At 41.9% G+C, this 113,132-nt stretch overlaps 1 protein-coding gene and 1 long non-coding RNA gene across 6 annotated transcripts; one reads left to right on the top strand and one right to left on the bottom strand.

Moving 5' to 3' along the window:
• Positions 1–7,801: 7,801 nt before the first annotated feature.
• Positions 7,802–94,901, bottom strand: APLP2 (amyloid beta precursor like protein 2). Of its 4 annotated transcripts, XM_058687319.1 has the most exons (18): positions 94,703–94,901; positions 45,388–45,561; positions 44,395–44,518; positions 32,468–32,580; positions 30,836–31,032; positions 30,230–30,438; positions 28,695–28,862; positions 25,558–25,688; positions 24,115–24,189; positions 22,742–22,900; positions 21,538–21,666; positions 18,820–18,919; positions 17,145–17,297; positions 15,539–15,574; positions 12,399–12,484; positions 11,150–11,224; positions 10,619–10,774; positions 7,802–9,318 (listed from the first exon to the last, which is right to left on the bottom strand). In XM_058687319.1, exons 1-18 carry the CDS (start codon positions 94,805–94,807, stop codon positions 9,217–9,219), a joined length of 2,292 nt encoding a protein of 763 aa, XP_058543302.1. In that variant the 5' UTR covers positions 94,808–94,901; the 3' UTR covers positions 7,802–9,216. The 4 variants fall into 4 exon arrangements, with proteins under 4 accessions (XP_058543302.1, XP_058543304.1, XP_058543303.1 ...); XM_058687321.1 differs by lacking the exon at positions 28,695–28,862; XM_058687320.1 differs by lacking the exon at positions 15,539–15,574 and having other exon boundaries at positions 94,703–94,900.
• LOC131487061 (uncharacterized) lies at positions 70,190–88,280 on the top strand. 2 transcript variants are annotated; one of them, XR_009249590.1, is made up of 4 exons: positions 70,190–70,365; positions 76,188–76,281; positions 87,602–87,711; positions 88,085–88,280. It is a non-coding gene; the product is annotated as an uncharacterized LOC131487061 (long non-coding RNA). The 2 variants fall into 2 exon arrangements; XR_009249591.1 differs by lacking the exon at positions 87,602–87,711 and having other exon boundaries at positions 70,191–70,365.
• Positions 94,902–113,132: the final 18,231 nt, after the last annotated feature.

The following is a 113,132-nucleotide window of genomic DNA, read 5'->3' as shown; positions in this document are numbered from 1 at the left end:
CTTAACGTTTATTTTTTAGAGAGAGAGAGAGAGAGAGAGAGAGAGCATGAGCAGGGGAGGGGCAGAGAGAGAGACAGAGACACAGAATCTGAAGCAGGCTCCAGGCTCTGAGCAGTCAGCCCAGAGCTCAACGCCAGGCTCAAACTCTTGAACCACGAGATCATGACCTGAGCTGACTGAGCCACCAGGCATCCCCAAAAGGCATTTTATTTACCCCAAGCTACTACTTATTTGATACTCTGTCTAGACAGCAGCACTGGGCACTTCCTTTTGTGAGACTTCCCCTCCCCTAACCCTATCACCCACACATCCAAGTTCACCCCTTTTTCCATCTGATATGTGTATGCCTCAGCCTACTCCCAGTCCCACAGTGCTACATGGGGCCTACGTGGGCTTTCTAAATAATCAGAGTACCCTGGAGCGCCTGGTTGCCTCAGTCAGTTAAGCATCTGACTTCAGATCAAGCCATGATCTCGTGGTTTGTGAGCCTGAGTCCCACATGGGGCTCTGCACTATTAGTGGGATTTTCTGTCTCCCTCTCTGCCCCTCTTCCTCTCTCAATCTCTCTCTCTCTCTTTCCAAATAAGTAAATAAACTTAAAAAAAAAAAGTCAAAGTACCCTAACTCATTTGCTTACATTCTAAGTTCAGTGCTCATGTGCCTAGTTAAAAGAACTTAAGTTTTAATCAAATAACGTAATATACGTCTGTGTGGTTTTACAAGATTGTTGCAAAATATTATCTTCACTGAAATTAAGTAGATAATACCAGTACTTCAAGCACAGAACAAGAAAATGTCCACAATGACATTTATTTACTTATTTATTTATTTGAGTATAGAGTTGGAATTCAAACTCAGGTTTGCTTCAAAGCTTTGTATTTTTTTTAAAAATTTTTAATGTTTATTCATTTTTTGAGAAAGAGACATAGCACAAGCAGGAGAGGGGCAGAGAGAGAGGGAGACACAGAACCCAAAGCAGGCTCCAGGCTCTGAGCTGTCAGCACAGAGCCTGATGAGGAACTCAAACCCACGAACCACAAGATCATGACCTGAGCCAAAGTTGGCTGCTCAACCAGCTGAGCCACCCAGGAAACCCCCCCCCCCTTTTTTTAAATGTTTATTTTTGAGAGAGAGAGAGAGAGAGAGAGAGAGAGTGTGTGTGTGTAAGCAGGGGAGGGGCAGGGAGAGAGGGAGACAGAGGATCCAAAGCAGGCTCTGCGCTGACAGCCCCAATGAGGGGCTCAAACTCCTGATCCGTGAGATCATGACTTGAGCCAAAGTGGATGTTTAACCACTGAGCCATCTAGGCGCCCCCATAATGACATTTCTACTCCTAATACAAGCCTTCAATGGCCACAATATCAGGTTACAATAATTATCATCTGATCAAGAAGTTGGTTAAAAAATTCTAAATCATTGGGGTGCCTGGGTGGCTCAGTTGATTAAGTGTCCAACTCTTGATCTCAGGGTCAGGAGTTTTGAGCCCTGCATTGGGCCCCACATTGGGCATACAGCCTATTTAAAAACAAACAAACAAACAAACAAAAAAGAAAAACACTTATAAATCATCAAGACCAAAGTACTGTTCCTTTAGCAAGCCCTGTGTACTGGAAAAGATATGTTTTCAACAGTTTAAAATAATAATACCTGGGGCACCTGGCTGGCTCAGTCAAAAGAGCATGTGACTCTTGATCTTGGGGTCATGAGTTTGAGCCCCTACCTAGTAGGTAGCCAAATTAGGAAGAGCCAGCCAAGTTGGCTTCAAATTCCCACTTGTAACATTATAGCTGCCTCTTACATTTTATCTTATTTTATGGAAAAGAACGTATTGTGAAAAATTTCAGAAAACGTAATGCCATCGGATTGGCTGCTTTGGTAGAATAAGGAAATATTTCCAGATAAAGTTCTGGTGCTAGCCCACGTGGAAAACTTAAATGTACAATATGTTATGAAATGTCTTCAGTGTGGTTATTTTGATAAAAATCAGGAACACTTAAAATATGGTAGAATCTTTGCAATATTTTAAAATAAGATTGGAAGTGACCAAGAAAACATTTTGTTTCATGCAGATTCATATTGCGACAAAGTATTTAAAAAGTTGTTGAACTTAAAAGATGTTGCACTGTTTGTTAAGTTTTTTCTAAGCTAAAAACACCTGTTATAATTTGCTTTTTCTTTTTTTTAAGTAAGCCCTTGGCCCAACATGGAGCTTGAACCCACGACCCCGAGACCAAGCCCTTACAAGCTCTTCCGACTGAGCCAGTCAGGAGCCCCTGATTTGCTTTTTCTTCCTCCTTTCCTCCCTCCCTCCCTCCCTCTCTCTTTCAATTTTTTAAATGTTTATTTATTTTTGAGACAGAGAGACAAAGTGCAAGCACAGGATAGGCAGAGAGTGGGAGACACAAGATCTTAAGCAGGCTCCAGGCTCCAAGCTCTCAGCACAGAGCCTGATGTGGGGCTTGAACCCACAAACTATGAGATCATGACCTGAGCCAAAGCTGGACGCCCAACTGAGACACCCAGGCACCCCCTGATTTGCTTTCTCCGAAGAAGCTTATGCAATGGAGAAATTGGAAAACAAATGTGTGGAATGGTGTCCATTACTAGGTTATTTTGCTGTTGAAAGTGATGTCTCCCCTAAAAGCCCTGTTTGTGTACTTAAACTCAGAAACAGAATTGACTGATAGGATTGTGCTAGAACAGGCAGAGCCAATAACCCACTTCTCTCATCCAGCCTGTTTGTGCAAGGTGTCCCTCCCAGCTCTTTTTTTAATTTTTATTTTTTTTACATTTATTTATTTTTGAGAGACAGAGAGAGACAGAGCATGAACGGGGGAGGGTCAGAGAGAGAGGGCGGCACAGAATCGGAAGCAGGCTCCAGGCTCTGAGCTGTCAGCACAGAGCCTGACGCGGGGCTCGAACCCACAGACCGAGAGATCATGACCTGAGCCGAAGTCGGACGCTTAACGGACTGAGCCACCCAGGCGCCCCCCTCCCAGTCTTTTGTTTGTTTAACAACTTTGAGGTGTAACTGATACACAGTCAACTACACATACTAACAGTGTACAAGTTTAAATATACCCATCAAACCATCACTATGATCAAAACCTCGGCTTTGCTAGCCATTAAGTAATGAAACAAATAGATCTTGGGCCAGACTTTTAATTGCTCTAAGCCTTCAAACACAATTTAAAAATAATAAAATATGGAAGAGCATAGCATAACACTCCACTCCTTCAGTGTGGAGGAGGGAGGAGGACTTGGTGAGAGTATCTTCCCAGGACAGACACTGCCAGACCCCACCTCAGCCAGGTGAGCAATGCCAGCAACAGGGATTAAGTCACAGTGACTTGATATGGTGTGATGAGCATGACACTGTATTCTTTCTCCCGAGTAACACAAAACCCCAGGGTCTTAGGAGACAAACATCAGACACATCCCAATAGAGGGGCATCCTACAAAATACCTGACCAGCAGTCCCCAGAACTGCCAAAATCATCAAAAACAAGGGAAGTCAGAGAAACAGTCATGGTCGGGAGGAGCTTACAAAGACACAACCAAGCGGTGCCTGGGTGGCTCAGTCGGTTGAACATCCACCTTCAGCTCAGGTCATGGTCTCGCAGTTCGTGGGTTCGAGCCCCGCGTCAGGCTCTGTGCTAACAAACAGCTCAGAGCCTGGAGCCTGCTTCAGATTCTGTGTCTCCCTCTCTCCCCCTCCCCTGCTCATGCTCTGCCTCTGTCTCTCAAAAATACATAAATTAAAAAAAAAAAAAAAGACACAACTAAATACAAGGTGATATCCTGAGACAGAAAACGACGTCCAATAAAAACTAAGGAAACCTGAATCAGCTCTGGAATTGGTTGCGACAGAATGAAAGCAATCACTTTGCTTGCACTAAAGCTAGTATTATTTTACTGGACCCAAAAAGGCTCTATTAGATAACATTCAAAAAAGTAATTTCATCTTTTTTATACTTTCCAAGTCTCTCTTTATTATATACATATATATGTGTGTGTGTGTGTGTGTGTGTGTGTGTGTGTATATATGTATATATATATATATATATATATATATATATATATATATATATAACTTTCAAATAATTATACATATAGGGCACATATTAAAGATGTTTCCTTTTTTTTTAATGTTTATTTATTTTTGAGACACAGAGCATGAGAGGGGGAGGGGCAGAGAGAGAGGGAGATACAGAATCCAAAGCAGGCTCCAGGCTCTGAGCTGTCAGCACAGAGCCTAACGTGGGGCTCAAACCCACAGACCGCAAGATCATGATGCCCAACCGACAGAACCACCCAGGCACCCCTAAAAATGTTTTATTGATGGAGGTTGCTACTCTAGTCAGAGCCACTGACTTCAGTATCTGAAGTTTGATCAGAGCTAGTTAGGCTAACTTGGCCATGGAACTATTGAAGACTCCCAAGTAATGCCCCATCCATTTCAAGAATACAGAAATAAGTATCTGTGAATTCTGTCTCTTGTCCCATCCTCTGGACACCTAGGCTTCTCTACAGCAGTTTCATACTAACAGCCTGCAGTTAAGGAGTGTTAAGACAGAAGTACCCCCAGACGGAAGTACCCCATTTCACAGTAGGTAACAAAGGCAAGATAGTCTTATTTTAGAAGAACCACTTTACCGTTTGTCCCAGAAAAAAAAAGAACCTGTTGCACATACCACAGACTTTGGCTCTGCACTGATTGGCATGTGACCTTGTGGGCATGTTTCAACTGTGAAATGAGAGAAGCCATGAGGGCCCTTCTACTTCCTTCTCTTCATTTTCTGCATGCCCATCACTTCTAGTAAGGTAAGACTGTACGTTCCTTTAGAGCAAACCCTTGGGATTCCTGCAAATCTGAGGGACTCGTGTCTCCTAGGGTAAGAGTATCAGTGTGACAGCACGTGAAACCAGAGGAGATTGCCAGGACACCTGGGCTGGCTCAGACCTCAGCTGCTGGGCTCTGATTTGTAACTGAGAGCAGACAGGGAGGTAGGAGGGCCTTGCACCAAAGTCAGCTCGGAACTGCTGGCCCCTGCTGCTGATGACAAGGTGGGCAGGGCCACATTCCCCAGGAGGCAAAGCTGAGTCACCAAGGCAGAAACCAGGAGATGAGTAAGTTTCTCTCAGTCCCCAAAGAGGGGACGGTGCCACCAGGGAGCAGAGTGGAGCTGGTCTAGGGTGAGGCCTGCTGGGAAGTCCTTGCTGGACACACACTCATCGCTGTGGGCGTTTCCTTTCAAAATGAAAAAACATACTCTTTATAGGTATCATATCTGCGTATCTAGATCAATCCAGGGTGAGGGAGGCCTGTGAGCCTAGTTGCCAGCACATTCGAGTCTAATCCCAGCTGCTTCCGTACTGACCATGTATGGGTAATGGATGTGTAAGTGAAAACACTGCAATTTCACCAGCCCCAAACTCCTCTGGGGCCCATCAACTGGAATGTTGGTAATGGATAAAAGTCCTAATAGCCAACCAGTTGGATAGGTCCTAGTTGACAGGCACCAGCTGTGGGATGACCCCCAGGACCTACTGTCCTCCAGGACAGAGGTACAGCGAACAAGGCAATTACTGGAACAGCTCTGAGCCTGGATCTCTGCTCCATCCGTGACCAATCGAAAGGCCTCCGCTTTCTCTAAGATAAGAACACCCATGCTGTAAAGGTTAAGACAATTAAATGAGACACTGCATGTAAAGCAGCTAGCAGATGGCAAGCACTAAAATAAATGAAGCTGGGCTGTTAGATTTGGAACCAGATAAGGAATGCTCAAACTACACTTCCCAGCCGATATTGCAGAAGGTCAAGTGACAACGCTTTTGAGACCACTCTGGCAGAAACTGCCTTTAAAAATTAAGTTTTTTTGTTTTTTTTCCCCCCATGGCTTTCCTGATAGCCATGTAAGTGGCCAACGCAGGAGGAAGAGGCAGATGGGGAAGTGCTGATGGTTATGAAGAACCAGCCTGTTCAACTGGTTTGTTCCATGGTGCTTCCTGGCCACAGGTTCGTAACATGCACATTCATTATATTCTAGAACCGTAAGCAAGATACATGCATTGTATGTGTACACATGTACATTTACAGACGCATATGCAATGTGACCTTAACTGCACCACGTATGTAAACTGGCATTACACTCAGCTGGGGTAAGAATGCTAAGATTAGCCCCTGAATTTACTCTTCTACATGGAGCTGGACATCAAAAAACACTTAAATCACCAGTGAAAACCACCCCCAGGGACAAAGAGCCGTAAGCAGACGGCAGGTAAACAAACCTCCTTCAATGAGAAAATAGCACCTCCTAGTGGTACATCGTTAAACAGAAATCAGGGCTGGAAATACTCTGAAAGTCCAGACACAGGCCCCACTCATTGTTTCCAGTTCCAAAAAGAAAAGACTTGTATTAATATCAATAGCTCAAATTAAATTTTGCTGGACAAAACTCTCAACTAACTTTCCCTCTTGTTACTTTTTTTACTACTACAAAGAGAGTGTGTATACACGCAACTGGGGGGGAGAGAAGCAAAGGGACAGAGAGAGAATCTCAAGCAGGCTTCACACACAGTGCAGAGCACAACACAGGGCTCGATCCCACGACACCAGGATCATGATCTGAACCAAAATCAAGAGTCAGACGCTCAACTGACTGAGCCACACAGGTGCCCCACCCTTTCTTTTAACTGACCATTGATCAAATAAATGATTGCTACACATTTATAGGAAATGAATAGCTCAAAAGGAAAGATGTAATTTAAAGAAAACTTAAAATTCTGATATATAAAAACTCAGATTTGTCATCATGAAAAGGGATGTCAAAAGAAATAGTAAAGCAGCTCCTACGAAATTTTAAACTTACAAATTCACAAGAAAAGGCTACAAGATAAAACAATCACCCAGATTATAGACTAAAACTACATAAATAGAATTTTTTTTTTTTAAAGAGGAAACAATCGGGGCACCTGGGTGGCTCAGCTGGTTGAACATCAGACTCTTGATTTTGGCTTAGGTCACAATCCCAGGGTCTTGGGATAAAGCCCTGCATTGGCCACCATGCTGTGTGGAGCCTGCTTACGACTCTCTCCCTCTGCCCCTCCCCCATCCTGTTCTCTTAAAAAATATAAATAAACAAACAGAAAGTAATCAAGAAGTCCAAGGTTTAACCAAATTAGCATTTTAGAAAACATAAAATATGGTGGAGGAAATCAAAGATAACTGCCTTCAGATTGAAGGCATTTTCCCTTAGTTTTTTTAAAAGATTTTATTTTTTTTAAGTAATCTCTACACCCAATGTAGGGCTCAAAGTTAAAACCCCAAGATCAAGAGCCACATGCTCCACTGACTGAGCCAGCAGGGCTCCCTTAGTTTTTATTTTTTTCAATATATGAAATTTATTGTCAAATTGGTTTCCATACAACACTCAGTGCTCATCCCAAAAGGTGCCTTCCTCAATACCCATCACCCACCCTCCCCTCCCTCCCACCCCCCAACAACCCTCAATTTGTTCTCAGTTTTTAAGAGTCTCTTATGCTTTGGCTCTCTCCCACTCTAACCTTTTTTTTTTTTTTCCTTCCCCTCCCCCATGGGTTTCTGCTAAGTTCCCTTAGTTTTTAAATGAAAAGTGGAATTAAAGCCTAAGAGCCTAACTCGCTGGAGCGAACGAACCCCTGCCCCTGCGGTGTGGCTCGGCAGTCCCCTAGGGAAGGACGACACCCAGAGTCTGGAGGGCAGAAGTGTTAAAACCGTCACCACGGATTAACAGCGGGCCAATGACACAAGGAGTCTTGGTGGAAGTTAAAGTATTTATTGATGTGTTTAAACTGTACATTCTCCACAGATCAGATTAAGGAGTTTGTGGGTGAACTTTATCTGTGCATAGTGGGAAGACACATGGATAAGGTGAAGGGGAGGAAGAAGAAGACAGACAAAAAAAAAAAAAAAAGTCACAGGAAAAGAGAAAAAAATACACCACAGGTTACCAGAACCTTCAGAATTAAAAAAAAAAAAAAGAGGGGGAGAGGGGAGGAGAAAAAAAAAGGAAAGAAACAAAAACAGAAGAAAAAGAAAAAGCTGTGAGCATCATCCACTATACAAGCATCACAAAGACTCAGGTGAAGGAAACAATCTCCAAAATTTTCCACGGTGTCTACAGAGCGTTTTGCATAAAACATGGAACATCCTCCTTGCACGTCAAAGCAAGCCCCCCACCTTCCCTCCCAGGCGCATGGCCACCTACCACTGTGGTCTTTGAACAGCAGAGAGGCTGGTGCCAGGCGAGGGTGGGCAGAGAAGTCAAGGTACAGTGGAGAGGGTTGAGGGCCAGTGCCTTCCGGGGGAAAATGTCCAAAGGGGAAAAGACAGCACGTATGGACGTTACTTGGAAGGGAAGTGAGCAGTAAAAAGCTACGGTCAGTAACGGCAGACAGTGGAAGAACGTCATATACAAACTACAGGCTAATTTCTGTGGAAGAACTGGATTCAGAAGGAAAGCAGTAGTGGATGCCCTAACCTGTATACGTGAGGCTCTCACTAAAAGATGCCGGGGCTCAAATGCTTTTAACCTCCTTGTGACACCAAGGTACCCAGCACTGGGAACACCTGACTTCCAAAGAACTGGTCCTTTAAAATAATTTTGCAAGAGTATCATGAAGTGTTTGAACGGTCAATCACGGTTCCCCTTAACATTTAGTTTCTGGGCAACTTTCTGAAAGCTAGCTCATTTAACAAGGGAATATTGCCTTAGGTTTCTTGGGGTTTTTTTTTCCTAATAAAAACCAGGACAGTGAATGAGCCTAAAGGAGTGACGCATACAATACAGCTGGAACGGCCTGCATATACAGTCTATCACCAAAAACCAACATTTCCCATTTACAGAGCGCGTATGTAAGACAATACAATGGAAGTGGGATTTCTGATTAATTTAAAAAAAGAAAACTACATCAGTCAAATATCTGCAATAGATCATTTTTTCATTTAAGGTTTATATATCATATATTGTTATATTAACATTTTTCACCCATTTAAAAGAATGGAGATTGTGATTCTACAGTAGTACTTTAGAGTCCTAACAATCCAGAAGGTCTGCACATCAGATGAATCCTCTGGAAGCACTGCTGGTCCAGTAGTTGATCCAAAATGCTGGACCCCTTCTAGCCCACCTGCAGCACCTCCCCCAGCAGGCGCTGCCACTTGCTTTCTCCCACTTAAATCTGCATCTGCTCCAGGTATTTGTAGGTCGGGTTTTCATAACCATGGTTCTGCATCTTGTTCAGGTGACGCTCTTCTGGGGTGAGCATTGGGTCAACCTGGAGGAACAGAGACGGAATATCACTGCACTGTACCACAACAGAATTGCACAGGACGTCAGAAGACCTAAGGTGTTTGCTGTGTACTCCCCTGGGAAGCGAGGTCAACCGGGTGTCCCATTTCCACTGGGGACACCACACAAGAGCTGGTGGGGAGGACACAGGAGGAGGAGAAAGAAAAGAAGAGGGTCAGAGAGGCTTCTGAAAGTGCAAGTCCTGAAAGCTTGGTCCGAGTTAGAGAACAGAGTGAATTGAATTTACTAGCACCACGGTGACGACCATGTCTCGGTACTGCTACTTACTGTTCAGGACAGCACAGGGGAGCGTTCCCTAGAAAATAAGGACTGGGACCCCAAGATCCCTGGGGTCTTTTCCAGCTCTGAAATTCCACAATGAAGTCGGTGTCCAGCAGGAGGTGGACATACATCTGAACCAATTTTCCAGAGGGTATCATAGTCTTTTTTTTTTTTTTTAATTTTTTTTTTAATGTTTATTTATTTTTGAGAGAGAGGGAGAGAGTGAGTGAGTGAGCAGGGGAGGGGCAGAGAGAGAGGGAGACACAGAATCGGAAACAGGCTCCAGGCTCTGAGCTGTCAGCACAGAGCCCGACGCGGGGCTCGAACTCACAAACCGTGAGATCATGACCTGAGCCGAAGTTGGACACTCAGCCGCCTGAGCCACCCAGGTGCCCCGTACCATATTCTTTACTGTATTTGTTTTCTGGAACCAAGACACCCCGGCCATTCCCATCCCCCACCACAAAATGAGTGGTAAACAGTTCTAATTATGAACCAGCAGAAGACGGAACAGAAAACAGCCTGCTCTGGCTCTAAATTTCCTGTTGCTTTTCTCCGCCGTTAAAAAAAATATTACTTCTATTTCATATTTTTAAGATTCATGATTGCCAGGGTTGCCTGATTGGTCGTATACCTGGTTTGCTCCTTAAAAAAACCAGTAACAAGAACAAAAATAAAAAAGAGTATCAACAGTCCTCATTCTCAAATATCTAACATACCTGAAAGAAGAAAACACTCAGGAAGTTTTCACCCTCTGCAGCATAAAATGCTCTTATGGTTTCCTCACATTCACCGTCGGAGCTGGCAACAGCCCTTTGTGATAGGACCAACATAATTCAGTTGGGACTGACTTCCAAAACATGATCTAATAATCCAGTGAGTAATTTAATTGAAGTGCAGCACCCACGAAGTTAAGATGTCTGAATTCCATAAGCCTCCCTGACTGCACAGAGCAAACTATCACCACCTCAAGGCCAAGTCACAAGAGAGCCCCTGCTACTCACCTCCACAATCCCATGGCTGATGGTGCCATACTGTCTCTTCCTCAGCATCACCAGGCTGATGACTATGACCGTGGCGATGGCCACTGCAATGACCAACAGCCCGATGAGGGCGCTGCTGCTCAGACTGAAGTCCTCCCGCAGTGGCCCCACGGATTCCTACGATAACAAAGTAGATGTGCGACAAGGTCTCAGCGACTCTTCGCACAATGTGAAAGATGGCGAGCGGGAGACCAGCAGCTCAAGGAGGACCAGGCCCCTGTAGAGTCGTGACTCCGACACTGAGGGAACTCTGAGATGCTGCTTTCCAAGGGACTATCCCTATGAGGAGAACTCCCACTTTTTCCAATCTCCATCGAGATCCTAATTTTAGCTTTCTTACCCAAAAGTATGGAAATTGGGGATGGGGGTCTTTGAGAGTTTGAGACACCGAGCGTCTCTCCGTTTTCCACTTGAAATGAGAAGACAAGAGAGAAGCACCCGAGACTCATGGGAAACCTGGCATTTAGGTTCCGGAGCTGAACACGTACGTACCGGCTCTGTCTCCAGGCCGCCAACCCTCTCGGCATTGAAAATCATTTCCTTAACATCCAGGGTCTCGTCGATGACCTGAAATGGTACAAAAATGTCAGCAACTGGGTGGAAGGGGACATTAAGCATAAATGGAGCTTCTTTTCTACTCCACTTATTATTTGGTGGAGGGAGGTGGATACTGAGGATACCCACTAACCAAGCAGTTCTGTCACGTCCTTCTAAATCCACTCACCAAACCCCTAAAGAAGCAAGTGTGGACACAAGTTACTGTATTGCAGCTAGTTCCCTAAGTGCTTCCACTTGCCTTTTCCTTTAGGTAACCACTATGGAGTGACATTACAGGATAAATTACCAACAATTCACGTTTAAATATCAAACTCAGGGGGCACCTGGGTGGCTCATTCAGTTAGGCGGCTGACTTCGGCTCAGGTCATGATCTCGCGATTTGCGGGGTCAAGCCTCCTGTCGGGCTCTCTGCTGACAGCTCAGAGCCTGGAGCCTGCTTCAGGTTCTCTGTCTCCCTCCCTGTCTGCCCCTCCCCTGCCCACAATCTATCTCTCTCTCAAAAATAAACAAATGTTAAAAACAATTAAAAATAAATATTGGGGCGCCTGGGTGTCTCAGTCAGATAAGTGTCCGATTTTGATTCAGGTCATGATCTCACAGTTCGTGAGTTCGAGCCCCGCGTCGCGCTCTGTGCTGACAGCTCAGAAGCTACAGCCTGCTTCAGTTTCTGTGTCTCCCTCTCTCTGCCCCTCCCTGCTCACGTGCATGCTTGTGCTCTCTCTCTCAAAATTAAAAAAACAAAATGAAACAAAAAAAAAAAAAACTCGGTTGACAATAATCCAGAAATATCAGTGATAGAAAATGATAGAATAACTAATAGTGTGTATACACCAAAGGCAATATAAGAACCAAACCCGACTCTATTCCATTTACAAGTTATTAAATCTCTATACTCACTTGAAAATGGCCTCTCATATTTTATTCGTATCTTTAGTTACAAATATATTTCCCCCACTGTATCGCAAGAGGAGAGCTACGGCTGAAAAGTAATTCTTTATTCCTTCTCATACCCAGATGCTAAAGAATACAGCAGATTTGTGGGACCAGTTGGAGCCCACCCATCTTGTACCATATGGAAGGTGAACACAGGGAGGTTCGTTTGGAAAGCCTCTAAAACAATGCCACTCATTCTAATTAGTCTCAAAATTAAAACAGGGCAGGGCGGAGGGGACAAATGGCTCACCATATTTTCGTCCACTTTATTCTTACTGTTAATCACTTTCTCCTCAGCACCGATCAGTCCTCCTTCCTGCTCTCCCACTCCAGATCCTGTGTGGAGAGAGATCACAGCTGAGCGTTTCCCAGGATGGGCTGATCTCATGCCAACCTCACAGAAGCAAGGGCCCTCACTGATCACCTCCCCCGCTGCGACATGATAGGCTACTTTGTTCCCATTTTTGAGGATGCACTGTGCTCTATAAGGATGAATGGTACAGGCATTTTCAGAGGACCGATGAGTTTAATGGAGGAGGAGAGAGTGCTTACTTAATATCCAACCTGGAAAAACGGAATGACAGCCTTCAGAAGAGAATGTTTATTGTAAGATAAACAGAAGTGGAGTTCAGAGGCATTCTAGCACAGAAAAACATGTAATACCCGTATGTGATACTACCGAGTGCCTATAAGCCCACAACCTGCTCCTTCAACACTCTGCGCTCGCTCCCTTTGGATGGAAGAACCATCACACCAGCAATGAATGTGCACATTTGTCTCAAGCATCTTATTTTATCCCACAGGCAATTCTTTCTGCCTGAAATACCCTCCCTGACCTCCAACCCTTCCTAGTTGTCCTTCAAGCTGCAGCTCCTCTTGGGAGACATTTCCAGCTTACAGCACTCGAAATCACTGTTTATCCTCATTTTCTTCTGTGTCTCCCTCTAGCCTGCAACCCTCTGAGGGCCTGGATCACAGATGTCACATCTTCAGTGGTCATTCAAGAATGAGCAGGAAGGAAGCATTCCACAGACAGGGAGAATTCAAACACGAGGGTGGAAGGTTCCTTTCTGTAAAGGGAGCAAGACTAGCCACACTCCTCTTGTCAAGGTCAGGCATCACCTGAGCCGACATCACTTGTGTGTGGCACGCCAAATGACAGCATCCAAAGATGCGGCTCGACTGAACCCAGCACGAACCCAGGCAGAGGAAAAGTGAGGAGTGATCCTCCTTATTTTAGCTTCAGAAAGCATGTGATTTCTACCTACTCTATGAGTTTTTCATTAATGAGATACACAGTTCAATATAAACGTCCGCAATTTGAACCTCTTATAAACAGATCAACTGGATGGCACACTCCTCATTCTAAGGTGATCACCTGCATGTGAGTAGGACTCAAACATGAGTAAATGCCAAGCACTGCTGTCCCCGGTCTGACACTAGGCCCGGCCACAGCAAGGCCTTCCGGCTCACAACCAGGCTCGTTGTTGACACAGAACCACCAGTAACAGCTGCTGCAGGTGTGGAATGTGCGGGCTAGCTAATGCGTTCACCCATCAGAAGGCAGCCCAAAATAACACTGGTTTTTCCTAAAGTTTTCACCTTAAAGAGCAATTTCCCAACTTGATTCTAGGGTAAGTTAAATCAGGCCTGGCTTTTATCGTCTCAAAATGCCACTGAAACAGCAATAGTGCACTTCGACTGAGAAGGAAGAATCTAGAAAGGTGCTGTCTCAGCAAGGCTGTGGATGAACAAGCCTAGTGAATTCTAACCGTTCCATCACTTTCTCTCTCCTCCTCTGGATTTTAAAGGTCAGAGGGCAGAATCCTACATGAGAAATAACACGGCACTGAACCAACTAATTTAAAGTCCTATGACCAGTCTAGACTGTTCCGATATTCCTTTGGTGGTGAAACTCACGTGTTCTCTTAAACACTGACCCAAACCACCTTGGTTTTATAAAAGGCATAATCAAGTGATGTTAAGAAAACAAAAGTTAATGTTTAAATTATTCCAACTAACAACAACTGAAGTATGTGGGCGAAAGCCAGGTAAGCTTCCAGGAAATTCATCTTTATCTGTAAATACCTAGGATGCATGGTTCAGAGTCACCTCCAAGAAGAGGCATATCCAGGTAGAATAAAACCAAGCATTTAACACAGAAGTGATCTTTACAGGATTGAAATTGCACTCTTCTGAGAAAAAGCCGTGGCACAAACCACAACATCAAATTCTTAGAGAACACCGTGTGGTGCATCCACAGCTGGTCAAAGTCAGCAGGCTCATAAAACACACACTGAGAACATGAAGCATATGCACTTATTCACAATGACCCTGGGACTGTGGACCACCCAACAAGCTGGGGAAATGCAGCGGCCTTTTATGTGACAGAAACTGCATAGGCTCTGAAGACAAAGCAGCTGGGTTTGAGTTCGGATTCCTCCATTTCTTACAGTCAGGACTCTGAGCGAATCATGCAGTCTGAGGCTTCTCCAACCGCCTAATCTGTCAGAGAGAGCTAAAGCCCCGGCCAGTAGGTGTGCTCAGTGCATGAAGTGAGGCCACGTACGCGAGGCACTCGGCGTGGCGCTTACACAGTCCCAGCCTGTTCTGAAGCTTGGACACTCACTACCACACAGCAAGAGTCCACTTGTCACAACCCGTTCCATCCATCAGCTTCTAAGTGTTTTGAGTAATGCTAAAGTCAAGACGGAGACTAGTGGCGACAGACAGGTGGGTACAGACACAGGGCTGGGTACAGCTGAAAGGAAAGGGCAAGATGTAGTGGAGCAGTGGGGGGATAGGCAGGGGGGAAGAGGTAAAAGGAACCGACTCTCCACCTGCCCCTAAATTAAGCATATTTTCAAATATACTAGCAATTCCACCCAACCTGTTTAAGTTGAATATACATTTAAAAATCTATCCGGATGAGGGGCGCCTGGGTGGTTCAGTCAGTTAAGTGTCTGACTCGTGGTTTCAGCTCAGGTCACGATCCCTTGGTTTGTGAGATGGGCGCAAAGCCTGCTTCATTCAGATTCTCGCTCTCTGCCCCTCCCCCACTCATGCTCTCTTGCTCTCTCAAAATAAACGAACTTAAAAAAAAAAAAAATCTACCCAGAAGAAATGTCTCATAAAAATATGTTTTGATTACTCTGTATTCTCTGGATATCCAGAAGGAAAGTTTAGGATGGGCACTTTGTAACCAGTACCACTGACACCAGATTCTAAGTGCTGGACCCAAGGCCACTCTGGCTCCCCTCACAGCCACATCTGGAGAAATGAGGTGGAAAAATCTCAGGTGATGGTATGAAACAGAAAATGAGCCTCCCGACACATGGGGGAAGTGCAAAGGAATGGAGGTCTTAAAGGGAACATCTTTGACAGACCAACCTTTTTTCATTGGATGGTACAACTCCGGCTGAGTGTCTAGCAGAAAGGAAAACAATAAAAAAAAAAAAAAAAAAAAAATAGCACAAAAAAGGAGATTAAGAAAGAAAATGGCTTCTTTCAAAATTGCTATCTTAGAATTTCTCTATAACGTAAATAAAAAGTATTCTTCCTTAAAAACACACCTGACACATCCCATAAACAAACCAGCAGTTAAGAGCTACAACATATGACTGGAAGGTAGGAGAGAAAGAAGTAGGTCTGTCTTGGGGGGAAATTTGGGGAGATTCCCAAATTATTTAGCTTAGCCCACAAAGTTATTTTTCTTAGAAAATAACAAAAATACAGTCAGTATCGATTGTGGTTTTCTAACAAGGAGACAAGGTCCTAGTGCGGATCTGTCCGAGATGCTCTCACCCCCAAATGGGATACGTAAGCACGGCCACCCTACAAGCCCATGCAGGTATGGGATTTGTAAGTGCAGGTTTTAGGAACAAAGTGAGATCTCTTTACTTCTCTGGCTCCTTTCTCACATTCCGTTTTACTATCGCAGGGTCAACCGTACGAGTTGGTACCTTTGGGGTAACTTGTTCAGAAGGCATTCTGTTTAAGTCTGAAGGCCGAGTTGGATGTACCCCATCCTCCCCATTCAGTACCTTCTTCAGGCCTCTGTCCCAGCACTGCTACATCTGGTCTGAGGTAGGCGACAGTACCCAGGACTGCAGGACCACATCAGCTTGGGTTCAAATCCTTACTCTCCACCCACAGGCTACGTGAGCCTGGACAGACACTTAACCTCTTTAAATCTTGGAATCCCCAAATGAGGACACTCACAGTACCTACCTAAGAGGGCTATTTTGAGGATTAAATGAGAGCATCCGTGCACAGCGCTTAGCTAAAGCTGGCATATGATAAGGGCTCTATAGCTGTGGCCACTATTTTTATCACCACCACCATCAGCAGCAATAGCAGCAGACAAATAAATAGAAACTGATTCCACAGCCTAGTCTCAGGGCACCGAGCTGAGCAGCTTGTTTATTTCTGGTGCAGACCCACAGCTTTTAAAGATCCTTTTAAACATCAAGACCCAGCAAAGGAATAGAAGAAAGTGTGCCAGACAGAGTCAGAGGGACATGGCTTCTTATCACCCCCAACACTAGAGGTATCACCTTGAAAAGTCACCTCTGTCGTCTCTCCACTGCCTGCTCCCCAGCTTGTTATGAAAAGCTAATGACCTAATATAACGTGAAAGTGCTCTTTAAGCAGCAGAGTGACTTCCACATGCAAGGTGTCATACACTCTGAAGGCAACTGACAGGCAGAAAAAAAAAAAAGAGGATTTCAGCAAACCATCTCTCTAAAGTGGGAGAAATGTTACTAACCTCATGGTGATACTGAAGCCAAGGATCTGAAGGCACCCAGCATGGTGCCTGCACACAGTACGTGCTAAATGAATCCAGTCTCCATCTCCCTGCCCAACTGTCACCAGGAAAATAGCCCCCCTAACAAAACCCAGGTTCAAAATTCTACCTTCAACTTTCCAACTGCAGGCCACCGGCCCATCCCCGCCCCCAGCGCCGCTGAGAAGCTGCGCTGTCAATCATACACACCTTCGTTCTCAGGTAAGGACGGGAAGGGATGGAAGGGGTGGAATGGTGGGATCTCATCACTCTCCTCGGAGCTCACCCGGACGTCCACGGGGGTTTCTGAGATAGAGGCCGTGAACTGGTCCATGTCTGCACGCTGTTCTTGAAGCAGCTCATCTGACAAAGAGAGGCATGGCAGGGAACCGGCATTCAGAGGGACCACCAGTGTGAACAAGGCTAACTCATGGCATTACAGAACTTGGGATCTACTGAGGGGAGCATCTCGCCAGCTCGCAGTGGACAACTCCCTCCTGCCTGCACCCCCGACCCTGTAGCACCACGGAACCCCAGCGCCCCAGAACTCCTCTTCTTTACCAACTCACTCTGGTTCAGTGGTTTCATCCAACGGCACAGTTTTAAATGCCATCCATAAGCCACGATCTGAAAATCTGTACCTCATATCTACTGCCCGACCTCCAGCTCACTGAACAGCCCCCTTTACACCCCCACTTAATGTCCAACTTCTATTTTATCATGTATAAAGAGAACGCTTTTCCTCAGTCAAGTGCGGCATCACCATCCACTCAGCTGCTGACAATGGAAGGCTGGGCATTACCCTCAATGTCTTCCTGTCCCTCACCTCTGGCATCCAACCCAGCAGCACACTGTTCGCCCTTCGTCTGCAACGTGCCCGAAAGCCCCCACATCTGTTTATTTCCTCCATTACCATCTTAGTGCCCACGATCAGCATTTGTCGCCTGGATTTTTACAATTGCTTCCTGGCAGGTTTCTAATTTTAATAGCACATAGCAGCCAAGTAATTTTTTCTTTAGTTCATGTTCTTTTTTAAAGCATAATTCAGATCTGGTCACTCCCTAGTTTAAAGCTAACAGCTTTCCATTTATCCTAGAATAAAACCCAGACTCCTTGATTTTGCTAAAATCTCTGAACAAATTGGTCTCTGCCAACTTCTTTGGCCCCATTTCTCCCTCACTATGTTCTAGTCACACTGATCTACTCAAATGTGTCCACACTTGACTTAATCTTCAGGTCTCTGTAGTAGTCATTTCCTCTGCTAACAATGTTTTTCCCCTTGTGGTCTTTGCGTGGATGGCTCCTTCTTGTCATGTGGGTCCCAGGTGACTGCGCCCAAGACAAACCCCTTGACCACCCAGCCACTCTCCACCATTCCACCCTATTTGATGCCCCCACATGGCACTCCTTTTCTTGTTTTCCTGTCTGTCTCATACTGTAACATGACCTCCAGGATATACGGTCTACACCATTTTCCCCTCTGTGACACACAGTAGACACAATAAATATTTGCCAAACAAAAAAAAAAAAAAAGAAGACCAGAAGAGAGAGAGGAAGTGAGAATGTGTGTAAAATAGGTGCCTTGAAATGCATCAGCAATTAAGGGGGAAAGGGCAACAGGAAACTCCCTGGTCCCTTGCAATTTCACACCCTCAATTTTTCTTCCGGTAACAGAGTAAAGGTTAAGAAACGCAAGGCTCTGTGGCTCACCGCCAGTACATCTGTCCCCAGGTTACTCCTTGACCTTGCTTGCCACGTAAGCCCCAGTGAATTCCAGACCTAAACCCTGGAGTGCTAATGCCTAGCTTCCTGGCCCTTGTACTGCTGCCACCCTTGAGTCTTGGCCAAAGTCCCTCACAGACCTCAGTACAAACGCAGCACCCACCGATTTCCTCTTGGATTTCTTGGGCTACATAAGGTACTTTGTAGAGCAGTGAGAGGCTTTGGTTCCTTCTTTCTTCAATCACATGGAGATGTGTCATCACCTGGAAGTATAGTATGGTGGAGAGACCTTGTTACCAACAGAGCCACGCCAGGACAAAGCCTGCAGACAGGACACACGCACACACTTCCGCAAAGATCAGCGGAAAAAGTATATTCTCTGCAGAGTCCAGCAAAGCAGCCAGGCAGAGGAAATCCATTAATCCCCATCCTTATTTACTGACCACTGAAATCTAACAGTCCCCCCTTATCTGTGGGTGGTACATTCCAAGACCTCCAATGGACGCCTGAAACTGCAGACCGTACTGAGTCCCCTGTATACTGGGTTTTTTTTCCCTGTATGACAAAGCTCAACTTATAAATTAGGCATAGGTAAGAGATTAACAATGACATAATAAAGTGGAACAATTATAATAAAGGTTATTTAATGGGGTCTCTGTTTCTCAAAATACCTTCTTATACTGTATTCACCCTTCTTCTTGTGATAATGTGAGATGATAAAATGCCCACGTGAAGCAAGATGAGTGACGTAGCACTGTGACATAAAGGTAGGCTACTACTGACCTCCTGATGATACATCAGGAGGATCATTCACTTCCGGGCCACGGCGGACCGCAGAGAGCAAAGCCTCCGATCACGGGGGACTGCTGTATAGGAGTATGTGCAGACTGTGTGTGTAATACCCCTTGGCAATCTGAGAATTTATCCAGAGAGTGTTCTGAGTTAAAAACAAAATTTAAAACCTTTCACTAGGCAGTTATTCATTTGATTTTTATATGAGGCACTTAACTAACTGTACTAATTGAGCTTAAAAGAAACCTAATTTTTTGTTTTTTTAACGTTTATTCATTTTAGGGGTGCCTGGGTGGCTCAGCTGGTTGAGCGTCTGACTTCAGCTCAGGCCACGATCTCGCGGCTTGTGAGTTCAAGCCCCGCATCAGTCTGTGCTGACGGCTCAGAGCCTGGAGCCTGCTTCGGATTCTGTGTCCCCCACTCTCTCTCTAAAATGAATAAACGTTAAAATTTCTTTATAAAAAAATTTTTTTTAATGTTTATTTATTATTAAGAGACAGATGCTCAACCAACTGAGCCACCCAGGTGCCCCAAAAGAACCCTAATTTGTACAATGCGAGATACTCGGTAAGGTTTTGCTGAGTGAAAGAGGGAAAGAGTCCATTTTTACCACCAGTCAGATTAAATGGGGTAAAAAAAGGAATGAAATCACTGGCTAAAAGCAGACTGGCACGGAGAGGGGGCCATTCACGGATTTTGCTTAGTGAAGTAATTGCTTGAAATGATTACCATGGTGAATAACAGAACTAGTTCATTCATATTTAACTAGATTAGTTATTCCTTCAAAACTTTACATTGAGGTATAAATAAACCTGACTTTAAGGAGTGATGAAGACTTATCTACCATCCCTGTTCCACGGTTCACTACCTTTTCTGAATGCAACAATTGCGGATTGTTCATACTTTTTAAGAAGGAAAAAAAAGCCATCAAAACTGGTCATTTACTTGTGAAGGTTCTGGGGTGGAAATGAAAGGTGAGGTGGGCTAACATCCACCCCAAGGCCACAGTGAGGCATGTCAGGACGGGTATGCCTGTCTGGTTACACTGGCACTTACCATGCTCGTCCTGAAGAGGGTGCTCTAAGCCAATGGATTAATTATGTGGGCTTGAAGCCATATAACATGGCCAAACGAAAAAAAATTAAATGGAAAGATGCTTTTATTGTAGATTGAGGTCTCTCTGACCTTTAAAAGCAGGGATGAAAGTAATTTAATTTTATATTTGCCATTCTTTCAATCAAGTAAATTGACGGGAAAGCACCAGAGTAATAAGTGCCTGAGAGAAAAAATGCAAATGGAAACTGAAAATGCACCACCCACAGTCTTGGCGTGTGTGGACATTGTCATATTTCAGATGAATTAAGGAGCCATTTGACTGAGGACGGTTCCTATGCCCACAGGAGAACAAGAACCACAGGGCAGGGTACTGGACATCAGTGTCCTCACGGTGAGCTGTTGAGCTCACATGAGGGGTAAGAACACCACCACACTCACATCCCAGACCAAATGCGCACATTACAATAGGCTGAACATATTTACCACTTCCCAGAGTGTAGATAACACAACAGGGAACATGCAGAAGTTCATGTAATTCAGCAGCCAAGCTTCACTGGAACTAAGGGCTTAGAGCACAGAGCGAATATCACACAGGACAGCTGGGGTTTCCCCCCGAGGTCTGCAAGGGAGGGAGTTCCACTTCCTGGGCCATCTGGTGTGGCACTATGATCTTGCTGGCACACAACTCATTCCCTAGTTGTTAATTTAATACACTGATCAAGGTCTCTCCTTTCCTTCTAGTGTCACTATATAAAAATGGCTGTTTTTCTGTAAAATACTACATGATAGTCTAGTTTTTCCACTAAACTTTCAGAAACTCTTTACGGAGAAAGGACTTAATAGAACAAAGTATGGAAAAGAGATCTTAGAAACTGTATTTTTGCAAAAACCACCTCTTGTAATCTAATAATGTCTTTGGAAGCCATTTATCACTTTCCAAGCACAGCTATCAGTGTTGCCCAACCAACGGTCGAAGCGGCTTCTCCCCGCTAGAGACACTCTCCTGCGGCAATTTCGACTGTGTCTAGTGTACCTGGGATTTCATCTGGGCTGCCTTCTCTGGGTCAACAGCCAACACATGCTGGTAGTGACGGATGGTATGCAGACGGTCTTTGTTCTCAGCACGGACGTAACGCCGCAAGGCCTGGAGGACGCGATGAGGCTGCAAGAGAGAACAGCAGTTTGAATATCCAGGCACTACAGAACTGAAAACAGGCAGGAAAGCAAGGCTTAAAAAACTCACCTGAGAATGTAAAAGCCAGCCGGGCACCAAGAAGGAAAGCTGTGCTTTTTAAAGCTTTTAAGCTTCTCAAGTAAGAAGAAACTACCTTTCTACATAATGTACCAAAAACTAAGTTCCAAAGTTATGTTGGCTCCTTAAGGAACAGTATTTTCCAGAATCTCCAGCCCTCTCAGTCTGTCCTCTTTCCTAAGCTCAGTGTCCGACACCTTAAATTGCAAGGTAGGCAGTCCCTGTGTCACCCAGAAAAGGCTCTGCTTGCTCACCTAAGAAGGATACCAATACCATTCTTCCCAGTATTTCCATCCCCCAAAAGCAAGGTAGGTTAGAGCGAAGGGATAAAGAAGCACGAGACCACCAGCACCAGGGGCTTTGATAGAAGTCCCTTTACCCTTTTCTTCATAATCTTATTACAACAGCGTGTTCAAAAGGCAAGTTTTTATTCTTTGAAAGTAAAGCTACTATAAGGGGCACCTGGGTGGTTCAGTCGGTTAAGCGTCCGACTTTGGCTCAGGTCATGATCTCGTGGTTCGGGTTTGAGCCCCACGTCGGGCTCTGTGCTGACAGCTCGGAGCCTGGAGCCTGCTTCGGATTCTGTGTCTCCCTCTCTCTCTGCCCCTCCCCCACTCACAATCTGTCTTTCTCTCTCTCTCTCTCTCAAAACTAAGCATTAAAAAAAGCTACTATAAAAATTCAATAATTGAGTAACTACCAACCCATATCCTCAGATTATGCTTTTCCAGGGTAAGACACTTCCATATCACTGGTGGCATATGCAAGCATAAAGTGTAATGCTAAGGTGATGTAAGAACATACTAGAACATGACACCTTTTTTCCCTTCTTCTCTCCTTACCTCTCTTCCCTTGCCAGAACTTGTCATAAAAATGTAATTTTTTTGCTGACCCGTGTCAGGTCATCATACATGTTCTACACATACACTACTTTAGAGGAGGTGACTTCGAGGATACCGTTCTCTGGGCTCTGCACACCACTCACCCGTGGTGGGTCAGACTGCAAGGCAGCCAGGTAATTCTCCAGAGCCATGCGGCGGCGGTCATTCAGCATAGCTTCCACCCGAGCCAGGTGGGTTTCCACCAGCTGCTGCTTCTCGCTGGCTGCTTCCTTCTCTAGGGCTTTAACCATAGCTTGGAAGTGCTAAACCAAGAAGGCAGGAACAACGTGAAATTCATGGTACCTGGAGGAAGTCTAAGCAAACAGCGATACCCCAGGACTATGCCTCCTCGCCTAGAGCCTGTGTAAGCCGGTAACAGGTCCAGAAGAGTTAAGCAAGGGTAAGACAGACGTAAATATACTCTGACTGTTGTCAGGAAAATTACTTCCTAATCTAATGAGAGCATGTTAAATCTGAGGGGCAGTGGACTTCTTAGCACTTTTGCTCCTGAAATCACTAGTGTGGCAAGCCCCTATGTGGGCTTTCTCAATGTGCCCTGTACAAGAAGGAATGCTGCCCTTTCCACATTGTGGCAAAGGCACCCCAGATCCGAATCCTGAGACACAGACCAAGAGGAACTATATTTTGAAATATATCCCAGTAATGTGGTAGGTTATGCTGAGTCATTCACACTGATGTCCTGAAGGGCAAGTTGTCTGTGGAAAACGTGGCCAGGCTGAAAGGTAAAGTTTAAGGCTGTGGAACTAAATTTTAAATTTCCCTGCACAGGATGCATTGGCTGCATAGAAATTAACTCTTAGATTTTCTAGATGATTGCTAAGAAAGAAAAGGTGTTCCAACAGAGTGTTAACCTCCTGAGAAGATTTCAGTTCATCATAAACACAAACTGATTTAAATGCAATCAGCTTTATGAAACCCAAACCAGTCTTATAAATTGCAATCCCTGTTCCTAACAACACTCTGTTCTATTGGGGGGGTGGGGGGTGGGGTGGGTGCTGCTGCTGATTCTAATGTTACATTCTTGCAAAGCCCGAGATGAACTGGCATCACTGTTTTATTGTCTTTGACTTTTCAAGAAGTCTATAAATAAATAAATAAATAAATAAATAGATAGATAAATAAATAAATAAAATTCAATGCTGCTGAAAAACAAGTCACAGCCTAAGAATGAAGATAAATTGAGGATTTTTGCCAGGAGAGCAGAATTAACAAACACAGCCAGCTAAGGTTTGCTTCCTGGCATGAATTAGGTACACTGGTTGGTCTGCTTTCCTTCTACCATTGGTGATGAATTCTAGAGAATGCTAATTGGGGGGTGGGGGTGGGGAGGGGGAAGGCAGTTAAAACTTGCTGTAAGATAAGCTCTCAACTAAGTGAAAGGTGTCAAACGGTAATTTCCTGGGAATGTGGCTCTGACTGGACTTCAGAGGTTATGTCCCTGGAAAACACATCTTACCTGAATGAGAGTCTGCCTCTCTGCTTTCGGGAGGTTCTTGGCCTGAAGCTCAGCCTCTTCCCATTCTTTCTTTACCTAGAAAAAGGTCAAAGCCAGTATCACCAGAGAGTCATCTCTAAAACAATTCCCCCATTTTCTAACAATACCGCCAGGCCCTGAAATCTAATGTAGGCAACTGTGCAAAAGGAAATCGCCTCATGTGACCCCTCACAAGCTCACGGCAGTTTTAGCTCCTTCACAGAATTACTGTCTCAGAAGGTCCTGGACTCCAACCATCAGCAAACGGAGCCTCAATTCCATAACCTCCCCATTCTATAACCCCGGACAAGTTATTTAAAAGTCTCTGTGCCTTGGGGCGCCTGGGTGGCTCAGTCAGCTGGGCTTCCGACTATGGCCCAGGTCATGATCTTGCTGGTCCCAAGTTCTAGCCCCACGTCAGACTTTGTGCTGCCAGCTCAGAGCCTGGACCCTGTTCCAGATTCTGTGTCTCCCTTTCTCTCTCTGCTCCTCTCACACTCTGTCTCTCTCTCTCTCAAAAATAAATAAACATTAAAAAAATTTTTTTTTTAAAGTCTCTGTGCCTTAGTCTCCTCACACACATAAAAAAAGGGGGTGGGGGGTGCATTTAATACCTACTTCTCAGAACTGTTTGGATAAAATAGAGTCAACAAACATTTCCAAAAGTACAAGCCTGGCACATGGTAATGTATGAGATTTTAGGTGGTATTCAGACTTAAGAAATTCTTTTCAATTTTCTTTCAGTCTTTCTCAGTAACTAGGAGAAAGCTGCACTGTGGTGCTCATGTTGCTCTAACACTTGTAACTTTTTTAAGAAAGCATCCCGAGGGGCGCCTGGCTGGCTCAGTCAGTGGAGCGTGTGACTCTTGATCTCGAGGTTGTAAATTCAAGCCCCACACCGGGTGTAGAGGTTACTTAAAAATAAAATCTTGAAAAAAAAAGAAAGAAAAAAGAAAGCATCTCAAGACTCAGAGCCTTCAGCAGACAACAGTATCTAAGCTAGAATATACTAATACAGGTTTGCTTTCATCTAATATATTTTTACATTTACCTAGTTCTAAATGGCAAATGATACTAGCTTTCTGTTTACAACAATGATATAAATTTTCCCTCCATAGAAGAAAAAATTTTTTAAAGACAGTTAATAGCAAAGAAAAATAACAAGAACATAATGGTTACAGGAAGTACTCCGCAGCCTGAACCCAATAAAGCACTCAGAGGCTAATTATATTATCATGGAGATGGAGGTGGGGCAGAGGGGAGGGGCTAGTCACACCCAGAAGGGAGACCTGCTTATACTCTCACACTTCACCTGTCCTAACACAGAGTGACAATCTAGGACGGCGGTGACCCTTTTCTTCCACTATGAAAACCCTACTACCCAGTGCCGAACACCTGTAACAGAAGGGGAGTGCCAAGGTTTACCCTGTCCATTCGGTTGCGGTGCCGTATTTCCAGCTGCTCCTTAGCCTTCTGGAAGCGGGCATGTTCGTTATCGTCTGCAGAGGTCTCGAAATACACATCAACATCATTGGTTGGCAGAGGAGTTGGGGGAACTGGAACAAAACAAGAGGGGGGTCCCTTTGGGGGCCAGGCCCAACATTGAAAGTGCACTGTGCCCTAGGAAAGAAATCAAACCCAGGACCTGCGGAACAGACTAGTTTATCTCGCACCACGCTCACGGTACAAGGTGCTCCTGTCTGCCAAGACTCCACTTGGTTAGAGCGCACTGCTCCCCTTTCCTTCCGTGACATTCAGCCACCAGGCCAGTCTGTGCCCCCTTGGTGTCCTTGGCATCTACTTAAGGCTTCAGGGGGAGAAAAGGAAATCACTTCTACATCTTCCCTCAGTTCCTGAAATCTTAGAACCTAAAAACGAATTACTTATTGCTGTCACTGATCGCTTCTGGCCAGAGACAAGGGCAGACATCAGGCCTGCAAAGGCAACTTCCACAAAAGCTCCATTTTGAAAGAAACTTTAGTGCTGCATGCTCTTTGCATATAGACTGGGCAGGCAAAGTCCAAACTGCTCTAGCTATAATTTTTTTAGTTTTCAATATGACTGAACAAGTCTTAGCCTTTCATATCAAGGATGAGGGACAACATTAAGTTGCTGTATTTGACAAGGATTCACCACAGAGTGTGAAGACACGCTGGGCTTGCTGGCCTTCCCAGGCCTTCACCCACTAGAGGGGAAACCCATTAGGAAACCCTTTCCTCACTACTCCTCAAGCGGAAGGTCTTACTGACCCCAGGCAAGTGGATATCTGCACAGGGAGCTTAACCCCACAAAGGAAAGGTTTGAGAGGACAAGTTTACCTGCTAAACCCCTAAAGAAATCCCAATGAAAAACTCTTATTAGCCCAGTTCACTCCCAATTTCCCAAGCCAGGGAGGATGGATAGAAAACTTGTACAATTTTCTGTATCATAATATTAGAGCTCAGTAGACAGCAAATACCAAACCCAACAAATTTCAGTTCAGAGACAAAGAAGTTCACCTAATTTCCAGAACTGCATAACTGTAATATGACACTAAAACAACTAAGACAACTGTAGACCTGACAAATGTCACTACAAATCAGCCAGCCACTCCAAAGTTCTTCTGTCAAGGCATTTTTACTTAGCTCTAAACCTAAAAGCTATAACTAAAATCTTGTCAAGAATATTTGGCTCCTACATAAGCTAAAGAGGATCACCACAGCCAATTTTCAGATTAACTAAATTAGAATATACAGCTTCACAAACCACATTCCCCGATACTCAAAAGTTCAGCTGAGAGAATTTCAAAGCACTGAAGTCCATCAGTGCCAATGAGCACATTGCCATCAGCAATGCACATCTGCGGCTTAAAGGCTTGTGTGTTCGAGACAGTCTTTGGTTCGTATCACTGGGCTAGGTAAAGATTATACAAAACCCAAGCTGCCTCCACCCCCGGGAAGAAAAAGGTAAAGGCATTGCAGCCCAAGAGGTCTGGCTCTGAAGATGCGAGGGCACCCACTCTTCTGTCCCTATGAAAACTGGCTCACAAAACCAGCACATCCGCCCACCTCAGACCCCTTCAGAGGGGAGCACAAACTTGGCCGGTGGCACAGTGATACTTCTGGGCTCTCAGAACACTCAAGCCGGGAACCCCACAAGTACATGAACACAATTTCTCTGTGGCAAGTCCTCCCAACTACACGCATCAGGAAACTACAATTTTGCAGACTGGAAAACCACTAACGCTCTGGAGAAGTGCCACCCCACAGCACCTTACGGCACTATCTATCTGACCCTTTACGGGAACAACTACCTCCCATATTCAGGGAGATCTTTAATGACCCCTGATTCCTCAGGCTTCACCCCCAAATAATGTCTTGTTGCCCCTTATTTTAAGTAATTTTATAAAATAGGAAATACCACAATAATTTCTGTCTCCACATCTTTCCTGAATAAAAGTTTCTGCCATCAAAGTTCCCTCAGGACTCATTCTGTTTCCACATTTCCAATGATTTCTAATAAAAACAGTCTCTCCACAGAGCAGCAGCTGGAGTGGAGGTGCTAAAGCACACCATATAATATTAAGATTTAAAAATCTTTTGGGTGGGGGAGGAAAAAGGAACAGGTTGGTATTTGAATGAAAATCCACCAGAAGCGACAGCCAAAAATCATAAGAGCAAATACCAGGAACGACCAGCAATTCATTATTCTAACGAGTTCTAGAATCAGAACCAAGAAATGAGTGTCCAGCCTGAGGATCTTCCAAACCCATGGGCTAGCACTGCAAGATAAGAGAAAGAGGGCCTTAGAAAGGAAGGGGGTAACCACGGAGAAAAGCAAAGCTTCTCCTCCCCATGTCTAAGTAAACCCAACTCAGCTGAACCACTGAATTTCCTCCGTGACCAAAGGACACACGAACTAAAATTCTTTCACTTTCTAAAGCTCTGCATGATCCAACATTGCCAAACTATCGGAAAAACAGTTACCACCACTCAGCTGCAGAACTCTCCCCACAGAACGCAGACAGCAAGAGATTTCAGGACTCCGGACTCCCAGGAGTATTCCTGGTGTCCCTAGTGTGAAGAGCAGTGTCCCCCTCAGCCAACATGCACCATGGGGGTGGGCGACAGGGTAGCTCAAGGACGAGAATGGGAGGAAAGAACGGAAACAAGAATGTGCAGAACTCATGGCTGATCTGCTCACCCCTGTGCCTTTCAACTAGATACAGCCAAGGGTAAGGCTGCTGTCCCAAGCAACACAGAAGCCCTCCAGGGGCCCACAGACACAAGGAAGGAAAAGAAAGAACAGGCCCCTGGGCTCTCTGCTGTGCCAGGGAGGGGACACGCCGCCACCACCACCACCAGACCCACGGTGAGCACGGACGTACAAAACTGGGCTCACGACTGCCAACAGGAAAGCAGAGCCTAGGTCTAGAAAGCACAGAGATGAGAGGAAAACGACTGACAGCCAACACCTGAGTCGGCAAGGGAGCACGACACAGACGTGGTCACAGGGACGGCCGGGAGAGACAGAACGCCGGACAGGACAGAGCCGCTGCACGAAGCCAGCGTGCCAGGACTTACTCATCGCTTTACACACAGCCATACAATAATCCTCAGACTCAAAATTGTTCCTGTTGCCTCCGCAGCCGCCATATATAAAGCGTACGCACTTTCCCTTGGAGAGGTCGAAGTACCAACGAGGCATCACGGCCCGGCAAGGCCCCGTCATCGCCTCCTGGGAGCAGACAGCTGTGTGAAAACGGTCAGAGCGTCAGCGGGACAGAGGCAGCAGCTTTGATCACACTGCTACGGGTGGGAGGAGGACAGGCCAGGCCACATGCTCAACGACCTGCTGAATGTCAGTGGAGGCCAAGACTGGGCGGACCCCAAGCGCCCTGGCGGACCATCTCACCGACTCAAGCCCGGGCTTCCTGAGGACGTAGTCGTTTTTCTGTCCTGATTGTAGTAAAGACACTTAGGAACTGAAAACAGTGTTTTTAACACTGTCTTGAGTCTAGACTGACGGAGAGGAATTCTGTGTCTCACAGCTCTGTGAGCCTCCCACTTCTGAGATATTTGCCTGATTTGTTGATTGTCATATCAAGGATCAAAGGAGACCAATGGGGGTGAAGAGGCTGTTTTACTGGCGATAACTATAGGAAATGCTACTTAAGTGCATACATGTACATTTTCACTTTCTTCAAGATGACTCAGAAACTTCTAGACTGTCGGGGTGCCTGGGTGGCTCAGTTGTTTAAGCATCCAACTTCAGCTTAGGTCATGATCTCGCGGTCCGTGAGTTCGAGCCCCGCGTCGGGCTCTGTGTTGACAGCTCAGAGCCTGGAGCCTGCTTTGGATTGTGTGTCTCCCTCTCTCTCTGTCCCTCCCCCACTCATGCTTTGTCTCTCTCTCTCTCTCAAAAATAAATAAATGTTAAAAAAAAAAAAAAACAAAAAAAAAAAAAACATCTAGACTGTTAAGTGTTTCCCCTACAGGGAGTCCCAAATAATTCTTCAGATCTTAAATGGCATCAGATAGACACTCTCCAGGAGGCTGCATGTAAATGGCTCTAGATGGTCTTTTTTTTTTTTTCAATGACAGGATGAAAAAACTGCTAGGCCTGATCCCTCACCAGTAGGTCATTAAAGGCCACCCTCCCAGTCACAGGCATCTTTCTGGTGGACCAACAGGGCAGCATACGGATGGGAACACACACTCAAGAAAAGAACCAAGGAAGTTAATTTCATTGTAGAAGGTCAGGGCTTTAGAAGTACTGAGGAGGGGGTTCCCCTTGGGGAGAGAATGTTGCAGGCTCCATGTGGAAGAATCCTGCCCAAGTGTAAACCATGTATCTTCTCCCTTATCCTCTGGGTCCCTGTTCTCTAGTTCAGTCCTTATAATGCCAACAACAGTTTCTGATTCAATCCTGGGTCCCTCCCTGACCGTGTCAGCAGCCTGGCCACCAAGCGCTAAGATGGCACCACCAGCGGGCTGGAGAGCAGATTTCATGCCAGCGTCCAGGAGTGCCGCCTCTCCCTGTGTGACTTACCTGTGATGAATGCAGTCCAAAATTGTAAGCAAATAATTACCAGATGAATTTTAATACATCAGGTTACCTTTAACGTCGTGAGTAATCTCCTTTTCTGAAACCGTCCCGTCGCTGCTGGGTTCGGTAGGGTTCTCTTCGTTGTAGTCATCGCCTTTAAAGGTGTCGTAGTAGTAATCACGGTCTTCCACCACCTCCTCCCCTTCTTCCTCATCCCCGTCATCCTCATCCACAGCTGCTTCTGTGAAGTCCTCCAAATCTGCTTCGGTAGGAAATTCACTAAAGGTCACAACAGAAAAGGAAGGTTAAGACCAATTCCTGTGTGCAAAGCACAACAATGATTCTCTTCCCTATGCTGAAACACAAAAACAGAGACAGGAAATAAGCTCAACTCACGTTTAGCTGTGCCACTACAACCCTCAGCCCAGCTACAGCTGGGGAGGAGGAGGGGAGGAGTAAGTGGGCAGGCACTGCACTAGCCTGTAGAAAATACCATGGCCACAGAATAGGAAGCGGAGAGCCACCGGCAGTCCTTCAATCAGCTAGGGCGACAATGAAAGGCCAGCTGGCTCAATGCCAACACGAACAAGGGAATGCCCACTTTATCCAGAAGGGAGGGACCGGCAGCCCACCGCCACCAGCAAAACAATCGCACAGGTGTAGAAGAAGAATTTACCTTTTGTAAATATCATAGTCTTCCTCTTCATCCTCTTCCTCTTCTTCCTCCTCATCCTCCTCCTCTTCTTTTGACACAGTCGATTCAATAGTCTTTGTCTGAGGGCAGCACACATATTCAGTGCCATGAAACTGGTCTACCCCACACGGCAGCAGCATGCCATAGCGATATAAGGTCATCCCCTCAGTCAGACAGGCCTAAAAGAAACCCACAGATCCAACATCAGAACATTAATAAATTTGGTCAAATAGTCCCCCATCACTAGCTTCATCCAAAAGAAACCTCTATCGGCGCCTGGGTGGCTCAGTTGGTTGAGTGTCCAGCTTCAGCTCAGGTCATGATCTTGCTGTCCGTGGGCTCAAGCCTCACGTCAGGCTCTGTGCTGACAGCTCGGAGCCAGGAGCCTGCTTCGGATTCTGTGTCTCCCTCTGTCTCTGACCCTCCCCTGTTCATGTTCTGTCTCTGTCTCAAAAATAAAAATATTATAAAAAATAATAATAAAAAAACAAAAGAAACCCCTATCAAATCACTATGTAAAGCATTCTCTCACAGACACACAAATTATCTGTCAACAAGTTGTGATGCTATTATTTTAAGAAGATTTACAAATTTTGTTTAACTTGCAATGGAGAATCATCATCTGGGCCAGAAACAACAAAAGCCCACAGTTAGAAAAAAACTGAGGAAAAGGGAGCTCTTCTAGTACTTATCAATGCCGGCTAAAGGCGGTCAGTGATAATTTACATTCCTCACTGTGAGGGCACTGTGTCAGAATCTGACCAAAGAAACTGACTAGAGATCCAACTTAACCACAGAAGACAAGCATAAGAAAGGGTACTTTTCCTCACTGGAAAAATGAAATGGCATCCAATCCTATGAGGATACATGTCAAGACATAGATTTCCTAGAATTGGCTATTTTTACCCTAAGGCCCTAAGGCTTGGGATGGCCTCCTTGGAAATCCCACGGACAGCATCCTTGCTTAACAATCTTTTCAACATCCTTAACTTTAGGAGCTGGATTGTCAACACTGTATTTCTCAATAAAAATATCCTCCCAAATATTTTTATTTAAAAAAAATTTTTTTTAATTTTAATGCTTATTTATTTTTGAGAGAGACAGAGTATGAGTGGGGGAGGTGCAGAGACAGAGGGAGACACAGAATCCAAAGCAGGCTCCAGGCTCTGAGCTGTCAGCAGGGGCTTGAACTCATGAACCACGAGATCATGACCTGAGCCGCAGTCAGACGCTTAACCGACTGAGCCACCCAGCCACCCCTAAAAAAATTTTTTTTAAGTTTGAGAGAGAGAGACAGCATGTGTGAGTGGGGGAGGGGCAGAGAGAGGGGGGAGAGAGAATCCCAAGTTGGCTCCACACTGTCCACACAGAGCCTGAAGCGGGGCTTGAACTCATGAACCATGAGATCATGATCTGAGCCAAAACCAAAAGTCAAAGGCTTAACCATCTGAGCCACCCAGGTGCCCCCAAATATTTTTAACTTAGAAGATACAAGTAATTGCAAACTTTGAAGAGGGAAAATAAAAGCAATTTAAAATCATGAGGAGGTTTGGAAAAAAATGTTACTTTCTTTCTCTCTTAACAAGGAAAACAACACATGATCCATTCTTTTACCTCTTTAACTACAGTGTGCCAATGCTGGTGATTCTCGCACACCTCCATCCGCTCTTTGTGGAAAAACTGGCACTTTTCTGGAACGAGTAGAACATCACTTACGAATTCACCCACTGGAAAAGAGAAAGCATTGTTATAAGCAAATCTGATCATGATTTGAGGTAGAAAGGACCCTCGCTGCAGATCAGGGCAGCTACACAGTCAGGTGTGCACAGGAGCAGTCTCTAATTTATGTAAGTTGATGTACCTCTCTCATCTTCAAAGGTCAGCTGGATGTTACAGCTCCAGGTAAAGCAGCTACAAGAGCTCAACATCCTGTTCAGGTCATGATGCCTGGGACTTTCCTCACTCTTCCTGGACTCCAATCCCTTATAGTCCAATTGCAGGGCTATCAGAATACAGGAGGGGTGGAACAGGAATGGGAATTCCCCCCCACCCCCCAATTCCATGATCTCAAATGCACACAGATACTCCCCACGACCTTTGAGTTCACATTAATTAATATTCCTAGCCTCCTACATCCCTATTTCTGCCCACATTATTTCTAACAACAATATCCCCAAGAAACTAAGACCAGGTGTTCCTTTGAAGTACAGATAAATCTTACTTTGGTCCTTTTGTGTACCTAAAAACATGTAGCTCTAAGACAAAGCACCACTGATTCAGGGAAGACTCATCGATAGAAGGGAATGGGTGCCTTTGCAATCCAAAACTCTGGCAGACGCTACTTTAAGCGGGTGACCAGCTTAACATCACCAACAGTGACAAGCTGATATATGTGATGTCCTAAGAAGAAAATCTCACTGGGGCACCTGGGTGGCTCAGTCGGTGGAGTGTCCAACTCTTGACTTTGGCTCAGGTTGTTGTCTCACGGTTCTTGTGTTTGAGCCCCACATCAGGTCTGCACTGACAGTGCATACCCTGCTTGGGATTCTCGGTCTCCCCCCCTTCTCTGCCCTTCCCTTGCTCACGTTCTCTCTCTCTCTCTCTCTCTTTCAAAAATAAATAAACATTAAAAAAAAAAGAAAATATCACTACACAGTCTTTCTGCCAAAAATATGTTATTTGAATCTAATCATGATAAAACAGTAAGACAAATTCAAATTCAGGGATATATTTAAACAAATGGCCTAAACTAAAAAAATACCATTGTTGTGAAAGATTTAAAAAAAAAAGTTGATTGGGGAACTGTTGCAGACCAAATGCAATAGGTCAATCCTTTTTAAAGGAAAGCTATAAAGGACACTATTTGGATAGTTAGAGAGAAATTGCCCAAAGTGTGATTACTGTATCGTAGTTATGTTAGAGAATATCCTTGCTCTTAGGAGAAACAAGCTGAATATTTAGAAGTAAATTTTCACAATGTCCCAACTTACTTTCAAAGGGTGTAATAACAACAATAAAAGATACGTAAGATGCACACACACACACACACACACACACACACAGAGAAGACAAAATCAGAGAACCCAGGTAAAGAGTACAGAAGTATTCACGGTTACATTTTTTTCTATAGGTCTAAAACTTTTCAAAAATAAAAAGCTGTGAGGAAAATATACATAGTTGTTTAAAAAACAGATGATCTTTTAGAAATACACACTGAAATATTTACAGGAAAAAAAATATTATCTGTGATGTGTTTCCAAATAATCAAGAGTAGGTGGGTGGGATTGTCCACAGACAACGTAAAAGGGGCTCATGAACTAATGATTGCTGCATAGCTGGCCAATGGGTACATAAGGGTTAACAGTATTATTTTTCTCTTTTGGGCATGTTTGTACATTCCATAATAAAAAGTTAAAAATTCATGTATCTCTGGGGCGCCTGGCTGGCTTAGTCAGTAGAGCATGTGATGACTCTTGATTTCAAGGTCGTGAGTTCAAGCCCCACGTGGGGCATAGAGCTAAAATTAAAAAAAAAAAATTCATATATCACGGGAGCATCACCCAGAGATTCTGATTCAGTAAGTCTAAGGTAGGATTCAGTAATTTTCATTGAACAAGCATTCCAGGAGATTCTGATGCATCACCAATATGCTCCATACAGGGTCTAAGTGGAGGAAAACAAAGAGAGGGAGAGAGGTGTGTGCTTAGTTCAGGAAGAGATGTAGTAAGTGGAGGCAAGGGAAAGGAAGCAGGCAGGCTAACCTCTGAGATTCTCTTTTCTTTTTTTAAAGAAGGAAGCATAGAATATGAAAGTAATCTGGCCTGAGAAAGGTCGTAGGGCTTTGACCTTAATGCAAAGTCTGTGTAGACCCCCCCCCCCCCCCCAAGCTCATCATCATGGCCTGGTTCTCCAGGACCCCTCAGCCTCGGGCCTCAGTCTATGGGCACTGTACAAGTCAATCCTTCCGTGACCCATGTGACAAGTGGAAGGAGTCCTTAATCTACTTTAAGGGGGAAGATGTGCTGTGACATTACGCTGGGGCAGTAAAAACAGCCTCCCCACTTCAGAACTTTACACAGGGTAGTGACGTTTCACACCACTATTAGTACAGGGAATTTGGAAGCCAATTTCCTCATGCAGGAACACAAAGTAAGTTAGACATAGTGTTGCCTTGAGGCCCTAAAGGCTCTAGGGAGCTAGAACATGTACACTTTTTCCATCAACTAGACACAATGCTTAAAAAATCCAAAATCCTCATGATAAAAGAGGATGTGCCTCTACTAGAAGAAACAATCTTGATATTCAACCAAGTAGAAATTACTTAAACCCTGACACCCAACCACCAACTCATATTGTATTAATGTGATTATGCTGTATTGACTAGGCAATTTTATACTTAGTTTATGACAAAAAGCAACAAAAGAGTGTATTAATGAACAGTGTGTATAGGGTTAAATGCCAGGGTTCTATTTCAGCACCATCATTATCAGCAGAATGGTTTTAGGCATAAAGAAGGTTAACTTACTTATTAACCTTTCTGTGCCTCGATTTCCTTATCCTGTGTGATGATAAATGACATAATATAATACAACACCTGAAAAGCTTAGAGCTGATTCTGGTACACAGTAAGCACTAAGCAGTATGCAAGTGTGCTATTTCTAATTACTGATGGTAATGTTGGTGAGTCTTGAGCTGAGTAACTAGTTTTATATAAAGCAAACTATATATACAACCACAGTTATCATACAGAAATCTACAATTTGTTAAAACATCAATTTTATGTTTACAATTGCAACATCAGAAAAACATTTAAAACAGCAATTTTAGAGGCACCTAGGTGGCTCAGTCAATTAAGGGCCCAACTCTTGATTTGGCTCAGGGCATGATCTCACAGTTCATGGGTTCAAGCCCCATGTCCAGCTCTGTGCTGAGAGCGTGCAGTCTGCCTGGGACTCTCTCTCGCTCTCTCTTCTCTCTTTCCCCCTGCCCCTTATCCTCAGCTCGTGCTCTTTCTCTCTCAAAATAAGTATTTTTTTTTAAACCCAGCAATTTTATTACTATATATCTAGTCTACAGAGGTAATAAACAAACCGGGTTTTTAAAAAATACAGTGGGGGGCACCCGGGTGGCTCAGTAGGTTGAGCATCAATCTTTGTCATGACCTCATGGTTCGTAGGCCTGAGTCCCACATCAGGCTCACTGCTGTCAGCCTGTCAGCACAAAGCCCACTTTGGATCCTCTGTCCCTCTCTCTCTGCCCCTCCCCCGCTGGCACTCCCCTAAAAATAAATAAATATTTTAAAAATCAATAAAAAACAGTGGAAAAAATACTAACAGAAATAAACATACAGTGGAATATTATATATTGAGTTAAAATGAATGAAATCTACTTGGATCACACATTAGATACACCCCAAAATGATGTCAAGTAAAAGCAAGTTGTAAAAGTGATGTCAGGTACAGAATGATACCATTTATGTAAGCTTAAAAACACAAAAACAAATGGTTTATAGAAACATCTGTATACAGCAAAAGTATAAAAACATGCGTGAGACAGAGGGAAGCCGGGGATGGGTGGGTGGGTGAAACAGGGGATGGGGATTAACAGCACACTTATCATGATGAGCACTGAGTCAGGTACAGAAGTGCTGAGTCACTACACTGTACACCTGAAACCAACATAACATTGCACGTTACCTACACTGGAATTAAAATTTAAAAATTAATGAGAAAGAAAAGTAGCTACTGAAACTTGGGTTCTTTCCCCCAAAAACAAAAGCATGCGTGAGAATAATACATGCCAACAAGTGGGTAGTGGCTACCTTGAGAACAAGGGAGGGAGTGAGGGAGGGCAAGAGGAAGGAAAAGGGAAGAAAGGATGGGGCTTTGAAACATTTACTCCCTCTATGACAAAATAAGGTGTGGATGAAGCAGACCTGGCAAGCTGTTGAAGAACTTAAATCAGGATGATGAGTACTGAGTCATCATCATATTTTACCTTTTCAGTATCCTTCAAACGCTGTATTTCAGAAAGAAGTTTAAAATCAAAACTTTTAAAATGTCAGTAATTCAATAATTAACTCCATGCTACACAGTAAAATTAAATGCTACCAACCCTTAGCTATCCCATGACTGACTCGATCTGTCTGACCTCTGAAAACCAGAAGAGAATTAACACCACTGAAATTGGACCAGGAACTAAAACGTAAAAATAAAACAAAACAAAAGAATACTCTTTAACAACTGCAATTCCAACAACACACTCTAAGGAAATAATTAAGCAAGTAAAACAAAGATATTCATTGCTGTGTTGTTAATATCAAACACTGAAACCAACTTAGATGCCCATCAATCAGGAATTAAATGATGGTAGTTACATACAACGGAATACCATCAGGTCACAGGAAATATGGTTTACGTTTATATTTAACATGGAAAAACTTCCATAGTGGTTAAATAATTTTAAAAAGAAAGAAAGAAAGAAACATACTCCATATCCCTAACATTCCTCCTTCACCCTGGTTAACTCCTTAAGGGTAAGTCTATACAAATATAGGCAAAGAACCATACAGATATGTTGATATATCTCCATAAGAACAGCACATAATAGATGTTTAAATCTAAATATTAAAAAAAAAATTCAAAAAACAAGGCAGCATATGTAGTATGATCTCTTTTAGGAAGAAAAAAATGCATTTAAAAATACACATATTTCTGTATGTGTCCAAAGAAAAAAGTCTTGTCTATATACCCCAAAATGTTAATCATGGTGTAGAAACTGGAAATTATTTTTGCTTCCCCCACGTTCTTTTATTGGAAAATAAACTTATTAAGCATGTAAACTAAAGAGGAACACATTTCAATCCCAACATTTGTTTTCTGGCATTTTCACTATTACTTTTTTTTTGCCTTTACTACATTTATCAGAAGCTTCTAAGAAAAAAAAAAACTGACTTAGGCAGGTCAATATTACTGTTTTATAGACAAACACTGAAAATGGTTTGGTCTCAGTTTAGAATTTTACCGAAGTTTGTTAACAATCTTCAATTTAGTCAGTTAGGTTGTAATAGATAATGGCCACAATTTCGCAAGTCACGGGACACAGAAGGTTATAGAGTTTTCGCTATTTAAAAAGCTGAGGAATGAATATGGCAATTTAACAAAACCTAAATCTACAGGATTTCACTTAAGCTGCATTTATGATCTATCTTCAACCCCCATCCATTCCCTAGGATTGTTTCTTTTCCATATCACGTCCATCCATCAAGGCCATGATAGCCATCAGGTTTTAGAGCTCTTCCAGAGTTACTGAAATTCCTTTCAAAAATAACAAAGGTTGTTATTCCCTACTTGGGGAAGCCCTCAGCAGCACCAACATTCACACACAGTTTTTAAAAACCTACTGCAAAAGTACTCTACAGCTGCGAACAGCTGGAAGACCGTTTCAGTTATGGGGCTCATGGAAGTGGTAACCAGGTGGGAGAAGATAGCCTTCTGTCATGAGAGGGAGCCCAGAGAATCAACCTGACCACCCACTGCAATTTCCCGTGAGGTATAGCAGCCATCCCTAGATGTCCCTGAGGTCAATAGGGCTCTGATATTAAAGACCCAAGATAATTCTCGCAAGCGAAAACACACAAGGGTCCATGCTGGGAACAGGGCAAACGTGAATTCAAAGGTAGAAGCTGCCTTGCAAGCAGACACCTGCAATGGGCAAGTGAGAGACCATGGTGCACCATTGCTGAAGATGGCCCCCAAAGCCTCTGAGAATGAGAACTGTCTTTGGCAGTGCTCACATCACAGTAACGCTCTGTCCAGATCTCCATCCAAAAATAACCCAAAACAAAAACAGTCACGGGCTTACAAAGCCCTCTTCTTTTGGTGTAGAAGCCAGCCTACAGATAAATGTCAGAGATGACTAACACCTTCCCCCAAAATACCAGCAGTTTCACTTCTTCACACATCACCAACTCTGTCCTACTTGGAACATCCTATCTACGTACCTACCTACCTACCCACCCACCTAAAATGTTAGAGATAAACAGGAGTCGATTAGTAGTAACCTATGATATAAGGTCATTTTGAAGAGAGAGAAGACTGAACTGACACAGCAGGTTCAAAGTCACACTGATGGGTGGTTAAGCATCAGAAGAGGGCAGAGCTGAGTGACATGAACACAGACGCGGGTGGGCAGTGCGACACCAGGTGATGCAACCACTACTTAGCAACCTGAATTCATTCTCAAGCTGCTTTCCAAGCATGGTAATCAGGACACATCCCTCTTCCCTCAACCGAGCAAAAACAATGACAGACAAAACTGGTGCCTGAGGACACAGGTAAGGACACTAGAATATCCAAGCCAATTAACACAGGCAACCCAACCACTATAGACAAATCCTGTTCCCAGTTTCCATTTCCACACCTTCTGGTCTATCTACCTGCGATTTAGGTTTACTAGGCAGTACTATGTTGTTTTTCTTTTCTTAAGTAAGCTCTGTGCCCAATGTGGGGCTTGAGCCCACAACTCTGAGGTCAACAGTTGCATGCTCCACTGATGGAGCCGACCAGGTGCCCCATTAGGCAATATTATCTTAAAGGGGGGTCCTAGGGCTGAGGCTAACCATACTACTACATCACTTTACTCCAACATGTGGTATTCATCTTAACACGTACAAAGGCAGCTACTGTAGTTACTTCTGGTGAATAAAATGCACAGAACTCTTACTTTTAACTGTATCCATTTTTAGTACAGTTTGTACGTTAAAAGAATTGTGTGTGGTTGTATAACTCACTGAATATACTATAAATCATTAAACTGTATACTTTTAAATGGGTGAATTACACAGAGTATGAATTATATCTCAACAAACTCGTTCAAAAAAAAAAAAAAAAAAAGTACGGGCACTTGGGTGGCTCAGTCAGTTAAGCACCCAGCTCTTGGTTTCAACTCAGCTTATGCTCTCCCAGTTTGTGTGATAAGCCCCAAGTTGGGCTTCATGCTGACAGTGCACAGCCTGCTTGGGATTCTCTGTCTCTCTCCCTCTCAAATAAATAAACTTTAAAGGCTTAAAAAGTTAAACTTAAATTACAAAAGCAGAGGTTGGGGCACCTGAGTGACACAGTTGCTTGAGCGTCTGACTCTTGATTTTGGCTCAGGTCATGATCTTAGGGTCAAGGGATCAGGCCCCGTGTTGGGCTCTGCACTCAGCATGAAGCCTGCTTGAGATTTTCTCTCTTCCTCTTCCCATTTGCTCCTCTCTCCCACTCTCTCTTTCTCCCTCTCTAAAATAAAAAAATTTAGGGGCGCCTGGGTGGCTCAGTCGGTTGAGCGTCTGACTTCGTTCAGCTCAGGTCATGATCTCGCGGTGAGTTCGAGCCCCACGTCGGGCCCTGTGTTGACAGCTCAGAGCCTGGAGCCTGCTTCAGATTCTGTGTCTCCCTCTCTCTCTCTCTGCCCCTCCCCCACTCATACTCTGCCCCTCTCTCTGTCAAAAATAAATAAATGTTACAAAAATTTAAATAAATTTAAAAAGTGGAGACTGATCATTTACAGAAAATACTGAGTAAGTAAATATAGTGAGGATAATGGAACTGAAGACATCAGTATGAGCTAATGTTTTTAATATACACATGTAGCTACAGAAATATATGTTTATGTGTGCATGTATTCCTATATACATGCATGTATTTTTTTAAGTTTTATTTATTTGAGAGAGACACAGACAGTGCAAGTGGGAGAAGGACAGGGCGGGCGTGGGGGAGGGAGAAAGAGAATACCAAGAAGACTTTGAGCTCAAACTGTGACCTGAGCCAAAACCAAGAGTCGGATGCTTAACTGACTGAACCACCTAGGCACCCCAACGTGTGTTTCTTGGCTCTGTCCGAGTGGGCCTAGAAGCAACAACATCCCAGACCAGTAAGTACACATAATGCCCAGACTTGGTTTCTAAACACCATTCTCCACTGAAAGAAACCAGGGCTTCCTGGAGAAATGGCAGATTCCAGGGGTAGAGTCAGGAAGACACAGGATCAGCCTAGAGCATCTTTTTGTCAAATCTGGACAAGTGCTTAAGGAAATAAGTGAATGCCAACACCATCTTAGCCAGGGGATAAATGTTATCATGGGTAATGGAACTGACATCGTGCAACTCCTAATGTTATGCTGCAAGAAGAATACATGTACGGTAGTCCCCTCAAAAATGTGTAAATCAAAAGGTCATAAGACAAACCCGAATTGCAAGGCATTTCCACAAAGTAATTTGTACTCTTTAAAAAAGTCAAGGTCATGAAAGACGAGAAGAGACTAAATACAATGTGTGATCTTGAATCAAATCCCGGTATTATTGGAACAAAAGGTGAAACCTGAACAGGGTCTACAGATTAGATTTGGATCAATAATAGTTTCCCAATTTTGATGATGTGTTCATATAGAAGAATGTCCTTGTTTCTAAAAAATCTATATTGAAGTACTAAGGGATAAAAAGACACCAACTTATGGGGCGCCTGGGTGGCTCAGTCGGTTAAGTGTCCGACTTCAGCTCAGGTCACGATCTCACACTCCGTGGGTTCGAGCCCCATGTCGGGCTCTGGGCCGATGGCTCAGAGCCTGGAGCCTGCTTCCGATTCTGTGTCTCCCTCTCTCTCTGCCCCGCCCCCCCCCCCCCCCCCCCGCCCCGTTCATGCTCTGTCTCTCTCTGTCTCAAAAATAAATAAACGTTAAAAAAAAAAAAGAAAGAAAAAGACACCAACTTAAATGATTCAAAACACAAAAACTCAGTAATGGGGGGGGTAAGGGTTGGGGGTACTGTGAGAGTGAATAAGGTTAATTTTACCATATTAGTCAAATGGTACAGGTGGAAAATCTGAAATCTGAGGAAATAGTGTACAGGAACTCTTTGTACTATTTTTCTAACCATTTTGTAAACTTAAAACTATTTTAAAACTACCTTTTTTTTGTTTATTTTTTTGAGAGAAGGGGGGTGAGGGAGGGAGCATGGTCTCTGTGCGGACAGCAGACAGCCCGATGTGGGGCTTGAGCTGTGAGATCATGGCCTGAGCTGAAGTTAGACACTTAACCACTTGAGTGACCCAGGTGCCCCTAAATTATTTTTAATTTTAAAAGGCAAAAGCAACTCTAAAAGACTATCACCAAAATGCTTTCTAAGGAGTCTATGGAAGGGCACGTGGGTGGCTCAGTCGGTTAAGCATCTGATTCTTGATTTTGGCTCAGGTCATGATTTCACGGTTTTGTGGGTTTGAGCCCCACATTGGGCTCTGTGCTGGCAGCAGGAAGCCTGCTTGGGATTCTCTGTGTCCCTTGCTCTCTACCCCTCCCCCACTCATGCTCTCTTCCTCTCCCTTTCTTTCTCAAAAACAAACTTTTTTTTTTTTTAAAGTGTATCCTATGTTCTAGACATTGTCACGGTACTGGAGGACAGAGAAGACTAAATAAAGCAGGGTCGGTGGTTTCACTGTGCTTACAGCGAAGTTGGAGAAAGATACAGAAACAGATCGTCACTGGACAGGGTGATGGATGCAATGGCAACATTGGGAGAATTTCAGAAATCTGCAAGTCTGGAGAGAAAACATAACTATGAGGAAAAGATTTCTTTAAGGGAAGCAGCCCCTGAAATAAGTGTTGAAGGAAGAACTCCCCTAGCAGGGGAAGTAGAGGAAAGGCATTCCAACAATGAGACCCGGACGGTGGGTGGCCAGGAGCTGCAAGATGTCAATGTTGTTGGGTGGCTCACAGAGCAGACAATAGGGAAGGCCAAAGCAAGAGCCACATTATGGAGTTTTTACGCTAAGCAGGGCAGCTTAATGAAACCTTAGTTTTTACGTGAGGAAGAGCTACTACAGGCTTTGATGTGCGGGAAAGACAACTCAATCTTCATTTTAGGTCAGAGGGCAGCAGACCAGACAACAGAACTGAGAAGCACACGAGGCTGTTGTCCCAGTCCAGGCGGCAAAGGATGAACGGCTGAACTAGCGCAGCAGGAATCAGAAGGAAGAAAAGGATTATAAGCTAGATGTGTCCCGACCTTCAAGTAGCAGCACCCCGAGTGTCTCAGTAATATTTTCACAGCACTTCAAGGCCAAAAGAATACCCAAAGCTAGGTAGCTGGGTCCAACAACATAGTAAATCCTCGTGTCCTAACCCCTTAGCGCATGCCGGACGCTGCACGACTCTTCCAATGTTACAATCGACTGGACACCATCACCCTCGTCTCTTCTTCCCAGGTTATTCTGCTGTGATGCTGGCTCTTTAACACAGGAACCCCTGAGACAACGCTCTATAAAGATAGGAGGTCACTGAAAGGAATGGACTGACAGGATGTTGATACTGTAAATACCTCCAGTTCATGGGATGTCTGAAAGAGGTCTCCTTTGAAAAACCAAAACTATCCCACAATGCTCCACACTGTGTGAGTCTGCTGCAACGCCCTGGGGTGCCTCAGTGCACAGTTTGGGAACCACAGACTGAAGTCATATTGAAGGGGTAAGAATGAGGCTTGGAAAACTGACTGGATGTAGGGAGATAAAGGTCTCCCAGGTCTCAACTCAGAGTTCTGGGTAAGGACTGGAGCCAGCAAGTCATAAAGACACGTAGCAAGGGGAAGACCAGGCTGCAAAGTCTTCCGGGGTAATGGTGCAAAAGGAGGAAACCAATGCAAGTACTGCCTACCTACTGACTACAAATATTCAAAACTACACTCTTGCTTCATTTAGTTCCAGGGTTTGACAGGCAGCGAATGAAACCTCATACCCAGAGATCTCGGGGCCAAATGGATTGGAAGAACATCTCTCAGCTACACCACGCACAAGGCTTCCAGGCCTCACCCCATTGCATGACGCTGCACTGTAAAGTAAATGGTGTCCAGCACCCGCAATGCCCCCCTTTCTCCCTACTGGATACTTGACAACAGTAATTGCTGCATAAACACGGTCACTAAGGTGCCAACTCCTCCTTTGGTTGATTTGGATACATGTGAGAATGTATCAACACCAACACAAGGTCAGAAACACCTGTAGCAGTCACGGGCCCTTCAGAAAGGCAGGGGTGCATAGACAGCTAGGGGTCGCGTCTCTCGGAGACTACCACAAGTCCGGCCTGCCTAGCAATACAGGATCTTAGGACCTTGCAAAATATGTACAGGATGAAGTGAGAGGAACAGAAGACTCCATCCCTTGGGCTGTTCAGTACCACTCACTGCTATGATTACACAGCAGGAGATTCAAGCACTCACTGCAAGGCAAAGCTGGGAGGCCCTGAGGGCAGCACTCTCAGTGCCATGCAAAAGGCTCATCCTTAAAAGACTGAGGGTGCCCATGGTGAGGGAGGTAATAACCATCAAAGACAAGTCAACCATCAACACTAGAAGGCAATAAATATTCAAAAAAGAAGTCCCCCAATACATTCCTGTAGCCCTCAGCTTCTTAACAGATGTAGCTATTTCACTGTGAGGCAAGAGAAAATCAAATTTAAAAATGAGCAACCTCTACTTCCCAAGAAGCAACCACGATCACCTAAAGGACACTCACCAAGACACTTGAAAGGTATCACGATGTGACTCTTGCACTGCTTTTTGTCCCTTCGGCACCAATTGTCAACACTGACCGGCTCATTTGCTTCCATCACATTTGTGATCTGTAGCTCTGGATACATCTGCAAGGGAAAAGAAAACACACACAATAAATTGACTTTATCCATAATAAATGGACATTCATTTGCAAGTAAGGGTGTCTGCTACTCAGCGTCATCATTATCCTGTATAAATCTAAGCCTCCACTCCTGCTGCCCCTGGTTCTAACTGAAGAACTCAGCAAGTCAAAAGATACTGTAACTATTAGTTTTCTTTTGACAGGTAGATTTCTGATCACTTCTAATGCATTCTCTTTAAAAAAAAAAAAAAAGTCATCTTTATTTAAGGAAATACAAAAGCAGCAAGCTTTCAAGCCCAAAATAAATCGATGAGGTATCAAGCCCATTTGTAGGACGCATGTAAAGAGCTGAGAAGAAAAACATTTAAAGGGCAAGTCCATGGAAAGGTCTGTTGATGAGATTATAGAGTAATACTTCAATGCTGGCCCTCTGTGCTAGTCCTGGCAAGAAGTTAAAGCATCTCATAGCCCCTTCTAGGTCAAGTTCTGACTCAAGTCAGACCTGAGATTATCATTTACAATACTGGTGGCTTTCTATGAGCAAGTGGAGAGCACAAGATACACACATTTGACTTCATGTCCTCCCACACTGCAAGTGAGAAGCAAGAGAGCCGGGCTTTACTTGTGCGGGACCTGCCCAGCTCCTGCACTGTTCCCTCCTCAAGGAACCAAGAGCTCACAGCACACACAGGCAGAGCCTCTGACAAGCCTCAGTCGTGTCGTATATATTCAGAAAGAAAACGCCTGGCATTCCGTCATTGGCAATGTGATCTTAGGTCAAAAAGCAGAATGACAGAGTATCTATTTCTAAGGTAAGCAGTTTCAAGCATGACCCAGAAAAGAGCAGTTTTCACATTCTGGCACCACTCTTACCTCCTGACAGTACTGAAGAACTTCTTCTTTTGTTCCAAAGCAGCTCTTGGTGCCTGTTGGGTCAGGTTCCCATTTCCCAGTCTGAATGTTCACATGCATATTTAACTTCCCACAAAACATTGCAATTTGAGGCTCGGCGACAGCAAATCCTGTTCCGGCGTTGGCTGCAAGAGCCTGCCAAAAGGGAAAACATCCAGGTTTACTCCAAAACAGCTGACACAAAGGTAGAGTCATCCCATGGTTTGTGACAGAACTGATCTTTTAAAACTTCATTATTTACTATTTTTATCTTCATAAACAAAGCCCTTCCCCAGGAGTTAGGCCAGAAAAAACAATCATTGTTGGACTTACATGATCAAAGCAAAATGTCAATGGAAAAAAAATCTAACCCTCACTCCCCATCTGAGTACTTCGGAACTTGGGAACCTATAATCCAGCTGAAGACTGCTCTAATAGAAGCACACGTCTCACTTTTCATCTCTTAATAGATTAAACCACTATAGTAAAGGCTAAAGTTCCAGTAATTCACTCACACAACAAAATTTTGTTGAGCAGCTACTATCTTGCAAAGCAACATGCTAAATGCCTAGGACACAAGAGTGAGCAAAAACTTATGGTCCCTGCTCTCATGGGACTTACAGTTTAGTGCAAGAGTCCATACTCACACATACAAAAGTGTGATCACACTCCTAGATGTTGCACCAAGGGAAAGAACACAGTGCCAAACAGCATACAGAAAGGGAATTTAACTGAGGCTTGGGTATGGAGGTGGTCAGGGAAGTCTCCTGAAGACGGCAGCACTTCAGAGCATCATGTGGTGGGAACATAGACTGGAGGCAGACAGCAGTGAGAGAAGGGAGGGGAGGCATGCGGGGGCAAGGCTAGACAGTGTGCACACCAAGAAAGGACTTCCATCTTTATCCTGAGGTGCTGAGAGTTTTTGTTTTGTTTTTTTTTTTGCTTTCTTTCTTTATTTTTCTTTTCTTCTTTTTTTAATTTTTTAGCATTTATTTACAATTGAGAGACAGAGACAGAGCATGAGCATGGGAGAGACCGAGAGACAGGGAGACACAGAATCTGAAGCAGCTCCAGGCTCTGAGCTATCAACACAGAGCCCGATGCGGGGCTCAAACTCACAAACCGAGAGATCATGACCTGAGCTGAAGTCGGACACTTAACCAACTGAGCCAACCAGGTGCCCCTGCTTTCTTTATTTTGAGAGAGAGAGAGCAGGAGTGACCATGAGCAGGGATTAGACACAGAGAGAGGGAGACAGAGAATCCCAAGAGGGCTCTGCGCTGTTAGCACAGAGCTTGATGTGAGGCTCTAAATCACAAACCATGAGATCGTGACCCGAGCCAAAACCCGGGAGTTGGATGCTTAACTGACTGAGCCATCCAGGTGCCCCGAGATGCTGAGATGTTTCAAGCACAAAGTTAATACCGTCAGAATGGAGCTGTGATACTTTTTCTGGCTGCAGGATGGCAAAGAAATTTGGAGAAAGAGAAAGAGAGGGAGGGAGATTGGTACCTTGGGCTAAGGCAGTGCAGTGGAGAAACAGATTCAAGGTATCAGACAGCCCAACTGGTAAGCCTTGGTGACAGATTAGCTAGGGAGTCGAGGAAGACGATGTTAGGCATGGCTTCATTACTCAATGAGGGAATGGCGTCATTCACAGAAACAGAACACTAAAAGGGATTTCATGAACAATTTTATCTTATATTAGATAAAACAATCAATGACTCTACAGTCTTCCTTTGTCTTGTATCCTCTTTGTGAAAACATCACAGCCATTAACAGCTCACAAATTACAGGTGAGAAATAACTTTAGGCATGATGACAGTTAAGGCTTCTACTAAGTCTCCTGGTGCAGGAAAACCCCAGGGATCCTGGCATCTAGAAATATGCTAATATTGATGGTTGTATCCACAATGGAGTTTTGTGGTCTCCCCTAATGTAAAAGTACTTCCAAAATTTAAAAAAAAAAAAAAATTTTTTTTAAGTGTTAAAACTTGGCGGATAGGGTTAAGATTGTATGGTCTATCATGTTGCTCTTTTTAAAAAGAGCAATTAACATAAAATGGTTTTCCTATTAACAGAAAGGGTAGCTTTGCCTTTCATAATATATGGAAAATGTGTGCTTTCTAAGCAACTCTCATTTATTTGTGCTGATGGACTACAAAGACATTAATGGCCCTTCCAATCAGGAGACTACATTTGATTTTCAAATACATCATGACCTTTCTCCAGGAAAAGTTTACCATCCTCCATATATTTTGCTTACAAGCTTATTAAAATAAGCCCACTTTCTACCAGTACAGGAGAATGAAACACAAACACTTGTTGGATAGCTAGGAGAACACTAATTTGGGATGAAAATATTGCCAACATCAATCAGAGTTGAAAAAAACACCTCAAATCCAATGAAGAGAACAATTAGCAACTTTATTAAACAGAATTGATTATAGCCCTACTGTGACAAATAATCATTTATTAAAGTACAAGGCAGATCTATATATACCTGCCACATAACTGCATATGAAACTACAGGCTAAGAAGAAGAAAGAATATTTCAGGATAGCTGTGGAAAGGAACACACACTTATTTATAGGCAATACTCTAATGGTATTTTAATTCAAACCAATCACTAAAAGGTGTAAGGATGTATAAGACCAATGTGTTTATTTCTCACAGTGAGTTCAATATGTGTACCAAAATGCCTCTTCTATGGGCCATTCTTCTTTTGAGAGCCATATCTAAGGATTAAGGCTAGAATTTTCAATCACGATATGGAAGAAAATGGGTATGTACACATATAAAAGGGTTAATACAGAGACAAAGGCAAAGAAACCCCAGGGACACTTTTATCTCCCCAAACCAGAGTTTCCCTAAGTTCTTTTCTTCCTACTTCAAAGCCCAGACAGAAAGAAAATTGAGGAAGAATGATAAATATATAAGCAAGAAAGCCAAATCAATAAGTCAAAAGGAAAGTGTTTCCTAAACCTGCTATAATTGAACCACCACAGCTAAATCTAAAAAATGTTGAGCAAGAATTCATAAATTCTCTTTGGCTTTGCGTAATTTTTTTTTTAAGATTTTATTTTTAAGTAATTTCTGCACCCAGCATGGGGCTCGAACCCACAACCCCAAGGATCAAGAGTCTCCCGCACCGCTGACTGACCCCGCCAGGAGCCCCTGGCCTTGTATATTTTAACATTAAAAGCAGCTATTAAACAAACAGGATTTCGGGTGCCATAGAAGTACTGGGGGCAGAGGGTGGGGCATTAACCTCTTAAATTGCACACATGAATTCAGGTAAGAAAGTGTCGATTAGTTATGTGAACTCACCCAAGCCACAGACATGGATTGGTCAAAACTGTGCAGGCAGCCATTTATCAGCACCAAAGATTATGTTCCACATGTTACTCATTATGGTTGTTGGCTAAAAGACCACAAGAGTTCCAACTGTATAAATGTTCAGTTTATGGGTCAACCACTAAGGTCAATACATCAGTGATGAGTGCATTTGATCTTTGTGCTGAGATGGTCAGCACTGCCTTCCCTAAAGAGAATCTAAAATACCAGAGGTTAAAGCAACAGGAAGAGGCCTAAGCAGCAGCAGCCCCTCACATCAGTTACCACCAAGAAAAAGGAGAGTAACTGGAATCATTCCAGACAACTAATATGCTGCAGTGATTCACTTTTGAGTTCAGAAAGATTAATCCTTGTGGTCATAAGAGACTCTCAAGAAGGTATCATCTGAAATATAAAAAGCCTCTGTGGACCATGTCTAGGAATCAACTAATCAAACACACCCCAACCTTACCTAGGGCATAATAGGATCGGGGTTTTTTCTGTGATGTTTCTACTTCTTTCCTTTGAAAATGCTCTTATTTAATGCACTTCCATTTTCTTAAGCACACACTGTGCCTGGATCCATTACATCAATGTATAAATCAATCTGTTTCCTAATCTAACATGTTACAAATGGGATTTCACTGCCAAGTCAGCACTTCTGATATCCTGTGAACCTGGAATCTTTGACGAAAGAAAATTACTGCCCCACGCTCTGGCACTTAAGCCGGTCTCTGTGATCGGTGCACATTGCAGCACTTTTAAGGCTTTGAAAACAAATTGCATCAAATGTTTCCCTAGCCCAGTGCTTCCATTTTACTTAATAATTCATTCTTAATAAGAAGTTCCATTTTATTAATTTGGCTCAGGGAAAAGAGTTTAGCTATCCAAGGACAGAAATTCAACTTGGTAAAAAGTGCTTCTAGTAACTTGGTTGAAAATCTGAAATGGCTTAAAGCAATAATATAAGTACATCTAAATCTGAGCCTAACTTCACTGAGGGCCTTTAATCATCATCTCAAAGATACAACTCCTGGGCCCACCTAAGCCCCACCTCCCTTCAACAAAGGGGCTCAGGACCAATGCAGCACCCAGTCCAAAGTGAAATCTAAACCCATTATTTCCTTCCTCACTGAAACTCTTGCCCCAGAATCTAATTTGGCTCCAGGGTTTGGGAAAGCGCCTGCTATGGAGGGAGCATCATCTAAAGATGACAGTTTTATCCTCTTACTGAGTGAATCATGTTTCCCTGGATAGGAAGGTGCTGCGTTACAGCCAGGCAAGCGTTCCAGCCCCACCCGGGGAAGGCAAGGTAACCCAGTTCTACCCTAGTGCTCATCAATACTCAACAGAGCACACCTTCGTAGCATCCAGTTACCACCTGCATGTTACAGACATCAAAAGGCACATCACTCATAATCAAAGACATTCCATTTGTAAAGAGAGAGTCAGTAAAACGACAATCTCTTCATGGATGCCAAGATCCTATATAACATATTCATTCTTGTCCAAGTCTGCATGGCATTTCATGATTCATAAATTAAAATGACAAATCTGGGGGCATCTGGGTGGCCTCAATCAGTTAAGCCTCCAACTTCAGCTCAGGTCATGATCTCACGGTTCGTGGGGTCGAGCCCCATGTCGGGCTCTGGCTGACAGCTCAGAGCCTGCTTCAGATTCTGTGTCTCCCTCTCTCTCTGCCCCTCCCCTGCTCATGCTCTGTCTCTGCCTCTCTCTCAAAATAAATATACATTAAAAAAAATTTTTAATGACAAATCTGTGTCCACAAATCTGCACCTAAGATTTACTTAACTGAACAAAGTATAAAAAATCCATAGTTTCAAGGTACCTCTCCAATGTAGTTATTAACTATGAAAGGGAAGACAAATTACTGCACAGTGGACACACTGACACTACCCTCACCAGCAGTAAGCCACGTAAGAGAAGCCACAAGGAAAGGTAAGTAAGGCTGAGGGACTCTTACATTTTAAAAGACTAAGGAGAAATGACAAGTAAATGCAGCATGGGAGCCAAGACAGAATCCTGGGGCAGGAAAAGAATATTAGTGAGAAAAGTGGAGCAAATATTTGAATAAGGTCTGAGTCAGTTAATAATTGTGTACCAACGTTAATCTCCCAGTTTTGACAACTGCACCACGGTTATGTCAGATGTTAAGATTAAAGGAAGTCCAGAAAGAGTATAGGGGAACTCTGTAGTATTTTTGCAACTTTTTATTTTATTAAAAAAAAAATTTTTTTTTAATTTTTGAGAGAGGCAGAGTGTGAGTGGGGGAGGGGCAGAGAGAGGAGGAGACACAGAATCAGAAGCAGGCTCCAGGCTGTCAGCACCGAGCCCAACACAGGGCTCGAACTCACGAACTGCAAAAGCATGACATGAGCCTAAATCAGACACTTAGCCGACTGAGCCACCCAGGCACCCCCACAACTTTTTAAAAACCCACTAAAGTAGGTTGAAAATAAACTGAGCCTGGGTGGCTCAGTCGGTTAAGCATCTGACTCTTGATTTTGGGTCAGGTCATGATCTCACAGTCATGACATGGAGCCCCCGCCCCACTGCTTAAGATTCTCTCTCTGTCTCTCTGTCTGTCTCTCTCCTTCTCCCTCTGCCCTTCCCCTGCTCGCACATACACATGCACTCTCTCCCAATCAATCAATCATTAAGGGGTTTGGGTTTTTAAAATCCTGTTCACCACTAGCCTGAATTTTGATTGTGATTGTATGGTTTCAATTGGTCACAAAGAGAAGACACACTTTTAGGTAGGGTTACTAGTAAGTATAATCAGAGCAGGCCCAATACCTGAAAAACAAACCATTCTGAACACACAAGTAGAAAATGTAGAAAACACTAATGTAGAAAAACAGTATGTGTACAGATACTAAATTCTCTCCAATGGGAGGATTACTACGATTCTGCCCAGAGCCTAACAAGTAAGAGTCCACTTTTGTTACTGTCAAAAGGGTGACTGGAGTTTGAAGCCATTAAGGTACCTTCATCAGCAGTAAAAAAGTGAAGGTTTCAATTTTAAAAACGCCAAGCTTCAAACATTTCAACCCACTATTTAATAAAATAGCAGGAAAAAATATAGCAGGATTCTTGTTAAGCATTTTCCAGTTTTAGCAGCAAACTGAGAAAACCTGTTCTTAAAAGTGACAGTTTGTATTACACCAACTGAAAATCCTTGGCCTTTTTTTTTTTTTTTTAACATTTGAACTTAATTCTGATTAGAAACTGGTGAATTAGGTTTAGGGGGAAAACGCCAAATGCAAAGAGCCATTATTCCTCCACTGTCATATGCCAACTGTTAGGTATTATTTCCACAGGCAGTAATTTATACAAATAATCTCTGCTTTATTAGAGCTCTAAATATTAAAGTAAAAATGAAGTATCATTTCCAAGATTAAAAATGGTTTAAGGCTGTCTCCAAGGCTTTTTATAGGAACACAGTAATTTGTTCATCTGGATTACACTGGTAAGGATCCAAGTCCCAAGATTTAAGAGAGGTCTATCTGTTATTTGTCTCCGAGATGAGAGCCAAGAGTCTTCTATAAAGGAAGTTATTGAAAAATACATAAATACATAATAATTTTATGTAAATGAAAAAAAAAAAAGCGGAATAGTGTTTTTGGATCCAAAATTCTCAAGTGGACAGGTTCTTTACTGGTTCCTGTGTTTCTTTTCAATTGCCCGTAATAGCAACTCCAAGAAACTGACTTTAGCAGGTATGGAGACCTGCCGTGATCAACCATTAGTCCTCTGCTCATTCCACTCCTGACCTCAGAGGAAGTGTGAGATGGTGGCCAAGAAGCAAGGACTCTAAGACAACAGATCGTGACAGAGTTCCAGTCCCATCACTGACTAGCTATGCTGCCTTTGGCAAGTCAACTAGCCTCTCTGGACCTCAGTTTCCTCATCTATAAAATGATGATAATAGTAACTACATTACCATAGTGTTGTCTTGAGGTTTAAAGGAGTTAACCTGTGTAAAGTGCTTTGAGATAGGCTTGTTCTATAGAAAAGAGTTCCTCAAATGCTGATGGTCATTGTTATCAGGCTTTAAATTTTTTTTTTTGTAAAACAGAGCTCCTAACATACCTCTGCCTCCGGGGCTTGTTGTGGGGATTCACACGGAAGCACAAAGCCCAGCGCCTGCCACAGAGCAGCACTCACATGTTAGCAGCACTGTCACTGGCAGATTCATTCTCTCTGGCTTCAATCACAGAACTGGGGCCTAAATTATGAGTGCGCAGGGAAGAACCCATGAAGTCTCCATGGGACTAGTCATCCTCCCAAATCCAGGATGGCAGGAAATGGGCTTAAAAGACCACATGTTCCTTCTTTACCTATTAAATCCGGACATACTTCAAGTCGGCTGCGTTCATACTCCACATTTTCTTTTGTGGGAATTCAGTCACCACAGGCTTACATGAACAATTTAATACCGCCCTACCATGTAAAAGAAAATCACCGGGAGTTGCTGGCTTCCTGGCCCCAGGCCAGCTTCCGGCTGGCATGGAAGCTAGGTCAAGATGAATCTGCAGTTATACTCAGTCACTACTGCAGTGATCAAAAGCACTATGTAAGTCATTTCTCGAGATGTGTTTTCTGGAGGGAAGGATATTCCCTCAACTTACTAGCTATGCAACCTTATGGAATAACCTCTCTTGACATTAGTTTTCACTTTTGTGCAACATAAATATGGCGCTACCCAAGTCTTAGGTATTCTAATAAACGACACCCACAATATTAACTTTGGACTTTGGTTTACAGTTCACACTACAACAGGCAGAACTCTACTTTCTGCCAACTCCTGATGCCTAAGGAACAAGGCTTCAAAACAAAGACTGCTTCCTCACTGAATCGGAATCTGCAGGATTCGGAAGCCAGGCAGCAATCTGTCATACTCTGAAGGCATGCTAACTGCAGAGGCCAGAAAGCCAGGAGGCTTGAGTATTAATGTAAGATGATCTAAATGGTGTGAACTTGAGCTTAACCTTTGAACTCACTGGCCAGTACTACTTAGCTATTTATTGAGTGTGCTACATAAATAGTGGATGCAGGGTTAGGGGGAATGTATAGGAATGTATTTCCTAAACCTAAAGAGTGAAATAATTTCAAGTAACAGATGCCCAAAGTAATGCTGATTAAATATTAATAATTAATATGTGCAAGGGGAACCTGGGTGACTCAGTCGGTTAAGCGTCCAACTTCAGCTCAGGTCATGATCTTGCGGTTTGTGACTTTCAGCCCTACGTCAGGCTGTGTGCTAACAGCTCAGAGCCTGGAGCCTACTTTGGATTCTGTGTTTCTCTCTCTCTCTGCCCCTCCCCAGCTCGCACTCTGTCTCTCTCAAAAAATAAACATTAAAAAAATAATAATAATATGGGGTGACTGGGTGGCTCAGTTAGTTAAGTGGCTGACTTCAGTCATCAGGTCATGATCTCGTGGTTTGTGGGTTCGAGACCCACGTCAGGTTCTGTGCTGACAGCTTGGAGCCTGGAGCCTGCGTCTCTCTCTCTCTCTCTCTCTCTCTCTCTCTCAAAAATAAACATTAACAATAATATGTTCATGCTAAATCATTCTTACCCTTTCACAGATGATAGAAATAATACAAAAATAAACAAAGAAAAAATACAAATGATTGGAGTAAGGAGTATTCTGTGGGGTATCCAAGCACAAAGCTGACAATTTTCTCAGAAACAATAAGCATGCTCCTTGCTTCTGGCTGATCAGATAATATTCTGGCTCTTTAATATTTTGTTTATTTCAAGTGCATCAGGTCATAATCATTAAAAATTAGGCACTATTTCAACATTTTTTCAAATGTCTCATGTCCTTAATAAACTGAATGTAATAAACTGAATATTGTATTATTCAGATAGGTTCTATTTCACTAAAATATATACACAACTTAATGATTTTACCAAGGTAAAGTTGGGAAACTATCCACATGCCAGCTTTAGCTGAAACACTGACTTTCAGATGTTACAACTGCAAACATGAATAGCTAATGCAGAGATCTGAAACTGATTCCATCATCTCTTTTCCTTTCGTATACCCAGGAAAAGAAAATAAATCCATGCAGCCGAAAACATTCATGTTCTAATACACAGAATGGTTTTTATTAGCGTTTTTAAAATAGGGGTTCCCTAACACTCATTGGGGGAGGCTAATGAGGTCTAATGCAGGTTTTCAGTGGTCTGAAAAATAAGACGGGTCTGGTGTGTGTGCACATGAATGTATAAAGGTATGGAATTGCTAACTGTGCTCTCTTGAGGAAAGAGTGCTCTGAATTCTCAGATTATCTTTTTATCTTTTGCTTTAAAATGTTTTTCATAAAATAATACCAATAGTAAATTTATAGTCTGGTTTTTTAAATATTCATTCTGTAATATTAAGAATTGATGGCCTTATCTAAAAATGTCTTAGTTTTTTTTTTTTTTTTTTTTTTACTTTTCAATGAAAACCAAAGGCTTGGTTCTTTATTTCTGAGATTGTGATGTTCAAAGTCAAGAAAAGGCAGAAATTCTTAGGTGAATAACTCATACCTGTTTATAACTACAAAAGTGGACAATATGCCATAATGACTTTTACAGGGCAGAGAGAGAGGAAATTCACATTTCAAAATACAAACAGCAGTTTCTATATGCTATTCTGCTAAAGATTTTACTACGTTTACTAGGTGCAAGCAATATTCAGATACCAATCATGATCTAGCAAATTACTTTAATTTCTAATGTTCATTAAAACAACTCTGAAAATAACAAAAATATGGAAAATCTCTACCCTCCCCAAGTTCAAAGCAAGTCAAAAAGACATCTTTCCTATGATTTATGTAGCATTTAAATTTAAAAGTAAATACAGACTGTATTATCAGCTCACACCAGATCTGCTTGCAGACAATGATTCTTCCTGTCTGGGACCCATGCCCATGTGCATTATTGTAATTATCAGCAATTTGAAAAAAATAAAGTAATAAAGCTAGTATGAGCTGTTAGTCGGTATGTTTGCTGCTTGCTGCCTCAACCATTAATTAGCCTTCCTGGGTTCGAGCCACGGAACTACTAAATAAATGCATAAAGGAGAAAGGAAATGCCACACGCAACTAAAAAGAATGAATAAAAAGGATATAAATGTGGACGTGAACACACATGAGCACGAACGCACCCCTACAATGGAAGTATGATGTCACTTTGTGCTGTGGTGGGCCTCTGGGGAGCTGTGTCCATGCTTGCCCTCCCTGGTCCGCTTTCCCCACAGCATTCTGCATCATCTCAGGTCAGAACACACCAATCACTCCTCTGTTCCAGGAGACTCCAACTCTCCCATACAACCTCCACCTCACTCCATTGCCCAGCCTCAGGCTCAGCACCACCCTTCCTGTCTGTGTGTCTGTACACAAGCCAGGGTCTTTCCAGCCTCAGTCCTCCACGTAGTACTCCCTCCCCGTTCTTCCCTGAGCAGGAGCATTCTCAACGGTCAAGACCCCTCTCACATGTGCATCTTCTGTGGGTCCTTCCTGAGGACAATCCCCAACTGGTGTTTTATTTCCCCCTCAAGCAATCTGAAGCTACTTTGCTGGTTCACCTGCATGGTCCACCTCTCTCCGTTAGAACAGGAGTTTCTCAAAAGGAGAGGCCTCTCACATGGCTTTCTAACCACTGATCTGGAAGCAGGACCTGGAAGGCAGTAAGTAGTCATTTACAGCCAAGTGAGTGAATGTCTGACTCTGAAGTCTGTACTTTTGGTTTTTTCTAAGACATTTAAACTAATATTAATTAGCAGATATCATTCAGCAATTCCTAAATGATTAACACTGTACAAGTCTCAAGGCACCTGGGTGGCTCAGTCAGCTGAACATCAGGATTTCAGCTCAGGCCATGATTTCACAGTTCATGAGTTCGAGCCCCACATTGGGCTCACCGCTGTCAGCGCAGAGCCCACTTCAGATCCTCTGCTCCCCACCTCTCTCTGCCCCTCCCCCACTCGTGCTCACATGTCTCTCTCAAAAAGAGAAATGAAACATTTTTTAAAAAACACTGTACAGGGGTGCCTGGGTGGCTCAGTCGGTTAAGCGTCCAACTTCGACTCAGGTCATGATCTCGTGGTCCGTGAGTTCCAGCCCCGCATCGGGCTCTGGGCTGATGGCTCGGAGCCTGGAGCCTGCTTCCGATTCTGTGTCTCCCTCTCTCTCTGCCTCTCCCCCGTTCATGCTCTGTCTCTGTCTCAAAAATAAACGTTAAAAAAAATTTAAAAAAAAAAAAGTTTCAATGAAGCAGATCTATAACGAATGACAAATTAAATGAAAAAAAAAAAAAAGAAACTTACGCAGTATAACAAGTTTCATTTTTTCCCCCCCAAAGTAAGTTCTATATGCAATGTGGGGCTTGAATTTATAACCCTGAGATCAGGATTCCTATGCTCTACTGACTAAGCCAGCCAGGCACCCCAACAAGTTTCCGTTTTTTTTTTGTTTTTTTTTTTTTTTTTATTTATTTTTGGGACAGAGAGAGACAGAGCATGAACGGGGGAGGGGCAGAGAGAGAGGGAGACACAGAATCGGAAACAGGCTCCAGGCTCCGAGCCATCAGCCCAGAGCCTGACGCGGGGCTCGAACTCACAGACCGCGAGATCGTGACCTGGCTGAAGTCGGACGCTTAACCGACTGCGCCACCCAGGCGCCCCAACAAGTTTCCGTTTTTAAAAAAACGTTTGCCAAGTGCGAGTGCGTCCATGTACACAGTGTAACAAGCCACACAACACAGGCTTGTACTAGAACAGCAGTATCTCCGCCCCGACGAGCCCAGGCTGCTGAGAGGCAACGCTTCTAGCCTTTTCTCTGCTATTTACCTCCACACTGCTGAACAGCATAGTTTATTTATTTCTGTATCCTTTTCAGTCCAGACATGATCCAGTAACTCCCTAGGAAAAAAGTTTCACTCAGAAACCACCATACCCTATGTTCATCCACTCACTTCCCCTTGCCCTGTTGGTCAAATCAATACTCCCATTTACATTATTATACTGTTAAAATGTACTCTGATTACAACTTCTTTGTTAAGCATCTATTTTCCCCCTTAGAGTTAGGGACTGCATCTTTCCTTTTACTGGTGTGGTTTCACATGTACTGACCACTCACTCTCTGAGATTGTCAAAAAGGTCTGCAAAGCTCCCTCAGTACAGCCTGATGCACGAGGTAATCCAATAGTTTCGATTTCTTTTTTTTTTTTTTTTAATTTTAAAAGTTTATTTGTTTTTGAGAGAGAGAGTGAACCTGCACACACACAAGTAGGAGAGGGGCAGAGAGGGAGAGGGAGAGAGAATACCAAGCATGCTCTGCATGACCAGTGCAGAGCCTGATGCAGGGCTTGAACCAACGAACCATGAGATCATGACTCACTTGATCTCATGTGAGTAAGTCACTTGATGGACCTAACCACCCAGGCTCCCCTCGATTCTTTCTTTTCTTTCTTTCTTCCTTCCTTCCTTTTCTTTCTTTCTTTTAGTGTTTGATTTTGAGAGAGAGAGACAGAGAAGAGAGACAGAGCATGGGTGGGAGATTGGCAGAGAGAGAGGGAGACACAGAATGCAAAGCAGGCTCCAAGATACAGAACAGAGCCCAGCACAGGGCTTGAACTCATGAGTCATGAGATCATGACCTGAGCGGAAATCGGACTCTCAACTGAGCCACCCAGGCACCCCTCAGTTCCTTCTTTCTTGAAGACAGGACTCCCTCAGGCCTGCCATTTCTCCCTCTTCATCTACAGGGACTATTCTCTAGACCTGGACACAGCAGACACAGCTGCCATTCCTGGGACTTTGATCACAAATTCCTTCCACCTTCCTCCTATTCCCTGACTCAGTACTTTCCTCTGTCTTGACCTACTGCCTACTTTAGTTTAGACAGCTTCCCAAGAAAGGGTATGTACACACGTTATCACTGATTTGGATGAGACCTAAAATGTAAGCTGGACACAATTTTTCCTTAGAATTTATGGTGTGGAGCTACTGTCTTCTAGCTTCCAGCATTGCTGCTGATAAATATAAGACAAATTTGATTCCAAATCTTTTGTGCAGGTCTGCTTCTTTCTATATGAAAGTTCTAAGACTCCTCCCAATTTTTGGTATTGTGACATTTAAACATAATGTGCCTTGGTGTGGGTTTCTGTCCCTGAACTGAGGTTTTGATGGGCCAGGTCAACCTGGACACACTGAGTCCTACATGTCTCCTCATTCGCTTTCTGAAATTCTTATTACTTGCATCTTTGACCTTCTATATTAATCCCCTGCTTTCCCTATTGTTTCCTTTCCAGTTTCTTATTCTTCCTCTGAAAGATTCCTATTCAATTTTTTTTAGTGTTTACTTTTGAGAGAGAAACAGTGTGAGCAGGGGAGGGGCAGAAAGAGAAGAAGACAGAAAATCCAAAGAAGGCTCAGCTGTCAGCGCAAAGCCTGATGTGGGGCTCAAACCCGTGAACTGTGAGCTTGTGACCTGAGCTGAAGTTGGACACTCAACTGCACAGCCACCCAGGCACACCATGATTAGATTTCTGGTATCACATTTCTCATCTTCGAGAACTCTTCCTTGTTCTCTGCCTTATTTTACTGAAAACTATTATGTCATAGATGCAATACCCTCCCCTCTTTGAAGTAAATATCAAGAACTTACCTATCTGAAGTTATCTGTTCCCTGCAATGTCTTCAAGTTCTTTTCCCTCATCTATTTTTGTTCTTGATCATGTTCAAGGCATTCCTGAAATCTTTGGTGTTTCTCAGCCATCTAATTCAATATTTGAGAAGGGGGCACTACAGGGAAGGAGTTAAGATGGCAGAGGAGCACAGAAACCCTGAGCTTGTCTTCTATCTGATATGCAGTCAGATCAGCCCCAAACCATTTTGAACACCTAGGAAATTGATCTGAGAATTAACACAACAATCTGCATAACCTGAGTCACAGAGTTGGGCAGAAAGAGAAAATTTTATTTTTATTTTTATATATTTTTACTTAAAAATTTTTTTATTCTATTTCACTTTATTTCATTTTATTCTATTTTATTATATAAAATTTTTTTCAATTTTTAAATTTTTCCTTACTTTTTCTCTTCTTTCCCTATTTTGTCTATTCTATCAAGCTTCTTTCAACAAGCAGACCAAAACACACCTAATATATAGCTTCCTTTATTTGATTTTTTGGTTTGCTTTTAATTTTTAATTTCTTACTGTATTTTTTTTCCTCCAAAATGACAAAACAAAGGAATTCACCCCAAAAGAAAGAAAAGGAAAAACAACAGTCAGGGGCTTAATCAACACAGATATAAGCAAGATGTCTGAACTAGTATTTAGAAACAAGATAATAAGAATATCAGATGGGGTTAAAAAAAAAAAAAGCACAGAATTCCTTTCTGAGGAGATAAAAGAAGTAAAATCTAGTCAAGACGGAATTAAAAGTGCTTTAATCGAGATCCAATGTCAAATGGATGCCACAGCAGCAAGGATGGATTAAGCAGAGCAGCAAATCAGCAATTTGCAACGTAAATATGTGGAGAATAATGAAGCAGAAAAAAAAGGGAGAAACAAAGGCAAAATATCATGATTGAAGACTTAGAGAACTCAGTTACTTATTAAAAGGAATAATATCCAAAACATAGAAGTCACACAAGATGAAGAGAGAGAAAAAGGGGCAGAAGGTTTATGTGAGCAAATTATAGGAGAAAACTAATCTAGGGAAGGACACAGACATCAAAATCCAAGAAGCACAGAGAACTCCCATTAGATTCAACAAAAACCAACCATCACCAAGGCATAGCATAGTCTAATTCGCAAACTACACCGGCAAGGAAAGAATTATGAAAGCAGCAAGGGAAAAAAGTCCTTAACCTGTAAGAAAAGACAGAGCAGGTTCACAGCAGACCTATCCACAGAAACTTGGCAGGCCAGAAAGGAGTGGCAAGATATATTCAATGTGCTGAATCACAAAAATATGCAGCCAAGAATTCTTTATGCAGCACAGCTGTTATTCAAAATAGGAGAGATAAAGAGTCTCCCAAAAACCAAAGGAGTTCATGACCACTAAGCAGCTCTGCAAGAAATTTTAAGGAAGACCTTTGAGTGATGAAAAGACAAAAAACATCCAAAACAACAAAGACAAGAAAGCGCCAGAGAACATAACCAGAAACACCAACTCAAAAGGCAATGCAATGGCGCTAAATTCTTATCTTTCAATATCACTCTAAATGTCAATGGACTAACCGCTCCAATCAAAAGACAGGGTATCAGGGGCACCTGGGTGACTCAGTCAGTTAAGCGTCCCACTTCAGCTCAGGTCATGATCTCACAGTCCATGGGTTCCAGCCCCACATCGGGCTCAGTGCTGACAGCTCAGAGCCTGGAGCCTGATTCAAATTCTGTGTCTCCCTCTCTCTCTCTCTCTCTGCCCCTCCCCTGGTCATACTCTGTCTCTCTCTCAAAAATAAACAAACATTAAAAATATTCTTTAAAAAAAGGCATAGGGTATCAGAACAGATAAGAAAACAAGACCCATCTATATGTTGCTTAGAAGACTCATTTTAGACCTAAAGACACCTGTAGATTGAAAGTAAGGGGATGGAGAATGATCTATCATGCTAATGGCCATCAAAAGAAAACTGGAATAACCATACTTTATCAGACATACTAGATTTTAAAATAAAGACTGTAATAAGAAATGAAGAAAGGCATTCTATTATAATTAAGGGGTCTACCCACCAAGGAGATCTAACAATTGTAATATTTATACCCCCAATATGGAAGAACCCAAATATGTAAATCAATTAATCACAAACATAAAGAAATTCATTGATAATAATACCATAATAGTAGGGGACTTTAATACCCCTTACAACAATGGACAGATCATCTCAGCAGAAAATCAACAGGAAACAATGACTGAATGACACACTGGAAAGAATGGACTTAACAGATATATTCAGAACATTTCATCCTAAAGCAGCAGAATACACGTTCCTCTTGAGTGCACATGGAACATTCTTCAGAATAGATCACATACTGGCTCACAAATCAACCCTCAACAAGTACAAAAGGATTGAGATCGTACCTTACATATTTTCAGACCACAACACTATGAAACTCAAAATCAACCACAGGGAAAAATTTGGAAAAACCACGAATACCTGGAGATTTAAAAACATCCTACTAAAGAATGAATGGGCCCACCAAGAAATTAAAGAGAAAAATAAAAAGTACATGAAAGCCAATGAGAAAACACAACATCCCAAAACCTCTGGGATGCAGCAAAGGTAGTCATAAGAGGGAAATATATAGCAATCCAGGCCTTCCTAAAAAAGAAAGAAAGGTCTCAAATACACAACCTAACCTTACACCTTAAAAAGCTGGGAAAAAAACAGCAAATAAAGCCCAAAACCAGCAGAAGAAGGGAAATAATAAAGATTTGAGCAGAAATCAATGATATCAAAATCAAAAAAACAGTAGAACAGATCAATGAAACCATGAGCTGGTTCTTTGAAAGAATTAACAAAACTAATAAAACCCTAGCCAGATTGATCAAAAATAAAAATGAAAGGTCCCAAATAAATAAAATCACAAATGAAAGAGGAGAAATCAAAACCAACACCACAGAAATACAAACAACAATAAGAGAATATTAGGAGCAATTATATGCCAATAAATTGGGCAACCTGGAAGAAATGGACAAATTCCTAGAAACATACAAACTACCAAAACAGAAACAGGAAGAAATAGAAAATTTGAACAGACCCATAACCAGTAAAGAAATTGAATCAGCCATCAAAAATTTCCAACAAATATTTGGCTTTCCAAGGGGACCTGATGGCTTTCCAGGGGAATTATACCAAACACTTAAAGAAGAGTTAACACCTATTCTTTTGAAGCTGTTCCAAAAAACAGAAATGGAGGAAAACCCAAACTCATTCTACAAGGTCAGCATTACCTGGATTCCAAAACCAAAGATCCCACTAAAAAGGAGAACTACAGACCAATTTCCCTGATGAACATGGTGGCAAAAATTCTCTTGGGGTGCCTGGGTGGCTCAGTTGGTTAAGTGTCCAACTTTGGCTCAGGTCATGATCTCATGGCTCGTGAGTTTGAGCCCCACAAGAGCCTGGAGGCTGTTTCAGATTCTGTCTCCCTCTTTCTCTGTCCCCTCCCTTGCTTGCGCTCAGTCTCTCTCTCTCAAATATAAACATTAAAAAAAATTTTTTTTTTAACTCTGAACAAGATACTAGCAAACCGGATCCAACGACACATTAAAAGAATTATTCACCGGGGCGCCTGGGTGGCTCAGTCGGTTAGGTGTCCAACTTTGGCTCAGGTCACGATCTCGCGGTCTGTGAGTTCAAGCCCCGCATCGGGCTCTGGGCTGATGGCTCAGAGCCTGGAGCCTGCTTCCGATTCTGTGTCTCTCTCTCTCTCTGCCCCTCCCTCATTCATGCTCTCTGTCCCAAAAATAAATAAACGTTAAAAAAAATTAAAAAAAAAAAAATAAAGAATTATTCGCCATGATCAAGTGGGATTTATTCCTAGGATGCAGGGCTGGTTCAATATCTGCAAATCAATGTGATATATCACATTAATAAAAGAAAGGCTTTAAGAACCACAGGATCCTCTCAATATATGTTGAAAAAGCACCTGACAAAATACAGCATACTTTCTTGTTAAAAACCCTCCAGAAAGTAGGGAAAGAAGGATCATACCTCAAGATCATAAAGGCCATATACAAAAGACCCATCACAAAAGTCATCCTCAATGGGGAAAAACTGAGAGCTTTCTCCCTAAGGTCAGGAACACAAGGATGTCCACTCTCACAACTGTTAAATTCAACATAGTGTTGGAAGTCCTAGCCTTAGCAATCAGACAGCAAAAAGAAATAAAAGGCATCCAAATTGGCAAAGAGGAAGTCAAACTTTCACTCTTGGCAGACATGATATTCTCTGTGGAAAACCCAAAAGACTCCACCAAAAAAAGCTGCTAGAACTGATCCATGAATTCAGCAAAGTCACAGGATACAAAAATCAATGTAGAGAAATTGGTTGCATTTCTACACACCAATAACGAAGCAGCAGAAAGATAAAGCAAGGAATCGATCCCATTTACAACTGCATCAAAAACCATAAAATACCTAGGAATAAAACTAACCAAAGGGGTGAAAAATCTATACACTGAAAATCTACAGAAAGTTTATGAAAAAAATTGAAACACACACACACACACACACAAAAGAAAAACATTCCATGCTCATGGATTGGAAGAACAAATACTGTTAAAATGTCAATACTACCTAGAACAATCTACATATTCAATGAAATCCCTATCAAAATAACACCAGCATTCTTCACAGAGCTAGAACAAACAATCCTAAAATTTGTATGGAACCAGAAAAGACTCTGAATAGCCAAAGCAATACTGAAAAGAAAACCAAAGCTGGAAGCATCACAACTCTGGACTTCAAGTTATACATTACAAAGCTGTAATCATCAAGACAGTATGGTACTGGCACAAGAACAGACACATTGATAAATGGAACAGAATAGAGAACCCAAAAATGGATGCACAAAATATGGCCGACTATCTTTGACAAAGCAGGAAAGAATATCCAATGGAAAAAAGTCTCTTCAGCAAATGGTGTTGGGAAAACTGGACAGCGACATGCAGAATGAACCCGGACCACTTTCTTACACCATACACAAAAATAAACTCAAAATGGATGAAAGACTTAAAAGCAAGACAGGAAGTCATCAAAATCCTATAGAAGAAAACAGGCAACAACCTCTTTGACCTCAGCCACAGCATCTTCTTACTTGACACGTCTCCAGAGGCATGGGAAACAAAAGCAAAAATGAACTATTGGGATCACATTAAGATAAAAACCTTCTGCATAGCGTAAGAAACAATAAGCAAAACTAAAAGGCAACCAACAGAATGGGAGAAGATATTTCCAAATGACATATCTAATAAAGGGTTAGTATCCAAAATCTGTAAAGAACTTATCAAACTCAACGCCCACGAAACAATCCAGTGAAGAAATGGGCAAAGGACATGAATAGACACTTTTCTAAAGAAGACATCCAGATGGCTAACAGACACATGAAAAGATGCTCAACATCACTCCTCATCAGGGAAATGCAAATCAAAATCACAATGAGGTACCACCTCACACCTGTCAGAATGGCTAAAATTAACAACTCAGGCAACAACAGATATTGGTGAGGATGAGGACAAAGAGGATCTCTTTTGCATTGTTGGTGGGAATGCAAGCTGGTGCAGCCTCTTGGACAACAGTATGGAGGTTCTTCAAAAAATTAAAAATAGAACCAACCTAGAACCCAGCAATTACACTACTAGGTATTTTATTCAAAGGATACAGGAGTGCTGATTCAAAGGGGCACATGCACCCCAAGGTTTATAGCAGCACTATCGATAATAGCCAAAGTATGGAAAGAGCCCAAATGTCCACTGACTGATGAATGGGTAAAGAAGATGTGTATGTATGTATGTATGTATGTATGTATGTATGTATGTATACACACACACACACACACACACACACACACACACACTGGAGTATTACTCGGTGATCAAAAAGAATGAAATCTTGCCATTTGCAATAATATGGATGGAACTAGAGGGTATTATGCTAAGTGAAAAAAGTCAGCCAGAGAAAGACAAATATATGATTTCACTCACATGTGGAATTTAAGACATAAAACAGATAAACATAAGGCAAGGGAAGCAAAAATAATATAAAAACAGAGAGGGAGACAAACCATAAGAGACTCTTAAATACAGAAAACAAACTGAGGGTTGATGGTGGGATGTTGGGTGGGGGGAAAGGCTAAGTGGGGAAGGGGAATTAAGGAGGACACTTGTTGGGATGAGCACTAGGTATTATATGTAAGTGAGGAATCACTAAAGCCTATTCCTAAAATTGTTATTACAGTACATACATGTTAACTAACTTGGATTTAAGTTGATAATCATCATCATCATCATCATAGAAAAAGAAGAAGGGAGTACTACAGAGATGGTTAGTTTTCTGCATGTGGATAGAACCAGTCAATAAGTGACCTCTCTGGAGAGGAATGCCACAGGTCCCCTGTCTGGGGCCCACCAGCTTGGCTGTGTTAAGGAAACTGCCACCTCTTAGCCCCTCATCTATTGCTGGGCCTGCTGCCCCCAGCTAAACCAGGAAAACTCTTTTCCTGGGGTGTACAGTTCTCATTCCTCAGTCAAATCCTGCTCTGCAAATCAGTTTGCTTTTAGCTGGCCTCTCCCCTTGCATTTAGGTTTCAGTTTCCTCTGGCCTGGTAATAACTCAGCTACTCAGGCCCATTTGCTTTCCATTTTCAAGATTCTGTGGACATCTCTCCTTCTCTCCAGTCCTTTGTCCCTGTTGGCCTATTCATGTATTAAATATATCAAAAGATTAGCTGCATTCTCTTATCAGGACAGAGTCAGAGTCAGAATAGCTAGAATCATCCACCTGAATCTTCTGAGATGCAACAATTCAAAAGCTACTAAATATAGTTGAAAAGAAGAGATGGGAAAGTATTAACAAGATCATAAGCTTTTGTTTTTGATTATTTAAACATAATGCACATTGATGGGGTGCCTGAGTAGCTCCGCTGGTTGGGTGTCCAACTTCAGCGCGGGTCTTGATCTCATGGTTTGTTAGTTCGATCCCCGTGTCGGGCTCTGTGCTGACAGCTCAGAGCCTGGAGCCTGCTTTGGATTCTGTGTTTCATTCTGTCTCTGCCCCTCCCCAACTTGTGCTATGTCTCTCAAAAATAGATAAATGTAAAAGAAAAAAACTTAAACATAATGCCCATTGAGAAAATAAAAGTCTAATTCTTTACTCACATTATTTCATTTGATCACTTTACAAGTATGTTACAGTCAACATACTATTGGTTGAACTACATCCCCCCCAAAACTCAACACGTGCGGTCTTAACCTCACTACCTTCAAATGTGATGTTACTTGGAAATAAGGTCACTGCAGATGTAATTAAGATGAGGTCATGCTGGATTAGGGTGGGCCCCTAATCCAATATGCCTGATGCCTTTATAAGAAAGGAAATATACAGGCTCCAGCCAGGGTGGCTCAGTCAGTTAAGCATCCAACTCTTGATTCCAGCTCAGGTCATGATCTTATGGTTTGTGGGATCCAGCCCCAAATCAGGTTCAGTGTTGACAGCACAGAGCCTGCTTGGGATTCTTTGTCTCCCACTCTCTCTCTCTCTGCCCCCCCCCCCCAATCTCTCTCTAAATAAATAGACTTTTAAAAAGGGGAATGCAGGGGCACTTGGGTGGCTCAGCTGGTTAAGTGTCTGACTTCAGCTCAGGTCATGATCTCACAGTTCGTGGGTTCAAGCCCCATGTCGTGCTCTATGCAGACAGCTCAGAGCCTAAAGCCCGATTCAGATTCTATGTCTCCCTCTCTCTCTGCCCCTCCTCTGCTCACGCTCTCCCTCTCTCGCTCAAAAATAAACATTAAAAAAATAAAAAGGGGAATGTAAAGAAAGACACACACACACACACACACACACACACACACACACACACGGAGAATGTCATGGAGCCTAAGCTGCCAAAAGCCAAGACCTGCCAGAAACTAGGAGAGAGGTCTGGAACAGATCCTGCTAATAGCACTTTCAGAGGGAGCATAGCCCTACCCTACTGACAACCTGGGTCTTGGACTTCTAGCCTCCAGAACAGTCCAACAATATATTTCTCTTCCTTAAGCCACTCAGTTCATGGTACTTTGTTAGAGAAGTCCTAGCAAATGAACACACTAGATAAACTCATAAGACTCAGTGTATGTATTCGGGGAGCTAACAGTCTTAGCAACCAGATCCAGGCAGAGAGAAAGCCAGAACTACAGTAGAACACGTACATTATGAATGAGAGGTGAGGAAGAGGAAACGTGAATGCGGTGTAACCTGAGAAGAGCCACAACAGAGACAGGCACAGGGCTGAGCACAGAAGAGGAAATGGTGGAGGGGCGGACAAGTCTTCAGAACCTCTCCTCCAGAAAAACTGGGCTTGGGCTCTCTTCCAGCTCGAGTAGGACTTGCTAGGCATACTTTAGAAGGTGGAAGGGTATGATTTGGGAAGATTAGATGGAGAAAGGAGGCCAGTTAGGAAGCCACTGCATTCATCCAGGAAAAAGGGTGATGAACAAACACTGGAGCAGCATTAAGCAGAAAGGGACAGCCTGGAGAAGTGTGGCTAGGATTTGCACAAAAGATACGAAAGAAGTGTGAACAATTCCAACCTTCTAATTCTGGCAACTAGGGGAGCAATGGCGCTAATAAGCAAAGGAACTGCCGGGGGTGGAAGGAGGGGACTAGAGATGGACAAACATCAAATTGGGATGCACTATCTTCAACATACTCCAAAGTCACCCACGCGGCAAAACTGTATTTACCAGACAAAAAATACAGGTCAGGACCTCCAGAGGGTAACGTGGGCTGGAATTGTGAATTTGCTATTTAACAATAGGCAGAAAGAATTTTAAGCCCAGAGAATAGGTAGGATCATCTAGAGAGACTGCATTTGAAAAGGACGGAACCGTAAGAAATACCAACATTTAATGGGCACACACAGAAGGAAAGTCTGTGACGGAGGTGGAAGAACTAGGAAAGAATGTCAACGAAGCCATATCTCAAGAGATGAAGCAGCAGATTCAAATGTTCACGTGAGAAATGGGTGGTTATGAGACCACCAGTCATTTCAATGTGGTGGTAATGCTAGAAACAAGGTCACATGAATCCCCATGACAAATGAGAAGTGAGCAAACAGCCTATGTGTACAGACTCAGGATCTCCAAGGTGGGTGTGCCAGGTCACCCCCCTAGAGAAACACTACGACCTGTGTCAACCTCATACTGCACACTGGAAGACCTCAAGAAGGTACAAAGTTTACAATACATGGAAGTTGGAGGAGGGATAACCATGGAAATGTACTGTACCACCCAAAAGTTCATCTCTTGGTCACCTTGTGGTGAAGTACTTATGAGAGTCATCAATTGAAAAATAATATTTTTCCTTAATAAATGTTCTAAACTTGCAATGGCAAGTGTATAACAGTACCAGACACCTAGCAGACAATTTTGAAAAATATCTTAATTTCTGTTTTCAAAGTAAATACAACATTCTAAACAGTAAGTCATAAAGGGATTGCTTCTTTTGTTTTTCAGGAATTGTTTTTTAAAAGTTAACTCATGGCTATGGAGAAAGCATTTTGAAAATTGGTATTTTCACGGAAAATTGTCTCTTGTTATTTTACTCTCTAAATGGTAAATGGGTCACCTATAGCCCTACCACCTAGGTACACCTGAACTGAAATCAATTTTCCAAACTAATTTTAAATCTTCCAAAATGAAGATTTTACTGTGTTGTGGCTGTGTATCCATTTGTTAAAAATATCAAAGTGGGGCGACCGGGTAGCTCAGTCGATTAAGCATCCAACTTTGGCTAAGGTCATGTCTCACCATTTCATGGGTTCAAGCCCCATGTCAGGCTCTGTGCTGACAGCTCAGAGCTGGGAACCTGCTTCAGATTCTGTTGTCTCCCTCTCTTTCTGCCCCTCCCCCCTCCTCCCCCTCCACTGCCCCAAGCACATGTGCACGCTTTCTCTCTCACTCTCTCTCTCAAAAATAAACATTTAAAAAATTGTTTTGTGGGGGCGCCTGGGTGGCTCAGTCTGCTACATGTCTGACTTCAGCTCAGGTCATGATCTCACTGTTCTGGAGTTTGAGCCCCACGTCGGGCTCTGCACTGACAGCTCAGAGCCTGGAGGCTACTTCAGTTTCTGTGTCTCGCTCTCTCTCTGCCCTTTCCCCACTCTCACTCTCTCTCGCTCTCACTCTCAAAAATAAACATTAATTTTTTTTTTTAATTTTTAGTATCAAATGCAACATTTTCAACTGGCTTGTAAGGATACTGATTAGTAACAAGGAAGAGGAAGTTTACTAGTGAAATTTCAACCATATTTCCGTAATTAATGGTAAGACTGAAAAATGAATGTGATAACTGCAGCAAAATGCTACCACCTTAGATCTTCTTTAGATGTATGCATCTATGTAAGGTTTCACCTTTAAAAGGCATTAACACTAAGAATCAAAGTACACTGAACTTAGATTGAGATCTTGAAATAGCTATTTCACAAAATTTAAGGTGTGGGTCTTAAAAGAATAAGGAAGCATCTCATCACTGACTGCCAACCCCCTTCTTATGTTGAAGCCCTACCCCCAATGTGACTGTATTAGGAGACAGGGCCTTCAGGAGGTAACCAAGGTTACATGAAGTCATAAGGGAGGGGCCCTAATCCAACAGGACTGCTGTTCTTATAAGAGGAAGAGACATCAGAGATCCATCTCTCTCTCTCTCTCTCTCTCTCTCTCTCTCTCTCTCTCTCTCCCTCCCTCCCTCCCTCCCTCCCTCCTGCACAAAGGGGAAATCCCAGGTGAGGACGCAGCCAAGAAGGCAGCCACCTACCAGACAAGGAGGGAGGACCCACCAGAAACCAACCCCGCTGGCACCTTGATCTTGGACTTCCAGCCTCTAGAAATGTGAGAAAATACATCTCTGTTGTTTAAGCCACCCAGTCTGTGGTATTTTTTTACAGTAGCCCTAGCAAACCTAATACAGTCACATCACTATCACCCTGCATATAAATACAATGTTCAAAGGAAAGGAAAGTTTGTGCCTTTGCTATATAACCGCAAAAAATTGTTATGTCGAAATTAAAACTTTTCATACAAATAATTTACTCATTTTATAATGTGAATATACAGAAGATTTTAATTAAAAGCATAGTGTGATGTGCACTGGTTACAAAAACTACAAGAGAAATCTGAAGAATGTCTGCTGACACTGATTAATTTCGGGGTGCTTTCAATTTATGCGATGCTCCTTTGAATTGATATGAATAGTACTGAGTTCACACAAGAGTTAGTGGATTTACTTAAATGACAGTTTTGAGTGTACATACTTTTGTTTCAAGGTGAAATTGATTCTAAAAAACATGAGCCAGTTATGTCAACATGCATGCAAATATCAAAGGAACATGATTTTTTTTTATTTCATTCAATTATTAGAAAATGTTTTGCTTGAGAACGTTAGTCTACTTTGCCACCTGTAAACTTCATGCAATCTAAATAAAGATCAAATATTTCCAATGAAGATTACCATCCAAGTTGAGATGTGGCTATAAATGTAAAATATATGCAGAACTTCAAAGACTTAATATGTAAATTTTTTTTTAATTTTTTTTTTAACGTTTATTTATTTTTGAGACAGAGAGAGAGCATGAACGGGGGAGGGTCACAGAGAGAGGGAGACACAGAATCTGAAACAGGCTCCAGGCTCTGAGCTGTCAGCACAGAGCCCGACGTGGGGCTCGAACCCACTGACTGTGAGATCATGACCTGAGCCGAAGTCGGACGCTTAACCGACCGAGCCACCCAGGCGCCCCTAATATGTAAATTTTTTAAATGCAAAATATCTCAACTTTACTACATGTTGATTTCATAACATGGTTATACATATTGAAATGATTATATCTCAAATATATTGGGTTAAATAAAATATAAAGTTCAAACTAATTTCACCTATTTTTTGCAAGCAGGCTCCACATCCAACATGGGGCTTGAACTCATGACCCCCAAGATCAAGACTCACATCCTCTACGGACCTAGCCAACCAAAGCTATTTTTTTGCTTTTTAAAAAAATGTCAACTAGAACTATTTTAATTACATGTATGTGGCTTGCATTTATTTCTGTGGGACAGTGCTGTGTTCAATGTTCAGTCAATACTGTGCTAGGAAGGCATGACCCGAATGCCTTTTTTTCATTCACCTTTACATTCCATATATATGCATTTTCCCTTCTTTCATCATGAAGACTAAGGCTAGCAGGAGTTTCCAGTGATTGGAAGAATGGGGTAGGAACTCAGATTGTTCCTTGATAAATCTTCCAGTTGCCAAGAGTTAAATGGGTTAAAAGCCATAAAACTTCAGTGAAGAGGCTAGGCTAGTTCAAAAAAGACAAGTGAAGTAAAATAATGAACAGGAATTAGACAGGAAAAAAGACCTTGAGACATTTCTTCTTACAAGAGATTCAGTACTGAGGTGCCTGGGGGCTCAGTCAGTTAAGTCTTTTGACTTGATTTTGGCTCAGGTCATGATCTCACAGTTCATGGGATCAAGCCCTGCGTGAGGCTCTGCAGAGACAGCTTGAAGCCTGCTTGGGATTCTCTCTTCCTCTCTCTGCTCCTCCCCTGAGCGCACACAGGCGCACACACTCTCTCTCAAAACAAACACACATTAAAAAAAGAGAGATTCAGTATTTAAAAAGGGGTGGGGGGAGAGGATTCAGTATGGGTTATGGAAGTGGGTTAAGTGCCAAGAGCCAAAGTTCTTATTTTATCCAACTGCTGGGAGGTGGGGCAGGGGTGGGGTGGACAGTCTCCCTCCATTCCTCAAACTTCTCAGATCCACATATATGAAAGGAACCATCACTGAGACATAAACAACAACAACAAAAAAACCCTCTTCTTCCAGGCTTCTGACAACCACATAACAAAATCCAAGGGTCATCCAAAAACAATAAAAATAACCAGAACAGATAGAGCATATATGATATGATGTTCAAATCACATAGAAATTGTTGATTCAATTATTTTTAAGTCAGTAAACATTTTAAGACCTTACAAGAGTAGGCTCTAAAGACAACAAAATGAATGAGTCACAAGTCCTCATGTGCATGAAGGCTTGGCCTGGTAGAAGAGACAAAATAATCCTAATTAAGAAGGAAAGATTCTAAGGGAGCCTGGGTGGCTCAGTTGGTTGAGTGTCCAACTTCAGTTCAGGTCATGGACTCATGGTTCATGGGTTCAAACCCCACGTCAGGGTCTGTGCTGACAGCTCAGAGCCTGGGGCCTGCTTCAGATTCTGTGTCTCCCTCTCTCTCTGCCCCTCTCCTGCTTGCACTCTTTCTCTCTCTCAAAAATAAATGAAGATTAAAAAAAAAAAAAAAAAAGAAGGAAAGATTCTTAAACTCTACCATAGAGGACGGCCCAACTTCTGATTGGTTCCTAAACAATAGCTAAAAGCTAAGCCAAAATAAAAGGTGCAGTGATGGTACCCCTGGTTTCTATGGGTGTAATATAAAAATTAGGACTCTATTCCTGAATATGAAAATCAGGAGAAAAAGAATACACATAAATGTTGTTATAAACTTAAGTATCTCCACCATAAAAGTTCTTTTAGACTGTTTCCTTCACGAGCTATAGTGGCTAAGCCTTCTTAAAATATTTAAATCTAATGAAGTATAGGGAGATGACATCATCTTTTCCTGGAAAACTCCTCTGGAGCAAGTGTGAATACCCTTTGTGGCTCTAAGACCCTTATTATCTCCTTCAAATTTACATGCCTGGATGAGTCCATTGCCAATTCATTATACACGAATGCATCAATCACATCAAGGAAGGAGTCAGGCATTTTTCCAAAGATATATAGTGATCTCTTACTCCCAAATTCAGCTAACTTTTCTGGAAAACTCTATGGTGTTTCCATTCCAGTATTTGTAGCTTTCCCCTGAATGCTGGTTTCCTAAAAATCCACCTAATCATTTTTTTTTTTTTTTCCTGGAGCAATCAAATCATCCTTTCCTTGGGCTAAAAACTTCCTTCCTTTGAGGCAAACCACAAGAGACTCTTAAATACTGAGAATAAATTGAGGGTTGATGGGGGGTGGGGAGGAGGGGAAAGTGGGTGATGGGCATTGAGGAGAGTATTTGTTGGGATGAGCACTGGGTGTTGTATGGAAACCAATATGACAATAAATTTCATATTAAAAAAAAAAAAAGAAAAACCTCCTTCCTTTGAAGATTTACAGAATGCTCAGACCAAGTTGAATCACTTACTCTTGATAATCACATGCCATTTTTAAAGCACTTTTTTTAAAATGTTTATTTATTTTTGAGGAGAAAGAGAGACAACACACACGAGCAGGGAAGGGGCAGAGAGAGGAGACAGAGGATCTGAATCAGGCTCTGCACTATCAACAGAGAGCCTGATATGGGGCTCAGACTCACAAACCTCGAGATCATGACCTGAGCCAGAAGTCGGATGCTTAACTAAGACACACAGGTGCCCCCCATTTTAATTTGAATTCAAACACGTCATAAAAGCAAATCAGTAAAAGGCAGACGACAGCCTGGCAACCATCAGCAAATTCCAAACTACTGTATTTTGGATGAAAAACTGACAACCACCTTGCTGACCTGATGTTATATATTCCCAAATTGTTAAAAAGTCCCAGACAGTTAAAAGCCTTTATTCTTTAATATAGCACTACAACCCACAACCATACATGTATGCATGTTTTACATACACACACACACACACACACACATATATGTATGTAGACACAAATTCAACTCTTAAAAATTCACCCCATGAAAACTGAGTATGGTTTGAGAGCACCAACAATCACACCAGTTTATGAAACAGTAACTCTACTACAAACAGTGTTTATATGTCCTTAGTAGTAGTTAGTTACATTAGCTTCTAAATGATGTCAACCCAAACACTGCAAGAAATTATTTCCTGCCTACACAGTATCCTTCCTGCCCCTGCCCCCAAAAAAGGCTCCTCAGCATTTAGGCATAGAGGTCATCTTCAGCACATATAGAACTTGTGTAGCAAACATGCTTTTCTATAGAAATCTCTTGTTTTTCTTCTAAATATCTTACAAAGTCATCAGAGCTAGTTCACCTTAAATCCTTTAAAGACTGGGAGGTCAAATAGCTACTTAGGCATAGTACTTACTATCTGGTAACTTAGTACCTCAGCCAAATTTGAGCGATCCAGGTTGGCCTGTATTAGAATGACTCTCCTTCACCCTCTACATCTCTTGGGAACAACTAGTAAGTAGCTCAACGGAAAAATTTTTGCAACTCATTTCTAATACTTAATGCTGGCCTGTACATGAGTGTCCATATTATGTTAAAGTGGCTTCTTCAGCCTTATGAAAAAACTGGTTTCAAACACCTCCAGAAGTATGTAAGACTAATAGTTGCCTACAGAACATTACAGAAGCCCTATGTTAATCTCAGTAATACTTAACATAGTATTTTATTGGGCCAACAATGAATTCTACCTGTGGTCGTATGAAATAATGTAACCTTACCTGTATTTACATAGGACACTCTTGACCTGATCACTTGTCTCTTTGCTTTCCTCTAAACCACTGGCCCCATAAAACCCCAAATGTCCCAAATACCAATATGGCACTGACGGGATATCCAAAAGAAATGTATCTTCACAAATTATGAAGTAAAAAGAGTGTTAAAAATAGACTTATAACACTTTCTTCTTAATGTGTACTGAAGCTACTATCATTACCTCCAACCCGACTTGAAGTTTATGTTCTCTTCTATTTCCTATAGCTTCTTGAAGACAGATATAATATCATAATATCAGACCACCATAGGGATAGTTTAATGAAGATTTATTCATCCACTGGAAACTAGCACCAGATCTACAATATGCCTTCACTTCCATTATTCTGTGACAAGTTCAACTTCTTCACTCACTCTACATACACACATAAAACCACACGTAATGGCTCAGCTTGGCTGGGAGCTTATCAGGTTTTGCATTTAATCTTTTAAAATCAATACTTAAAACATTTTAATCTGATTTTAATCTCCCCTGATTACTATTTCCATTGTTTAAAAAACATTAACCAATCTTCAGTCTCAATGACTTGTATCAGTTCGCAAGATTAATCTTTCATAATACAGCCCAGCAGGATATTTTATTAATGTAGATTCTGAGGAATCTAATCAAGCCTCATTTTTTTTTAAGAGCTGCTACAAGGAGGGGTGCCTAGCTGGCTCCATTAGTAGAGTGACTCTTGATTTCAGGGTTGTGACTTTGACCCCCAGGTTGTGTGCAGAGATTACTTAAAAAAAAAAAAAAAAAAAAAAGTTGGGGCACCTGGGTGGCTCAGTCCCTTAAGTGTCTGACTTTGGCTCATGTCATGATCTTGTGGGGTTCAGGTTATAATCTGGCAGTTTGTGACTTCAAGTCCCACATCGGGCCCTGTGCTGACAGCTCAGAGCCTGGAGTTTGCTTCACATTCTGTGTCTCCCTCTCCTTCTGCCCCTGTCCTGCTCACACTCTGTCTCTCTCATTCAAAAATAAATAAACATTAAAAAAATTTTTTTTCAATTAAAAAAAGGGGGGAGGGAGCAGGGCAGAGGCCAACCAGTCAAAGAAGACTCTGTTATGAAAGCTGGTTTTTAGTTCCCTTGAAATATGCCATGAGTAATAAACATTTATTGCAAGAGATAACTCAATCCAACTTTCTCTCTTTTCAACAGGGTTGAAAACTTTCTGCCTGTGGATAACAGAGAGGTAACAGAAGCAGACAGGAGTATAAGACAAAAATGACAACCCACATTCAACTCCCTCATGGTAATCAGAGTCCCCCTCTCATCTAAAGTGGGCCCAGTGCTACCTGAGCATTGCTGCCAGGACTTCCAGTTGTTTTTAAACTGGAAAGGAATTTTCACATAAAATATCCACATTATTTGGAAATGGCAATGCTTGTTTTTATTTTATTTTTTTGAGAGAGAGAGAAAGTGCAAGCGGGGGAGGGGGCGGCGGGGGGAGAAACTTAAGCAGGTTTCCATGCTCAGTGTACAGCTTGAGGCAGGGTTCAATCCCATGACCAGGGAATCATAACCTGAGCTGAAATCAAGAGTCGCATGCCCAATCGACTGAGCCAGCCAGGTGCCCCTTTATTTAAGATTTTATTTTTAAGCAATCTCTGCATCCAATACGGGGCTCAAACTCATAACCCTGAGATCAAGACCTGCACAATCTTCCATCTGAGCCTGCCCAACATTCTGGAAATGGTGATGTTTAATTTGAATTTAAAAATACAATGAAGCCTGGGGTGCCTGGGTGGCTCAGTCAGTTAAGCATCTGACTCTGGATTTTGGCTCAGGTAATGAAACACACAGTTCCTGGGTTTGAGCCTTTGCATCGGGCTCCATGCTCTCAGCTTGGGGTGCTCTCTCTCTCTCAAAATAAGTAGATAAATTTAAAAAAAGAGAGAAAGAGAAATTGCAATGAAGCCCAACATGGTGAAGAGTCAAATAAAAGAGAAGAACAGGCCACATTCTGTGTGCAGGCGGCAGGCTTCCCATCTCTACTCTCAGGTAATGCACCAGGAATCAGTTAGTAGGGATGGCAGTTAATTTAAAAAGCATAAATTTCATCAACATCTAACACCCAGAAGTCATAGTATAAACTAAAATCAATCATATTATGTCAATTTAAAAAAATTTTATTACAAAAATTTATGTTGAAGACCTAAAGATTTAAGATTAACAATTACTCAAAGCAATCTACTAATTCAGTGCAATCCCCATCAAAATCCCAAGTGTTTTCTGCATAAATTTCTTTAGAAATCTTAAAAATTCATATGGAAATATGCTCTTGAAAAAGAACAAAGTTCAAAGACTTACACTTCCTGACTTCAAAACTTACCACAAAGCTACCTATGGTGATCAAAACAATGTGGTACTGGCATAAAGACAGATATATAGAATAGAGACTTCAAAAATAAACTCTCGCATATATAATCAAATGATTTTTGACAAGGGTGCCAAGACTATTCAATAGGGAAAGAACAGGTTTTTCAACAAATATTGCTGGGACAATTGGACAGTCACCTGCAAAAGAATGAAGCTGGCCACTTACCTTAAACCACAAACAAACATTAACTCAAAATGGATCAAAGACTTAAACACAAGAGCTAAAAAGATAAAACTTTTAAAAGAAAACAGAACGGCAAATCTTCACATTTTATTTGGCAATGATTCCTTAGATAATGACACCAGAAGTAAAGATACACACACAAAATAGCTAAATTGGACTTTATCAAAATTAAAAACTTCTGCACAAAGGGCACTCTCAAGACAATGAAGACAACCCAAAGAATGGGAGAAAATATCTGCAAGTCACGTATTTGGTAAGAGATGAATATTTAGAATATATAAAGATCTCCTACATCTCAACAACAAAAACCCAATTCAAAAATGGGCAAAAGACGTGACTAGACATTTCTCCAAAAAAGGTATATACATGGCCAACATGAAAAGATGCTCTACATCACTAATCATTAGGGAAATCAAATGAAAACTACAATGAGATACCATTTCACATCCATTAGGATGGCTCTTATCAAAAAATAATAGAAACAACTGTTGGAGAGGATGTGGAGAAATTCGAACCCTTGTGGGAATGGTGGGAATGTAAAATGGTACAGCCACTATGCAGAAGAGTTTGGCAGTTCCCAAAAAGTTACATGAAGAATTACCATATGGGGGCGCCTGGGTGGCTCAGTCAGGAAGTGTTGGAATCTTGATTTTGAGTCAGGATCTCATAGATGTAAGGTCAAAACCCGCATCCGGTTCTGTGCTGACGGGCAGAGCCTGCTTGGGATTCTCTCTCTCTGCCCCTCCCCTGCTCATGTGCTCTCTCTCAAAATAAACTTTAGATAAATAAATAAATAAGAATGACATTCTGATACATTTACTTTGAAAACATTATGTTTTATTAGAACATTTATAAGAACAGACAAATTCATAAGAGAGGTTTCCAGGAGCTTGGGTTGGGGCAGAGACAGGAAGTTTATGTGTAATGGGTACAGAGTCTCTGTTTGAATGATGAAAAGTTCTGGAAACAGTGCTGGTGGTTTCAGAATACTCTGAATGTACTTAATGCTGCTGAACTATAAACTTCAAATTGACCATTTTAACCATTTTTATGTTACACATATTTCAACAAAAAAAATTTATCAGATTTTATTTGTACAATTTAGAGAAAATTTTATATCTTTAGGCTGACATATGTAAAATATCTGGAAGTAAACCCAAGAAATATGTTTTTTTTAAATATATATATATATATATATATATATATACACACACTCTATTAAAATAATCTATTTTAAAATACTGGAAACATGTTGACTATCATTTCTCCAACAACATAAAGATTTCTTTCATCTGTCATCTTAGTAACTACATGCTGCCTTTAGCTGTGGTGTTCTCTGTACTGTCACAGTGCCCTGCACATAGCAATTTAATAAATATGGGCTAATAATGACAACTATGAAGGTCTTCAAATTAACCAATTACCATGAAAAGTCTTCAACTTAAGAACAAGTTATATCCAAAGCTTCTTTTAAATGTTAATTTGAGATACAGCTAAAGTGGTTTAAAAAAAAAAAAGAGCAATATCTATTGTATATTGTTTAGAGAAAAATTAGAAACATAAATATCCAATTATAAAGGAATGAATTAAATACAACACAGAATAGAGATATCCTTGCTTTGTATCTAATATATTCTCTTTTTTTTTAATGTTTGTTTATTTATTTTTGAGAGACAGAGCGCAAGCAGGGGAGGGGTAGAGAGAGAGGAAACAGAGAATCCAAAGCAGGCTCCATCCGGGCTCTGAACTGTCAATGCAGAGCCCGACACTGGGCTCAAACCCATGAACTGGGAGATCATGACCTGAGCCAAAGCCAGATGCTTAACCAACTGAGCCACCCAGGCACCCCAATGGGCAAGTTCAAAGACATGCATGTTATTTTGGGGTTCTGCTATGGGAAGTATTTATACAAATGTCAATTACTCCCAGTGTTTCAGGGAAAAAAATACCCTCGGAAACTTAACTCCAGCATCTAAAAAACATTCCCTCATAGGAAGGCCTCTCTGGCTCAGTCAGTAGAGCATGTGACTCCCAATCTCAGGGTCATGAGTTCAAGTGCCATGTTGGGCCTGGAGCCTACTTAAAATAAAAAAGGAGTAATAATAAACTAAATAAAAACATTCCTTCTCTTTTCCTACATAATTGTAGGAACACTGAGTATTCACCTAAGTTCACAGACTCTCCAGAAAGCACCAAGTACCAACACATCAATACAATAAACACTTTGTTTCCCATTTCCTCATTCTTATAAAATAAGGGCAAAATGCAACCAAATATTCAAATTACAATTCCAATACTGCTGCAAATACCCAACCTCTGGCTGGTAAACAGCCTTTTTCTGGGGTAACTGGAAACGTCTGTGCATCAACTTAAGTACTCCATCTTCAGGGTTAGGATTATGGAAAGGCAACTGAGGGGGCAAATGTTACACATTTTAAATTTTTTTTTTTTCAACGTTTTTTTTATTTATTTTTGGGACAGAGAGAGACAGAGCATGAACGGGGGAGGGGCAGAGAGAGAGGGAGACACAGAATCGGAAACAGGCTCCAGGCTCCGAGCCATCAGCCCAGAGCCTGACGCGGGGCTCGAACTCACGGACCGCGAGATCGTGACCTGGCTGAAGTCGGACGCTTAACCGACTGCGCCACCCAGGCGCCCCAAATGTTACACATTTTAAAAAGCAGGGAGGGGGGCGCCCCAAATGTTACACATTTTAAAAAGCAGGGAGGGGGGCGCCCCAAATGTTACACATTTTAAAAAGCAGGGAGGGGGGCGCCCCAAATGTTACACATTTTAAAAAGCAGGGAGGGGGGCGCCTGGGTGGCGCAGTCGGTTAAGCGTCCGACTTCAGCCAGGTCACGATCTCGCGGTCCGTGAGTTCGAGCCCCGCGTCAGGCTCTGGGCTGATGGCTCGGAGCCTGGAGCCTGTTTCCGATTCTGTGTCTCCCTCTCTCTCTGCCCCTCCCCCGTTCATGCTCTGTCTCTCTCTGTCCCAAAAATAAATAAAAAACGTTGAAAAAAAAAAAAAAAAAAAAAAAAAAAAGCAGGGAGGGTGACTCCTGGATCACTCCCCCCCGGGTTTCACCTGCCTGCAAGCACACGACGGCCAGGCCCCTGTCCACCACGCTGCTCCTGCCGGGCTCTCCAGCCCTGGCCCGGAGCCCCGGACCAGCAGGAGACACACCAAGTCTCCAATAATGGGTGCCCGGTGGGACTCTGTCAACAGCGAGCTTCACCCTCAGGGAGGACGAGGCCAGCAACGACAAGTGCCACGGCTGCACACTGCCCGTGCTGCTCACCCGCAAGCAGGTTGTGGCTGGGATGAGCTACTTCTTGGACAGGGAGACTGGGCCGAACCAGACTGCCAAGTCCCAACCCAACCTGGACAGCTACACGTGATGAGGAGAACAGTCTGCTCTTGCAGGTATACACTGGCCCCTGGCTGGGCAAGACCTCCATGGTGAATTATCAGACACAAACAAATGATATTTACCACGTTGAGGCACAGACGACAAAAATTGAGAATTTCAACGTGATCGAGAAACAATTTCTAAAAAATTTTAACTACAAAACTGAAACTGCAATAACTGAAATTAAGAACTCAATGGATGAACTTCACAGATCAGATATAGCTGAAAAAACTGTTAGTAGACAGAAAGATGGGCCAGAAGAAAATTTATCAAATGAGGCACAGCAAGAGACACAGGATACAGTGACAACATCTAGGATGTTTGTTTGTGGACTCCCACAGGAGAGGAGAGAATTACGCAGAAGCAACATTTAAATATTTAGAAAGAAAATGGCTGGGAATTTTCTAAAACTGATGAAAGGCATCAAATCACGGATTCAAGAAGCTCTGCAAGGAGAATACATTTAAAAAAAAAAACGAAAACAAAACAAAACAAAACAAGAAACCTATACCTAAGTATGTAATAGCAAAATTGCTGAAAACCAGATTCAAAGGGAAAAGCTTAAAGGCAGACAGAGACTTAGGGACATATTACCTTCAAAGAAGGGTAATTATGCTGACAGCAAATCCCAGTAAGTTGTTGATAACATTCAACATCAGGATACTGGTAACATAAAATATCAGGAATGGAGTAAGAGCTTTAAGATGATGAGAAAAATTCTATTCCCAATGAAACTATCTTTCAAGAAAGACAGTGAAAAAGATATTCAGTGAAAGAATATGTCACCAGCCAACCTATCCTTAAGAAAATTCTAAAACGTTTTGGAAGACAAAAAATTATCCCGGAAAAGTCAGAAACGAAAGAGGCATAATAAATATCAAAGAAAGGGGTGTCTGCGTGGCTCAGTTGGTTAAGCGTTTGTGGCTCAGGCCATGATCTCATGGTTTGTGAGTTCCAGCCCCGTATCGGACTCTCCGCTGTCAGCGCAGAACCCACTTCGGATCCTTGGTCTCCCTCTCTTTCTGCCCCTCCCCAGCACACGTGCATGCACTCTCTCAAAAATAAACATTTAAAAAAATGAAAATAATGAAGAGAATAAATATGTGCATCTAAATTAGAGCCTCTCAATCTTACCACAAACTTTAATTACCTGAGGAGTTTTTAGAAAATATTAACACATGACCCCCTCTGTCAAGAGATCCTGATGTAATTTGGCAGAATTGGAGCCAGGCACCACTGTGCCTCCAGAGTCAATAACTACTGACCTAAATTTATTTGGCTATATAGAACACGGTTTGTATAACTTCTTCTCAGGTTTAAAATCAAATTAACATAGGGGCTCCTGGGTAGCTCAGTCAGTTAAGTGTCCGACTTTAGCTCAGGGCACGATCTTGCAGTTTGTGAGTTCGAGCCCCGCATCGGGCTCTGTGCTGACAGCATGGAGCCTGAAGCCCGCTTTGGATTCTGTGTCTCCCTCTCTCTCTGCCCTTACCCCACTCATGGTCTGTCTGTCTGTCTCTCTCTCTCTCAAATATAAATAAACATTAAAATAAAATTAAAAATAAAATAAATTAACATACATAACAACAATGGCAAAAAAGACAAGAAAGGGTTAAATGGAGTTGAAGTATTCTAAGGTCCTTCTATAGTCCAGGAAGAGGATAAAAGTACCAAATAATATAAGGCACTAATATGTGAAAGATGAAATTTCTAAAGTAATCACTAAAGCAATAATAAACGACTGCATGTTCCAAAGTAATAAGAGGGAGAAGTAAAACAGTAACAAATTCCAAAGAAGGAAAAAAAAGAAACACCGAACCGGCAGAACAAACAAAAAGCACCAAATAAAAAGGTAGATGAGAACCCAAGCATTTCAGCAGCCCCATTAAATGTATATGTACTAAATATTCCAGTAAAAGGCAAGTACCAGGTTAACAGATAATAACAACAACAACCATAACACATCTAAAACACATAAAAATATTAGACAAAGTATTAGTACAGGTAAAAAACATTACTGGAGATAAAAAGGCAAACCATAACTATGAGAGACTCTTTAGGAAGGGATAAGAATCCTAAACCTGTATGCACCTAAGAACAAAATAATAGACAACAAAATAATCAGAGCAAAAATTGTCAAAACTATGAGGAGAAAAAAAAATTATTCAAAATCACAGTTGGAGATTTTTAACATACTTTTCTCACTAACGGGAAAAAAAAGATTACAAAAATCATTACGGATAAAAATCTGGACAACATGAAAACAACATGATCAGCACATACGATAAAACACCAGAAGTAACAAATGAAGAATACATAGTCTCTTCACGCACACAATGAAAATTTTACCATTAACCAATCACAAAACAAATCTCAACAAATTTCAAAGGACTGAAATCATACAGACTGGTTCTCTGACCACAGTGCAGTTAAGCTAGAAATAAATAACAAAAGACAACCAGAAAAATCCCCATATATTTAGAAATTAACAAATGTACTTCTAAATAGAAAAAAATTGAATTACAAAGGAAAACAAATTTTTTTACTGAATGATAATGAAAATATTATTATCAAAACTTATATGCTGTTTAAGGGTACAAACTTACATCTAAAACTTATTTATCTACTAGTTGCAACACACAACATAGTGATTATCATCAATAATACTGTATTATAGGGGTGCCTGGGTGGCTCAAGTCAGTTAAGTATGTGACTCTTGGCTTAGGTCATGATCTCACAGTTCATGAGATCGAGCCCCACATTGGATTCTCTCTCTCTGCTCTCTTCCCCTCCCCCACTCTCTCTCTCTCAAAATAAGTAAACTTAAAAAAAAAATACCGTATTATAAACTTCAATGTTGCTAACAGACTAGATTTTAATTGTTCTTACTACAAAAAAGACATTACGTGAATTATATATAATATGGTGGTATTAGCTAACATGATAGTGGTAATCATACTGCAATACATAAACCAACACACTGCACACCTCAAACTTATACATTATAGGTCAATTACACCTCAACTTTTAAAAATATATTAAATAGGGACACCTCACAGTTCATAAGATCAAGCTCTGGGTTGACAGCATGGAGCTTGATTGGGATTCTCTCTCTCCCTTTCTCTCTGCCCCTCCCCTGCTCACTCGTGCGCTCTCCCTCTCTCTCTCAAATTAAATAAACTTAAACATATACACACACACACGTGTGTGTGTGTGTGTATAATAGAAAACTAAAACTAAAACAAACCCTTGTGAGGTGCAGCTAAAGCCCTTTCCAGAGGAAAATTTATAGCTTTAAATTAATAGAAAAGCAGAAAGCCTGGAAAAAAATTTTAAGTAGTCACATCAAATTGTTAGAAAAAGAATAAATTAAATCCCTGGAAGTAAAAAGAAGAAAATAATAATGAGCAGAAATAAATCAAATGGAGGCTGGCCAGTCAATACAGCATGCAACTCTTGATCTCAGGGTTGTGTGTTCAAGCCCCACATTGGGTATAGCGATTACTTAAAAGTAAAATCTTAGGAAGGAGGGAAGGGAAGGGAAGGGAAGGGAAGGGAAGGGAAGGGAAGGGAAGGGAAGGGAAGGGAAGGGAAGGGAAGGGAGAAAGAAAGAAAAGCAAAATAAACATACAACAGAGAGGATCAACAAAAATCTACCAAAGTAGATTATTTAAAAAGACTTATTAACACCAGGCAAGACTGACTTAAAAAAAAAAAAAAAAAAAAGACAAAAATAACCAAAGTCAGGAATGAAAAAAGGGGACATCACTGCAGATTCTATTCATATTACAAACACAATTAAGAATATATTATAAACAACTTCAATCAAATAATATCAATTTAAAGGTCCAATGTTAATAGATTACTAGAGAAGCATAACCAAACTCACACAAGGTATGACTAACCCTACAATTAGTAAATAAATTGGATCCATAATTGGAAATGTTACCACAAAGAAAAGTCCAGATGGCTTCACTGGTAAATTTTTTCCAAATGCTTAAAGAAAAAATAATGTCAATCTTAAGTAAAATACTCCAGAGAACAGAAAAAGAGGAAATAGCCTCTCTAAGTCATTTTGAAGCCATAAAACTTTGACACTGAAATCTGATAAATACATTATAAAAGAGAAAAATTACAGGTCCAACACACTTTTGAGCACAAAGGCAAAAATCCTGAACAAAACTTTACCAACCAAATCCAGAAAATACGCTTGGCTCATTTCAGGAATGCAAAAGTTGCTTACATATTTTAAAAAGTCAATTAATATACTTCATACTATCAAAACTAAAGAGAAAAATCATATGGCCATCTTACTAACTGAAAAAAAAAAAAAAGTGAAAAACATTCAATGTTCATTCATGACAGCAATCTTTAGCAAATTTAGAATGAAAGAGCTCTTCCTTAATCTAATAATGGGCATGGTATCTACAAAGAAACCTACAAATATTATATAAATGGTGAAATAGTTTCCCTCTTGAGATCAGGAGTTGGGACAGAGATATCAGTTATCACCACTTCTCTTAAGCATTTTACTAGAGTCTTAGCCAGTGCAATAAAGAAAAAGAAAGAAAAGCTATGGGGCACCTGGGTGGCTCAGTCGGTTAAGCGTCCGACTTCAGCTCAGGTCATGATCTCACAGCTTGTGAGTTCAAGCTCCTCGACGGGCTCTGTGATGACAGCTCAGAGCCTGGAGCCTGCTTCAGATTCTGTGTGTGTGTGTGTGTGTGTGTGTGTGTGTGTCTCTCTCTCTCTCTCTGCCCCTCCCCCACTCATGCTCTGTCTCTCAAAAATAAACAAACATTAAAAAAAATTTTTTTAAAGAAAAGCTGTACGAATAGGAAGGAAAGAAATAAAACTGTCATAATTCACAGAATATATTCAGAAATTTTCAAAATCACAAATTATTAGAATTAGTACACTAGTTTAGCAAGTCTCCTGGATACATGGTCAATTTGGAAGTATCAACTGCATTTCCACGATGCAGGACAACAAAAAGGACAAAAAAAATTACAACAGCATTAAAAATAATCAAATACCTATGAATAAATCCAACACAAGATGGTACAACATTTCAATGCAGAAACCTATACAAAAGACTGAGAGTAATGAGAAGACCTAAATAAAGGTATATGCCATGTTTCTAGATTGTAAGATTATTTATAAAAGTCAATTTTCCCCAATTAACCACAGACTCCATGCAATCCCAATCAAAATTCTACCCAGTGTTTGTTTTTGATGAAATGTATATGGAAAGAAAAGAATTGTGAAATAGTCAAAACACTAGTAAAGACAACCAAGGTAAAAGGGCATGCTCTGGTAGATATAAGTATAGGTATTGAGAGACACAGGCTTGGTGCAAGGATACACATGGACATCAGTGATTAAGGGAGTCGAGAAACAGACTCGCCCATACAGAGATATTAATTAGCAATGAAAGCACCATGGGAGAACAGAAGGTAAAGGATGACCTTGACAATAAATGGTGCAAGCTGGATAGCCATATGGTATGGGCCACATACCCATATGGAAAAGATAAAAATAAAAAGACCCATACTTCTTACTACACAAAAAAATCAGTTCCAGGTAAATTGTAGCTCTAACTGTGCCAGGCAAAATAAAAAGCTCCTAATCTAGGAGAATAACTTTGCCCTCACAGTACAAAAAGACCTCTCAAATAGTACACAAAAAGCACCTATAATAATAATAATAAACAGATAAAGTATACAACAAAATTAAGAACTTCTCCCAAAGACATCATTAAGACAAATAAAAATATAAGCCACAGAGAACAGCAGTATCCCAACAACCTCAAACTGGAAACATCCCAAACATCCATCAGCAGAACTATACAGCTACACTCAACAATACAAATGACAAAAACATGGTTGGTAAGGGGCACCTTGATGGCTCAGTCGGTTGAGTGTCTGAATCCTGACCTCAGGGTTGTGAGTTCAAGCCCTGTGTTGGGCTCTGCACTAGGCGTGAAGCAAAAACAAAAACAAAATAAAACACCACATGGTTAGTGAAAGAAGGGTGCCTGGCTGGCTCAGTCAGAAGAGCATGTGGCTCTTGATCTCGGGGTTGTCAATCTGAGCCCTTGTATTGGGTGCAGAGATTACTCAAAACAAAACAAAACAAAACAAAACAAAACATGGCTTCTGAAAGAGCCCAAGTACTTAAGAATACATACAGAAGGAAGGGCTCCATTTATATAAATCTAGAAAACAGGATAAACTACAGTGCTTTAGGATAAAGCTTGGATGGTAAAACTATAAAGAGTAAGTAATGACCCTAAAGGTCAGGATAATAATACCTGGGGAGGTAAAGGGGGTTGGGGTGGGAATGTTCTATTTTTTGACCTTGGCAGTGGTTACACAAGTACGTGTTTTATGAAAACACACACTGAGCTATAAATTTTTAAAAGCTCAAAAATACTCAGGGGCTTTTGACGGAGGGAGGGTTGCAATGGTGCCACGCATGCTTGGCACCTTTGAGTACGGGGTTAGCTTTACTTTCCAAGTATCTCAGCTTTTAAATCATAGTATGTTCAAACAATGAATACTTCCACACTGATAACAAACATTTATTACAACTCTAAGAGGCTGAGCAAACTTCTGTGGAATCCAGAAAGAAAGGGGTGTCTGTCAACATGAAAACATGAAGGGGAATGCTAAATTCCCAACTCAAGATAAAAGTTACTTCTGGAAAGGTAGGTTAATGGGATTAGAAAACGTTCAAAGGAGGCCTTTCTATTGTAATGTTTTCTTTCTGTATCGATAATGTTTTAGTACTGGGGGGAAAAAGGCTAAAGCAAATATGGGAAGTGTTAACATTTGACAAAACTGGGTGGTGTATCTAGGAGTATCTTGTATTTTTGCTGTACTATGTTGGAAATAGTCCTAATTAAAGGGAGTAAAACAAAAGAATATCCTACACTCTTCTCAGCCCGTTTCTCCACATAAAAACTCTGCTTCAGTATTTGCAACTCATCTGTTTAGCCTTCCAGAGACAAACTACAAAATATTCTAAAATACTTAACGTTCTTCACCACCACCACTAACCCACATTTTCTTCTTCTCCAGGCTCAATAGCTCCCTTACAGTTCATCCCCGTTCCAGGTCTTCACCACTCCAGCCGTTCCGTCCTAGATGGCAACATCCCTCAAAATGAAGTGCCAAGATCCTAATCAACGCACTGTGTTGAGGTTCCTCCAATTTCTCCCTTTTGCCAGCAAATGTTTAATTCACAGATCATTTAGATAAGAATAAATTTGTTCTTTTTCCCTCCAGCCAGCCCAGCTATTATATAAGCTCCCAAATGGAGCATGCCCTTGTAGCAGACATCAGGTTATCTACCCAACATCCACAGCCCTCTTTTCCAACAGAACCCAACTGGCAGCACCATTCCTGCCAGTTTGGGAACTGGTTTGGCCAGAAGCATCTGATGTAATTCTGTCTGGTAAGACTTGCGGATACTGTGCTGGTGGGCTTTGAGAAAGACTTCTTCACCCTAAGGGGAGATACACAAGAAGAGACAGCCTCTTCCTCCCCTAGACCTTATACCAGAGCACGTCCTCTGGAACTACAACACCCAATCTGCAACCACAAGAGGCATTCAGCTGAGAAAGGGCCAGTGGACAGGTTGGGCTGAGCTGCTCAAGTAACCAATCTCACAGGTGCCCCACTTCAAATGCTGATTAACTTTTCTCTGGACCGGTCTTATTCCAGTCATTGTGGTTATAGTGTCACCCTCTTCTTATGGTTTGTCTATCCAGTAGGCTAGTGACGGTAAATCTGGTGGGGATAGTCTTTTCTCTTCCAAATAATCCCATACCCTGATTTTGAGAAGATTCTCCCCGCTCCACAGGCGGTCTTTTAAATTTCCTTTCCTTAAATTTTGCAGAACACAAAGATGAAACATGCTTACTATTTAAAGAGGGAGGGAGGGAACTGGCACATTATGTTAAAAGGCATTAGAAGTGTTTAAAAATCCATGGAAAATGTGAAAAGGCAAAGTCCCCTGTAATTACATCCTTCAAAGATAACCACTATTATACTTCAGTATATATTGATTCATGATATATTGGAACTTCTGGGAAATCAGGGTTTTTTTTAATGTTTATTTTTCAGACAGACAGAAAGCGAGTGGGGGAGGGGCAGAGAGTGCCGGAGACAGAATCTGAAGCAGGCTCTAGGCTCTGAGCTGTCAGCCAGAGCCCGATGAGGGGCTCAAACTCACAAGCAGTGAGATCATGACCTGAGCCGAAGTAGGAACGCTTACCTGACTGAGCCACCCAGGCGCCCCTAAATTAGTTTCTCTTAAAGCAAATATTTAGGTAGTGGGGAAAAGAGAAGAAGAAATCTACAACGACACACGAGAAATATTATGAAACACCATGACACAGAGAAAAGAAAAGTGCAACAGACTTAGAAGACGATGGATAGATTGATACCATGGCCCTGCTGCATGGCCTTAAACCTTCGGCCTCTACCGACTCCCTTTTTAGGTGCGGATAACAATACCTACACTTCAGTAGACTGTTTGGAGACAGCAGATAAGGTACCCAAATGAGTTCTGTTAGGGTTTTTTTGTTTCCTGGAGTTTTGTTTTTCTCGGCTTGCACTCAAGAATCACCTGGGGAGCATTTAAAACTGAGAATCCCAGATGCACTCAATGAGAACCTCTGAGGATGGGGCCTACAAATCACATGCATGTGCACTTTGTAGAGTAAAAAAGCGCTGTGTATTTGTTTTTACTATGTAGCATTTAGCATCTAACACAGAACCTCACAACAGTGATTCAATAAACACTAGCAGCATACATAATAAACGAAAAGTCTTATTTTAAAAGCATATTTTAGTTATGTTTCAAGAAATTTCATTTAAAAAAACCTTCAAGATGATTATGTAAGAAAAATTCTCTTAGCAAAAGTAATGAATTGTAGTTGATACAAAGGATGGGAATCCATTTCTATTTGAATGGGCCTACATGGTTCACTTTCCATCTTAGGCTATAGATCAAGGTACACGACACTAAATTTAATTAAGCATCAAGGTAATCTATTTTATCTCACTAAAACACAACTCATGAAAACTGAATTATAGACGATTTCAAATTCTCCCCCTAATGGCCCCCTCCATAGAAGCTATGATTACTGGACAAAGATTTATCCCTACCTTTTGTCACACAGAAAACTTGATTTTCTTTCAGTAGTTTGTTTTAGGACAATTCAAAATAGTAAGTGTTAGGTACCAGCTCCAATATGCACTATACCAGTTTTATGAGATATACGTACTTTATATATCTGCAAAAATATATATCCCCAAAATGTTTACAGTGACGTTTTCCTGGAAAATATGAGATTATTTTTTCAGCTTTTTATTTATCTGTAGTTTTTTAGTTTTTACAATGAATGTGCACAACCTATATAACCTTTCTTCTGTTATTTTTTTTTTAATTTTTTTTTTTTAACGTTTATTTATTTTTGAGACAGAGAGAGACAGAGCATGAACAGGGGAGGGGCAGAGAGAGAGGGAGACACAGAATCTGAAACAGGCTCCAGGCTCTGAGCTGTCAGCACAGAGCCCGACACGGGGCTCGAACTCACGGACTGATCCGTGAGTTCAGTGAATGACTGATCATGACCTGAGCCCAAGTCGGAGGCTTAACTGACCAAGCCACCCAGGCGCCCCTCTTCTGTTATTTTAAAAAGAAAATGCAGAATAGGGTGCCTGGCTGGCTCAGTCAGTAGAGCATGCTACTCTTGATCTCAGGGTTATACATATGAGCCCCACACGTTCGGTGTACAGATTACTTAAAAATAAAATCTCTAAAAAAAAAAAAAAAAAAAGTGCATAAGCCCAAGATTTCATTAAGGGTGAACGACATAATTCAAGAATCTTGAACAGTGTTTAAGTTTTGGTCTTCCAAAGTCAAAGCAACATCAGAGAAGTTAAAAATCTGCTTTTTATATTTGGAAAACATTAATAGCCCTTCACATGTTTCTGCCAAGACTTTTAAAGCTCTTTAGCTTTAAAAATAACTATGCTTTCGAATGCTATAAAAAACATTATTGGATCAACTGACAAACTGGAAAACAGGAGACTTGATCAAAGTATTTTATCAATGTTAAATTTCCTTAAATTGATAACTGTACTAAAGTATGTTTTAAGAGTTACATGTTACGACAATGTCCTTGGTTCTTAGGAAATACACAATGAAGGGGTTAAGGGGCACGACTATGCAACTCACAAACTATTCAGCAAAAAATGCATAATAATAGAATGAAAGATAAAGCAAATGCTGAATAGGGAAAGCATTAACAACTGGTGAATCTGGATATGAGAGCCATTTGTACAATTTTCGCTATTTTTGTAAGCTTAAATTATCTCTAAATAACATTTTTAATTGAAAAAAAGTAACCAAAAGGTAACATTTAAAATTGCCATAAAAAAACAAGATCATGCTGGACCGACTGCAAGCAAGACATTAAATTAGCACCCTCCAGAAGAAATATAAGCTCTATGGGTTGTATTTTCAGGTGGTCACATTAAAATTAAAAGAAACAGGTGAAACTAATTTTAACATATTTTACTTAGCCAATGATTAAAGTATCATTTCAATGTAATCAATATAAAAATTATTAGTGAGATATTTTACAATTTTTTTCACATTAAGTCTTCAAAATCTGGTGTGCATTTTAGAGTACATCTCAATTCAGATGCTAAATTTTCATAGGAAATTCCTGATGCGTTCAGATTTCATTAAGTATACAGGTGAAAAAGTAGACCCACATAACCAAGTTGTTTAAAATACAGTTAAAAGTTTTCCAGTCACTGACCTTTCAGCTTTAAATGCCCACTTAAGTTAATTAAAATTAAATAAAGTGGAAAACTCATTTCTTAATCATACTAGCCACACTGCATGCTCAGGAGCCACATGTGGCTACACTGTAAAAGAGCCCAGATTTAGATGATGAAACCAATACCCTCTATGAAAGAAGGACCTGATTGCTAAGCCTTAGTTTATCATATTCACCAAAAGATTTTTAGCAGTTATCATAAAATGACTGATAATCCTGCCAGAAGCCTTAACATCTCCCCAAGTCACAATCAGACATTCCCTAAACCACCACTCAGAAATACCAACACAAAGCCTTCTTTATCTTCTAAATCAATCGTCATACCTTGTATTTGAGCTTCCTGAAAACTGCCTATCAAATAAATGCCCCTCTTTTAAATGTTAGCAGAATGAACCAGAGTTCTGGCTCTCAGAAGCGTCCATGTCCGTTGTTAAAGAGTGCAGAGTTTCAGCATAAATACGGTCTGAGAATCCCAAATGGGAGGGAGCATGCACACAACAGAACATATCCTGGATTTAAAACCAATGACCTGAGTACCGAGGTGGGTTTTTCTTTTTAAACAGGTGTAAGAGATTAATTCCGTCAACAGCAAGCAACCCTAACGATTTGCCAATCAATAATTCTGCGCCAAGCAACTTGATCAGGGATTTGGCTAGAATCCCTTTGGCTAATCTCAATAAAGACCTTCCCAAAGACATCCTGATTTAGGCCATTCTCATCTAAATCAAGGTTTAGGCAGTCCTTTGCCTGAAAGCAAATAAATGAAATGCAATGAAATGAAATTATATATAAATATATACATATATATATACATACATATATATATATATGTATGTATATATATATATATGAATAAAATTTTGCCTGCTTGACAAAAGGAAAAACGACCTGAAAGATAATTTAGTGTGGGCAAAAATACAGTTTCAAAGACGGAAATTACCATAAAACAGCATTTAAAAACCATTTTAGGGGAAATGTCTAATTAATACCTTGTGTCTAGCCAGACTTTTCAATTGAACAATGTTGTGGGTAACAACTGAATTTAATCCACGACAACTAATTCTGACACTGCTAGTTTTTCTTTCTCTGCAGGCATCCATACAGGTGTTAATATTCTGCTTAAACTTAAAAGAAGATGTTCTTTAAAACCAATGACTCCTTTATGATGAATCTACGAGTGCCTAAAATTACCCATTCCCCTGGCAAGTGAGGTAAAAGAGGGTGCAAAACCGTTTTTGACACCCTGACCTAAAAGTTCTATGTTCCACGCAAAATTCTTTTTTTCCCCTTCCTCTGCCATCCACTGATCTACCTCTCCCAACATCGGGATCACAGATACAAATCTTACCACCGTGTGGAAACTAAAATAATCCTCATCTGAAAGCACGGATGTAGAAACATTAACTATTCCTACTTAAAACATAACTTCCTTCCCCCACCTTCCTCCAAAGAATCATAACGCGTTAAGCAGGATGAACACAAATATTTTAAGCCGTTCCATGGGAGGGGTGTTCTTGATTAGATTTACTTGACCCTGGAAATGTTTAAACATTCTGTAGAAGACCACATTCTAACTTGAGGGTTTTGCTAGAAACTTCGCAGTCAATGCCTATGTAATCCAATCCAGTCTCACTTCTCTCTGAAATTAGCTAAATACGCAGAAATCTATTGTAATTTTAAAAACAGTGAAGAGGGAAAAGACATAAACTACACCCGAAGCACATTCCAATCCGACAGTTCAAACACTATATCCAGAAGGCAAGTAAAAATAAGTCCCACGTCTCCCTCAGGAACAGAAAGGTTTTCACGAACGGCAAGGGCCAGACCACGCTGTTCGAACCCTCACCGACCCCAGCAACCCTGCCCATTCCCGCGGCCTGAACTCCAGCGAATCACCCGAGAACCCAGGCTACTTAACCACCTCGCCGCACAAAGATGTTGATGGGGTCGTCAGATGCAGAACAGCTACTTAAATTCTGACGCCAAAAAAAAGTAGGATTAAACAAGTTTCTGCACCGTCTTCATCGGTACCTTTCCTCCTCGCTGGAACCCACTGAAAAGGGGAGCAGCGCAAACACCAAAGAGGGGTTTCCCGTTGTTTACTAGACTTAGACAAACAACTATATTTAACGATTCCTCCCAAAGGCCTGATGCCAGAGCAGTGGATCTTTTGAGAGGAAGGCACACAGGAAGCCGAAGGCACACCCGCTGCTTGGTGCAGGAGCATTCTCCCGGTGCAGCCAAAGCGGCGCTCGCCCCAGCACCTCGACACTTTCCAAGGGCCAGCCCAGGAAGCCTGCATCCCCACAGGCAAAGCCCACGCTGCCAACAAAGGCTGCATCTCCTGCTTCCAGCGGGGATGCCCCACCATCGGACGCGGGGAGCGCGCTGCCCGCCGCAGCCCGGGAGCTGGGGTCTGTGCGGAGCCGCCCCCGGAGGGAGCCGCGCCGCACCGAGGTCCGGAGCGGAGGACCGCCGGCCGCGGCCTCGGAGCGCAGAGGCTCGCGGAATCCCGGGGGAGAACGGGTTGAGCGTCTGAACCGCGCAGGGTCCCCAGAGGATGTGGCGGCGCCGCGGGCGGCCCCGCAGCCCCGATGCCTTTCATTTGGCCTCTGCGGCGGCGGAGGCTGCTCGACCTCCAGCGCTAAGCACTGCGCCAAGCAGGGGCGGGCGGGGGAGGCGCCGCCAGACCCGCCGCAGCGCCGGACCACCCCCACTCCCCGCTCTCCACGCCGCGCCCCCAGCCCGGCCCGGACCCCGCGGCCCGCCGGTCCGCTGGCAGGCCGCGCTCCCACGGCGGCCGAAGGAGACTGCGCTCGGGCGCTCGCCCGGTCCCCACCTCGATGTAGCCAGCCAGTGCCGCGGCAGGCGCCGTGAGCCCGAGCAGCAGCAGGACCAGGAGCTTGCCGGTGGCCGTGGCGACCGCGGTCCCGGTGGCCGCCATCCCTCGCCGGGTCGCTCTAAGCGCTCGACTAATGCAGCTCACACACAAGAACTTGGGAGCTTTCCCAACCGCGACCCAGAAGCATCTGAAGCCCGTTCGCCGCCGCCCCGGGGGTTTTACACCAACCGGAACTGACTTCACAAAACCACGCCCTCCTTCTCCGACGCCCAATGCCGGCCCGTAGAACCGCCCCAAGGCACCGCCCCCTGTTCGGCCCAGACCCAATCAGGGAACAAAAGATCCCGCACCTCCCTCCCGCCCCAGGCGCGAGCCCGGCAGGCCCCGCCTCCTGCCTGTGACGGCCCCGCCCCCGCTTGGGACCCTGCGGCCGCGTAGCTAGGGGGTGTGCGCGGGGTGCGTTGGAGGTCGCGGCTCCGCTGCGGGTGGGGGATTGCTCTGGCCTCCTGCACCGTGAAAGGTTATCTGGCCGCGCAGCGCTTGTGCGACCGCCTGCAACCTCCTGATTCGGGGCACGCCCCGCTCCCCTAGCCTTGCGGGGTATTTTTCAGATTCCTTTGGCTACCGCCCTCTTTGAGGTTCTGAAAAACGTTTTATTAAAAACAGAATTTTTAAAAATTTTTGTTAAACACCAGAATTGTTCCGCGCCCAGGCAGGTTTACTGAAGGCCCTCCCCCCGACGCTGGGGACGGCCTAAAACCAGGGAGCTTCCCCCCTCTGCCTACCCCTGCGCTAGGCGTGCCGGTCTCCAGCGAGCTGCTTGCCCAGAGCAGGGTTTGCCCTTTCCCCGTGACTATGCTGGGCGGTGTTTCCACGCTTTTGACCTCCGTTCCTCAGGCCTCATCCTTAATCCTCCTTCCCAGCGGCCGCTCGAGCCAGGGATACCTGCCTCCCACCGGAAACCAGTGGTGCAAAGACTACGTTGACCTTAAAGCCCAGGTCCCCGTGTGTGTTTTAGGAAAAGATCGTTTTTTTCTTCCTTCTTCAGTTTAAGATCACTGCCAAGAAACCAGCTTCTCTGCTTTCTTGCTCCACTGCATTTCCACTTCAACTGGGAAAACGTTCTCCTGCCCCATTTCACCACTGGCACGGTCGCGCCGCAGCGAGTGCTCTGCTGGCTTTTTTTCAATAGCCGTGTGATTTATACACCACCCTTTGTAGAGTCTTTGCTAGTCGCTGCAGAATCAACCTAATAAATAGAGAACAAGGTCTCTTCCCTAGGAAACAGACGGTAAAAAAAACAGTGTCCACAGAGTAAACAGTAGGGTCATGAGAAGAACTCTGGATTTTCCAGCCTTATTGCGTGATGTGCCTAGTTCTTGGTGGTTAAACAAGCTCTGCCCTATTTCCCAAACACAACTCACTCCTTTCCATAATAGAGCCCTTTCCATGCCTATAATGTCTTCTCTCCAATCCCTACCTTTTGAAAATATTTTCATTCTTCCTCTGTCCCCTGGATGTAATGTCATCCCCTTCGAATGCTGTTTCCCATTATGGCACTTGCTCCCTTGGTTATTTCTATACTTCTGTTATTGCCACTGATAAGACTTGGGGTATGGGCCTCTCACAGTGGAGACCTCAGCACATTTTCATGCAGCCACACTGAAACCAATTATGCTGGGTTCTGGTCTTAGTTCTGGAACAGCTGCTATGACTGATTTGTGTCCTTCCCCACGTTCATGCATGTTGAAGCCCTAACCCCCAGTGTGATGCTATTAGGAGGTGGGGACTTTGGGAGTTATATAGGGTTAGATGTGGTCATGAAGGTGGGGACCTCATGATGGGATTAGTGCCCTTATAAGAAGAGATGGGAGAGCTACCCATGTGAGGACACAGTAGGAGGCCAGGAGAGAGCCCTTCTCAGGGAACCAAATCAGCAGGCACCATGATCTTGGACTTAACAGCCTCAAAAAAAAAAAAAAAAATTCTGTTGTTTAAGCCTCCCTTTTCTTCTCAGTCATGAGTGAATGTTATAAACCTGACTCACTCACCAATTTGTGTGATTCGGTGGAAAGAGAATGTACAGAAGTGAAAAGCAGGAAGAGACTTTACAGAGTAACAGGAGCTTGAACATGTTACCAAATGCAAGTGTCTGTGAAAGTATGTATGGAAACAGTATCAAGTGACTGTGTAAGTTCCAAAACTGTTGGGGAGACAAAGGTGAGCCGTTTAGTCCTTTTGGGGCCTGTTTCCTTGCCCACAAAATCAGGGACTTGAACTCAGGGATCTTTAAATTTCTGTGAATTTGAGTGTTGAGAGAAAAGCAAGTGAAATTACCTGAGTTCAGAGCAGTGGCTTGATATTCATGCACTTGGGAATGTATATTCAAGGCTGGGCTCTAATACCATGTGATGGGACAAGGAAATATAGAAAAATGATTTAGGGGGTTTTCAATCCAAAATTAGTCAGGTCCTGGAAGAAGTTTATTTGCCTTTTCAGGTCACTGAAATATCATTAATAAGAGTTTATTGCCCCATTCATCAATATTCTTGACTTTAAAATGTTACCCTCTTTTTATTAAATGACACTTGAAAGGAGAATAACTAATCTTGCAATTCCCAAACAATAATTTTTCATCCTACATCTGCCCATGTCAGTGACCAAGTCCTTTGAAGAGTTTTATATTTTCCTTTTATTACCCTTAGTGCACAAAAGTAAAAGGCCCTAAAATCACCTCCTATCTTGTCTCTCTTCCTAAGTGTCAGGCTTTCTCCTGAAAGAGGGATCTTCCATGTACACTTAAGATATGTGCATTTCATTTTGGGGGGGAAAAGTAAAGTATATACACCCTAAGTGTATAGACCCACATTCATTTGACACTTATTCATCCAACTCCTGCTCAGGGGGAGGGAAGCCAGGCTAGAATACATGGTCTCAAGCAAGATGCTTTCAAAATCATCTAAGAAGATTTATAAAAAGGCAAACTCCTAAACTCCTTCTTCAGGAATTCTGAATTAGTAAGGCAATGTGGCATAAGGGAATCAGTCCTTTTTCTTTTCTTTTTTTTCTTGAAGCTCTCCAGGAAATTCTAATCCACTAATACCTTTGAGAGCTCAACTCTTGAATGTGTTCGGGACTAGTAAAAAAGAAAACAAAAATTACAGCAGCTCATTTAAAATTACCAGTGTTGGGGCATCTGCGGGGCTCAGATGGTTGATTTTCTGACTTTTGATTTCGGCTCAGGTCATGATCACAGGGTTGTGGGAGCGAGTTGGGTTCCACACTGAACATGGAGACTGGTTAAGATTCTCTCTCTCTTTCCCTCTGCCCCTCCACCCCTCTCCCCTGCTTGCTCTCTCAATCTCTCTCTCTCAAATTAAATAAATAAATAAACAAAAATAAAATTGCTAGTGTTGGGGTGGCTGGCTGGCTCAGTTGGTAGAGTGTGTGACTCTTGATCTCGGGGCTATGGGTTCATGCCCCACATTGGGTGTATAGGTTACACAGAAATAAAGTCTTTAAAATAAATAAAAAATAAAATTACAGTGTTTTAGTTTTCCAAATAAAACATTAAATTAAGATATAACTGTGTATTATCTATAAACACTAATTCAAAAAGATATATGTACCCCTATGTTTATTGCAGCGTTATTTACAATAGGCAAAATATGGAAGCAACCCAAGTGTCTATCAATAGATAAATGGATAAAGATATGGTATATGTGTGTATGTACACACACACACAATGGATTAATCAGTCATAAAAAATAATGAAATCTTTCCAGTTGCAACAACATGGATGGATCTAGAAGATATTATGCTAAGTGAAACAAGTCACAGAAAGAAAAATACCTTATGACTTCACGCATATGTGGGATTGAAGAAACAAAACAAACCAAGAAAAAAGAGACAAAACAAACAAACAAACAATCAAACAGACTCTTAAGTTTAGAGAACATATTGGTGGTTACCAGAGAGGAAATGGGTAGGGAGGTGGGTCAAATAGGTAAAGGGGGTAAAGAGCACACTTACCATGATGAGCACTGAGTAATGTATAGAATTGTTAAATCACTATATTGTACACCTGAATCTAATATAACACTGTGTGTTAATTATACTGGAATTAAAAAAAAAAAACCAAATTAAAAAAAAAAACAACACAGATATGGGCACCTGGCTTGCTCAGTTGGATGACTTTTGATCTCAGGGTTGTGAGTTCAAGCCACACATTGGGTATAGAGATGACTTAAAAAAATAAAATCTTAAAAAAATAATAAAAATTTTTGAAAAATTAAAAAAACAGATACAATTGTGTATTATCAACACTGTTTCCTTAAGAAAATAACATTTAGGGGTGCCTGGGTGGCTCAATCCATTAAGTGTCAGACTCTTGATGTCAACTCAGGTTATGATCTCACGGTCATAAGTTCAAGTCCCAAATCGGGCTCAGCCTAGAGCATGGCACCTGCTTTGGATTCTGTCTCTTTCCCTCCCTCTCTCCCCCTCTCCCACTCATGATCTCTCTCTCTGTCTCAGTCTCTCAAAATAAAAAAACTTTTTTTAAAAAGAACATTTAACATCAGAAAAATAAGAATGGTCATGATTTTAAAATTTTAAACTTAGATACAATATAACTTTGACAACTCACTACATTGCCTTTGTTTTTATCATTACAAATCCAAATGGTGAACATTTTATAATGGAACAGTCCTTCCCTTCCCTTCCCTATCATAGGTTGGGACATTACAGTATTGGAAGTAAATATGAACCAGTAATGTGCCTTGTCCTTGGCCTGTAACTGGTACCCTTTAAGTATGCCACACCCAGAATACATTCCCTCCCCACCCCATCCATGACTGACTCAGTATTTAAGACTTGGCTCAAATATCATCTGCTTGTGGAAGTTTTCTGCTCTTTCCCTTCTTCTCCAAGGCTGTTTGTGCACCTCCTTTGTGCTCCCCAGAACATTCTGGATGCACCTCTGACACACTGCTTGTAAACCAAATATTAACCATTTGTTTTCTTTACTGTCATCTTCATTACATCATGAATCCTTAGAGGGGAGGAATCATGTTTTCCTCATTTCTGTACCTCCACAATTTAACTTGGGGCTTGACCCTCTATTAATAGACATTCAAAAAACATTTGCTGAATGAACACATAACTAAATGAGCTTTAAAATCTGACAGAGGATAGAATATGCACATGTAAGTAGAGTACTAGGTAGAAACTCATAAATGACCTAAGAGGAGAACAGCCTGTCTTTTATATAGAATGAAGAGGAGGAGCAAGTTGGTTATATCTTACTAAGGACATCAGACAAGGATCACAGAGGAGACAAGGATCACTGAGATTTCTTGGAAATACACATAGGATGTGCATATAGAGGGTCAGGAGAGAATAAGAAGCACAGAAGGAGCAATGTGCGTGAAGGTGTGGCACTGGAAAAGCTTGAGGCATGTAAGGAATATGTGAGTATTTCACTCAGTTGGAGAGCAGAGTTTGTAATAAATGGCAATGGTAGGATGCATTTACCTAAAAGATACTGAGAACTCATGGAAACCTCTGGACCAAGTAGAGTAGATAAGTAGATGGATAAGTAGAGTTGGCTCTTAGGCAAATTGAGTATGATGACCATGCAAGGAATAAGCTAGAGCTTAGAGGCAAGGACGCCAAGTAGGAGCCTATTGTGAACTGTAAATATGGGCACAGCCAAAAGAAATGCAGCAGGATTGGAAAGGAGACAGGTGCAAAAGTCAGCAGAAGAGAAAGAGAGGAGGAATAAAAAGAACCTCAGGTGGCCAAACATGGTGCCTGGGAGAATATGATGATGACAATGCCATTGGCAAAGAAAGGAAAACATGAGAAGATTATGGGGATGGGAGGAGGCTGGAGATGATAGATGCCAGCAAAATCTCCAGCATTCAATGTATGCTGGAAATGCATTAGAAAGTAAGCATAGAGATGAGCTGGAACTAGAATTAGCATTGGGAAATTACCCACCCAGAAATGCATTAGTTACATCCACGAGATAGCCCAGTGGGTAGGGAGACAGAGAAGGAAAGGCAGAAAGAAACCCAGAAGGATATATTATTTTTCTATTTAACTAGTGTTTATCATCACAGTATAGAGTCTCATACTAGAAAAGGCCAAGTAGGATGAGGACTAAGAAAGGACCACTACACTGGGAGACATTGAACATGGTCATTGATCATTTAAGGATAAAAGTCACTTGTAGGAAGGATAAAAGTCACTTGTAGGAAGTAAAGGTTTAAGTGGCTCCTGAAGGCAAACTAACGAGTACAATCAACTCTGCCAAGATATTACCTGTCGAAAGACTGAACTAGTAGAGAAACTCCCTTTGGGCTGGGTGAAGAGTTGTGTTGTCATGGCTGTTTGTCACTGATTGAAGGTACTGTGGGAAGGGGAGAAACTGAAACTCAAGAGAGACCACTGAGATTTGTAAGATGAGCATTATGCATACATTACAGATGAGGAAACTGAAGCTCAAAAGGGTGAAGTAACTGGGGGAACCTGGGTGGCTTAGTCGGACGGGCATTCAACTCCTGATTTCAGCTCAGGTCATGATCTCAGCGTTTGTCAGATCGAGCCCTTCATCCAGCTCTATGTTGACAGCACAGAATCCCCGCTTGGGATTCTCTCTCTCTCTCCCTCTCTCTCTGCCCCTCCCTGCTCACCAGCTCGCTCTCTCTCTTTCAAAATAAATAAATACAATTAAAAAAAAAAAAAGCAAAATAATTTGCCCACAGCCAAAACCCAGTAAGTAGCAGAGAAGGAAATTAAACCTTGGTTTAGGTGATTCAAAGACTTAGGGTCTGGGGCACCTGGTTTGCTCAGTCAGTAGACCATGGGACTCTTCATCTTGGGGTTGTAAGTTTGAGTCCCATGTTTTATGTTGGGCACAGAGATTACTAAAAAAAAAAAAACAAAAAACAAAACAAAAAAAACACTTCAGGTCTTCTGCTCACATCATACTAACACCAACTCTCTACCAGATATCAGAAAATATTAGTTTAATAAATCTCCCAATAGATATATTAAAAACACATCAATGGCTGGCCATTATTTTTGCTTGTATTTTAATGTAATTTTGTGATATTCTCTAAAACTCCACTTGTGTTAATAAACACAGGAGTCACTCTATAAAAATGTGACTCAAGAAGAGTTAGAAAGTTTATCTAGCTGAACCATATTTCTCTCCTTAGAAGGCTTCTGTGTTCTCCCACTGATGTTGAACAGGTGGAATCACTTCTCAGAGGGATGTTAGGCTTGAAGCAGAACAAGTTTAACCTTACATGATTTACACCTTTACCACATAACTAGGTAATTAAGATTTAAACATCTTAATTTGTAAAGGGTTTCTCCTACCTCCTGCTATAAAAGAAGAATTCTAAAAGAAGAATCTGGTTTGCAAACAATTCAAGTAGACAAAATGATCAAATACTTAAAATCAATACAGAGTGGGGCGCCTGAGTGGCTCAGTTGATTAAGTGACTTGCTATTGATCTCTGCCTAGGTCATGATCTCACGGCTTGTGGGATCAAACCCTGCCCCTGGCTCTGCCCTGACAGTGTGGAGCCTGCTTGGGATTCTCTGTCTCCCTCTCTAACTCTTCCCCTACCTGGCTCATGTGCTCTCTTTCTCTCTCAAAATAAATAAACATTTTTTAATTATTAAAAAAAATCTGTACAGAGCACCCAAATTCGAGAATGGCAAAGCAGGGTCTAGACGTGGAAAGGAATCTGGCCCTAGAATATACATGTAAAAAATCTTTTTGTTTTCAAAGACAATATTGACTTAACTGATTACAATCTCGGTATGTAGGTGTGTCTGAAATAAAATGCCCGAAAAACAATTTTAAACACATTACGCATATACTAAATTTTGTTTTGCTGGTAAACTAGTTTACAGGCTTGAGCAAGCAAGGTTTGTAATGCCTAAAACCTAGTCTTGGGTACCCTTGTAAAGGCAATGTAAGATAGGGTTCCTGCCAGGACCTTGGAGGAGACGGACAAAAGGGTGTCCCTGAAGCTTACTATGTATTAGGTCTGCAGAAAAGCTGCCTCTGGTTGCAGATCACTTTTGGAGGCATTGTTATCATGTGGTCCTGCCTTGTTTACCATCCATCATTTGTTGTGTTCCCCGAGTTTTGATTTGAAAGAAGCCACTTCATTTCTTGCACTTGGTATGTTCTGCCTCTATGCTCTGGTTATTTTCTCAGCTGCCTATAATGATGCCACATTTTTTTAGGGCTCGTGCTCGGTGCTTCATTGAATGATTTCTTCTGCCTTCAGTGCGGAAAATATAAAATGATGATAAAAACCTCAGTGCTGGGAACTGCTTACACTAAAAGTTCTTATTGTTGGTGATTTCCACACGGTACTTGCTTTTCAGAAAAGCTGATGTGAAATTACACAGCTTGAGAAGCCCCCAATCAAAGGGTTTGAAGCTATTTGGGTGATCTTTCCACCCTGAGCACAAGTTCTTTCTAAGATATCCATAATGGAAATATGGAGAAATTCACAGCTCTACGGTTAGAAATTCTGTCTTTTTATTGAGATAATCTTCATCACATAATTGAAGATGACTGTCATACCCCATTCTGCCCTCCCCATTCTCAAAGACTTTTCTTTAGTGTAAACAGACTCATTTCTGTAACCATTATACCTGTGAACGTTTCCAGACCTTGTTACTGTGTATTACATACCTCTATATACATTCCAGTTGGCCAACCAGCCTCCAAAACTGTGGTCTCCAAAACTGAACACAGTACTTCACATGCCATACAGAGTATAGTGGCCTTTTCCTGGACAGTGTGTATTTTATTGATACAATCTAACACTTCCCAGGGTGCCTGTGTGGCTCAGCTGGTTAAATGTCCGACTTCTGCTCAGGTCAGGATCTCGTGGCTTGTGGGTTCGAGCCCGTGTCAGGTCCTATGCTGACAGCTCAGAGCCTGGAGCCTGTTTCAGGTTCTGTGTCTCTGTCTCTCTCTGCCCCTCCCCTGCTCACACTCTGTCTCTCTCTCTCTCAAAAATAAATAAACACTAAAATAAAACAAAACAAAACAAAACCTAACACTTGCTGATAAGACATCAATACCAAAGTCACATAATAATTCATTCACCAGGTATTTGTTTAGTTCCTATGGTGTGCCAAGTACTTTACTTGGGATATAAAGTGAAATATGATATGCTTCTTGTTGTCAATTTGCTTACTCAATAAAGGCAATTTGTCCAGTGTTAAAAAGTGTTATGATAAAGGAAAAACTTCCCAAAGTAGAAAATGCTTTAACTGAGTTTGAAAAGATAGGAGTCATCTGAACAAAGGTGTCTATGGCTGGCAGGTGTCAGCCAAGCCAAGGCATTGGTCTATGTATTGACAGGGCAGCATGAAGTGACAGGACATCATACAGGTACAACAGAGGAAAGAGAGATCATGAAGAAGAGTGCTCAGCTAAAGATTTTGAACTCTATCTGATAGCTATTGGGAAAAACTAAATGATGGTCAGACTTGCATTTTAGGAAGATCACTCTGTCAGCAGGACGGATTGGGGATTGTCCAGGCCAGGAGTCTACTGAAATAATCCAGGAAGATGCGATGAGAGCCTGAACCAGAGCGAAGAAAGTAGAAATGCAGAGGAGGGTCACCACAGGGATTAGAAACTGCCCCACCTGAAGACTAAGAAATAGAGAAGAAATGCACACTGGGGAAAAGGCAGAGCACTGTAGCAGATAACACAATGGTTAAAGCAAGGACTTTAGATTGAGATGAATCTGGGCGTTCAGATTCCTGCTCTTCTGACTGTGTGGCCTTAAATGAGTTAATTTCATTGAAGCTCAGTATTCTCTTAGCAAAATAGGATAATATCTCCTTTTTGATCAGGGATCTTATTTTTTTTTTTTTTTTTTTTAATTTTCTATTTTTGGGACAGAGAGAGACAGAGCATGAACGGGGGAGGGGCAGAGAGAGAGGGAGACACAGAATCGGAAACAGGCTCCAGGCTCCGAGCCATCAGCCCAGAGCCTGACGCGGGGCTCGAACTCACAGACCGCGAGATCGTGACCTGGCTGAAGTCGGACGCTTAACCGACTGCGCCACCCAGGCGCCCCGATCAGGGATCTTAAAGAGACTGAATGGAGTAATGGAAAAAGTGTTTACCTGTTGTGCCCAATACATAGCATGTAAGTGCTTGACAGGGGACAGTAGGTAATTGTGCCTGGTTATTCATGGTGTAGTGACCATGCTGGTGAAATTCAGCAAAATAGAAAATTCAGGAGGAAGAGCAAGTTTGGGGAAGTGATAATGATATTAAGATAGTAGCTCATATTTGTACAGCGCATTACAGTTTTCAAATTTCTTTTGTGTCCATTATCCCATTCAATGTTCAAAAGAACCCTGTAAGTCTACTTATTTCATTTCTAGGACTCCATCCTAGGAAAAGTATCCAAAATGAGAATAAATCATGAAAAAATGCTTATGAGAGAAGGTAAATTTTTATTTTTTTATTTTTTTATTTTTTTTATTTTTTTTAATATTTTTTTTCAACGTTTTTTATTTATTTTTGGGACAGAGAGAGACAGAGCATGAACGGGGGAGGGGCAGAGAGAGAGGGAGACACAGAATCGGAAACAGGCTCCAGGCTCCGAGCCATCAGCCCAGAGCCTGACGCGGGGCTCGAACTCACGGACCGCGAGATCGTGACCTGGCTGAAGTCGGACGCTTAACCGACTGCGCCACCCAGGCGCCCCGAGAGAAGGTAAATTTTTAAAAAGCAAAATGAAAAATCGTATATATAGGATAATTTTAATTACACATTTAAAGTAGACTGGAAGAAAATAAACCAACATACTAGTTTTTTCTAGATAGTGGTATTGTAGAAGATTCTTTTATTTTTCTTGATGTATTGCTGCATTTTTCAAATTTTTTATAATGGATACATATTAGGGCGCCTGGGTAACACAGTTGTTTGAGTGTCTGACTCAATTTCAGCTCAGGTCACGAGCCCAGGGTCGTGGGACTGAGCCCCAAATTGAACTCCACACTGAGCACAGAGTTTGGGATTCTCTTTCTGCCCCTCTCCCCTGCTCATGCTCTCTCTCTCTAAAATAAAAAAATAATGGGGCGCCTGGGTGGCTCAGTTGGTTGAGTGTCCGACTTTGGCTCAGGTCATGATCTCACGGCTTGTGAGTTTGAGCCCTGCGTCAGGCTCTGTGCTGACAGCTCAGAGCCTGGAGCCTCTTCACATTCTGTGTCTTTCTGTCTCTCTCTCTCTCTCTCTACCCCCCGCCCCACTCACACCACTCTGTCTCTCAAAAATAAATAAACATTTAAAAAAATTAAATAAAAAAATAATAATAATTTTTAAAAATAATGGATATGTATTACTTTGGTAATGGACGAAGAAATGATTCACTTCTGTTTTGTTTTTCTTTGTCTTATTAACAATGACCTGTTGGGGTGCCCGGGTGGCTCAGTCCGTTAAGCATCTGACTCTTGGTTTTGGCTCAGGTCATGATATCACGGTTCGTGAATTCTAGCCCCATGTCGGGTTCTACGCTGACAGTGCAGAGCCTGCTTGGGATTCTCTGTCTACCTCTCTCTCTGCCCCTCCCCGACTCACTCTATATCTCTCTCAAAATAAATAAATAAATAAACATTTTAAAAAAACCAATGACCTGTTAAGAAGATTGGTTAGTCATTATTATCATCTCTACTTTATAATACTAATACTGCTATTTTTTTTTTTTTTTTAATTTACTTTTTTGGGACAGAGAGAGACAGAGCATGAACGGGGGAGGGGCAGAGAGAGAGGGAGACACAGAATCGGAAACAGGCTCCAGGCTCCGAGCCATCGGCCCAGAGCCTGACGCGGGGCTCGAACTCACAGACCGCGAGATCGTGACCTGGCTGAAGTCGGACGCTTAACCGACTGCGCCACCCAGGCGCCCCACTAATACTGCTATTGATAATGACTGTAACTAACACATATAGCACTTACGACATGCCAGGCATAGTCCTAAGCAACCTAATGGATATTAAGTTTAGATACGAGTTTAGAATTTATTAGAATTGTAACATTTTTATGTTTTGGGCTGTAAATAATAGAAATGTCTATTCAAACTGGCTTAAACAAAAATAATATTTGTTGGCTTATATAACTGGAAAAATCTAGAGGTAAAGGGGTAGAGATCAGGCATGGTTCCAATCAGGACTTCAGCTCACATCTCTGTGATTCTCCTGGTCCTCCTCATGAGGCAAGCTTCATTCACAGGCTAACAATGAGTCATTTGTAAAAATTTTGGATCCTATGTTATACCAACACAAGAAATTATCCAGAAGTAGAGACAGCTTCTACCTCAGCCTTCTAAACAAGAGCCCTGAAATTCTCAGGTTGAACAACTTAGGTCACATACCTTCTCGTGAATCAATAACCAAGACATGGGGTGGGAGTAGAAGCAAAAATGAAATGTGCTGAGTGTCTTAAGTAAACCAGGACCTCCAGGAATTGAAGGTGGGGGCAGCATGGAAGAGGGGTGAAAATTGAATGAAAATCAAATATGAAGGGAGAATTGGGAAAAGGATACTAGGTAGGAAATAGACAATATCAATGATCCTATTTCTCAACAATTTAGTTTGGATCTTACTGCTAGGTAAACCACAAATTTCATCTTTCCTCTGTCCCAAATGTCCTTTCTGGGGTCCTGATTTTAGTTCTTTATTTGGTGTTCTGTGTGTCACTGAATACATGTTGATTAAGTAGTCTATGAAACTCCTCAGCTTTTTTTTTTTTTAATGTTTATTTTTGAGAGGGAGGGGAGGGGCAGAGAGGGAGACACAGAATCCAAAGCAGGCTCCAGGCTCTGAGCTGTCAGCACAGAGCCCAACACGGGGCTCAAACCCATGAACCCGGAGATCATGACCTGAGCTGAAGTCGGTTGCTCAACGACTGAGCTGCCCAGGTGCCCCGAAACCCCTCAGCTTTAAAATTACTTGATCCGGAAAAAAGTATGGAGGTTCCTCAAAAAACTAAAAATAGAACTACCCTATCACTCAGCAATTGCACTACTAGGCATTTATCCAAGGGATACAGGTGTGATGTTTTGAAGGGACACATGCATCCCCATGGTTATAGCAGCACTATCAACAATAGCCAAAGTATGGAAAGAGCCCAAATGTCCATTGATGGATGAATGGATAAAGAAGATGTGGTATATATATATATATATATATATATATATATATATATATATAATGGAGTATTACTCAGCAATCAAAAAGAATGAAATCTTGCCATTTGCAACTACATGGATGGAACTGGAAGGTATTATGCTAAGTGAAATAAGTCACAGAAAGACAAATATTATATGACTTCACTCATATGAGGACTTTAAGAGACAAAACAGATGAACATAAGGGAAGGGAAACAAAAATAATATAAAAACAGGGAGGAGGACAAAACAAAAGAGACTCATAAATATGGAGAACAAACTGAGGGTTACTGGAGGGGTTGTGGGAGGGGGGATGGGCTAAATGGGTAAGGGACACTGGGGAATCTACTCCTGAAATCATTGTTGCACTATATGCTAACTAATTTCAATGTAAATTTAAAAAAATTAAATTAAAAATTAAATAAATAAATAAAATAAAATTACTTGAAAACTGGGGCCCTTGGGTTGCTCAGTCGGTTGACGGTCCAACTTTGGCTCAGGGCTTGAACTCACGAGCCGTGATCATGATCTCATGGCTTGTGAGTTCAAGCCCCACATCGGGCTTAGACTGCTCAGAATCTAGAGGCTGCTTCCCATTCTGTGTCTCCCTCTCTTTCTGCCCCTCCTCTGCTCATGCTCATGCTCTGTCTCTGTCTCTGTCTCTGCCTCTCTTAAGAACAAAATAAACATTTAGAAATAAAATAAAATAAAATAAAATAAAATAAAATAAAATAAAATAAAATTACCTGAAAACCTTTGAGTTGAAGATAAGATGTAGGACAAGCTAATATGACATCTTCTTCTTTGGCTTATTTGGTTGTTTGTTGTTTCAATTAAGAAATGTCAGAGAGAGGGAACCCAGCTGATTTCTCAGGCAGAGCCTCACAGAATGAGAGTGTCAAGAAGCAGACTCCAAAGCCTATTCTTGGTTTTTTGTTTGCTGTTTTGTCCTGTTTTTTTTTTTTTGTATAACAGCTTTACTGAGATGTAATTCACCTACCATACAAGTCAGCCATTTACAGTGTACAATTCAATGGTTTTTTAGTATATTTATAGATTTGTGCAGCTATTACCACAATTTTAGAACATTTTTATTACACCAAAAAGAAACACTGAACCCATTAGTGTTCACTCTTTTTCCCCCCCAGAATCCCTTCCCCCAGCCTTAGGCAACCACTAATCTACTTTTGATACCTATAGATTTGTCTTTTTAAGACATTTTATACACATGGAATCTTTTCTTTTTTAATTCTTTTAAATGTTTATTTATTTTTGAGAACGAGAGAGACAAAGCATGAGTGGGGGAGGAGCAGAGAGAGAGGGAGACACAGAATCCAAAGCAGGCTCCAGGCTCTGAGTTGTCAGCACAGAGCCTGATGTGGATCTCGAATCCACGAACCATGAGATCATGACCTGAGCCGAAGTCAGACAGTTAACTGATTGAGCCACCCAGGTGCCCCTCTCATACATGGAATCTTAAAACATGTGGTCTTTAAAAAAAAAAAAAAATGTGGTCTTTTGTGTCTGGTTTCAAGGTCAACCATGTTGCAGCCTGTATTATACCTCATTCCTTTTTATTGTCAAATAATATTCCATTATACATGTATACTACTTATCCATTAATCAGTTGATGGATATTAGATTGTTTCCAGATTTTGGTTATTATGAATAATGCTTTTATGAACATTTGTGTACAAGTTTTTGGGTGGATATGTGTTTTTCTCTTGGGCATATACCTAAAAGTAGAATTTCTGGGTCATATGGTAGTTCTCTGTTCTGTAGATCAGAAATTTGATCTTTTCTGAACCCTTAAACTACTATCTTAAGATAACCAAATCCAAGAGATTGCTTTTTGTAGATCTAAGAGATAGTACATTAATTGACAATGGGGTTCAGATTTTAAGGAGACTAGACTACTGAATACTATTTGAGAACATTCTTTCCAAATATCAAGGTATATGAAAAATTGACAATCACTTCATTTAATTTTTAATTTAATACAACAACTCTCTGCGGCTTAAGAAGACTGGAAAATTTGTTCCAAGTTACATAGAGAATAGGTAGAAACAACAGGGTTTGAACCGAGGTCTCCCTCTTTCCAGAACTCTTTCTTAAGGAGTAGACTAGACAGAGATTGCTTAAACAACACCAAATATTTTACCGTTCATTTGTTGGAAATGAGTTTTTCCCATCTTTTCACCCACAACACTATTCAAGCGGATGGCTGCTTAGTATGGAAATGCTGACTTTCAGTAGCTTTCTCTGCAAGAGGTACCGTGGTATCCAAATTCTGGAGGCGCCTTAATGTGGCTCTGTGTCTACTGACTTTTTATGAGAAGTGGTTCCTGATCACATTTTCTGGCACACCTCCTTAAAAGCACAGTCAGCAGCATTCAAAGCAGCTCCTGGATGCCTGCCCTACAGGGACTTTTGATGATGTGTGTACTATTTTGAGATAAAAAGGGTTCTGCATCCAGCAGTCCAGAAACGTATTCTAAATCAGCCTTTAAATCCCTCGTTACATTTTACATGATGGAGGCTGCTGAGGACTTGAGTTGTGTCCAGATATGCCATAGCAAACTGGGTTTCACCCCTCTTTGGGATGGGTCACAGACCAGACAGGGAGCTAATCACCATGTAGAGAGTAAAGCTACTGTCATGCCTTCAGATGTTTCTAATCTTGGAACGACCAGATTTGTTCCAGATCTTCAGAAAACCAGGGTTGTACCACCTGTACTTTGATGGTAGGTACACACTAAATTATACAGCCGTGATAAACTATTATGAAATGAAGATTCATCTTGAGGAGTTTTGTTACATCTGTTAGATGCAAAAATAGTATTGTGGTGTCGTGAGAAAAATACTTTTTTTCCCTTGTAACGCATACCAAAGAGTATCCAGGGGTGAACCTGAAGAGCAAGAGGGCGCCCCTAAAGGAAGAGCTTGTGAAAAGCAGACAGGACTGAATAGCTGATACAAATAATTTAAAAATGCTTTAGAACTGCTACTTGAAACATTGAGATTTGACTCTGTACGCAATCTTTCAGATCTGATAGAAATTATGCAGGGGCACCTGCGTGGTGCAGTCGGTTGAGTGTCCAACTCTTGGTTTTGGCTCAGGTTCATGGGTTTGAGCCCCGAATTGGGCTCTGCATTGACAGTGTGGAGCCTGCTTGGGCTTCTCTCTCTCCCTCTCTCTGCCCCTCCCCTGCTCGTGCTCTCTCTCTTTGTCTCTCTTTCTCTCCGTCTCTCTCTCAAAATAAATAAATAAACTTTAAAAAAGAATTAAAAAAAATTATTTACACTGAAGTGCATAGAGAGGTAAAGTATAAAGCAAATGTATCAACTGACATATTTGGTGTGCGTAAGTGGTACTTGGATACCACAAAATCAAGTTAACATCACCAAATAAAAAGACTGTAACTGTTTCAAGTTGTAAAGCCTGATGTATGCGGCAATAACCCATCCTTGCAAGGGAAGTTTTTCTTGTAGTGGTTGTGTTTAATCTTTTGCTCTTGGCTGCTGCCCTAGATAGATTAAGGTTGAAGTTTTCAGGATCTATGAGGTTGAAATTACAGTAACAAAGGGTGCAGATAGGTCTGCGCATTCTTACTTTCAAGAATAAGTCAATAGTGGCTTTCTATCTACTTCTTTGTCATACCATTTGCTTAGTTCTTTGTAAAAATTTTTGGGCTGTATAATTCTAAATTCTGTTTTTTTTTATCATTCAGCTATGTTATAAGCCAATTCTCATTTGAGTTCAGAGGTATCTGATGAAAGTCAAAGTCAGTTCTCAGCCATCCATCTACTTTATGTGTTATTCATGACTTCTTAGTTTCTCAAACTGCTAACTCTCTTTTCAGCCATTCCTTTGAGGAATACAAGGATATATATATATATATATATATATATATATATATATATATATATTTTTTTTTTTTTTTTTTAAGTTCTAAGCCCAGTGTAGGGCCTGAACTCACGACCTCAATATCAAGAGTCACATGCTCTACCAATTGAGCCAGACAGGCTAGCCAGACACCCCAAGGATGATAGATAGATAGATAGATAGATAGATAGATAGATAGATAGATATAGATGCTGCTTTTTTCTTTTAAGAAATAGCCCCTTTATTTTTTTGAACTTTTTATTTATTAAGTAATTTCTATGCCCAGTGTGGGGCTCAAAGTCATGATCCTGAAAACAAGAGTCTCATGCTCTACCAACTGAGTCAGTCAGGCACCCTCTAAGGATTTTTTTTTAAGTTTATTTGTTTATTTATTTTAAGAGAGGGAGAGGAGCAGAGAGAAAGGGAGAGACAGAGAACCTCAAGCAGGATCCACACTCTCAGTGCAGAGCTTGATGCGGGGCTTGAACTCATGAACCATGAGATATGACTTGAGCCGACGTCAGTTGCTTAACTGACTGAGCCACCCGGGTGCCCCAGAATATGTTTTTTTTTTAAGTCAATTTTACCCCTGTTTGAGAAATCCTGGCAAAAGGAAATTGAGGCATGAGGAAAAGAAAGAGATAAGATAGAGAAAATCATGGTGAGACAATCAGTTAAAGCAAACTTTGAGGGGGGGTGCCTAGGTGGCTCAGTCAGTTAAGTGCCCAACTCTTGATTTCGGCTCAGGTCATGATCTCATGGTCTGTGGGTTGGAGCCCCAAGTTGGGCTCTGCGCTGACATCGTGGAGCCTGCTCAGAATTCTCTCTCTTCCTCTTTCTCTGCCCCTCTCCTGTTCATGCTCTCTCTCTCTCTCTCTCTCCCCCCACCTCCCACCCACTCATGCCCTCTCTCTCAAAAAATAAACACTTTAAAAATAAAAAATAAAAAGTAAGGTGAGTTAAAAAAATAAAGAGGAAAAAAATAAAGTGAATTTTGGGGATTGTCTGTGGCTTTCCATTATTTAAACTCCATTTCTTATCAAAAACTAATGCAGTAAGTCTGGCCTTGTGCATGCTGAATAAATACCTCAAAATTTCCCGAGTTAGTAGCTATTTTTGTCTGCCACTAAGTCACTTTGAATCGCTGAGCATTAATCAACATTAAGGAAAACTGGAAACTCTCAAGCAATTGCTGGCACTTTAAACATGAATAGGCTATAGCTACCCAATTCCTGAGCCAAAGGTATTTTATATTGCTGTAGTGATTATATTTTCTAAAGGTAAAATTGAGATGTACGATCAGATAATG

The sequence above is a fragment of the Neofelis nebulosa genome, chromosome 10, assembly GCF_028018385.1.
Source record: "Neofelis nebulosa isolate mNeoNeb1 chromosome 10, mNeoNeb1.pri, whole genome shotgun sequence".
Classification (NCBI taxonomy): Eukaryota; Metazoa; Chordata; class Mammalia; order Carnivora; family Felidae; genus Neofelis; species Neofelis nebulosa.
The sequence above is the reverse complement of the archived record's forward strand: the minus strand, read 5'-3'. Positions and strand labels throughout refer to the sequence as shown.

Coding starts and splice junctions, on each gene's coding strand:
- APLP2 (XM_058687319.1), bottom strand. CDS start 94,807: ATGGCGGCCACCGGGACCGCGGTCGCCACGGCCACCGGCAAGCTCCTG. Junction 44,519..45,387: donor TTCTTCAGTACTGTCAGGAG/GTAAGAGTGGTG, acceptor TTTCCCTTGCAG/ATGTATCCAGAGCTACAGAT. Junction 15,575..17,144: donor GTCCTTACCTGAGAACGAAG/GTGTGTATGATT, acceptor CCTTTCTGCTAG/ACACTCAGCCGGAGTTGTAC.